Here is a 144,179-nt window from a genome sequence, read left to right as displayed (position 1 = left end):
GCAGCTACAATATCCAAATGGTAGACAGATTAATGTAAATTCTCAGATGCAGCTACAATATCCAAATGGTAGACAGATTAATGTAAATTCTCAGATGCAGCTACAATATCCAAATCCAATGGTAGACAGATTAATGTAAATTCTCAGATCTCAGATGCAGCAGCTACAATATCCAAATGGTAGACAGATTAATGTAAATTCAGCTACAATATCCAAATGGTAGACAGATTAATGTAAATTCTCAGATGCAGCTACAATATCCAAATGGTAGACAGATTAATGTAAATTCTCAGATGCAGCTACAATATCCAAATGGTAGACAGATTAATGTAAATTCTCAGATGCAGCTACAATATCCAAATGGTAGACAGATTAATGTAAATTCTCAGATGCAGCTACAATATCCAAATGGTAGACAGATTAATGTAAATTCTCAGATGCAGCTACAATATCCAAATGGTAGACAGATTAATGTAAATTCTCAGATGCAGCTACAATATCCAAATGGTAGACAGATTAATGTAAATTCTCAGATGCAGCTACAATATCCAAATGGTAGACAGATTAATGTAAATTCTCAGATGCAGCTACAATATCCAAATGGTAGACAGATTAATGTAAATTCTCAGATGCAGCTACAATATCCAAATGGTAGACAGATTAATGTAAATTCTCAGATGCAGCTACAATATCCAAATGGTAGACAGATTAATGTAAATTCTCAGATGCAGCTACAATATCCAAATGGTAGACAGATTAATGTAAATTCTCAGATGCAGCTACAATATCCAAATGGTAGACAGATTAATGTAAATTCTCAGATGCAGCTACAATATCCAAATGGTAGACAGATTAATGTAAATTCTCAGATGCAGCTACAATATCCAAATGGTAGACAGATTAATGTAAATTCTCAGATGCAGCTACAATATCCAAATGGTAGACAGATTAATGTAAATTCTCAGATGCAGCTACAATATCCAAATGGTAGACAGATTAATGTAAATTCTCAGATGCAGCTACAATATCCAAATGGTAGACAGATTAATGTAAATTCTCAGATGCAGCTACAATATCCAAATGGTAGACAGATTAATGTAAATTCTCAGATGCAGCTACAATATCCAAATGGTAGACAGATTAATGTAAATTCTCAGATGCAGCTACAATATCCAAATGGTAGACAGATTAATGTAAATTCTCAGATGCAGCTACAATGGTCCAAATGGTAGACAGATTAATGTAAATTCTCAGATGCAGCTACAATATCCAAATGGTAGACAGATTAATGTAAATTCTCAGATGCAGCTACAATATCCAAATGGTAGACAGATTAATGTAAATTCTCAGATGCAGCTACAATATCCAAATGGTAGACAGATTAATGTAAATTCTCAGATGCAGCTACAATATCCAAATGGTAGACAGATTAATGTAAATTCTCAGATGCAGCTACAATATCCAAATGGTAGACAGATTAATGTAAATTCTCAGATGCAGCTACAATATCCAAATGGTAGACAGATTAATGTAAATTCTCAGATGCAGCTACAATATCCAAATGGTAGACAGATTAATGTAAATTCTCAGATGCAGCTACAATATCCAAATGGTAGACAGATTAATGTAAATTCTCAGATGCAGCTACAATATCCAAATGGTAGACAGATTAATGTAAATTCTCAGATGCAGCTACAATATCCAAATGGTAGACAGATTAATGTAAATTCTCAGATGCAGCTACAATATCCAAATGGTAGACAGATTAATGTAAATTCTCAGATGCAGCTACAATATCCAAATGGTAGACAGATTAATGTAAATTCTCAGATGCAGCTACAATATCCAAATGGTAGACAGATTAATGTAAATTCTCAGATGCAGCTACAATATCCAAATGGTAGACAGATTAATGTAAATTCTCAGATGCAGCTACAATATCCAAATGGTAGACAGATTAATGTAAATTCTCAGATGCAGCTACAATATCCAAATGGTAGACAGATTAATGTAAATTCTCAGATGCAGCTACAATATCCAAATGGTAGACAGATTAATGTAAATTCTCAGATGCAGCTACAATATCCAAATGGTAGACAGATTAATGTAAATTCTCAGATGCAGCTACAATATCCAAATGGTAGACAGATTAATGTAAATTCTCAGATGCAGCTTAATGTAATATCAGCAAATATCCAAATGGTAGACAGATTAATGTAAATTCTCAGATGCAGCTACAATATCCAAATGGTAGACAGATTAATGTAAATTCTCAGATGCAGCTACAATATCCAAATGGTAGACAGATTAATGTAAATTCTCAGATGCAGCTACAATATCCAAATGGTAGACAGATTAATGTAAATTCTCAGATGCAGCTACAATATCCAAATGGTAGACAGATTAATGTAAATTCTCAGATGCAGCTACAATATCCAAATGGTAGACAGATTAATGTAAATTCTCAGATGCAGCTACAATATCCAAATGGTAGACAGATTAATGTAAATTCTCAGATGCAGCTACAATATCCAAATGGTAGACAGATTAATGTAAATTCTCAGATGCAGCTACAATATCCAAATGGTAGACAGATTAATGTAAATTCTCAGATGCAAAATGGTAGACAGATTAATGTAAATTCTCAGATGCAGCTACAATATCCAAATGGTAGACAGATTAATGTAAATTCTCAGATGCAGCTACAATATCCAAATGGTAGACAGATTAATGTAAATTCTCAGATGCAATATCCAAATGGTAGACAGATTAATGTAAATTCTCAGCAAATATCCAAATGGTAGACAGATTAATGTAAATTCTCAGATGCAGCTACAATATCCAAATGGTAGACAGATTAATGTAAATTCTCAGATGCAGCTACAATATCCAAATGGTAGACAGATTAATGTAAATTCTCAGATGCAGCTACAATATCCAAATGGTAGACAGATTAATGTAAATTCTCAGATGCAGCTACAATATCCAAATGGTAGACAGATTAATGTAAATTCTCAGATGCAGCTACAATATCCAAATGGTAGACAGATTAATGTAAATTCTCAGATGCAGCTACAATGCCCAAAAGGTCAATTAAAATGTGTACTGAAAGCAGTACGTGATCAGAGTTGCATGGCATTGGTATGAAATTGATTGACCCAGCATGAATAAAGGAAAAAAAAATAGATCACACAAAGAATAACTTTCTAATCATGCTATCATCATAGAAATGCCCTCGATTGAAGGGAGCCTCAGTCCCAGACAAGCAGCCCCTATAGAGGAGCAGTAAAGATAAGGAATAAGATGATTTCACCCACTCACCCCTCCCTGGTTGGCTGAATGTGCTGAGGGGTGCTGGGCTGGTGAGTGTTAGGCAGAGTTCACCCATACTCGTGACATCAATCTGCCTGTTCTTTATTAGACGGGGCAGTGAGCTGTAACTGACTGCATTGTCCACAGATGGACTGGGGCCCATAGCACACGGGACCCTGGTCAACCACCCTGACAATACAATCAATAACCACACACTCATTACGGTCTGGGGCCGGCCTGCCTGCCTGCTTCGTGGAGCCTACCTCTGTCTCTGCCTGTCTCTCCCTCAACATCTTCTGTCTCATTCTCTTGTTCTCTGCCTGTCTCTCCCTCAACATCTTCTGTCTCATTCTCTTGTTCTCTGCCTGTCTCTCCCTCACTATCTTCTGTCTCATTCTCTTGTTCTCTGCCTGTCTCTCCCTAACTATCTTCTGTCTCATTCTCTTGTTCTCTGCCTGTCTCTCCCTCAATATCTTCTGTCTCATTCTCTTGTTCTCTGCCTGTCTCTCCCTCAATATCTTCTGTCTCCTTCTCTTGTTCTCTGCCTGTCTCTCCCTCACTATCTTCTGTCTCAGTCTCTTGTTCTCTGCCTGTCTCTCCCTCAATATCTTCTGTCTCATTCTCTTGTTCTCTGCCTGTCTCTCCCTCACTACCTTCTGTCTCAGTCTCTTGTTCTCTGCCTGTCTCTCCCTCACTATCTTCTGTCTCAGTCTCTTGTTCTCTGCCTGTCTCTCCCTCACTACCTTCTGTCTCATTCTCTTGTTCTCTGCCTGTCTCTCCCTCAATATCTTCTGTCTCATTCTCTTGTTCTCTGCCTGTCTCTCCCTCACTACCTTCTGTCTCAGTCTCTTGTTCTCTGCCTGTCTCTCCCTCACTACCTTCTGTCTCATTCTGTTGTTCTCTGCCTGTCTCTCCCTCAATATCTTCTGTCTCATTTTCTTGTTCTCTGCCTGTCTCTCTCTCACTACCTTCTGTCTCTTTCTCTTGTTCTCTGCCTTTTTCTCTTTGTAACCTATCATTCTCATTCTCACCGTTTATACAGTTTTTGCTATAAGACATACCTTTTTCTCTTTCTCTCTGTGTATGAAACTATAGATGGAAAATGATGAGGGATGTAGAAGCTGATGGAAGTATTTTGTACAGATGGCAGCTGCAATCTCACTACTGTTGGGACTCTTTTTTTCCTGGATGTGCGTGGGAGGTTGGACAGCAACACCCTGTGATCCTGGTTGGAGCCCAGGGCCTATAAATGGTCATGCCCTCAAGGTGTCTTCCTCAATCATGGACACTCTTACTGTCAGTTGTGGTAGCTTTGCGTGATGTATTGTTGTCTCTACCTTCTTGCCCTTTGTGCTGTTGTCTGTGCCCAATAATGTTTGTAACATGTTATGTGCTGCTATCATGTTGTGTTGCTACCCTGTTGTTGTTAGGTTGTGTTGCAACCATGCTGTGTTGTCATGTGTTGCTGCCTTCCTATGTTATTGTCTTAGGTCTCTCTTTATGTTGTGTTGAGTTGGCTCTTCAAATCAAATCAGATCAAATCAAAGTTTATTTGTCACGTGCACCAAATTTTAAAGTGAAATGCTTACTTACAGCGGGGCAAAAAAGTATTTATTCAACCACCAATTGTGCAAGTTCTCCCACTTAAAAAGATGAGAGAGGCCTGTAATTTTCATCATAGGTACACTTCAACTATGACAGACAAAATGAGAAAAAAAATCCAGAAAATCACATTGTAGATTTTTTATGAATTCATTTGCAAATTATGGTGGAAAATGGTTGGGGTCTTTGACAATTTTTAGGGCCTTCCTCTGAAACCGCCTGGTGTAGAGGTTCTGGATGGCAGGCAGCTTAGCCCCAGTGAGGTACTGGGCCATACGCACTACCATCTGTTGTGCCTTGCGGTCAGAGGCCGAGCAATTGGCATACCAGGCAGTGATGCAACCAGTCAGGATGTTCTCAATGTTGCAGCTGTAGAACCTTTTGAGGATCTGAGGACCCATGCCAAATCTTTTTAGTTTCGTGAGGGGGAATAGGCTTTGTCGTGCCCTCTTCACAACTGTCTTGGTGTACTTGGACCATTCTAGTTTGTTGGTGATGTGGACACCAAGGAACTTGCAGCTCTCAACCTGCTCCACTACAGCCCAGTCGATGAGAATGGGGGAGTGCTCGGTCTTCCTATTCCTGTCGTCTACAATCATCTCATTAGTCTTGGTTACGTTGAGTTATAAGTTGTTATTCTGGCACCACCAGGCCAGGTCTCTGACCTCCTCCCTGTAGGCTGTCTCGTCATTGTCGGTGATCAGGCCTACCACTGTTGCGTCGTCTGTAAATGTAATGATGGTGTTGGAGTCGTGCCTGGCCATGCAGTCGTGGGCGAAGAGGGAGTACAGGAGGGGACTGAGCATGCACCCATGGGGGGCTTCAGCGTTGATGATCAGCGTGGCAGATGTGTTGCTACCTACCCTCACTACCTGGGGGTGACCCATCAGGAAGTCCAGGATCCAGTTGCAGAGGGAGGTGTTTAGTCCCAGGATCCTTAGCTTAGTGATGAGCCTTGAGGGTACTATGGTGTTGAACGCTGAGCTGTAGTCAATGAATAGCATTCTCACATAGGTGTTCCTTTTGTCCAGTTGGGAAAGGGCAGTGTGGAGTGCAATAGAGATGGCATCATCTGTGGATCTATAGCGGGTAAGTATGCAAATTGGAGTGGGGTCTAGGGTTTCTGGGATAATGGTGTTGATGTGAGACATTATCAACCTTTCAAAGTACTCCATGGTTACGGACGTGAGTGCTACGGGTCTGTAGTCCTTTAGGCAGGTTGCCTTCATGTTCTTGGGCACAGGGCCTATGGTGGTCTGCTTGAAACATGTTGGTATTAATTGGCCCAGCGTCGTCCGGGTTAGGGAGGGTTTGGCCGGCAGGGATATCCTTGTCTTATCGCGCACTAGCGACTCCTGTGGCGGGCCAGGCACAGTGCGCGCTGACCACATTGGTGCGGCTGGCTTCCGGGTTGGATGCACGCTGTGTTAAGAAGCAGTGCGGCTTGGTTGGGTTGTGTTTTGGAGGACGCATGGCTCTCGACCTTCGCCTCTTCCGAGTCCGTACGGGAGTTGCAGCGATGAGATAAGACAGTAACTACTAACAATTGGATACCATGAAATTGGGGAGATAAAGCGGGTAAGAAAGGGGGGGGAGAAGAAACATTACAGACTCAATCAGGGACATGTTGAAAATGTCAGTGAAGACACCTGCCAGTTGGTCAGCACATGCCCAGAGCACACATCCTGGTAATCCGTCTGGCCCCGCAGCCTTGTGTATGTTGACCTGTTTAAAGGTCTTACTCACGTCGGCTATGGAGAGCGTGATCACACAGTTGTCCGGATCAGCTGATGCTCTCATGCATGCCTCTGTGTTGCTTGCCTCGAAGCGAGCATAGAAGTGATGTAGCTCGTCTGGTAGGCTTGTGTCACTAGGCAGCTAGCGGCTGTGCTTCCCTTTGTAGTCTGTAATAGTTTGCAAGCCCTGCCACATAAGACGAGCGTCGGAGCCGGTGTAGTAGGATTCAATCTTAGCCCTGTATTGACGCTATGCCTGTTTGATGGTTTATCGGAGGACATAACAGGATTTCTGGAGTCCCGCAGCTTGAAAGCGGCACCTCTACCCTTTAGCTCAGTGTGAATGTTGCCTGTAATCCATGGCTTCTGGTTGGGGTATGTATGTACAGTCACTGTGGGGACGATGTCCTTGATGCACTTATTGATGAAGCCAGTGACTGATGTGGTGTACACCTCAATGCCATCAGAAGAATCCCGGAACATGTTCCAGTCTGTGCTAGCAAAACAGTCCTGTAGATTAGCATCTGCTTCAACTGACCACTTTTTTATAGACTGAGTCACTGGTCCTTCCTGATTTAATTTTTGCTAAGTTTCCCTTCATTAATGTCTCCGGCCACTTGGAGCGCCGCCTCTGGGTGAGCGCTTTCCTGTTTGCCTATTTCATTATACAGCTGACTGAGTGTGGTCTTAGTGCCAGCATCCGTCTGTGGTGGTAAATAAACAGCCACGAAAAGTATAGCTGAAAACTCTCTAGGTAAGTACTGTGGTCTGCAATTTATCACAAGATACTCTACTTCCTTAGAGACTTCCTTAGATTTTGTGCACCAGCTGTTGTTTACAAATATGCACAGACCGCACCCCCTCGTCTTACGGAGTGTGCTGTTCTATCTTGCCGGTGCAGCGTATATCCCGCAAGCTGAATATCCATGTCATCATTCAGCCACGATTCCGTGAAACATAAGATATTATAGTTTTTGATGTCCCGTTGGTAGGATATTCATGGTCGTATCTCGTATAATTTACTGTCCAATGACTGCATGTTGGCGAGTAATATTGACGGTAATGGCAGCTTTCCCACTCGCCTTCTGCGGGCCCTGACGAGGCACCCCGCTCTGTGTCCTCTGTACCTGTGTCTCTTCCTCTTGCAAATAACTGGGATGTTGGCCTCGTCGGGCGTTTGGAGAATGTCCTGTGCATCCTGCTTGTTGTTGTTGAAGAAATCTTTGTCTAATCCGAGGTGAGTGATCCCTGTCCTGATATCCAGAAGCTCTTTGTCTAATCCGAGGTGAGTGATCGCTGTCCTGATATCCAGAAGCTCTTTGTCTAATCCGAGGTGAGTGATCGCTGTCCTGATATCCAGAAGCTCTTTGTCTAATCCGAGGTGAGTGATCGCTGTCCTGATATCCAGAAGCTCTTTGTCTAATCCTAGGTGAGTTATCGCTGTCCTGATATCCAGAAGCTCTTTGTCTAATCCGAGGTGAGTGATCGCTGTCCTGATATCCAGAAGCTCTTTGTCTAATCCGAGGTGAGTGATCGCTGTCCTGATATCCAGAAGCTCTTTTTTGCCGTAAGATACGGTTGCAGAAACATTATGTACAAAATAAGTTACAAATAACGCAAAAACCCCCCACATTTACATTTACATTTAAGTCATTTAGCAGACGCTCTTATCCAGAGCGACTTACAAATTGGTGCAATCACCTTATGACATCCAGTGGGACAGTCACTTAACAATAGTGCATCTAAAACTAGGGGGGGTGGGGTGAGAGGGAAGACACATAATAGTGCAATTGGTTGGGCGCCCATTAAACGGCTGCCATTTCTTCCGGCGCCACTTTTGTTGTGATGTGTGTTTTGTCCTATATTTATATAGTATTTAAAACAAAAAATTATCCCAGGCCCCCGTCCCCGTAGGAGGCCTTTTGCCTTTTGATAGGCCGTCATTGTAAATAAGAAATTGTACTTATCTGACTTGCCTAGTTGAATAAAGGTTCAATTAAAATAAATCTACATTTTATGAAGCATATGCAGGGGAAATCCTCCCAATTAGCTCTGTCCATCAGTCCCCTTAATTGGAGTGTAGTGACTGGCTAGGGGATTACCTTGTGTACCAGAAGTAAGATCGACGAGGAGGCCAGGTCAGGATGGAGAGCTATGTGGGACTGGGGGGCTACTTTCCATCTACTTTAGGTAACAGTTACACTGTGGGACTGTGGTCTTTTATGTGGTTTATTGTAAATGTTCAGACCAGATGTTACATGCAGTACAGCAGGTCCATAGTTCCCTCTATTTTGGCAGTTACCTGTACATTCCCTGTGATCGGTGGGCACAGGTGTTCTGTTTAATGGGTCCCTCTCATTCTGTACCCCTTTTTCTCTCTCTCTCTCTCTCTCTCTCTCTCTCTCTCTCTCTCTCTCTCTCTCTCTCTCTCTCTCTCTCTCTCTCTCTCTCTCTCTCTCTCTCTCTCTCTCTCTCTCTCTTTCTCTCCCACCCTCTCTCCCCACACTCCATCTCTTGTGGTTTTGGTCCCTCCCCTCTCTCAACACCTCAGTCAACCATTCCTCTTTGGCCAGTCAAACATGAGACCTCAGCTTCCGCTACTAACATCCACTATCCGATGACACCACTGCGCTGGAGAGGATATAGAGAGGCCATTTGTCTATGGAGAGATCCCTGTCCTTGCACTTCAACCATCAGACAGAGAAACCAGCACTGGCCTTTATGTGCCCTTACAATTCTCTCTCTCTCTCTCTCTCTCTCTCTCTCTATCTCTCTCTCTCTCTCTCTCTCTCTCTCTCTCTCTCTCTCTCTCTCTCTCTCTCTCTCTCTCTCTGGGATTAAGAAGGGAAGCAGAGTTAACCCCGCGTTTGTGAGAGAAGAGTTCCCCCATCAAGCTGAGAGCTGCAGACTGTCCAGAGATAATTCAGTCATCAGGCTTTGAACTGTAGATAGGAAGAAAGAGAATTAGCCTGGGGATGGACCAGTGTTTTGGGGAAGGGGGTGAGAGGGGGACACTGGAGAGGACAGGTGTGCCACAAGGGATTCATTAAAGGTCCAAGCCAGCTTGCTACAGCAAGAAAATAATAATCCTGCAGCTGTCACGCCCTGGCCATAGAGAGTTTTTTATTCTCTATTTTGGTTAGACCAGGGTGTGACTAGGGTGGGCATTCTATGTTCATTTTCTATGTTTTGGATTTCTGTGTTGTTTGTCCGGGCTTGGTTCTCAATCAGAGGCAGCTGTCTATCGTTGTCTCTGATTGAGAACCATACTTAGGTAGCCTTTTCTCACCTGTGTGGTGTGGGTAGTTCATTTCTGTTTCTTGTGTGTTGCACCTGACGGCGCTGTTTCCGTTGTCTCTTTATTGTTTTGCATTTTAGTGTTCAGTTTCAAATAAACATGACGAACACGTACCACGCTGCGTGTTGGTCCGATGATTCCCATTCCTCATCATCAGACGAAGAGGACAGCCGTTACAGAACTACCCACCACCAAAGGACCAAGCAGTATGGTAAGGAGGAGCAGCGCTATCTGGAGAAATGGACCTGGGAGGAGATACTGGAAGGCAAGGGACCCTGGGCACAGGCTGGGGAGTATCGCCGTCCACAGGAGGAACTGGAGGCAGCTAAGGCTGAGCGGAGACACTACGAGGAGTTGGCACGGCTGGCAAGGAATCCCGAGAGGCAGCCCCAAAAAACTTTTTGGGGAGGGGGCACACAGGGAGTGTGGCAGAGTCAAGATTCAGACCTGTGCTTACCGTAAGGAGCCGAGGATGGAACCAGAGCCAAGGTGAGCAAAGGGAGCGAAGCAGAGACAGTGAAGGACTTAATGTGGAGATTGGAGGAGAGAGTAATGAGGGAGTTGCTGTGTTGGTGCATGAGGCACGACATCCGCACGACGGAGCGTGTCCGGGATTTGATGTCACCTGAGTCAGCTCTCCATACTCGTCCTGAGGTGTGTGCTCGACGTCTGGTGAAGACTGTGCCAGCCCCACGCACCAGGCCTCCTGTGTGCCTCCCTAGCCCTGCACATCCAGTGCCAACTAGGCGCTACAGCTCTCCAACACGTGTTTACCATGGCGGGCATCGTACTGGTCAGGCACCGTGTTATGCGGTGGAGTGCACGGTGTCTCCAGTACCAGGACGGATGGTGCCAGCCCTGCTCTCCAGGCCTCCAGTGCGTCTCCTCGGGCCAGGATATCCTGCGTCGGTGCTGCGCACTGTATCTCCCGTGTGTCTGCACAGCCCAGTGTGTCCTGTGCCTGCGTCCCGAGCTGGGCTAAAATCACCATCCAGCCAGGACGGGTTGTGCAGGCCCTTAGTTCGAGGCCTCCAGTGCGCCTCCACGGCCCGGTCTATCCTGTGCCTCCTCCAAGGACCAGGCTGTCTCTCCGTCTCCTCCCTCCAGAGTCTCCCGCCTGTCCGGAGCTGCCAGAGTCTCCCGCCTGTCCGGCACTGCCAGAGTCCCCACCTGACTGGTGCTGCCAGAGTCGCCCGCTGCGAGGGACCCCGCTCCAGAGGCGCCACCTAAGTGGGCCAAGCCTAAGGTGGAGCGGGGTCCACGTCCCGCACCAGAGCCGCCGTTGTAAAGAAGGCCCGGGAGGGGGGGGTACTGTCACGCCCTGGCCATAGAGAGGTTTTTATCGTGGAAATGACAAACTTCCGAAGCCTTTTTAAACCTCAAATTTACTACATGTTTTACATTTCTTGCATTGCATTAAGGTTCTCCTGCAACAGGGTGATCAAATTAAGAACCTACATCTGTAGGACCCAGTGCAGGTGGAAGTGTACTTATGTAGGAAGTATAAGCAGCTTAAAAATGTATAAAACCATCAACTGAAGAGTAACAAAAAGATGTCAATGAGTATTGAATGCTTTTAAGATGACAGGCACTTATCTCATGAAAAATATATGATGTGCAAATTGTATTCAGCAGAGAGATTAGCTGTTATCCAGCATGATGATTTCCCAATTTTTATTTAATTTGAATATTGATCTCCTTAATCTGCCTTTGTAAATAAACCTCCTTCCTGCAGCTGACAGTCCATCTGTACGTGCTGAGTGGTTTTCTGTAAGTACCCTGCCTTTGTAAGCACCCTCTTCCCATCCTGCATTTTATGAATGCAAAAAAAGATGGGGAGAGGAAATTAATTTGTAATAAACATCTTGACAAAGTGGCTTTTGTTTTTGCAAAAGGCACATGGTCCTCCTCAGTATCTGTCCAGGTGTTTTGGTCTGTGACCCCCTCCTTCCCAGCCCCATGCTCCAGGGCAGGGTGCACTATGAAAGGCCTCGGGTGTCCCATCAAAGGGCCCATTGAGTCCGGGCCACGGGCCACGGGCAGGACAGAGGGGCCACAGTGTCAGCCCTGGAAACGAGACACCCTCCGACAGCAGCCCACACGGCCCACTCCAGGACATGTTGACAGCCTGGCAAAAGCAGATCAGTGGGGATACTCTCATTCACTCCTACTTCTTCATCTCCCTAGTTGGCCCTGGTGCCCAAACCAGAGAGAGAGAGAGAGAGAGGATGTAGCAGAAAACAGGGTGAAGTGAAATGGGCCCAGAGATAGAAAGGAGAGATAAGTTGGAACTTCAAACGTCGGATGGGATGAACCCTGGGACAGGTGTGGCAGGAGGTAGAGATACTGTACAGGAGGAGGTGTTGGGCTATACGCAGCTCTATCTACATGGCCTCTGTCCCTCATCCTCTGTGTAACTCAACCACTGTTCCTCTGCTTCCAACAGAATCATAATGTCACTGTACTGTTTACCTACCCTTGTCCCAAACACACTCCTTTATCATGACCTCCTCTGACCTGCAGGTAACATACATCACTGACATGCAATTCAGACAATACAATGTGTAGCAAGGTGTTTTGGAATAACCATTCAAGCCATTGAATAATGGCCTCGCAGAACCTGAATTCAAATAGAATGACTGGATTTGCTGAACGTGATGCAGTGTTAATGCTTTAACACTTTTTGTTTCTTGATCGATAGGTTTATTTCATATCTGTTTTTTGTCTTTATATTGAAAAGTTCAAGATCTTTTGCACTGAACTGGATCTTATCTAATCCTCTGAATGTCATTCCTCTGCAGATAAAAACAAATAACACTAGTGTTTTTAATCAAGTGTAATAACATTTTAACTTGGGAGTCTCTCAAATTAGCAGTGGCTGGGTCATGACAGGGGTGCTTGTTATGCTGGTGAATGAGGACCCAAAAGCGACTTAACGAAAACAGTCTTTATTCCAGTAAATGACAAAAGTAATAATCCTGGAAATATCAAGGAGAAAACAAAACAGGAAAAACTGAAATCCACTCGTAGTTGCGAGGACTGACTGGAGACTCGACCATAGACTGCAGGTTGCTTCGGGAAGGCACCGACCGTAGCAGACTAAGACACCTGCTCATACGCAGCATCTGAAGAAGATAAAACACGACAGGGCGAGACAAGGACACAGAACAGCGAACATCATACAAGGATCCGACAAGGACAGAAGCGGAAAACAAGGGGAGAAATAGGGGCTCTAATCAGAGGGCAAAATAGGGGACAGGTGTGAAAAGAGTAAATGAGTGAGTAAGGAGAATGAGGAACAGATGGGAGCAGGAACGGAACGATAGAGAGAAGAGAGAGAGGGAGGGGGAGAGAGAGGGATAGAAAGAGGGAACGAACCTAATAAGACCAGCAGGGGGAAACGAACAGAAGGGAAAGCACAAGGACAAGACAATATATGACAAAACATGACAGTACCCCCCCACTCACCGAGCGCCTCCTGGCGCACTCGAGGAGGAACCCTGGCGGCAACGGAGGAAATCATCAATCAGCGAACGGTCCAGCACGTCCCGAGATGGAACCCAACTCCTCTCCTCAGGACCGTAACCCTCCCAATCCACTAAGTACTGGTGACCACGTCCCCGAGAACGCATGTCCATGATCCTTCGTACTTTGTAAATAGGTGCGCCCTCGACAAGGACGGGGGGGGAGACGAACGGGGGCGCGAAGAAAGGGCTTGACACAGGAGACATGGAAGACAGGGTGGACGCGACGAAGATGTCGCGGAAGAAGCAGTCGCACAGCGACAGGATTGACGACCTGGGAGACACGGAACGGACCAATGAACCGCGGAGTCAACTTGCGAGAAGCTGTCGTAAGGGGAAGGTTACGAGTGGAAAGCCACACTCTCTGGCCGCGACAATACCTAGGACTCTTAATCCTACGTTTATTGGCGGCTCTCACAGTCTGCGCCCTGTAACGGCAAAGTGCAGACCTCACCCTCCTCCAAGTGCGCTCACAACGTTGGACAAACGCCTGAGCGGAGGGAACGCTGGACTCGGCGAGCTGGGACGAGAACAGAGGAGGCTGGTACCCCAGACTACTCTGAAACGGAGATAGCCCGGTAGCAGACGAAGGAAGCGAGTTGTGAGCGTATTCTGCCCAGGGGAGCTGTTCTGCCCAAGACGCAGGGTTTCTAAAAGAAAGGCTGCGTAATATGCGACCAATCGTCTGATTGGCCCTTTCTGCTTGACCGTTAGACTGGGGATGAAAACCGGAATGAGAGACTGACGGAAGCACCAATCAAACGACAGAATTCCCTCCAAAACTGTGACGTGAATTGCGGACCTCTGTCTGAAACGGCGTCTAACGGGAGGCCATGAATTCTGAACACATTCTCAATGATGATTTGTGCCGTCTCCTTAGCGGAAGGAAGCTTAGCGAGGGGAATGAAATGTGCCGCCTTAGAGAACCTATCGACAACCGTAAGAATCACAGTCTTCCCCGCAGACGAAGGCAGACCGGTAATGAAGTCTAAGGCGATGTGAGACCATGGTCGAGAAGGAATGGGAAGCGGTCTGAGATGACCGGCAGGAGGAGAGTTACCTGACTTAGTCTGCGCGCAGTCCGAACAAGCAGCCACGAAACGGCGCATGTCACGCTCCTGAGTAGGCCACCAAAACCGCTGGCGAATAGATGCAAGTGTACCCCGAACGCCGGGGTGGCCAGCTAACTTGGCAGAGTGAGCCCACTGAAGAACAGCCAGACGAGTAGAAACAGGAACGAAAAGAAGGTTACTAGGACAAGCGCGCGCGACGCAGTGTGAGTGAGTGCTTGCTTAACCTGTCTCTCAATTCCCCAGACAGTCAACCCGACAACACGCCCATCAGGAAGTATCCCCTCGGGATCGGTAGAAGCCACAGAAGAACTAAAGAGACGAGATAAGGCAATCAGGCTTGGTGTTCTTATTACCCGGGCGATAAGAAATCACAACTCGAAACGAGCGAAAAACAACGCCCAACGAGCTTGACGTGCATTAAGTCGTTTGGCAGAACGGATGTACACAAGGTTCTTATGGTCAGTCCAAACGACAAAAGGAACGGTAGCCCCCTCCAACCACTGTCGCCATTCGCCTAGGGCTAAGCGGATGGCGAGCAGTTCGCGGTTACCCACATCATAGTTGTGTTCCGATGGCGACAGGCGATGAGAAAAATAAGTGCAAGGATGGACCTTATCGTCAGACTGGAAGCGCTGGGATAGAATGGCTCCCACGCCCACCTCTGAAGCGTCAACCTCGACAATGAATTGTTTAGTGACGTCAGGAGTAACAAGGATAGGAGCGGACGTAAAACGCTTCTTGAGGAGATCAAAAGCTCCCTGGGCGGAACCGGACCACTTAAAGCACGTCTTGACAGAAGTAAGAGCTGTGAGAGGGGCAGCAACTTGACCGAAATTACGAATGAAACGCCGATAGAAATTAGCGAAACCTAGAAAGCGCTGCAACTCGACACGTGACCTTGGAACGGGCCAATCACTGACAGCCTGGACTTTAGCGGGATCCATCTGAATGCCTTCAGCGGAAATAACAGAACCGAGAAATGTGACAGAGGAGACATGAAAGGCGCACTTCTCAGCCTTCACGTAGAGACAATTCTCTAAAAGGCGTTGGAGTACACGTCGAACGTGCTGAACATGAATCTCGAGTGACGGTGAAAAAATCAGGATATCGTCAAGGTAGACAAAAACAAAGATGTTCAGCATGTCTCTCAGTACATCATTAACTAATGCCTGAAAAACAGCTGGAGCATTAGCGAGACCGAACGGCAGAACCCGGTACTCAAAATGCCCTAACGGAGTGTTAAACGCCGTTTTCCACTCGTCCCCCTCTCTGATGCGCACGAGATGGTAAGCGTTACGAAGGTCCAACTTAGTAAAGAACCTGGCTCCCTGCAGAATCTCGAAGGCTGACGACATAAGGGGAAGCGGATAACGATTCTTAACCGTTATGTCATTCAGCCCTCGATAATCCACGCAGGGGCGCAGAGTACCGTCCTTCTTCTTAACAAAAAAACCCCGCTCTGGCGGGAGAGGAAGAAGGCACTACGGTGCCGGCGTCGAGAGAAACAGACAAATAATCCTCGAGAGCCTTACGTTCGGGAGCCGACAGAGAGTATAGTCTACCCCGAGGGGGAGTGGTCCCCGGAAGGAGATCAATACTACAATCATACGACCGGTGAGGAGGAAGGGAGTTGGCTCTGGACCGACTGAAGACCGTGCGCAGATCATGATATTCCTCCGGCACTCCTGTCAAATCACCAGGTTCCTCCTGAGAAGAGGGGACAGAAGAAACAGGAGGGATAGCAGACATTAAACACTTCACATGACAAGAAACGTTCCAGGATAGGATAGAATTACTAGACCAATTAATAGAAGGATTATGACATACTAGCCAGGGATGACCCAAAACAACAGGTGTAAAAGGTGAACGAAAAATCAAAAAGGAAATGGTCTCACTATGGTTACCAGATACTGTGAGGGTTAAAGGTAGTGTCTCATATCTGATACTGGGGAGAAGACTACCATCTAAGGCGAACATGGGCGTGGGCTTCCCTAACTGTCTGAGAGGAATGTCATGTTTCCGAGCCCATGCTTCGTCCATAAAACAACCCTCAGCCCCAGAGTCTATCAAGGCACTGCAAGAAGCAGCCGAACCGGTCCAGCGTAGATGGACCGACATGGTAGTACAGGATCTTGATGGAGAGACCTGAGTAGTAGCGCTCACCAGTAGCCCTCCGCTTACTGATGAGCTCTGGCTTTTACTGGACATGAATTGACAAAATGTCCAGCAGAACCGCAATAGAGGCAAAGGCGGTTGGTGATCCTCCGTTCCCTCTCCTTAGTCGAGATGCGAATACCTCCCAGCTGCATGGGCTCAGTCTCTGAGCCGGAGGGAGGAGATGGTTGCGATGCGGAGAGGGGGAACACCGTTAACGCGAGCTCTCTTCCACGAGCTCGGTGACAAAGATCTACCCGTCGTTCTATGCGGATGGCGAGTGCAATCAAAGAGTCCACACTGGAAGGAACCTCCCGGGAGAGAATCTCATCCTTAACCTCAGTGTGGAGTCCCTCCAGAAAACGAGCGAGCAGCGCCGGCTCGTTCCAGTAACTAGAGGCAGCAAGAGTGCGAAACTCTATAGAGTAATCCGTTATGGATCGATCACCTTGACATAGGGAAGCCAGGGCCCTAGAAGCCTCCCTACCAAAAACTGAACGATCAAAAACCCGTATCATCTCCTCTTTAAAGTTCAGGTAATTGTTAGAACACTCAGCCCTTGCCTCCCAGATAGCTGTGCCCCACTCTCGAGCCCGACCAGTAAGGAGTGAAATGACGTAAGCAATCCAAGCTCTCTCTCTAGAGTATGTGTTGGGTTGGAGAGAGAACACAATATCACACTGGGTGAGAAAGGAGCGGCACTCAGTGGGCTGCCCAGAGTAACATGGTGGGTTATTAACCCTAGGTTCCGGAGACTCGGAAGACCAGGAAGTAGCTGGTGGCACGAGACGAAGACTCTGAAACTGTCCTGAGAGGTCGGAAACCTGAGCGGCCAGGGTCTCAACGGCATGACGAGCAGCAGACAATTCCTGCTCGTGTCTGCCGAGCATTGCTCCCTGGATCTCGACGGCAGTGTTACAAGAATCCGTAGTCGCTGGGTCCATTCTTGGTCGGATCCTTCTGTTATGCTGGTGAATGAGGACCCAAAAGCGACTTAACGAAAACAGAGTCTTTATTCCAGTAAATGACAAAAGTAATAATCCTGGAAATATCAAGGAGAAAACAAAACAGGAAAAACTGAAATCCACTCGTAGTTGCGAGGACTGACTGGAGACTCGACCATAGACTGCAGGTTGCTTCGGGAAGGCACCGACCGTAGCAGACTAAGACACCTGCTCATACGCAGCATCTGAAGAAGATAAAACACGACAGGGCGAGACAAGGACACAGAACAGCGAACATCATACAAGGATCCGATACAAGGACAGAACATGTACATAAGGAAAACAAGGGGAGAAATAGGGGCTCTAATCAGAGGGCAAAATAGGGGACAGGTGTGAAAAGAGTAAATGAGTGAGTAAGGAGAATGAGGAACAGATGGGAGCAGGAAAACAAGGGGAGAAATAGGGGCTCTAATCAGATAGAGAAAAGAAAATGAGAGAGAGGGAGGGGGAGAGAGAGGGATAGAAAGAGGGAACAAACCTAATAAGACCAGCAGGGGGAAACGAACAGAAGGGAAAGCACAAGGACAAGACAATATATGACAAAACATGACAGTGCTGTTCTCATCAATGCTCTCAAATAAGCCTCACCTGTCGGGTAGTTAAAGAGCATGCAGGCCCTCAATCACTCTGTAGTGAGCAGTGGACAGGTTTGTATTAATAGAGAGGAGGAAGGTGAAACCATGCCTAACCAGGACATGGCTTTATGTTGTGTTCTGTCTTATCCATGTGATTTGCAATATATTGGTATTAACACTGTTAATAAAACATATATTTGTTTGAAATAAAATAACATGTTAAGACCATTAAAATGGAATATAAAAACTCTGCCTTTTTATTGTTTTATTTACCAGAAAAACTCAAACAGAAATTCTATTCATTTGACCCTACATTTGACATATCCATACATCTGATTTTCCAACCCTGAATAAAATGTGATTATAACGGTCCTGCCGCTCAATCTCATCGCCTTTTAAAAAATAAACCTTCAATAATAACTGTGTTGTTTGTAGTGACTCCCTAAGCCATGTTTGTAGTGACTCCCTAAGCCATGTTTGTAGTGACTCCCTAAGCCATGTTTGTAGTGACTCCCTAAGCCATGTTTGTAGTGACTCCCTAAGCCATGTTTGTAGTGACTCCCATAGCCATGTTTGTAGTGACTCCCATAGCCATGTTTGTAGTGACTCCCTAAGCCATGTTTGTAGTGACTCCCTAAGCCATGTTTGCTGCTTTGTAATATATTACAACAGCAGAGAGAGGCAGTTGTTTGTGCTCTGCACCTGCACCAGCCATTCACCCAGGGGTCTATAAATCCCACCACTGTGGTGAATCACAGGAGGAATGTTCCATGTTCCATGGGGTCACCTGCCCCCTGTCTTGCTACCCTGCCACCCCACTGTCCGGGTGCGGTGGTGCTTTGATGGGCTGCCCCTCAACAGGCCTGTAGATTCCACCCCTGATCCCCTCATTCCCCCTGGGCTCTCTCTCTTCCTGCTCCCCTCTGCCACGTGCCAGGGAGCTGTGCATATACAAATCACCATGGCCTTGTTAGCATAGTTTAGTGAAGATGTCAGCTTTACGAGGCCTGGGATGCTTGTTATGCATGTCAGGGCCGGGAGGGGAGGAGCTGGGAGAGAAGGGGGGCACAGCAGCACTGCACTGTAAATTTAGGGCTGACTGAGGTATGGAGCCTGTTCCTTCACAGCAATGAAATGACAGACCTGTCCCCATACCCTGGCCCTATGAACGCATGTTGTGCTTTGTGATGTTGCCCTTCCCTGCAGTAAAATTATCCAGTGGCCTCATGGGTGGAATGTTATTAACATTTTTAATAATAAACATTATTTTTTTTCTGCTGAAAATCCAGTGTTTCTGTAAAACGGTTTTGTTATATTTCAGTCTTCAGTGATGTATATAAAGTGTAATATTGGGATGCAAACTCAAAATGTAATACATTTCAACACTATATGTAACGGCTCTCATCGGGAGAAGGAGACCAAGGTGCAGCGGGGTAGGCGTACATCGTAATTTTATTGATGACACCGAAAAACAACAAAATCAAAAAACGAAAGTGAACAGTTCTGTCAGGCAGAAACACTAAACAGAAAACAAGATCCCACAAAACCCAAAAGGAAAATGGCAACTTATATGTGATCCCCAATCAGAGACAACGATAGACAGTTGCCTGATTTTCCCACCCGAGTCACACCCTGACCTAACCAAACATAGAGAAATAAAAAGGATCTCTAAGGTAAGGGCGTGACACTATATCTGACATTGTACAGGTGTCTTCTTTTTTTAAGCAAATAACCATGTGTGTGAGTTGTATACTTTTGTTTCAAAGTAGATTTGTTTAAAACTGCCAAGAAACACCCCGTGTGACCCCGATTCAGCCCACTGCAGTATTAACTGGGACAGGATGATAAGCAGAGACTGGTTAGAGGTTCTCTTTACTCAAAGTTCCCCTTTTTTTCTGAAAAACTCCAAATGATATTTGTACTAAATATTAGTCAATATTATTGTTCCTTCTTATAATTCAAACAGTGTTGAGGGATCTGCAGTGGCATGATGAAAATATGAGTTTTCTATTTGTATGTTGATGCCATGAGCTCGTTATCTAATTTCCTTTCTGGTGATTGAAAATGGAGCAAGGCACTGACTTTATCACACAGATAAATCGGCGGCCCATCCTCTGAGCAGATATAATCTGTCACGTGTCATGCAGGAAGATCAGTTCAGCTGCCCACACTTTATAACCCTGTGGAGGGAAGGACACAGCCAGCACTGTGGTGATTTAGGAGAGGCTCGCTCTTTGTTTGCCATCGCAAACACCTGATGGTTCTATTAATTAATAGAGTGCAATTAGCAGGCCACGTCACACCAGGCCACATCACACCTGGTAGGCTCCTTAAAGAGAATTACGAGATATTAAAAAGCAGGGAGGGACTCCATTAGAGCTGACCTTTTCTTTTAAATTACTGATATTTGAGATTTAATTCAGAATTCAATGAATTTTTATTCTTATGGCTGGGGCCTTTTTTTGTCTCCTCCCTGAAATGGGGTCTCCTGCAGCCTGCAGGTCATTAATTATGATCTTTATAAATTAAATTAAGAAGATGTCACTGGTTTATTTTTTATATTCCTCCCACACAGGTTAACAGACTAGCTGACATTTTACCTAGTGAACAGCAGAAAAAAATATGGTCTCTTTTGTGTGTCTGGATAATTCTGTACAAGCAAATATGTCCAAAATATTATTTAGGGTTCAATGTAAATCTAAAAGGATGGACCTTCTTGGTGTGGCAATAAACTGTCTCTCCCCAGCTACATCCTAGTCACCTGACGGGGGAGGAAAATATTCCCTGTCTGGACGAGCTGCCTGTGAGTGATTTAACATGTGAGAGATATGGATCCTGAAACAGAAAATACAGTACTGTACCGAGGGTATCTTTACTGATAAAAAGGCCCTTGGCAAGATTTAGCATGGGGTATGGTTACAATGTCATGTTTAAAGATGTGTAATAGTGCATATGGTTTTATTTCAACCTCTACTGAAGGAGAGGTATAGCTGTGTAATAAAATGTTTGTTTTTTACTGAAACTATACCATGATGTAACCCTTACTATTACCATATGCTATCAGCTGTTAGTAACTATAGCAATCACAAATTAAGCCTTCCTTGCCATTGCATCACACACAAAAATGCACGCCATCTATTTCTATGTTTTCTCTCTCTCTCTCTCTCTCTCTCTCTCTCTCTCTCTCTCTCTCTCTCTCTCTCTCTCTCTCTCTCTCTCTCTCTCTCTCTCTCTCTCTCTCTCTCTCTCTCTCTCTCTCTCTCTCTCTCTCTCTCTCTCCCTCTCTCTCTCTCATACACACCCACACGCACGTAGACACATACACGCACACACAAACTCTCACTCACTAACTCACTCACACCGCCTCCACCCACATACATTTATTTATTCGTTATATTTCCTAATTCAGTTTGACGAATGAGTGACAGCTTGACACCTCATTCGGCAAGATTAATAGAACGACACAATATTTACGTGGCACAGACAGCCAATTATCCCACCATCTATCATCCAGATTATCTTTCTGATTGAAAACTACTCGTCCATGTAATCGGAATTATTTGGAATTAGAAGGGAATTTATTGCTTCTTGTGTCACTTTTCCTGGACGGTGGTAAATGAGAAATATTAGATCCATAAAGAGTGTAGGAAAGGGGGAAATATTAGATCCATAAAGAGTGCAGGAAAGGGGGAAATATTTCATTTTGGCTATTTGCCCCGGGGTGAAGCCAAGCATTTTCAATACACCATTTGATAGGTTTATGTAAACAATTTAAATGGTTTAAACCTGGTATATTGAAAATGTTGTGGAGGCATCATCCAAGAGGTATCATCCATGAATTGGTAACATATTTGAGTTGTAAATAAATCCTATTAATGGAGCAGGATAGAAGGTTTGATACAGCAATAGGTATAACTGTTTTACCCAGCAGGTAGAAGTCATTGTGTTGAAGTTGGAAGACAGTAATGGATTTGATTTTATCATAAGAAATAGACTCCTTTATTGATCTAATGCTATGTTTTTAAATGTCTATCTCACTCAGCACAGAAGCTGTTAAATCAGCTCGCTCCTTCAACTCCTGTCTGTCCCTCAGCCTCCCTCGATCTATTCATCTTCCTCTCTCTCCTACTACAGTACTTTGCATTCTTTTTTCCCCCTATCCCCCTTTTTCCTCATATCTTCCACTTGCTTTCCTCTGACACATCTATCTTGTGTTTAGCCACCCCTTTGACTACCTCCTTCTTGACTTCACCGCTTCATACCATTACTTAACTTTTCTTGTAAATTCTTCCCCAAAATTCACCCCTCCCTTACCACCCTCACATTTGGCAGTATAATATATATCCACCTACCCCCCTAGAGTTGTCAGAAACTGGTTTTCAGACACTAGTTGTGGAACACAAAAGCCTGTATCTGACTCAGAGTCAACCAGAACCTTCTTCACACAGCCTTCCAATCAGGAGAGACACATTGTACTATACAGAGGCCTTATAGAGTAGATAGGCAGCAATTATGTATCTTACTTAATAAATCAATACTTTCCACATCTGCAGAATTTGAAACGTGTTTATACATGTTTAAATGGCAAATGAAAATAGATCTATGGATGAATCAATTATCAAACGTACTGGTTGATACCGGACTAATAAATATACTACTAGTGTCTAATATTGGGTATATGACATAGATTGACTGAGCATTTTTCTTAGTTGGCCTTTGTTAATGAAATTTAGAAAGTGATGTTTTATCCATTTAGTAATCCTGGCGCTCTAAGGCCTTAGGCTCAGTAGTTTCTGGTTTTAAAAATAGTAAAAATTTCCGCCTATAACCGTGTTGCAGTGGCTTGATCTCATTGCCCAGAGCGCGTTCAGACTTAAATAGGATTATGCCATCCCGATATAGTGCTCTCACAACTAGCTTGTTTATTTGTATCCTCTTACTAGGAGAGTTGGATCCTTAAAGGGTGCCAAAATTATCCCGCAAATCGCTGACAATGAAAAATGAAAGGTCCCTAACGGTTATTATAAGCAATCTGTCTGCGTTGAAGCACAATGTGACTGCTGTGCTTGTGATACCCAACGGGGTGACCTCTGTGAGATGGGGGAGAGACACACACTGAAAGTCAGTGATTCAGTGAGAGGACAGACAGAGCGAAAGAGAGAGAGTCTAGGACTTCCATCATGCTAACATCTAGAAGTTCTCAACAAGGTAGCAAGGGCATGGATAATGGCTGATAGATTGTATAATTTAAACATGCAATTGATATCTCCAATTTATATATGTGTACATTGCACATAAGCATTTACTAAACATAGGATTTATCCATCATAAACTTTTAACGAAGACTAAAGTAATCATGTATTCATTAAATTGTACTCATTGCAATAGTCAACATTGAAAAGGGTATTAAAATATGTAAATACATTATAATAAAGAAATGTAATGACGTTCTACTAAAATCAACCTGTATAAGCCAGTTACAATGCATTATGTCTTGCTTCTTGCCTCACACAAAGGTGTGTGCAGCTCTTCCTTTTGGAAGTATAGTCTCACTACTTGGAGTTTGGAAAGCCAGATCACTTTCCTAGTCCACTACTTCAACCCTGGGGAACAAATTAACTGTGTCTTGCTCTCAGCTTCCGTGTAACCTTTCCCCATCCTGAGTGACATTTGTATTTCCCTGCGCGCTGCAGGGCCTGGGCCCGGGCGTATGGTGGCTGGTGAAGAAGAGAGGATGCAGAGATGCTACATATGTAAAATAACAGCATCTGTCTGTCTGTGTTCTGTACAGGAGGACAGAGGAGAGCGAGAGACGGCCCAGCTGTTGAGTGAAAGCTTCCTCCCATGTGAAACTGAGATACTCTGGTGGAGGCAGCAGCCAAGAGGCCACGACCCCAGAACATGGCACAGATTCACAACTCTGTCTGAGATCTGTCTGGAGAGACAGATATTTTCTACCCAATTTTTTTAAAGAATGGGGTTGATGTGTCTATTTTTCAATTATTTGGGATAATTGTGACACTGATTACTGACAGATTTATTTTATTTTTTATTTTTGCAAAGACAGGGTATGCCATTTGGAAATGATGGAATATTTTCTAGGTTCTAAAAGAAATCAGTAGATCATAAGACTAACATGTTTGCAAAAATCACCTTAAACATCCAACCCACTGAACAAAATGACCGAATAGTTGAGTTGGGGTTTGCCAGTTTGTGGGATTTGCATTTGTATTTATTATGGATCAACATGCGAAGACAGCAGCTACTCTTCCTGGGGTCCAGTAGAATTAACCTTTCTAGCGCAGGGGTTCCGCACGACAACATTCCGCTGGAAAGGCAGTGCGCAAATTCCAAAATATTTTCTAGAAATATGTAACTTTCACACATTAACAAGTCCAATACAGCAAATGAAAGATAAACATCTTGTTAATCTTCCCATCGTGTCCGATTTAAAAAAATATGCTTTACAGCTAAAGCACAACATATGATTATGTTAGATCAACATCAAGCAGAAAAAACACGCAGCCATTTTTCCAGCCAAAGATAGGAGTCACAAAAAGCAGAAATATAGATCAAATGAATCACTAACCTTTGATGATCTTCATCAGATGACACTCATAGGACATCATGTTACGTTTTGTTATGTTTTGTTCGATAATGTGCATATTTATATAAAAAAATCTCAGTTTACATTGGCGCCTTACGTGCAGTAATGTTTTGATTCCAAAACATCCGGTGATGCAGAAATACTCATAATAAACATTGATAAAAGATACTAGTGTTATTCACAGAATTAAAGATAGACTTCTCCTTAATGCAACCGCTGTGTCAGATTTCAAAAAACTTTATGAAAAAAGCATAATCTGAGAACAGCACTCAGAGCCCAAACAGCCAGAGGAATATCCACCATATTGGAATCATATTGGCACCAGTTTAAACTTGTTATCAGTATAAAAGACACCTGTCCACGACCTCAAACAGTCACACTCCAAACTCCACTATGGCCAAGACCAAAGAGCTGTCAAAGGACACCAGAAACAAAATTGTAGACCTGCACCAGGCTGGGAAGACTGAATCTGCAATAGGTAAGCAGCTTGGTTTGAAGAAATCAACTGTGGGAGCAATTATTAGGAAATGGAAGACATACAAGACCACTGATACTCTCCCTCGATCTGGGGCTCCACGCAAGATCTCACCCCGTGGGGTCAAAATGATCACAAGAACAGTGAGAAAAAACCCCAGAACCACATGGGGGACCTAGTGAATGACCTGCAGAGAGCTGGGACCAAAGTAACAAAGCCTACCATCAGTAACACACTACGCCACCAGGGACTCAAATCCTGCAGTGCCAGACGTGTCCCCCTGCTTAAGCCAGTACATGTCCAGGCCCATTTGAAGTTTGCTAGAGAGCATTTGGATGATCCAGAAGAAGATTGGGAGAATGTCATATGGTCAGATGAAACCAAAATATAACTTTTTGGTAAAAACTCAACTCGTCGTGTTTGGAGGACAAAGAATGCTGAGTTGCATCCAAATATCACCATATCTACTGTGAAGCATGGGGTGGAAACATCATGCTTTGGGGCAGTTTTTCTGCAAAGGGACGAGGACGACTGATCCGTGTAAAGGAAAGAATGAATGGGGCCATGTATTGTGAGATTTTGAGTGAAAACCTCCTTCCATCAGCAAGGGCATTGAAGATGAAACGTGACTGGGTCTTTCAGCATGACAATGATCCCAAACACACCGCTCGGGCAACGAAGGAGTGGCTTCGTAAGAAGCATTTCAACATCCTGGAGTGGCCTAGCCAGTCTCCAGATCTCAACCCCATAGAAAATCTTTGGAGGGAGTTGAAAGTCCGTGTTGCCCAGCAACAGCCCCAAAACATCACTGCTCTAGAGGAGATCTGCATGGAGGAATGGGCCAAAATACCAGCAACAGTGTGTGAAAACCTTGTGAAGACATACAGAAAACATTTGACCTCTGTCATTGCCAACAAAGGGTATATAATAAAGTATTGAGATAAACATTTGTTATTGACCAAATACTTATTTTCCACCATAATTTGCAAATAAATTCATTAAAAATCCTACAATGTGATTTTCTGTTTTTTTTCTCATTTTGTCTGTCATAGTTTAAGTGTACCTATGATGAAAATGACAGGCCTCTCTCATCTTTTTAAGTGGGAGAACTTGCACAATTGGTAGCTGACTAAATACTTTTTTGCCCCACTGTATCTACAGCACAAAAGCCATGTGTATGTGTGTGTATAGTGCGTATGTTATCGTGTGTTTGTATGCATGTGTCTATGCCTATGCTTGTGTTGCTTCACATTCCCCACTGTTCCATAAGGTGTTAATATGTTTTTTTAATCACATTTTACTGCTTGCATGAGTTACTTGATGTGGAATAGAGTTCCATGTAGTCATGGCTCTATGTAGTACTGTGCGCCTCCCATAGTCTGTTCTGGACCTGGGGACTGTGAAGAGACCTCTTGTGGCATGTCTTGTGGGGTATGCATGGGGTGTCTGAGCTGTGTGCCAGTAGTTCAAACAGACAATTGATGCATTCAACATGTCAATACCTCTCACAAATACAAGTAGTGAAGAAGTCAGTCGCTCCTCCACTTTGAGCCAGGAGAGATTGACATGCATATTATTAATGTTAGCTCTCAGTGTACATCCAAGAGCCACCTGTGCTGCCCTGTTCTGAGGCAATTGCAATTTTTCGAAGTCCCTCTTTGTGGCACCTGACCACATGACTGAACAGTAGTCCATGTGCGACAAAACTAGGGCCTGTAGGACCTGCCTTGTTGATAGTGCTGTTGAGAATACAGAGCAACACTTTATTATGGACAAACTTCTCCCCATCCTAGCTACTGTTGTATCAATATGTTTTGACCATGACAGTTTACAATCCAGGGTTAATCCAAGAGGTGTAGAGCTAGGGTTTGGTAGCTAGCTGAAGAGGAGTGGGTCTAGGGTTTGGTAGCTAGCTGAAGAGGGATGGGGCTAGGGTTTGCTAGCTAGCTGAAGAGGGATGGGGCTAGGGTTTGGTAGCTAGCTGAAGAGGGATGGGGCTAGGGTTTGGTAGCTAGCTGAAGAGGGATGGGTCTAGGGTTTGGTAGCTAGCTGAAGAGGAATGGGGATAGGAGTTGGTAGCTAGCTGAAGAGGGATGGGGCTAGGGTTTGGTAGCTAGCTGAAGAGGGATGGGGCTAGGGTTTGGTAGCTAGCTGAAGAGGGATGGGTCTAGGGTTTGGTAGCTAGCTGAAGAGGAATGGGGCTAGGGTTTGGTAGCTAGCTGAAAAGGAATGGGGATAGGAGTTGGTAACTAGCTGAAGAGGGATGGGGCTAGGCTTTGGTAGCTAGCTGAAGAGGAATGGGGATAGGAGTTGGTAACTAGCTGAAGAGGGATGGGGCTAACATTGGCTAGATTAACTCCACAGTGTCATGCTGCTAATTGAGGAAGTGGAGCAGGGGGTCAGGGTCTTCAGCACCTATGTAGGAGATTAATGACCACAGGGCTGGGCCGGCCAGGAGAGAGCAACTCGCCCATAAAGACGCCAGTCCCTGTGGAACATCAGGGCCCTAGCTAGCCCTGGCCTACCTGGCTAAACCAGAAGTCAGGCCAGTTGACCCACCTTGGGGAGCCATGTTGCATGGGGGTTATAGGTAATATGGGGGTTAGGCATGTCTACTGTACCCAGGACCATTGGTATCACAGGGAAACTGGACCCTGGGAATGGTCAAAGAAAATAATTGTGACCACATCAGGTCATATTAATTTTGTCATACAAACAGTACACACATGTAGGCTTTGAAAAGAAATACACCAATATACTGTATATATGACTCTTCTACCATGCGTGTACTGCATGTGCTATATTAGAGTTGGATTTTAGGTTCATATTTGATGCAAGCTGTCATCTCTTTCCGACATTCAATACGCTCTTAGCTGGTGATAACAGAACAAACAACAGGATGGTCATTCCACCAATTTTGTGCCTTTTGAGAAGTGTAACTTGGTAAAACAGACAAAAAAAACATTGGATTTCACCTCATTTTAACATTCTGTCATAAAGAGCACGTTCAACTCATTTTCCCATCTTAACCCTAAAAGCACCAATAGGGGTCAATTTTACAGGGGCAAAAACATAATTTTGAAAACCCTTTTGTATTCCTTCACAAATTGTAGGACTTTGTAAGCAACTAGTTACCGACATATAAACACAATTTATGATGATTTCTGTGTTAATATAGAACTGAGTTGATAGCCCAGAGTGTTCCAAAGTCAGAGCTAAAGGTCTGATGGCACCAGGGCCATATCACCTATAACCCCCATATCACCTATAACCCCCATATCCCCTATAACACCTATAACGCTCATATCACCTATAACCCCCATATCCCCTATAACACCTATAACGCTCATATCACCTATAACCCTCATATCACATATAACACCCATATCACCTGTAACCCCCATATCACCTATAACCCCCATATCACCTATAACACCCATATCACCTAAAACCTCATATCACATATAACCCTCATATCACATATAACCCTCATATCACATATAACACCCATATCACCTGTAACCCCCAAATCACATATAACACCCATATCCCCTATAACACCCATATCCCCTATAACACCCATATCACCTATAACCCTCATGTCACATATAACACCCATATCACCTGTAACCCCATATCACCTATAACACCCATATCACCTATAACACCCATATCACCTATAACACCCATATCACCTAAACACCCATATCCCCTATAACACCCATATCACTTATAACTCTCATATCACCTATAACCCTCATATCACCTATAATCCCCATATTACCTATAACCCCCATATTACCTATAACCCCCATATTACCTATAACCCCCATATCACCTATAACACCCATAGCCCCCATATCACATATAACCCTCATATCACCTATAACCCCCATATCACCTATAACCCCCATATTGTCAGGACCCGGTTACGAACCCGGTCTCCGGAGTGAGAAACAGTCACTTAACCAACTGAGCCACGAATAGTCGGCAGAACCCAGAAGATGAGGCAGACACAGCAGTACTTGAGACGGTGTATTTAATGAAGTAAAAAGTGAAGTTCTTCAGGAAAACATGTAACTCCACAACCTCAAAAGGAATTCCACAAGAACAAAGGTAATCCTCCAAAAAAAGGTAAATCCACAAGGTGGAAGGAATAGCACAAAAAGCCTCAAAAGATACTCAAAAAAACAAACAAACAAGAACAAAAAAACAGAATTCCACAAGAGAGTCCACCAGGATCAACAAGAGTTCTCAGAGTACTAGGGCTGGGTGCTAACATACAAACACAGAGCACAGAACTGAGGAAAACAAAGGGTTTAAATACAATCAGGGGAAACAAGGCACATGTGCAAATAATAATGGGGATCAAGGAAAAACAAAAGGTCAAAAGGCACAATGGGGGCATCTAGTGACCAAAAATCGGAACAACCCTGGCCAAATCCTGACAGAATTCCCCCCCCCCTAGGAACGGCTCCTGACGTTCCTACCAGCTCTCTCAGGGTGGAGGGCCCTGAACTGACGAATGAGGTCAGGGTCCAGAATGTCTTTGGCAGGAACCCAGGAGCGCTCCTCGGGACCGTAGCCTTCCCAGTCCACCAGGACCGCTGCACCCGGCGGGAATCTAGCCCGATGGACCGCTGGCCTCCACCGAGGCGGAGGGGGAGGTCTGTCTGGAACAAGGGGAGAAAAAACAACAGGTTTTAGTGTGAAATCCTTAAGATGGAGGAGATAAGAAACTGGTTAACACTAACCTTAAATGGACCGAGCTGGCCTCCACCCGTATGAAGTCACCAGACTCTCTGGCGGGGAGGGGGCCCGGGAGGTCTGTCTTGTCCGGTGAGGAACATAAGATTAAGACGGGTCTTCCTCCAGAAACTCAAGGCTGAAGGCACTCTGACTTCTGCCTCCTGGTCCGGGAACAATGGAGGGGCATAGCCAAACTGACACTCGTGCGGGGACATACCAGTGGAGGAGGAGCGCAAGGTGTTGTGCGCGTATTCGGCCCAAACAATGAAGGACGACCATGTGGACGGGTTGTTACGAGTCATACAACGGAGGGTGGTTTCCAGCTCTTGATTCATCCTCTCTGTTTGGCCGTTGGACTCCGGATGGTACCCTGAAGATAGACTGGCAGAAGCCCCCATGAGTTGGCAGAAGGCCTTCCAAAACCTAGAGGCGAACTGGGGACCTCTGTCAGAAACCATATCTTGAGGAATGCAGAAGACTCGGAACACATGATTAATTACCAACTCAGCCGTTTCCTTGGCAGAAGGTAACTTAGTCAGAGGGACGAACCTGGCCGCCTTAGAAAACCTGTCGATTATGACTAGGATAGTAGTATTGCCATGGGATGGAGGAAGGCCAGTAATAAAGTCCAATGAGATATGGGACCAGGGTCTGTGGGGGACAGGTAAAGGGTGAAGGAGTCCTTGCGGGCGGAGGTGAGAAGATTTGCCCTGGCAGCACACGGGGCAGGCATTGACGAAAGTGGCAACGTCTTCTCTTATGGTAGGCCACAGGTGAGGCGAGAGGAGTGCCCCCACAGAAGGACCTGAGTCCTCACTGCCTTGGGGACAAACAACCGATTGGCAGGACCTCCTTTCGGGTCCGGTTCAATAGCTTGAGCTCGTCTCACGGTATCCTCAACTTGCCACGAGATCGGAGCCACGATCTTAGCAGCAGGAAGGACAGGCATGTCCGTGTCATCTCGAATGGCAGGAGCGTAGACTCGGGACAGGGCATCCGGTTTGAGATTCTTCGACCCGGGCCGATAGGTGAGGATAAACTGGAATCGATTGAAGAAAAGAGACCATCTAGCTTGTCTAGAGTTCAACCGCTTCGCCTGCTGGATATACTCCAGATTTTTGTGGTCCGTAAGCACTTGAAACGGGTGAGAAGCCCCCTCGAGCCAGTGTCTCCATTCCTTCAATGCCATCTTAACCGCTAGGAGTTCACGATCCCCCACATCGTAGTTCCTCTCAGCCGGGGTAAGCCGGTGTGAGAAGAAAGCGAACGGATGAAGCTTCTTGTCTTCACCCCTCTGAGAAAGGACAGCTCCAACACCAACCTCTGAGGCGTCTACCTCCACCACAAACGGTTCATCCGTAGTCGGTAGTATCAGGATGGGAGCAGAGAGTCCTTGGAAGGCCGTCTCAGCTTCTCTTCCCCACAAAAACCTTGCATTGCCACCCTTGGTTAAAGCTGAGAGAGGGGCTGCCACCAAGCTGAAGTTCTTGATGAACTTGCGGTAAAAGTTAGTGAAGCCCAGGAAACGCTGAACTTTCTTAACGGATTTGGGGGTGGACCAATCCGCTACCGCCCCTACCTTCCTGGGGTCCATTTGGACTCGACCGGGTTCCACTACAAATCACAGGAATCGTACTCGGGATGAATGGAATTCACATTTTTCCGGCTTAACGTACAGATGGCTGTCTAGGAGGCATTTGAGTACATGTCTGACATGCTTTGTGTGTTCTTGAAGAGAGCTCGAAAAGATGAGGATGTCATCCAAGTAAACGAACACAAATATGTTAAGCATATCCCTAAACACATCGTTTATGAGCGCTTGGAACACCGCTAGGGCGTTGGTCAGGCCGAAGGGCATCACCAAGTATTCATAGTGACCAGTAGGCGTGTTGAAAGCGGTCTTCCACTCGTCACCAGGTCTGATCCGCACAAGATGGTATGCGTTCCGCAGGTCAAGCTTAGTGAAAACAACTGCTTCCTGGAGCAGCTCGAAGGCTGTGGCCATAAGGGGTAGCGGGGAAACGAGGCACAGGTGCAAATAATAATGGGGATCAAGGGAAAACAAAAGGTCAAAAGGCACAATGGGGGCATCTAGTGACCAAAGACCGGAACAACCCTGACCAAATCCTGACACATTTCACCTATAACACCCATATCACCTATAACCCCCATATCACCTATAACCCTCATATCACCGAAAACACCCATATCCTCTATAAAACCCATATCCACTATAACCCCCATATCACCTATAACACCCATATTACCAAAACCCCCATATCACCTATAACACCCATATCACCTATAACACCTATATCCCCTATAACCTCCATATCACCTATAACACCCATATCACCTATAACCCCCATATCACCTATAACCCCCATATCACCTATAATCCCCATATTACCTATAAGAACCATATTACCTATAACCCCCATATCACCTATAACCCCCATATCACCTCACTTATAAACACCCATATCACCTATAACCCCCATATCACCCATAACCCTCATATCACCTATAACTCCCATACACCCCCATATCCTCTATAAAACCCCCATATCCACTATAACCCCCATATCACCTATAACACCCATATTACCTCAACCCCCATATCACCTATAACACCCATATCACCTATAGCCCCCATGACTGTAAGTTGCTTTGGATAAAAGCGTCTGCTAAATGGCATATATTACCCCCCCATATCACCTATAACACATATCCCTATAACCCCCTATATCACCTATAACCCCCATATCACCTATAACCCCCATATCACCTATAACCCCATATTACCTATAACCCCATATAACCCATATCACCTATAGACCCCCATATCACCTATAACAACTATATCCCCTATAACCTCCATATCACCTATAACACCCATATCACCTATAACCCCCATATCACCTATAAACCCCCTATATCACCTCACCTATAAACACCCATAACACCATATAGCCCCCATATTACCTATAACCCCATATCACCTATAACCCCCATATCACCTATAACACCCATATCACCTATAACACCCATATTACCTATAGCCCCCATATCACCCATAACCCCCATATCACCTATAACCCCCATATCACCTATAACCCCCATATCACCTATAGCCCCCATATCACCTATAACTCCCCCCATATCACCTATAACCCCCATATCACCTAATAACCTATAACCCATATCACCTATAACCCCCACCTATAGTATCACCTACAACCCCCATATGACCTATAACCCCCATATATCACCTATAACATCCATATCACCTATAGCCCCCATATCACCTATAACCCCCATATCACCTCATATATACCTATACCTCCATATCACCTATATATCACCAATAACCCCCATATCACCTATATATCACCTATCAACCCCCCCATATGACCTATAACCCCCATATCACCCATAACCCTCATATTACCTATACCCCATATATATAACACCTATAACCCCCTATCTATAGCCCCCATATCACCTATAACCCCCATATCACCTATAATATCACCATATCCATATCACTATAACCCCCATATCACCTATAACCCATATCACCTATAACCCCCATATCACCTATAACATATCACCTATATCATCCATATCCCTATAACCCCCATATCGCCTATAGCCCCCATATCACCTATAATACCCATATCACCTATAATACCCATATCACCTATAACACCCATATCACCTATAACACCCATATGACCTATAGCCCCCATATCACCTATAACATTCATATTAGTGGCTATTTTAGGTCGTACCGGTATGCCAGATTAGCGCAATCATCAATTTCTAGAAACACAACACTTATCACGGATAAGTATCACAGAAACACACCACTTAGAATGAATAACAGATACATGTTCATGAAGAGTTGCTATGGATTAAATGTATCAAAATAACTGTTTAAAACATTCAAAACAACAAATGTGTCTATAAATATGTTAAAATATATATACTGTTGGACAGTTTGACTGCTTGTCATTTTGTCATTATTTCCAATTTGGGGTCAAAAATGACCCCTGTTGGTGCTTTTAGGGGTTGAAATATGTTATGAGGTTATGAGGTTAAATACATTTCTAAAAAAATACTATAGTGAGTGCCTATTAAGTTCCAAATAAAGTAATGGGGTTGTCCGTAACAGGGTTGACCTTAACAGGGTTGACGATTTCATCTTAAATAAAGCCATAAATCTGCTTGTGACAGGGGGAAAGGTAAAAAAAAGTGTAATTGTTCAAACATTTCTATCCTGTCTATTTATGGTTGACAGGGTTAACGTGTTATGCCCGACCCGCTTAGTTTTCCACAACAAAACACCAGAAAATTGCCCAAAAGAGTAGAACAAGCTCACCTGCTTTTACACTATGATTTGACAATTCGATGTTCAATGTTTCTTTGAAAAAAATATATAAAAAGGAATAGTTTCACCAGGGTTGACTTAATCACATTAATTTTTTTATTTAAATTTTACCTTTATTTAACCAGGCAAGTCAGTTAAGAACACATTTTCAATGACGGCCTGGGAACAGTGGCCTGTTCAGGGGTAGAACGACAGATTCATACCGTGTCAGCTCAGGGGTTTGAACCCACAACCTTCTGGTTACTAGTCCAACGCTCTAACCACTCTAACCCTGCAGCACCAATAAATAACCGTTTTCAGAAATGACTTTATCAAAGCAAAAAAATAACTAATGTTTTACAATGATAGTGAAAACTTGAAGAAATGTTGGGGTCAAGTGGGTAAACAGGATGTACGGAAGTCTATCTGATTGATTGAATTCTCCATGTGGTCTATATTAAAAGGGACTTTATTTAATATAACAGGCTTTTAAAATTCAATATTGGTGCACAATTTATACTTAAAATATCAAAGGGACTCTTTTCGTGGAACGACCCAGTAATGATTAGCCCTATTGCTTTTAGTATTACCTACAGAAATGAGATATCATCATTATCGCTGGCTGCACAAAGGCAGCCTTGGCATTGTTAAAACAATTTGCTGCGCACTAATGTAGGCTGTCAGGGAGCCGCATAGGTCTAGTTCTAAGAGTTAAGTTGTAGGGATGTGTAGCCTGGGGAATCGCAGCGGATAGGAGTCTCATTTCCTCATCAAACAGAGTGAGTGATTTGGAATATTTATGAGGGTCCCAATTTAAGTTAAACATTTAACAAAAAAGCCTCAGATTAAAATTAGACAGCAGAAAGAGTTAGAGTCCCTGTGGGGAAGCTAGGCTAAACGTGGAATGCTTAAGATGAATTAAAGTGTCAATTCAGAGACAGACAGATGGGGTTCCAGTTCTGAAATGGTTCTGTACGTACATGATAGTGGTATATATTGAAAAGTACTGAGTGACTTGAATCATCATTTTGCAAAAAGAAAAAAAGTCCTTTGAGAAAAAGCTAATTTGCGTTTCTGCAACATGTTCTAGTAGTGTTACAATTTCAAACTTTAAATCAAGGAGACACTGATTATTATAATTGTGTGTTACGAAAATATTATAAAAAATTATTTAATGAATGAAGTAACTTTAATTAAAGCAATTTTATTCTTTATTACAATAATTCTAGAAGCTTGTAAATGATGATTCTACCATCCGTAGGCCTATAGTTTAGAGGCAGTTTATGCATTTCAACCCTTTTAATCATAACATTATTTAATCCATGATTATGATAAGGACCCAGATAAAATCAAATCATCCAGCTGTTGAATACAGATGAATTACAAAGTTCCTCTCTAATAGTGGCACTTGCTGCATCATTGCGTAATGTGAGATATGAGTGTTAGACTCAGATACCATGCTTAGGTCAGAGGTTAGATGTAATTCAACTACATATTGACTCAACTGATAATCCATGTCTCCTTCTTCCCTTCCCTCTACATTTCTCTCTTTCGCTCACTCTATCCGAGCAGATCAGTGAGTGAGGGAGGAAGGGGGAGGGTCATGGTATAACTGGCACTCTGGACTGATGCACTCTACTTCCTGTTTAATCACTGGGCCCTGAGGGACTTCCCCATGAATCAGCCGGAGAAAAGGTTAATGTGCTCTATATCACTGGGAGACAAAGGAAATGTGCCATGTGTGAGAGAGTGTGTCATGGGCTGTGTTATAACAGCCACCACTACAGAAATCCACACAGGGAGAGAGTGTGAATAAGAGAGAGAGAAACCCTGCTGAGCTCCCACCATCCCGGGATTTTGGATTTATTCCCCCATCGCTTTATGGTCGCCTCACTGAGTTCCTGCAAGGCCTTACACCTGGGCTGAAGGCTCAGGTTTGAGGAGGACTGGGAGGCTGGGAAGTTCTTATTGATCACCACAAACTGCTCCATGCTACTTCACTCTGTTTATGAATGTTTGTTCAGAATTATGCTGGACCCATTTCTCATTCCTGGCCACTCATGAATGATACACCCTATATTTCAGAGATCTAAGAATGTAAACGGCCAGCCAGCCTTTACTTTCAAACTGATTTGAGTTTCACCACGTCACCTACATTTTTTTAGATGATTGACATACGTGTTTTCACATACGTTAAATCACTGTTAAATAACGACATGCATACATACTGTAGTCTATAGCAGTAGTCTGCACCTTTGCACTCCCATCCTCCCAGAGTGGAAATTCAGTTTGTTTATGTTTTCAGTGGCAGCCTTCAGGGAGTAAGGGATGCCTCTACCACAGAGCCACAGCTTCAGGCCATCATATGTTGCCCTTCAAAGCTCCCTCTCCTCTCCAATCTGCATCCAATAGCTTGTGTGGTGTGGTGTGGTGGTGGTGGTGTGTGTGTGTGTCACAACAGCATCCCAACAGGCTGGGGATACTGAGATGAGGCTCCCTGCTATCTGGAAGAGTGCTGCTCAGGGGTCATACACCTGTCTCCCTGGCTTTTCATCTCAGCACTGATGTGTCATTACTCAGCCTCTCCTCAGTAGATGCAGGAGACTACATGTATGTGTATACCCCTGATGATTCACAATGACAAGACAGCCACAGTTAAATGATATCTGCCAGAGGGGATAAGACTGGATGGATTGTCAATAGAGTTCATCATTTTATGGCAGTTACCGAACAACTGACTATAGATACAGTGCCATCAGAAAGTGTTCGTACGCCTTGACTTATTCCACATTTAGTTGTGTTACAGCCTGAATTCAAAATTGATTAAATATATTGTTTCTCTCTTACCCATCTACACACAATACCCCATAATGAGAAAGTAAAAAACATGTTTTTAGAGATGTTTACAAATGTATTGAAAAAGAAATACAGAAATATCTAATTTACATAAGTTTTCACACCCATGAATACATGCTAGAATCACCACTGGCAGCGATTACAGCTGTGAGTCTTTCTGGGTAAGTCTCTAAGAGCTTTGCACACCTGGACTGTACAATTTTTGCCATTATTTGTATCAAAATTATTCAAGCTCTGTCAAATTGGTTGTTGATTATTGCTAGACAACACAGGGGGTTTGTCGTACCTCAGTTGGTGCAAACGGGGTCGTGGTAATGACTGAAGCGGAATAGGTGGAATGGTATCAAATACATCAAACACATGGTTTCCAGGTGTTTGATGCCATTCCATTTGCACCATTCCGGACATTATTATGAGCCGCTCTCCCCTCAGCAACCTTGTGTGTCAGACAACCATTTTCAAGTCTTGCCATAGATTTTCAAGCAGATTTAAGTTAAAACTGTCACTGTCCTCTTTGTAAGCAACTCCAGTGTTTATTTGGCCTTGTGAACTGAAATGTGTCTTCCGCATTTAACCCAACCCTTCTGAATCAGAGTGGTGTGGAGAGCTGCCTTAATCAACATCCACGTCTTCAGCGACTGGGGAACAGTGGGTTAACTGCCTTGCTCAGGGGCAGAACGACAGATTTTTACCTTGTCAGCTCGGGGATTCAATCCAGCAAACATTTGGTTATTGTCCTGCTGTAAGGTAAATTAATCTCCCAGTGTCTGGTGGAAAGCAGACTGAACCAGGTTTTCCTCTAGGATTTTGCCTGTGCTTAGCAACATTCTGTTTATTTTATTCCTAAAAAACGATTACAAGCATACCCACGACATGATGCAGCCACCACTATGCTTGAAAATATGGAGATGAGTACTCAATAATGTATTTTATTGGATTTGCACCAAACATAACACTTTGTATTCGGGTCAAAAATGGAATTGCTTTGCTATATCTATTGCAGTGTTACTTTATTGCCTTATAGCAAAAATGATGCATGTTTTGGAATACCTCTCTGGTCTTTGTGGTTGATTCTGTGTTTTAAATTCACAGCTTGTTATGCTATTTCCTTAATCCAGTTTAAGGAAATAGCAATACTCCTAGACAAATCGGAGCGGTAAATAAAGCATAAAAACAATTTCACTCGTAATCACGAGAACTGACTGGAGACTCGATAATAAACTGCAGGTTGCCTCGGGAAGGCACTTGACCGTAGCAGACTCAGACACCTGCTCACCACGCAGCATCTGAGGGAAACACGACACGACAGGGCGATACAAAGACACAGCACGGTGAACAATATACAAGGATCCGACAGGACTGAAACGGAAAATAAGGGGAGAAATAGGGACTCTAATCAGGGGAAAAGATAGGGAACAGGTGTGGGAAGACTAAATGATTGATTAGGGGAATAGGAACAGCTGGGAGCAGGAACGGAACGATAGAGAGAAGAGAGAGAGGAAGGGAGAGAGAAAAAGGGGAACGAACCTAAAAAGACCAGCAGGGGGAAAACGAACAGAGGGAAAAGCAAAATGACAAGACAATATAAGACAAAACATGACAGTACCCCCCCACTCACCGAGCGCCTCCTGGCGCACTCGAGGAGGAATCCTGGCGGCAACGGAGGAAATCATCAATCAGTGAACGGTCCAGCACGTCCCGAGACGGAACCCAACTCCTCTCCTCAGGACCGTAACCCTCCCAATCCACTAAGTATTGGTGACCCCGTCCCGAGAACGCATGTCCATGATCCTACGTACCTTGTAAATAGGTGCGCTCTCGACAAGGACGGGAGGGGGAGGGAAGACGAACGGGGTGCGAAGAAAGGGCTTGACACAGGAGACATGGAAGACAGGATGGACGCGACGAAGATGTCGCGGAAGAAGCAGTCGCACAGCGACAGGATTGACGACCTGGGAGACACGGAACGGACCAATGAACCGCGGAGTCAACTTACGAGAAGCTGTCGTAAGAGGAAGGTTGCGAGTGGAAAGCCACACTCTCTGGCCGCAACAATACCTTGGACTCTTAATCCTACGTTTATTGGCGGCTCACAGTCTGTGCCCTGTAACGGCAAAGTGCAGACCTCACCCTCCTCCAGGTGCGCTCACAACGTTGGACAAACGCTTGAGCGGAGGGAACGCTGGACTCGGCAAGCTGGGATGAGAACAGAGGAGGCTGGTAACCCAGACTACTCTGAAACGGAGATAACCCGGTAGCAGACGAAGGAAGCGAGTTGTGAGCGTATTCTGCCCAGGGGAGCTGTTCTGCCCAAGACGCAGGGTTTCTGAAAGAAAGGCTGCGTAGTATGCGACCAATCGTCTGATTGGCCCTCTCTGCTTGACCGTTAGACTGGGGATGAAACCCGGAAGAGAGACTGACGGACGCACCAATCAAACGACAGAACTCCCTCCAAAACTGTGACGTGAATTGCGGACCTCTGTCTGAAACGGCGTCTAACGGGAGGCCATGAATTCTGAACACATTCTCGATGATGATTTGTGCCGTCTCCTTAGCGGAAGGAAGTTTAGCGAGAGGAATGAAATGTGCCGCCTTAGAGAACCTATCGACAACCGTAAGAATCACCGTCTTCCCCGCAGACAAAGGCAGACCGGTAATGAAGTCTAGGGCGATGTGAGACCATGGTCGAGAAGGAATGGGGAGCGGTCTGAGACGACCGGCAGGAGGAGAGTTACCTGACTTAGTCTGCGCGCAGTCCGAACAAGCAGCCACGAAACGGCGCGTGTCACGCTCCTGAGTCGGCCACCAAAAGCGCTGGCGAATAGAAGCAAGAGTGCCTCGAACACCGGGATGACCAGCTAACTTGGCAGAGTGAGCCCACTGAAGAACAGCCAGACGAGTGGAAACAGGAACGAAAAGAAGGTTACTAGGACAAGCGCGCGGCGACGCAGTGTGCGTGAGTGCTTGCTTAACCTGTCTTTCAATTCCCCAGACTGTCAACCCGACAACACGCCCATAAGGAAGAATCCCCTCGGGATCAGTAGAAGCCACAGAAGAACTAAAAAGACGGGATAAGGCATCAGGCTTGGTGTTCTTGCTACCCGGACGGTAAGAAATCACAAACTCGAAACGAGCGAAAAATAACGCCCAACGAGCTTGACGAGCATTAAGTCGTTTGGCAGAACGGATGTACTCAAGGTTCTTATGGTCTGTCCAAACGACAAAAGGAACGGTCGCCCCCTCCAACCACTGTCGCCATTCGCCTAGGGCTAAGCGGATGGCGAGCAGTTCGCGGTTACCCACATCATAGTTGCGTTCAGATGGCGACAGGCGATGAGAAAAATAAGCGCAAGGATGAACCTTATCGTCAGACTGGAAGCGCTGGGATAGAATGGCTCCCACGCCTACCTCTGAAGCGTCAACCTCGACAATGAATTGTCTAGTGACGTCAGGAGTAACGAGGATAGGAGCGGACGTAAAACGTTCTTTTAGAAGATCAAAAGCTCCCTGGGCGGAACCGGACCACTTAAAACACGTCTTGACAGAAGTAAGAGCTGTGAGAGGGGCAGCAACTTGACCGAAATTACGAATGAAACGCCGATAGAAATTAGCGAAACCTAGAAAGCGCTGCAACTCGACACGTGACCTTGGAACGGGCCACTCACTGACAGCTTGGACCTTAGCGGAATCCATCTGAATGCCTTCAGCGGAAATAACGGAACCGAGAAAAGTAACGGAGGAGACATGAAAAGAGCACTTCTCAGCCTTCACGTAGAGACAATTCTCTAAAAGGCGCTGGAGAACACGTCGAACGTGCTGAACATGAATCTCGAGTGACGGTGAAAAAATCAGGATATCGTCAAGGTAGACAAAAACAAAGATGTTCAGCATGTCTCAGAACATCATTAACTAATGCCTGAAAAACAGCTGGCGCATTGGCGAGACCAAACGGCAGAACCCGGTACTCAAAATGCCCTAACGGAGTGTTAAACGCCGTTTTCCACTCGTCCCCCTCTCTGATGCGCACGAGATGGTAAGCGTTACGAAGGTCCAACTTAGTAAAGCACCTGGCTCCCTGCAGAATCTCGAAGGCTGATGACATAAGGGGAAGCGGATAACGATTCTTAACCGTTATGTCATTCAGCCCTCGATAATCCACGCAGGGGCGCAGAGTACCGTCCTTTTTCTTAACAAAAAAAAACCCCGCCCCGGCCGGAGAGGAAGAAGGCACTATGGTACCGGCGTCAAGAGACACAGACAAATAATCCTCGAGAGCCTTACGTTCGGGAGCCGACAGAGAGTATAGTCTACCCCGAGGAGGAGTGGTCCCCGGAAGGAGATCAATACTACAATCATACGACCGGTGAGGAGGAAGGGAGTTGGCTCGGGACCGGCTGAAGACCGTGCGCAGATCATGATATTCCTCCGGCACTCCTGTCAAATCGCCAGGTTCCTCCTGAGAAGTGGGGACAGAAGAAATGGGAGGGATGGCAGACATTAAACACTTCACATGACAAGAAACGTTCCAGGATAGGATAGAATTACTAGACCAATTAATAGAAGGATTATGACATACTAGCCAGGGATGACCCAAAACAACAGGTGTAAAAGGTGAACGAAAAATCAAAAAAGAAATAGTCTCACTGTGGTTACCAGATACTGTGAGGGTTAAAGGTAGTGTCTCAAATCTGATACTGGGAAGATGACTACCATCTAAGGCGAACATGGGCGTAGGCTTGTCTAACTGTCTGAAAGGAATGTCATGTTTCCGAGCCCATGCTTCGTCCATGAAACAACCCTCAGCCCCAGAGTCTATCAAGGCACTGCATGTAGCACCCGAACCGGTCCAGCGTAGATGGACCGACATAGTAGTACAGGATCTAGATGGAGAGACCTGAGTAGTAGCGCTCACCAGTAGCCCTCCGCTTACTGATGAGCTCTGGCTTTTACTGGACATGAATTGACAAAATGTCCATCAAATCCGCAATAGAGGCACAGGCGGTTGGTGATCCTCCGTTCCCTCTCCTTAGTCGAGATGCGAATACCTCCCAGCTGCATGGGCTCAGTCTCTGAGCCAGAGGAGGGAGATGGTTGCGATGCGGAACAGGGAAACACCGTTGACGCGAGCTCTCTTCCACGAGCTTGGTGACGAAGATCTACCCGTCGTTCTATGCGGATGGCGAGAGCAATCAAAGAGTCCACACTGGAAGGAACCTCCCGGGAGAGAATCTCATCTTTGACCACTGCGTGGAGTCCCTCCAGAAAACGAGCGAGCAGCGCCGGCTCGTTCCAGTCACTAGAGGCAGCAAGAGTGCGAAACTCTATAGAGTAATCCGTTATGGATCGATCACCTTGGCATAGGGAAGCCAGGGCCCTAGAAGCCTCCCTACCAAAAACTGAACGGTCAAAAACCCGAATCATCTCCTCTTTAAAGTTCTGGTAATTGTTTGAACAATCAGCCCTTGCCTCCCAGATAGCTGTGCCCCACTCTCGAGCCCGGCCAGTAAGGAGTGAAATGACGTAAGCAACCCGAGCTCTCTCTCTAGAGTATGTGTTGGGTTGGAGAGAGAACACAATATCACACTGGGTGAGAAAGGAGCGGCACTCCTTGGGCTGCCCGGAGTAGCAAGGTGGGTTATTAACCCTAGGTTCCGGAGGCTCGGCAGACCAGGAAGTAACAGGTGGCACGAGACGAAGACTCTGGAACTGTCCAGAGAGGTCGGAAACCTGAGCGGCCAGGTTCTCCATGGCATGACGAGCAGCAGACAATTCCTGCTCGTGTCTGCCGAGCATGGCTCCTTGGATCTCGACGGCAATGTTACGAGCGTCTGTAGTCGCTGGGTCCATTCTTTGTTCGGATCCTTCTGTTATGCAGGTGAATGAGGACCCAAAAGCGACTTGGCGAAAACAGAGTCTTTAATCCAGTTTAAGGAAATAGCAATACTCCTAGACAAATCGGAGCGGTAAATAAAGCATAAAAACAATTTCACTCGTAATCACGAGAACTGACTGGAGACTCGATAATAAACTGCAGGTTGCCTCGGGAAGGCACTTGACCGTAGCAGACTCAGACACCTGCTCACCACGCAGCATCTGAGGGAAACAAGACACGACAGGGCGATACAAAGACACAGCACGGTGAACAATATACAAGGATCCGACAGGACTGAAACGGAAAACAAGGGGAGAAATAGGGACTCTAATCAGGGGAAAAGATAGGGAACAGGTGTGGGAAGACTAAATGATTGATTAGGGGAATAGGAACAGCTGGGAGCAGGAATGGAACGATAGAGAGAAGAGAGAGAGGAAGGGAGAGAGAAAAAGGGGAACAAACCTAAAAAGACCAGCAGGGGGAAAACGAACAGAGGGAAAAGCAAAATGACAAGACAATATAAGACAAAACATGACACAGCTCAACTGAGGGACCTTACATATAATTGTATGTGTGGTGTACAGAGATGAGGAAACAATATTATTGCACACAGAGTGAGTCCATGCAACTTATTATGTAACTTGTTAAGCACATTTTTACTCCTGAACGTATTTAGGCTTACTAAAAGCAAAGGGGTTGAATACTTATTGACCCAAGACATTTCAGCTTGGCATGTTTTATTAATTTGTAAGAAATATATATTTTTAAATCATTCCACTTTGACATTATGTGATATTGTGTGTAGGACAGTGACAGAAATCTAAATTTAATCCATTTTAAATTCAGGCAATAACACAGAAAAATGTGCAAAAAGTCAAGGGATGTGAATAATTTCTGAAGGCACTGTATACAGTAGAACAAAGATAGCACCTGCATGTATGTGAAGACATAGGAAGGACACATATACAAGCACGGTAAACCACTAAGAATGTGGTGTTACACCACATGGTGATAAGCCAGTGAATTCAAATATGTGGAAAGGTCTTAGTCTCCAAAAAGTCATACAAATCAACAGGAAATGCAAGAGTTGTGTGTTAGAATGTATCTGGCTGTTAAAGAGTTACCTGAATAGGTCTCTCTTGAAAGAGAACAGACCACTCGATAACCTCCCTGCATCTACAATTGGCCTTCATTGAAGTCAATTAGAGGCAAAAGCACTCAGTCTCACACAGCTCTGTAGCGAGGGCTGAACGACAATAGCTGAGAGTCAGTTGTTAACACCTGTTAGTGGTAAGCATTAAGAGAATTTATGACTGAGTCTGATTTATTATAATGTTCCCCTGGTTGATGAAAATGTTTTTTTTTCTATTATCTTCCGGCCTGGAATGAAGGTCCTCAAAGGTAGCCCTCCCATGGTTCTCTTGTGATCTCATGTTCTCTGCAAAGGGGTGAGTTGGTACGCTCCCTGTGATCAGGTTGGCAGGAGGGAGGCGGAGCAGCCATCCCATTGACCTCTGGGTAAATCTTTCCGTGGTTGGAGGTCCATGTAGCCTGCGCGAGACGGCGGTGGGGCATGGATGACTGAAGCAATAGGGCTGTGATTAGCTGACATTGCTGCTTCGTTTTGCAAGCCGGTCTATTCTTGGGTGTGGGTGGGCAGATGGGGGCAGGTGAGCTCAAATGGGAATGAAGGTATTGATTCCACGGCCTTTATGAGAATGACACGCACAAGCTATTTCAGTATGGGGGAACACACTATGCATTATGGCTGTGACGTAGATAAGCTCTTCAAAAAGTGGATGGAACACATTGTCTATGAGGAGTAGCTACAGAAGATGTTAACTTTATTAAATGATGCATAAACACATGTCATAAAGGCTCTATGGAACATCCATCACACATTGTAAGTAAGGTACACTTTGTAACAATAATGCCAGTGGATCCTTTGCTGACTGGTTCTGGTGAAGATATCATTGTTGGACAGAGAGCCAGTGTGTTGATGACATTTCAGCAACATTAGGAGTAATAATTCAATAAAAAGGGATTATTTCAAATCCCTTTTATTGACAATTCCAAGCTGTGTCTACATCATATTTACAGGGCAAGTGGGCTCCCTCCTATGTCGAGTCCACATACACCACCGTTCAAAAGTTTGGGGTCACATTTGTTGTCCATTAAAATAACATCAAATCGATCAGAAATACAGTGTAGACATTGTTAATGTTGTATATAACTATTGTAGCTGGAAACGGCAGACTCTTTATGGAATATCTACATAGGCGTACAGAGGCCCGTTATCAGCAACCATCACTCCTGTGTTCCAGGGGCACGTTGAGTTATGTAATCCAAGTTTATCATTTTGAAAGGATAATTGATCATCAGAAAACCCTTTAGCAATTATGTTGCACAGCTGAAAACTGCAATAAAACTGGCCTTCTTTAGACTAGTTGAGTATCTGGAGCATCAGCACTTGTGGGTTCGTTTACAGGCTCAAAATGGCAAAGAACTTTCTTCCGAAACTCATCAGTCTATTTTTGTTCTGAGAAATGAAGGCTATTCCATGCGAGAAGTTGCCAAGAAAATGAAGATCTCGTACAACTCTGTGTACTACTCCCTTCACAGTACAGCGCAAACTGGCTCTAACGAGAATATAAAGAGGAATGGGAGGCCCCAGTGCACAACTGAGCAAGAGGACAAGTACATTAGAGTGTCTAGGTTGAGAAACAGACGCCTCACATACAGCAACATACAGCATCTCATACAGCAACATTAAGCCAGTTATATACCATTTTAAATATTACATGACATTACATTACATTTCATAATACTTTTCACAACACATTAAGTGTGTTCCTTCAGGCAACTACTCTACTACCACATGTCTACAATACAAAATCCATGTGTACGTGTGTGTAGAGTGCGCGTGCTAGCATGTGTATGTGTATGTATGTCTGTGCCTGTGTGTGTGTCTCTTCACAGTCTCTGCTGTTCCAGAAAGTGTATTTTTATCCGTTTATTAAATCTGATTCTACTGCTTGCGTCAGTTACCTGATGTGGAATAGAGTTCCATGTAGTCATGGCTCTTTGTAGTACTGTGTGCCTCCCGTAGTCTGTACTGCACCTGGGGACTGAGTGGTTACTGATGATGTCCACCTGCACACCCTTATAGTCACTCTTGTTCCTGGACGAGCCTCCAAATATGTAATGGCCACAGTTCTCTACGTTACATTAACCAGACAACAAGCAAATGGCATGTTGGCACTCACACAACGGTGATGTCAGTGTTTTGGGGAAACATTCCCCTCTGCCCTGTGGTGCTCATGGGAGGCGATTATTGGCATGCTGTGACCAGAGCAGCGCCAACAGCCAGTGTTTCCACCCGTCTTATTCTCACTCACGCCACTCTGTGAACTCTCCTCCACTCTTTTTGCATAAAGTAATTGCTGTCAGGGAGTGTGTGCAGTGCAGTGCAGTGCTTGGGTTCCGCTTTAAGAGACAAGATTAGGGAATATAAGAGCTAAGTCAGTGCTCAGGCACTCACAATGCCTCTCACAATGCCTACATCTGCCATTGGGCCTGCGTGGATCAGGGCTGACAGTGATGAATATTTGGCCAAAAGTTTGCATTACACATAATGATTTTCCCTAATGAGAATTGATGAAAGCATGCAGGACTGGGGAGAGTGTGATGAGAGGAGAGACCACTCATTAGCATCCAGTCAGGCTAAGCTGAGTTGGGCTCAACTGGGCTAGGCCCGCATTAGATGGGAAAGATCAACCACTTTGTTTCAATCCCACTAGTCATTTCAGAGATGAAAGCTACTCTATATGTGGGACTCTTTGGAAGCCATCTGATGCCTTAAAAAGGCCAAATCAATAAAGAAGTCTCCTTTCCTATCAGAGACCATTTGCACCATATGTAGACACATTAGACACAAGGGTGCGTGCTCAGCCCCCTCCTGTACTCCCTGTTCACCCAGGACTGCGTGGCAACGCACTTCTCCAACTCAATCATCAAGTTTACAGACGACCCAACAGTGGTTGGCCTGATTACCAACAATGACAAGACAGTCTACAGGGAGGAGGTGAGGGCCCTGGCAGAGTGGTGCAAGGAGGATAACCTCTCCCTCAGCGACAACAAAACGAAGGGGCTGATCGTGGACTTCAGGAAACAGCAAAGGGTGCACACCCCCATCCACATCAAAAGTTGAGGAGGTGAAATGTTTCAAGTTTCTCGGCATTCACATCACTGACAATCTGAAATGGTCACCCACACAGATAGTGTGGTGAAGAAGGCGCAACAGCGCCTCTTCAACCTCAGAAGGCTGAAGAAATGTGTCTTGACAACTAAGACCCTCACAAACTTTGCACCATTGAGAACATCCTGTCGGGCTGTATCACCGCCTGGTACGGCAACTGCACCATCCGCAACCGCAGGGCTCTAGAGAGGTTGGTACAGTATGCCCAAAGCATCACCGGGGGCACCCTGCCTGCCCTCCAGGACAGCTACAGCACCCGGTGTCACAGCACCTCAGCCAACTGAGCCACAGCCTGTTCACCCCACTACATTCCAGAAGGCGAGGTCAGTACAGGTGCATCAAAGCTGGGATCGAGAGACTGAAAAACAGCTTCTATCTCAAGGCCATCAGACTATTAAATAATCACCACTAGCCGGCCTCCACCCAGTTCCCTTCCCTGAAATGTAGTCACTAGCCGCCTACCACCCAGTTACTCTACCATGGACCTTAGAGGCAGCTGCCCTATGTACATAGTCATGGAACACTGGTCACTTTAATAATGTTTACATATAGTTTTACCCACTTCATACAGGGGTTCATCCTTTAAAAGTTGCAGCGTACTGCGGCGCACTTTGCATATACTATATTCTAGTCAAGACCTATCCTATTTAACTATTGCTGTACATATACTATTCTTCAGATATACAACATATTTGATCCATATACTGTCCATATTGTCTATACATCCCATCACACATCTTTATACTCTGGACTCTGACATTGCTCGTCCTAATATTTATATATTTCTTCATTCCATTATTTTACTTTTTATATTAGTGTGCATTGTTGTTTATTGTGAGATATTAATGCACTGTTGGAGCTAGGAACACAAGCATTTCGCTACACCAGCAAAAACATCTGCAAAATATGTGTATGCAACCAATAGCATTTATTTTATTTTATTTCATGGAGCTACAATAGGCCTATGTTACAATTCAAATGCATGTAGTTCCCCTTTAGAGATGTCCACTTGTCCAACTGCACTTATAATGAAACTTGTGCACTCAGCTCACAGATATGGACAAGAACAATTTAGATATTCCAATATTCAAGCATCCATATGCATGAAGCCAGGCTGCCGCGGCCCCACCAATGGCCGTCCTGTGAAGGGGTATCGGCTGCACTAACAGATGGCATGGTGGGGTTTGAAAAGCGATTGCCCTGAACGAGCCCCAGGCAGCCCTAGAGGCCAGCACTGAGCCTCCTCTCCACATGTGGCCAGTCAGGAATGATATTATGTGGTAATAGTAGTTAATAGTGAACCAGGTCATTAGCATCACGTGTAACTTTATGGACCACATCCACCAGCCTGCCTGTGTACACAATGGGCTGTGGCCGGTATCCGCAGGTTTAACTTTTACATTGCACATGATCACTGCCAATAATATATTATTACAGACTATAACTTATTACAGACTCTAAAAGACTTGGATAAACATTGTGCAATGCAGTAGGTGCTTAATGGCTTTGGCTATGATTGATGAAATTCTCAGTAGAAAACTATTTTAGCATAATATTAGCATAATATTATTCTGTTGGTCATTTGATTTAAGAGAATGATTATTAAGAAAGCTAAATCTAGCTACTTTTTAAGCTCTATCTCTGACTCTGCTGGTGATTCTTTTAAATTCTGTAAAACTGTTAATTAGTTCTGTCAGACAGGCATCACTACTGAAAGAAAATTAGATAAGTGATGAATTTAATCAACATTTTATCTTAACAGACGTTCTGTTTGAGAGGACTGGTGGTTGAAATAACCCTGATCAGTCAGTTTGCTGCTCCCAGCCTTTCATTGACTTGAAAACTCGCCAACTACTATTGAATCTGTGTTTTCATTTAAACAAGTTACTACCTGTGATGTGCCAACTGCCTTGCTTAAAAATCTACTGGGGTCGATGTGCTTCACCTGTTTTTACTGCACCTTTCCGCCCCCTTGATTGCTGAATCATTAACACATATTCTGTATCTGATGATCATATCTGACCCCCACACATGAGCCTGCTCAACCTGAGAATGCCCAGCTCTTACATTCTCCAACTCAATGGAGTTCAGTATAGAACTACTACTACACCTGCTACATGGAGTGGTTATACTGAGTTGCTTCAGTATATGCCGTCTTGTGATATGCTAAGACATATTGTCTAAGTATTTGTATTTATTTTTGTATTGATACTGCTCTTCTTGATACATCATTTTGTGTCAAACTGAGGCAACATGATTCTCATTCAGACAGGCCATGGCTGTGGGTGGACACCATCCACAACCTTTTGTTTGTTTGACAAATGCAGCCATATCCATTCCATTTAGGATTTCACAGTCACAGACACAGGGACGGGCTGTGAGGGTCATTGTTGGATGCTAAGGAGGAATATCTAGACAGATATTATAGGATAGACAATTGCTACATTGTATTTTCATTTGATATGATTCAAAGGAGAATTAGAATATCTCTGTCTCCCACAAAGTGAAATAATGTATCTAAGGGACGCATTGAAAACCATTTAACCACTTTGAGCTGTATTCATAATTGGATTTTAACTGCAGATCCAATCGTACATCCAGCAGTCACCAATCTCCAATATTGGATTTTTCGAATACTTTTATTCGCTGAGTCCTCTCTGTATTCTCATCCTGTTTAAATGTCAGCCTTTTTAATCAGCCCAATGTGCAAAATGTCTTACTGAATTGTACACACACACACACGCACACACACGCACGCACGCACGCACGCACGCACGCACGCACGCACGCACGCACGCACGCACGCACGCACGCACGCACGCACGCACGCACGCACGCACGCACGCACGCACACACACACACACACACACACACACACACACACACACACACACACACACACACACACACACACACACACACACACACACACACTGTCCAGCCTATTAGAGAGATGGAAGATTATGTTCTAAATTAAGTCATTAGTTACGCAAACCTAATGATCATCCTATCTGTGTATATAAATATGATCCATTTCCCCTGCTTCAGGCAAATATGTATTTCCTCAAATGAATTTGGACGCATTGAATAAAAACAACAACAACAACAACCAAAACAACATCAGGGCCCATAATGAAATGGAGCAGAGGCAGAGGCACTCAGGTGATTGCATTCATTACCCCTCTCCACTATACAGACCCCTTCACAGGGATTACCCCTGGTTCGGGAGAGGTTGATTATTAGGCGCTCGCAAAGGTTTCGTTCGAATCGCCCCAGTTAAACGAGAAATTACAGGCTGAGGAGAGAGGCTAATAACGGTTGTTAACCCCGCGCGGGCAGCTGCGTAAGAGAGCGCCACAATAACGAGGTGCACCACCAAGGTTTGAGGAGCGACGCAGCTAGCGCACCCCCGAGGAGAAGCTAACTTATTAAAATAATGAATTAGCCAACCAGATTACTGCAGCCTGCGGCAAAGGCAATTATCCCTCTCCAAATCCCTGGACAGGGCTCCCCTGCGCCACGATAAAACAAGTGCTCAGAAAGCAGGAGCCCTCCGCTCCACGTAAATGAATAGGCTGTTAATTAGGATCTCTCCCGCTGCGGGTAGCTTTCCCACAGCACAACACTACTTTCACTACTAGTACAGAAGAGAGAGAAGGGGATAGAGAGAGAAGGGGAGAGAGAGAGAGAGGGAGAGAGAGAGAGAGAGAGAGAGAGAGAGAGAGAGAGAGAGAGAGAGAGAGAGAGAGAGGAAAGAGGAGAGCAGGGGAGGAAATTAGCTAAGGAAGACAGTGAGAAGAAAAGAAAGAAAGATGGAAGGGTTTAGGAGAGAGCATAGAGAAAGACAGCAGACTAGAAAATAGCAGAGAGAGAGAGAGAGCAGACAGCCATGGTGGCCCTGATTGTAAGCTTTGTATGAGAGGCCCCTGTGGAAACAAACAGAGACAAGCCAATCCCAGCCAGAGCCCAGGGCTGTACTCTCTGCTGGGCAGAGCTGTGGGGGAGCGTGTGTGTTTGTGTGGCCTGCCTGGTCTACATAGCCATCCTCTAACAGCTCAACCCTGCTCTCCACTGTGTGTTTGACATGCTTTATACTGTCAAATCAAATCAAAGTTTATTTGTCAAGTGCGCCGAATACAACAGATGTAGTAAACCTTAGAGTGAAATGCTGACTTACAGGCTCTAGCCAACAGTGCATATTAGAAGAACAATAGGTAAGTAAAGAAATAAAAACAACAGTAAAAAGACAGTGAAAAATAACAGTAGCAAAGCTATATAAAGTAGCGAGGCTACATACAGGCACCGGTTAGTCGGGCTGATTGAGGTAGTATGTACATGTAGATATGGTTAAAGTGACTATGCATATATGATAAACAGAGTTGCAGCAGCGTAAAAGAGGGGTTGGGACGGGACGGGACGGACCAAGGGGGTGGGGCACACAATGCAAATAGTCCGGGTAGACATTGGATTACCTGTTCAGGAGTCTTATGGCTTGGAGGTAAAAACTGTTGAGAAGCATTTTTGTCCTAGACTTGGCAATGGGGTGGCTGGGGTCATTGACAATTTGTAGGGCCTTCATCTGACACAGCCTGGTGTAGAGGTCCTGGATGGCAAGGCAGCTTAGCCCCAGTGATGTACTGGGCCGTACCCACTACCCTCTGTTGTGCCTTGCGGTCAGAGGGCAAGCAATTGCCGTACTAGGCAGTGATGCAACCAGTCAGGATGCAACACTGGCACTGTGATGGAGCAGTCTGAGTCTGACAATAACACTGACACTGGGACTGAGATGTTTACGGATACCACTAAGGCCTTTCCTACTCCCTTACATTTTGGTGTTACGAAGGAGAATACTTTTATTCCAGGCCTTACACTCAGTTATCTGCTGGCTATATGGTGCAAATACGCTCATAGTGTAGATTGGGGACAGACCCTCTCCGTTCTCTCGGTGAAATCTATCTTCTCTCCTGAAGGTGAGTGGGCCATCAGTTCTGGCTTATAAAGAGAGAAAGTCGGGCAAGGATGGGTGACAAGTGAAGTAGGGCAATGGAAACACTGAAAAAGAGTCCTGCTGTACTTTATGACAAACAGTATACACACATCTTAATGGTTATAAATAGTAAAGTATCACATGCTTGACACCATGAACCAAATCTGGCCACCTACTGCTTTCCCCTTCCAACTACACATCAGTAGGAATCAGAAAGTTTTGAAGAGTGGATTCACCTTGTCCTGTATAGCAGTATAGCAGTATAGCAATATTTTGTCAAACCTGGAAACTATGCCAAAATGGATGGCTAACAAAGCTAAAACTGCACCACACTTAGATTTTGTATGAACTCCAATAAGGAGGCAAAAGTTATCTTTTAAATTAGTGACGTTTGAGCGACTGGTCTACTGTAGCTATGCAGATAACTCTGCTGGTGTACTGTAGGTATGCAGATAACTCTGCTGGTGTACTGTAGGTATGCAGATAACTCTGCTGGTCTACTGTAGGTATGCAGATAACTGCTGGTCTACTGTAGCTGTGCAGATAACTCTACTGGTCTACTGTAGACATGCAGATAACTCTATTGGTCTACTGTAGCCATGCAGATAACTCTACTGGTCTACTGTAGACATGCAGATAACTCTACTGGTCTACTGTAGACATGCAGATACCTCTACTGGTCTACTGTAGACATGCAGATAACTCTACTGGTCTAACGTAGATATGCAGATAACTCTACTGGTCTACTGTAGCCATGCAGATAACTCTACTGGTCTACTGTAGACATGCAGATAACTCTACTGGTCTACTGTAGACATGCAGATTACTCTACTGGTCTACTGTAGACATGCAGATAACTCTACTGGTCTACTGTAGACATGCAGATAACTCTACTGGTCTACTGTAGACATGCAGATAACTCTACTGGTCTACTGTAGACATGCAGATAACTCTACTGGTCTACTGTAGACATGCAGATAACGCCACTGATCGTTAATACACTGAGCGTACAAAACATTATGAACACCTGCTCTTTCCATGACATACAGTATTCCCACTGTTATGTCTACTCCCGCTCTCCCACTCTGGCGCTCAACGTCACCGTTCTACTAACCATCACTCATGGCAACCTATCTGTACAGCCTACTTTCAGTCACACCTGGACTTCATTACTACCTTCATTAATTACCGTTTATCCAGCACTCTGTTTTGTCAGTCATCAGGTAGAATTGTTTGTGTTTCCATGTCAGACGCTTCTCTTGTTTTGTATCGTTCCTTGTTTGTTATCATTAGACTCACTAACAGCACCTGCTTCCTGACTTCCTGCATCTACTTTACAGAATACTACCTCCACAAACAGAAGTAGCAGGTAATCAAGACATCTCCCAGATTGTTGGCGAACACCATGACCAGCTGGCTCATTTGGGAACAGCTATGGAGGAGGGCCTCCCCGTTCTTCAACGAGTCGAAATGACTTAAGGGGCGGCTTCTCCAAACAGCAGAGGATTCTCTACCACAAGTCGATTCAGCGAGTCAGTACCCCATCCCATCCAGCAGTCCGTCCTGGTCAGCGATGCCCGTTTGTCCCTCCCGGACAAATATGACATGACTCCATCAAAATGCTGTGGCTTCCTTCTCCAGTGCTCCCTCTATTTTGTTCATCAAATGGGTGCCACCAAGGTTGCCACGGTTATTTCTCTGACCGGATGGGCATTGGAGTGGGCCACAGCCGTCTGGGAGGGAGGAGAGGGGGAGCTGGGTTCCTATAAGGGGTTCATAGCTCTGTTCAGGGGGGTCTTTGACCGTCCACCGGAGGACAGAGAGGGGGTGAGAGCTTACTTCAACTACGCCAGTATGGCCAGACCGTGGTGGAGTACACGCTCACCTTTCGGACAGTGGCAGGATCCAGCGGATAGAATGATCCAGCGCTCCGCACCCTATTCAGAAGAGAAATGCACAAAGTGGTCCAGACGAAGTTGGCGTGGTGAGACGATGAACTATCCTTGGATGCCCTCATCGTGATGGCCAGCCATCTGGATAACCTGCCTCGGGATCGCCGGTACCCACATAATCTCTCTCCCTCCGCTGTTGATCGTTCTGAGTCAAATCCCGAACCAATGGAGGTGGGGGCCACATGCCTCTACGTGGCTGAGCAACGACGTTGTAGACAACTGGGGCTCTGTCCTTATTGCGGACAGGAGGGGCACCAGCTTCAACGGTGTCCGGTACCTTCTAACCTGGGTTCCATGAGAGCAGAAGGACAGCCACGTGATCATCCTTCTCCTGGGTTAGATGTGAAAATTCCATCATCCCATTCCGCCAAACCTTTCCTAGTTTCCGCATCCTGAAGGGGGATGAATGGAAGACGGTCTTCAGCATGATGTCTGGTCACTACGAGTACTTGGTGATGACTTTTGGATTAGCCAAGGCTCTGTCAGTGCTCCGTCAGTGTTCCAGGCATTCGTCAACAAGATGTTCCGGGACATGCTTGGACGCCAGGTGGTCGTGTATATCGACGACATCCTGGTATCCTCAGCTACCTTGGAGGATCACATCTCTCACGTCCGAGATGTCCTGGAATGCCTCCTGGCCAACCACCTGTACTTCAAAGCGGAGAAGAGCCAATTCCATCAGGAGGATGACTCATTTTTGGGTTACCAGATTGGCCAGCAACGGGTCAGGATGAAGGAGAAGAAGATGGATGCTGTCAGGTCATGGCCAGTCCCAACCACCATAAAGGGGTTATAACGTTTTCTTGGGATTTTCCAACTTCTACCGCTGATTCATTAAGAACATTAGCTCCATCGCATCTCCTCTTACTTTCCTCTTCACGGGTGGTCCCTGGAAGTTGGAGTGCAGCTGATGAAGCCTTCCACCTACTGAAGGGACGTTTCAACGTCGCCCGATGCTCAAACATCCAGATCTTACGCTACCCTTCCTTGTGGAGGGGGACGCTTCAGAAGTAAGTGTGGGGGCTGTCCTGTCCCAACGTCAAGGCAATCCATAGAAATCGTTTTGATGCGTATTATTCTAACAAGCTCTCCTTCAGAAAGGAACTACGATGTTGGCGATCAGGAGCTCCTGACTGTGAAGTTGGCATTAGAGGAGTGGAGACACTGGCTGGAGGGCGCCCAGGACCCATTTCTCATCCTTACTGATCATCGGAACATGGAGGACATACAAACAGCAAGGCAACTGAACCCGCGACTTGCCAGGTGGGTCCTACACCAGATTCTGGCAAAGTGGGTGGGGTTATATCCTTCCTGTTTGGCCCTGTCCGGGGGTGTCCTCGGATGGGGCCACAGTGTCTCCTGACCCCTCCTGTCTCAGCCTCCAGTATTTATGCTGCAGTAGTTTATGTGTCGGGGGGCTAGGGTCAGTTTGTTTATCTGGAGTACTTCTCCTGTCCTATTCGGTGTCCTGTGTAAATCTAAGTGTGCGTTCTCTAATTCTCTCCTTCTCTCTTTCTTCCTCTCTCTCGGAGGACCTGAGCCCTAGGACCATGCCCCAGGACTACCTGACATGATGACTCCTTGCTGTCCCCAGTCCACCTGGCCATGCTGCTGCTCCAGTTTCAACTGGCCTGGGCCCTAGGACCATGTCCCAGGACTACCTGACATGAGGACTCCTTGCTGTCCCCAGTCCACCTGGCCATGCTCCTGCTCCAGACCTGAGCCCTAGGACCGTGCCCCAGGACTACCTGACATGATGGCTCCTTGCTGTCCCCAGTCCACCTGACTGTGCTGCTGCTCCAGTTTCAACTGTTCTGCCTTATTATTATTTGACCATGCTGGTCATTTATGAACATTTGAACATCTTGGTCATGTTCTGTTATAATCTCTACCCGGCACAGCCAGAAGAGGACTGGCCACCCCACATAGCCCGGTTCCTCTCTAGGTTTCTTCCTAGGTTTTGGCCTTTCTAGGGAGTTTTTCCTAGCCACCGTGCTTTTACACCTGCATTGTTTGCTGTTTGGGGTTTTAGGCTGGGTTTCTGTACAGCACTTTGAGATATCAGCTGATGTACGAAGGGCTATATAAATAAATTTGATTTGATTTTGATTCTATATCACACTGACATATCACGCAGGTTAAAAAAAACATCAAAGACGATGCCCTGTCCCGTCTCTACAATTCAGGAGAGGTTCCTGTCTTGAGTGCACCCATAATTCCGCCCTCTCGAGACGTAGCCCCCGTGCTCTGGGATGTAGATGTGGATATTTGCTAGGCCCTGGAGAAGGAACCAGCACCTGCTACCTGTCCTCCTGAGCGCACCTACATTCCCACGGGGATAAGGGATCGGCTGTTGATCATGGCACACACAGATGTTGTTGCTGGATATCCAGGTATCACCCGCACCATTCAGTTCATCTCTGGAGAGTAGAGTGGTCCACCTTGGGACAGGACATCACTCCTTATGTCAACTCCTGTTTCTTGTGTGCCCAATCCAAATTACCCTAGAATGTTCCAGCAGGGAAACTCCTTCCCTTTCCAGTGCCTCAGCATCCTTTGTCTCATCTTTCCATTGATTGTCACTGAACTTCACTCTTCTGATGTTTTTACCACCATTTTTGTGATAGTGGACAGAATCTCTAAATAATGCTTTTTAATCCCTCTCTCTGGTCTCCATACGGCTATACAGGTCACTAAAGGCACTGTTCCATCTGGCCTTCTGATTGTGGCCCCCAATTCACATCACCTATATGGAAGGCCCTCATGGAGAAGCTGGGGGTCACGTTAACCTCTCTAGGCTAGGGGGCGGTATTTTCACATCCAGATGAAAAGTGTTCCCAAAGTAAATTGCCTGCTACTCAGGCCCAGAAGCTAGGATATGCATATTATTAGTAGATTTGGATAGAAAACACTCTGAAGTTTCTAAAACTGTTTGAAGGATGTCTGTGAGTATAACAAAACCTATTTGGCAGGCAAAGTCCGAGGAGAAAACATCCAGGACACTTTGTTTTGAGGTCGCTCTCTTTTCAATTGGTATTCTATGTGGATCTCGATTTCTAAGGCACTTGCTTGCAGTTCCTATCACTTTTACTAGATTCCAACAGTCTTTAGAAATTGGTTGATGTTTTTCCTTTGTGTAATGAAGAAGTATGGCTGTTCAGAACGAGGGTCGAGTCTAGTGTACTGTTGTGGTTGGGGAGCACGACCTAAAAGCTCGCTCCACTTTGTTTTTTATCAGGTATTGAACGCAGTTTGTCCCGTTTTAAATTTGATCGATTATTTACGTTAAAAAATACCTAAAGTTGTGTTAGGAAAGTTGTTTGAAATGTTTGGACAAAGATTACAGGTAACTTATTAGATATTTTGTAGTCAGAGACCTGGCCGTGTGGTGCCAGGACAACAACCTCTCTCTCAACGTGATCAAGACAAAGGAGATGATTGTGGACTACAGGAAAAGGAGGACCGAGCACACTCCCATTCTCATCGACGGGTCTACAGTGGAGCAGGTTGAGAGCTTCAAGTTCCTTGGTGTCCACATCACCAACAAACTAACCTGGTCCAAACACACCATGACAGTTGTGAAGCGGGCACGACAAAACCTATTACCCCTCAGGAGACTGAAAAGATTTGGCATGGGTCCCCAGATCCTCAAAAGGTTCTACAGTTGCACTATCAAGAGCATTGTTGCCTGGTATGGCAACTGCTCAGCCTCTGACTGCCAGGCACTACAGAGACTGGTGCGAACAGCTCACTACATCAGCGTGGCCAAGCTTCCTGCCATCCAGGACCTCTACACCAGTCAGAGGAAGGCCCTAAAATTGTCAAAGACTCCAGCCACCCTAGTCATAGACTGTTCTCTCTGCTACCACACGGAAAGCGGTACCAGAGCGCCAAGTCTAGATCCAAGAGGCTTCTAAACAGCTTCTACCCCTAAGCCATAATACTCCTGAACATCTAGCCAAATGGATACCCAGACTATTCGCATTGCCCTCCCCCCTCCCCTCTCCACACCACCGCCACTCTCTATTGTCATCGAGGCATAGTCACATTAATAACTCTACCTACATGTACATACTACCTCAACTAACCGCTGCCCCCGCACATTGACTCTATACCAGAACCCTCCTGTATATATTGTTATTTTATACTAATGCTCGTTAATTACTTGTTGCTTTTATCTCGTTCTTATCCATATTTTTTAAGACTGCACTGTCTGTTAGGGGCTCGTAAGTCAGCATTTCACTGTAAAGTCGACACCTGTTGTATTCAGCATTTCACTGTAAAGTCTACAGCTGTTGTATTCAGCATTTCACTGTAAAGTCTACAACTGTTGTATTCAGCATTTCACTGTAAATTCTACAGCTGTTGTATTCAGAATTTCACTGTAAAGTCTACAACTGTTGTATTCAGAATTTCACTGTAAAGTCTACAGCTGTTGTATTCAGAATTTCACTGTAAAGTCTACAGCTGTTGTATTCAGAATTTCACTGTAAAGTCTACAGCTGTTGTATTCGACGCATGTGACTAATAACATTCAATTTTATTTAAATTTGAAAGAGCAGGCGGATCGCCACCGCAGTGAGGCCCCAGTGTTCCATCCTGGTGATCGCGTCTGGCTCTCCACCAGGAACCTTCTGCTCTGCCTGCCCTGTAAGAAGCTGAGTCCCCGGTTTGTGGGGCCATTCAAGGTCCTCCGGAGGGTCAACAAGGTAACTTACAGATTACAACTCCCCACTAACTACCGGATCTCACCATCTTTTCATGTTTCCCTCAGGCCAGTGGTTCCTGGTCCCCTGGCTGATGCCGTTCCCCACGACACCCCTCCACCTCTGTTGGACAGAGGTGGTCCTGGGGCTGGAGTCGCTCGTCCCGCTCCAGCACTCGACGTTACAGGTCTACTAAGCACACCTGGCAACCATCATTATGCACACCTGCGCCCTATTATTAGTCACACCTGGACTTCATTACTACCTTCATTAATTACCGTTTATCTAGCACTCTGTTTTGTCAGTCATCAGGTGGAATTGTTTGTGTTTCCATGTCAGACGCTTCTCTTGTTTTGTATCGTTCCTTGTTTGTTATCATTAAACTCACTAACTGCACCTGCTTCCTGACTTCCTGCGTCTACGTTACACACACCCCATTACTTTTTTAAACCAATTTTGTTGTTTTACAGCCTGAATTTAAAATGGATTAAATTGAGATATTTTGTCACTGGCCTACACACAATACCCCATAATGTCAAAGTGGAATTAAGTTATTTGAAAAAGCGTATAAAGCGTATTAAATGAAAAGCTGAAATGTACAGTATGTATTGAGTAAACCCCTTTGTTATGACAAGCCTAATTAAGTTAAGGAGACAAAATGTGCCTAACAAGTCACACAATAAGTTGCATGGACTCACTTGATGTGCAATAATAGTGTTAAAAACGATTTATGAATGATTACTGCATCTTTGTACCCCACACATGCAATTATCTGTAAGGTCCTTCAGTGAAGCAGTGAATTTCAACCACAGATTCAACCACAAAGAGCAGGGAGGTTTTTCAATGCCTCGTAAAGAAGGGCACCTATTGGTAGATGGGTTAAAATAGAAAAAGCAAATATTGAATATCCCTTTGAGCATGGTGAAGTTATGAATTACTCTTTGGATGGTTTATCAAAGATACAGGTGTCACGTTCTGACCTTTATTTCCTTTGTTTTGTCTTTATTTAGTATGGTCAGGGCGTGAGCTGGGGTGGGCAGTCTATGTTTGTTTTTCTATGTTTAGTTTCTGTTTCGGCCTAGTATGGTTCTCAATCAGAGGCAGGAGTCGTTAGTTGTCTCTGATTGAGAATCATACTTAGGTAGCCTGGGTTTCACTGTTGGTTTGTGGGTGTTTGTTTCCGTGTGAGTGTTTGTCGCCACACTGTACTGTTTCGGTTTTCATTTTCATCACATCGTTTATTGTTTTGTATTTCCGTGTTCAGTTCGTTTTTAATAAATCGTCATGAACACTTACCACGCTGCATCTTGGTCCGATCCTTACTCCTCTTCAGACGAAGAGGAAATCTGCCGTTACAACAGGCATCCTTCCTAACTCAATTTCTGGAGAGGAAGGTAACCAATCATGGATTTCACCATGAGGGCAATGGTGACTTTAAAACCGTTACTGAGTTTAATGGCTGAGATAGGAGAAAACTGAGGAAGGATCAACAACATTGTAGTTACTCCACAATACTAACCTAATTGACTGAGGGAAAATAAGGGAAACCTGTAGAGAATATAAATATTTCAAAACATGCATCCTGTTTGCAACAAGGCACTAAAGTAATACTGCAAAAAATGTGGCAAAGCAATTCACTTTTTGTCCTGAATACAAAATGTTTTGTTTGGGACAAATCCAATAAAACACATTACTGAGTACCACTATCCATATTTTCAAGCGTAGTGGTGGCTGCATGGGTATGCTTGTAATCGTTAAGGACTGGGGAGTTTTTCAGGATAAAACATAAACGGAATGGAGCTAAGCACAGGCAATATATTGGAGGAAAACCTGGTTCAGACTGCTTTCCACCAGACACTGGGAGATGAATTCACCTTTCAGCAGGGCAATATCCTAAAACACAAGGCCAAATCAACACTGTTGATTCCCATGAAGACAGTGAATGTTCCTGAGTGGTCGAGTTACAGTTTTGACGTAATACAATGTATGACAAGACAACCAATTTGACATAGATTGAAAAAAATATATATAATAATGGGCAAATGTTGCACAATCCAGGTGTGGAAATCTCTTAGACACTTACCCTGAGAGACGCACAGCTGTATTCACTGTCAACGGTGCTTCTACAAAGTATTGACTCAGTGGTGTTTCTTTATTTCATTTACAATACATTTGCAAACCTTTCTAAAAACACGTGTTCACTTTGTCATTATGTGGTATTGTGTGTAGATGGGTGAGAATGTTTTTTTTAATGTTATCCATTTTGAATTAAAAAAAACAAATGTGGAATAATCAAGGGTTGTGAAGACTTTCTGAAGGCACTGAAGACTGACCAGGGGAATCCAGGTGAAAGCTATGATATCTATTGAAGTGCAACTCCATAATAGGAAGGTGTTCTACATGTTTTGTACACTCAGTGTATTTTATGTACTCTATGGTGCTAACTCATGCAGACCCTTGGTTTATTCACTCTTTATTTGCTGCAATAATACTGACATTCCTACATGTTTCTAAGGGTTATTACATCCCCTGTTACATGGAGCAAAATATGAATGCCTTGGAAATATGAATATCCACTGTAATCATCAAAGTTACTCCTGGGTGTATTACACCACTGAATTATATTTGGAGAGAATACTGTCTCCTCAAAACAATGAAGCCAATCATTTATTTCCTCTACATATATTTTGTAACTCGCTTTTGTCCAATCCATGTTTTCTCGAAATAAACCTCCTTACGCGTTGAACAGTGTAAATCGTACATTTTTTCTAAAGAGGAGGGTTTATACAGCAATGCAGATAAGCAGTGCATGAATCAAGACGTTCTTCTGCAGTGTATATGTGCCTCCCAGGCTTGACATGAATGTCATTTCATGTCACTTGAATGGCTTTTATGGGACAAGGGCTCTGTGAAATATCTAAAGGTCCACATCCAGTGCTGTAGCTGGCTACCACTGGCCCTCAGAACACTGAAGTCATGAAGACAGGGCCAATTAATGGCCCAGACTTTTCTGAGAGAATGAATGAGGAGCTTTAAGAGGATTCCTCCACCTTAAATCCCCACGCGCTGCGCAGCCAGCTCCCTGACTGCCTGTGAAGAACAATCAAACAGCAGCTCCCCCTCCTATCCATCACTTTAAGACATTAGCCAGACATGGTCTGGAATATTAACGAGCTCCTTTGCCAGGGAGTTCCACACCAGAACCTGCGTGTGGCAACATACATTTTTAATCACAGGGGGGAAACGAGGGCTTCTCTTCACACTCATCTATTACTGTGTGTTTACCACTCCGCGAATAGTCTCTGACTCTCATAACAGTAAACATGAATGAATTTATATAACACTTTCTGTGCACATTTTTAGAAAGATATCAATAAAGGCATCAATATGATAAGGACAAAAGCAAGAGTGAAAGTTTTGTGTTATTGTACTGATCTTACAATATCACATGCTTTTATGCTATTGTTGTCCCCATATCCACACTACTCAAATTTAAATTTCTGCAGGCATAGCCAACCTTGATTACCAATTTATCATTTATCATTTGGGTTCTTTACCTCCATGAGGGATATCTGTTCCTGAGCCATGATTTGCCTCTCTCACTCTATGGCTCTCTATCTCCTGTCTCCTAGCTCCATCAGCTCCTAGGCCACAGTCTACTCTATACGTACAGTAAGACTGCTGGGCCTCTCCCTGGCCTGCCCCTCTCCGTGGAGCTGCCCCTCTCCCTGGTGCTGCCTGTCTCCCTGGAGCTGCCCGTCTCCTTGGTCTGCCCCTCTCCCTGGAGCTGCCCCTCTCCCTGGTGCTGCCCCTCTCCTGGTGCTGCCCCTCTCCCTGGAGCTGCCCCTCTCCCTGGCCTACCTCTCTCCCTGGAGCTGCCCCTCTCCCTGGTGCTGCCCCTCTCCCTGGCCTACCTCTCTCCCTGGAACTGCCCGTCTGCCTGGAGCTTCCCCACTCCCTGGTGCTGCCCGTCTCCCTGGCCTACCTCTCTCCCTGGAGCTGCCCGTCTCCCTGGTGCTGCTCCTCTCCTTGGCCTTCCCCTCTCCCTGGTGCAGCCCGTCTCCCTGGTGCAGCCAGTCTCCCTGGAGCTTCCCCTCTCCCTGGTGCTGCCCATCTCCCTGGAGCTGCCCGTCTCCCTGGAGCTTCCCCTCTCACTGGAGCTGCCCGTCTCCCTGGAGCTTCCCCTCTCACTGGAGCTTCCCCTCTCACTGGAGCTGCCCGTCTCCCTGGTCGGCCCCTCTCCCTGGAGCTTCCCCTGTCCCTGGTGCTGCAGGCGTTCTTAATGTTGCGATGTGGGCAGAGCGGGCAGCATGTGGGCAGGGAGATACCCTGATCACCCCTCCCTGGGTCTACCACTGTGCCTCCCAAAACGCCAGTGTGATACCACTGATCAGCCGCTGATTGGCTGAATACCCAGGGCGGTGGCAGTTTTCAAATTACAGGTGGTTTGTTTGGGAAGATATATAAAGTGATCTGTGCATTTGAACAACAGCATAAATGCACCTATTTCACTTTTGCATGTAGAAATAGAATCTCCTGCTGCCCATGTTGCCACAAATGATCTAACTGGGGATAGTTAGCTACTATTATGTCACAAGTATGATGAGCTTGCCAGCAACTTTAGTTAGACTTGATTGGTATGCGAGCTAGCAAGCTACCTGTATGCTAGCTTGCTGGTAGCTAGTGTCCACTAGCTAGCATCTAACGTCTGGAGAAACAAAAAACAGTGTTGCAAATTGGTGACAGAGGCATGTTTTTTTTTTATCATACCAGATCTGCGAGAAGGTTCTAGCTAGAGCATCCCTCTATCCTTCGACTGTTGATGGATGTGGATGTCCGGTTCAGGTCCCAGGCTCCCACTGACTGTCATGATTGTTTACTCACATGTTCATTGCAATTTAGAGCCATCTGTTCAGTACCTGATAGAGCAGACCCAGAAGGCGTGGGCATTCATTTCAATGCCCCAGGACTGTCCATTTCATTTGGGCTGTGAAAATCATGTGATGAAATCTTGCAATCTCATTGCTGCAGTTCCCCCCCCCAATAGTAAGTCATGTAAAAGCTTGCGAGCCCTGAGCGGCAGGCCGCCTACTGCTAATGGCAGAGCAGTAGGTAAATAAACAGCTTGTTTTGAACAATATACTGTATATTTGAAACAGTAAAAGGTACACAAATTAACCACACGTTTATGTACATTTTAAACACAGTCCTTGAATTCTATAATATATATTTAGTTGTAAAAAAATATACCATTTTTTATATTTTTGATTTGTATTTGTTTCAAGTGGGGCACCACTCCTAACGCCCTAATGGACCCCCCGCCACTCCCACTGGTGGAGATGGGGAGAGGAAAAATTCTCAACCAGAACGTAAGAGTGAATCACTGCTAGGTTGGAAACAAGTCTAAGTCTAAACAGTAATTGGGATGGAACTAAATTCAAACACATTTCTACAAAGTAATAAAGTCATGATACAAAATGTGATATTTTGTAAGATAAGTGTTTTGTTTATGGTCAATGAGTGAAATACTTTTTAGAGTGAGATTTATTGCACAGTCTGTTTAATTTGTTTAGATGATCACATATAAATCACATTGTTTAGTGTGGAAATGACGTTGCTCAACTAAATGAGGTAGAACACGCATGGGCTGCTTCTGCCAGCATTTATCAATCTCAATCCCACTCACAGCCTCCCAAATTGAAAACTAAGGAAATTCATTTTGAGCTCAATGGAAGTTTTCCTGTGGAAATTTTGCCTTCCACTAAGAATCAAATGAAGTGCTTTCTGAGAGTCGGTTTTAAATGCTCCCCCCACCACCACCACAATGTGCACAATAGCATGCACACACATGCTTTAAATGTTTTATTTAATATGTTCTCGTAGAGGTAGCCCAACTTGGAATGATGTTGAGTGAGAGGTGGTTTATCACAATGGTGAGTGTGTTTGTGCATTTCTGTGCGTGTGCGCACAATTGTCTGTCGGGGGGGGGGGGCAGCTATTATTCATTGCTGTGGGTCTGCCCTTGTAGCTTATGATGGCAGGTGACTAGTGTCAGACAGGAAAGGCCACAACCCTGTAGTCTATGCTCTCTAACTATTTACTGATGAGGAAAACCATAGACACAGGTGAGGTTAGTTTGACTCAATATGCACGTTATGCACATCTCATATCCTCACATGACATACTGAACGAAGCATGTTGCCAGGTTGGAGGCAAGAGAAGCAACACCTGTATGTACAGGTTTCACTATGCTGACTTAGTTCAGCAGTTCCCAAACTTTCTCACTGTGGTCCCCCTTCCAGCATACGTTAAAACAACAAATCGTTGGCCTAAAAAAATCGAACAAAAAATGGGCTAGTTGATCTGGACATTTCTGACAAATTATGAATAATCTAGCTCTCTAAGGTATGCAATGACGAACATGACAAGAGGAATTGATGATGCACTACCCAATTATGAAATTACACTTTGTGCATTCTACTATTACAACTTTCAAGAGTAAGTTTAAAGCTGGACTGAGTGGCTTAAAAGAAATCTCTCTATCTATATTATATATTTTGTGGGGGGGGCACAACCCCAGTGCACCCCCTGCCGACCCCTCGCTCCATTCCTGGGGGGCGCACCCAACAGTTTGGGAACCACTGCCTTAGTTGGATCCCTTTCAGCTTGATGTGTTTTCTCTCTTTCTTTTTCTCTCTCTTTCCCCTCTTCTCTCTCTCTCTCTCTCTCTCTCTCTCTCTCTCTCTCTCTCTCTCTCTCTCCAGAACTTAGTCGGCACAAATCCTTTCTTCTTCACTGGTGTGTCTGCATGATGACGGTGAAGTCTGGAGGCTGTGTTTTTGAACTGCCTCTCTGCCAGCTATTCTCTGTAGGATTCCACTGAGTTTAAGGTAACTGTTATTTATCTCATGTGTTATGCACCAGACATTCAGCCTTTGTGAATGTGCGTGTGTGTGTGTGTGTGTGTGTGTGTGTGTGTGTGTGTGTGTGTGTGTGTGTGTGTGTGTGTGTGTGTGTGTGTGTGTGTGTGTGTGTGTGTGTGTGTGTGTGTGTGTGTGTGTGTGTGTGTCCAGGCGGTTTTCACAGGTTCACAGGCCTGCCAGTGGACTAGATGAAGGTGTATGGCTCTTGTTTCATCCTCTCCACGGCCTCAGGGGTGTCTTCCGTTGATTGCATTACATTCACAGCAACCTTCCCCTCATTAGTGGCAACCATGTTTTAACTCCTTATTTCACTTGGTTGATCTGAGGCTAGACACCTCTCTGCATGCACGCACACACACACAAATGGACACACACATGCACACGCACACACACACGCAGGCAGGCACTCAAACACACACACAATTACAACAAAGGATCTAGTGTGTTTTGTAGGGTAGTTTTGTAGGCTACACATGTCCATATTTTGTCTTAGATTTAAGTCACAATAGACATGGAAGATAAAGAGGGTTATGATTAGATTTAGCTGACCAAATCACATAGAGTAGCTATATTTTTGCTTGTAAGATAAATCTCTTCGTTTAAGATAAGCTATGAAGTTCCACGTATGACATGTGCAAATGAAACCTTTGTACTGTCCCCTCTACTGTGAGAAGAGGGCATTGATAGGAAAGTAGATAGGGCTGATCAATAAGAAGTGCCGTTTTCCCCCCAGGCCTTCCTTCATATCTCTCCCCCTGTGTGTGCTGCGGAGGGGTCGGGGGTAGGGTCAGGTAAGTGGTGGCGTGGGTGGGTTTCTGCCCCTTTATCAATCAAGATTTTAATTACACACGTCCAGAGCGACAGCTAGATTAGAAACCAATCGACGCTATCGGCCACAAAATCTAATTACTGTTTATTGACAGATAAGGCCAGGCCCCCTTCACTTTCCCAAATAAGATAAACCTCCCCCACCCCACCCCTAACACAAAGAGGCCCTGCTCCAACTGTCCACGAAATATTTTATTATAAGTAATTCTCCACTTAGGAATCAATGTATGCTTATGGAGACAGGTAATCCCCCAAGTATTATATAGTATTCTATGTCAAGTTATCTATGGAGCTGAAGACATTCCATCTCATGTATCCAGAAACAACAGGAATCTGAATTAGGACTAGTAATTTTACACATAATTGGACAACACAGTGAAGACAAAACGAGACAGGTCTTTATTTGGGAAACAATTAATCTCTCCTAACATTATGTTCATGTGTTGCCAGTCTTGCCAGTGTTGGTACATTATTTCAGGTGTCTTCTATAGTTCTGCTGTCAGTTCCACCTTAATATGTGACTGACCGCCTTGATTCTGTCTTATTTGAAATGGTGTTTTTTACATCGCATAAAAGCAGAGATACAGAGCTACAACATGGTATATCATACACTGCATTTGAGAAACAATGGGAAGGTAATTATGCTTTGAAAGTTAATAAACTTGAAACCTCACTTTTGAGAAAATGGCCTTTGAACATTTTGGTATCTAGTGAGGAGCTCTTCTTTGTCTACACCCATTCAGCATTGTTCACACCCTCTTAAGCTTTAGCCCCACCCATCTCTTTAAGGGTTGATCCGAGCATCCTGTCCTAACAACAGCAGTCAAGCACCCAAGCTAACTGGCTAACGTTGGCTAGCTACTTCCATACACAAATTCAGGAACAGCTCTCTAACTGAGCTGGTTAGGATGATTTTATGTTATCCAGAGAGTTGGTGACTACAACTGGGCTGCTGGCAAAAATGTACGCTTTTTTGACAACGTTTACTGACAACGGCCATTTTCAACAGGTGTTGAGCATTCATAAATTTGTCAGTTATTCTGCACTCTGGCACACTCAGACAAGAGTGCTCTGAAATCGGAGTAGTTGTCCAGCTAATTTACCAGCTTCGTCTATCAACAGTTGTCGCAGTGACATTCTATTGAAATGGTTACCTGCATAGTGGTCTTTTGTTAAGACATGTAGCTAGCTAGCTAAACAATGAAACATAATCACAACTCATGATGTTACTGCCCTGCATGAATCTGCAGGTAGTTAACCAACCAGGTTCAATGTTAGCTAGCTGACATTAGGCTATAAATACCAAAGCAAATGGCTCTTAGATACAAATAATAAGATCATACACATAACGTTAGCTTGCGAGCCAGCCAGCTAACGTTAGCTAGCTAGCTAACAGTACACTTTAATTTGAAATGAAAATGATTTCTGTCAAATTTAGAAATGTGTAATATCTGAAAATGTAGCTAGCTGGAGTATCTTACCAGTATACATTATGGATGGATGCCCCTCCCTGTCACAGGTGCCATGGTTGCCCTTAGTTTGGAGATGTAATGTGGAGACAGGTGTTTTCTCCATCCCCTTAGCTATCGTACTCTAATTCCACTGCTTTCAAAACTTGGTCCTTCAGAAAGCGGAGAGCAACACTTATGCCCTTGTTCTCTCGATATTTTTTTAAAGCCACGTTAGACAGGATGTCCTACACATACTGACCAGCTCAAATAGACAGAAATCTGCTACAGTATATGGCAGACCAATCCAAACTCATCTCTCAGCATGTCAGACCACTCATTATCTCAGCCAATCATGGCTAGCGGTAAGGTTGCTGGCTTTTTCTGTGGGTGGCTAAACCAACTAGGCTCATAATTTAACATTTTATTTGTATTTACAGATGGCATACAGGTCTGATTTAAGGCACATTAAAGTTCACATTTTCCAAAAGGCATTTCTGCCAAAAAAATGTTTACGTTCAAATGTGTCTCCTGTGAAGTAGTGACCTGCGACATATGTCTAGTTTCCAGAAACGAGTCACATATATGGTATCTTAATAACCAGTGGTGACCAACCCCTGACCTCTGACCCTGAGGACCATACAGGTAGATCATCAGGCACTGTGACCCCCACTGCTCAGAACGCTGCCCTCCAGAGGACAGTCCACACCCCTGCAGTCTGGGGAGCATGGAGGTCCATGCTCAGCTGCTCTCTGGAGCCTGTCTGCTCTCCATCGTGGAGGTCCATGCTCTGCTGCTCTCTGGAGCCTGTCTGCCCTCCATCATGGAGGTCCATGCTCTGCTGCTCTCTGGAGCCTGTCTGCCCTCCATCATGGAGGTCCATGCTCTGCTGCTCTCTGGACCCCCTCTGCTCTCCATCATGGAGGTCCATGCTCTGCTACTCTCTGCTAGTCTGGAGCATGTCCGTCAACTCTCCATCAGCCGCTTTACAGCCCCCACCGCACCGCCACAGTGAGCACTTCACTTTTAAAGCCGAGAATCTGCCTCAGGTAAATATGGAGTAAATGATTGGATTATTGTTCTTTCATTTGGCCGTGTAGTAATGGCTGGATTATAAACATTGCAGAGTATAGATTTCCTGTCAGATCCTATGAATCAGACATCCTTATCTCATTTCCAGACTGCCTCTCCACCCAGCACTGCCATCTCCCAGCCAGGGAGTCTGGGGGAGCAGAAAAAACATCCCTGCAGCCACCCAGCACAGCACAACACAGGCACTCCAAAGTCCATTCAAAGATTTCAAAAACCACTTAGGTCTCCTGTCCATATTTGTTAAGCAAGTAAATCTAAGGGATGAGGTGCACTGAATTCATAGAAAGGGGAAGAGAGGGGAGATGTCTTCCAAATGAAATTTAGGGGATGGGGATAGAGGCGAGCTGACAGCAGTTGTTGGGAAAGAAGCTGCACTCTGATTTGGTTCGAACCATGGAAAGAAAAATGTTTGTCTTTCTTTGAATTATGCAAATTTTTGAGAGGGAGTTGAGATTAATGCCTGGTTTGTTTGATCCCGGGACATCACTAATGGTGATTCTGTCTGATGGTTGATGTTTCTTAGCTCCTCTCTGCCTGTTTGACATGGGAGTTACTTCACTGGGTTTACAACATCATCATGATTAAGTTAGTAAACAGTGTAGAGGAAAGCAACCATGCACGGAGCTTTACCTTATAGTCTCTATCCAGCTCTCTCCTACAGACCTATAGAAATAGGAGAAAAAATACAAATATTAAGTAAATAAGACAATTATAATAGTGGTCTACACTGAAAAGCACGAGTGCACAGTAGTTTGAAAAGAAATCAGTCTATTCATTCATCAAATAAAATCAAATGTTATTTGTCACATGCTTCGTAAACAGCAGGTGTAGACTAACAGTGAAATGCTTACTTACGGGTAATTTTCCAACAATGCAGAGTTAAAGAGAACGCAAAAAAATAAACTAATATATAAAACAAATTGTGACACAAGGAATAAATGCACAGCGAATAACGAACAACAAGTACAAATAACATGGCTATACAAGGAGTACCTGTACCAAGTTGATGTGCAGGGGTACAAGGTAATTCAGGTAGCTCTGTTCATATAAGTAGGGGTAAAGTGACTAGGCAACAGGATAGATAATAGACAGTAGCAGCAGCGTATGTTTAGTGTGTGTGTGTGTGTGTGTGTGTGTGTGTGTGTGTGTGTGTGTGTGTGTGTGTGTGTGTGTGTGTGTGTGTGTGTGTGTGTGTGTGTGTGTGTGTGTGTGTGTGTGTGTGTGTGTGTGTGTGTGGTGTGTGTGTGTGTGTGTGTGTGTGTGTGTGTGTGTGTGTGTGTGTGTGTGTGTGTGTGTGTGTGTGTGTGTGTGTGTGTGTGTGTGTGTGTGTGTGTGTGTGTGTGTGTGTGTGTGTGTGTGTGTGTTTGTTTGGTGTCATTGTTAGTATGTGTGAGTGTGTGGGTAGAATTACTGCAAAAAAATGGTCAAGGTAGATAGTCCGGGTAACCATTTGATTCGTTATTTAGCAGTGTTTAGCAGTCTCATGGCTTGGATGTAAAAGCTGTTCAGGGTCCTGTTGGTTCCAGACTTGGTGCATTGGTACCGCTTGCCATGTGGCTTGGGTGGCTGGAGTCTCTGACACCACTGCTCCCACCAAGGCACTGATAATAACTCCATGCAGGATGGAAACTCACTGGTTTCATTGACCTGCCTAGTAAGTGAGTGAGTTGCTGAAAGCTGAGCCAATAATCACCTTGAAATGTAACCATCTAAGGAAACGTTTTTTTATTGTGAACTAAACAAGCCACTGTTGTAATTTCTCCAGCCTGATGGATTCTGTGCGTTTAACAAATTGCATTTATAGATTTTCCCTTTGAAGGGATAATCTGATCTTTTAATTTATATTTCTACCATGAAACTCAAACATCAAGTGATCTTCTGAAACCCCTGGTGCACCTCAATTGGAATACATTTTCACATGCACTTAATTGCATTTAAATATATTGATATTTAAAAAGTGACTATATTATCATTTTAATGTAACTTAGCCTAATGTTCTCTTTCAAATGACTTTATCAATAGCCTATCAATATGGACGCCAGTCTTTTATCTTCAGCGTTTTAATGTATTCATTTATAATGATGATTACTTCATGATTTCCATAATAGAAAGGTTTATGTTTTTATTGATCTAGAGTGGGCAAATTATAGAAACAAATTGCATTTTGTTGCTGGCAGGTTCCTGTCATTCCTTCAGTTCATGAATTGCAATGTGTTATAAATAAATAAAAGTGCCTCCCCCGTCCTAGGTGGTCTGGTGAAATACCACTCCCTCTAGCGGAGAAGATGACGTGCCTGGTAGTCCCTCAACTATAACCTACAAGCCTTCAAGGAAGGTGTATTCAGGAATTAGGGGTTTTCTCAATTTAAGGCCAGCGTCAAATGGAAGACTTCATGATCATCCCATACTGTTGTCTTTAAATGTAGGCTATTTTATGTTAGCCAACTCATTACATTTTTTAAAATGTATTTTTATTTTATACATTTGCCTACGAAACCTATGAAACAATAGATTTGATAACAAGCATATCAAACATTGAAAATTACTTTTATGTTTATTAAATTCAATGCTGACACACCAACAGTGGCTTACTGTCCATAGTTTAGACTAATTTCAGCAACTCTTGGTGCATCCCACTGGGCACAGATGACAGTCAGTTCAACTGTTTATTTACATTCGGTTGTGTTGTCAACTAACGTGAATTACATTCGAAATCAACAAAAAAAAGGTCATTGGATTTAGGTTAAAAGTTGGGCGGTTCATACGAAATTCGCTTATGTTGATGACTTTTTGCAAATCCAATCAGTTTTCCACGTTGCTTCAACGCGTCACATTGATTGTTTTTGTTGAAATTACGTGAAACAACATTGGATCAACCGGTTTCTGCGCGGTGGGATATTTCCAAGAGGAACAACTAATTACAGGTTTTCAGACAATAACTGAAATGAGGTCATCCGTAATGAAGAAAGGGGTTTCTGACCATTTGCATACACATCTGGACCCCTCTCACCGTCTCAAAACTTCCTGGAGATCTGTCACAATGTTAGCTATGTGATACTTTTGCAACGCCCTGATCTCACTCTGCAACAGACGCGACTATTGTCTTGTTATCTATTTATCAACAGTGGAATCCAACCGACCTTTTCCAGAACTGCCGTGGTATTTAAGATTTGTACCGCGTGTCAACTGTCACTGTTGTTTTCTTGGTGAAGATTTACACTAATCCAGGCACACGTTGCTGTTATGGACCCCAAGAGGGAGGGGAAAGAGAGCGAATATTCAGTGGCAGTTATCCAAATTATCTCGGACTTTTTCTCAGTAACTATAACAGTAAAGGTCAGTAATGGCTTCTCAGCTGCATAGGCATCTTGATCTCTGCGACGGATGTTTGGTGTCGCCGCAGGGGATGGAGAATATACTGTAAAAGGGCGAAGGCTGGAGGAGGAGTTGATAGATGTAGCCTACTGTCGTATGACTAAAACGGCGCATTCACAATCACATAGGTAGCCGCTCCTACAACCTGAAGACACCAACCCTACACAGTAGCACCTGAGGGATTTGATATAACCTGTCTGTAAAGGTAGAGTATTCTCCACCTTACTTTTCTCTTCCATTTATTATCATTGCACTACTTTTCTGAAGGCTATTTACAAGATGTTGGCACGTCCACTATCACTTCATTTATTAGCAACTTTTTTTAGCAACTTTAATTTTCATTTCATGCAACTTTTTAAAAGTTAATATTTAATGTTGTCTGCTGTTATTAATGATAACGCTATAGCCTACTGCTGACCCCGTTGGCAGCTCATATGCATGTAGGCTACCTAGCCTACCAACTTATGAAACAGTACCCTGAAACAGTGCACATTTTTAATAACCCAGCTATTCAATGTTTTATAACTGGACAGTGTGCACTCTTTTTTTCAGTTTCTTTTTTTTCTTTATGATTTTATTTTTGTATTGATTGTGGCGCTGAATCAGAGTCATGATGAGGGCTGCCTGTTTTTTAAATGAAGGACTGTTAATCAATGGAGCTGAAATTTAAATCAAACTTGAACTGCGTCGCACGCGCCTCGTGGGCATAATGAAAAACAAGAACATGATTAGAGCGAGGGAGCGAAAGAGAGGAGGACATCCCCTAAAGCCAAACGGTCAACACAATTGCCAGCCCACGTCGTATTCATGTGTAATCTTACCTTCAGAGTTTGTGAGTTAAATTGTGATTCGGCACCTCCAATCACTCATTACTGCCACGCACAGGTCGGAAGTCGACAATAGCTCAATACAGTAGAGGTTATTATGTAGACATTAAGGGGAAGTACATAACGGAAATAAATTAAGATAGTTGCTCAGCGAAACTCCACATTTGCAGAGTAACAAACGTATTTTGACATTGTAACACTTGCAGCGCTGTCTAATGGGAGTTCGAGTCGGGGCTTCTAACGCCAGATACTGGGGCCTACTATTGCTATTGCCTGTTCGAAAAACAATTGGGCCTGTGCAATTTGGCCTATTGTTAATTCCCATAACAGTCCCTGTAAGAAACTGGAAGTGCGTGACAGACATTTGTTATCATTTTGAGACCGCTGAAGTCGTTGAGAACCCCAAATTCTAGCCACTTAGCAACCAGCAGCCTAACTTACTTTTTGGATCAAAAACAGGTCATGTGAGGTGTAATGGACCTCGGGAGTATTAGTGCTGTATTTGTCTAACAGGAAATTAAGACACAAGAATGCATGTTTTAGTACTTCATAATCTTGTGGTGACACACACTCACTGCTTCAGCATGTTGCTACTCTTATAGAATATGTGTTGTGTCTAATTGTCTAAATTGAAGCCTCTATATCGGATCTGCAGGGTGCAAATGTATTTTTGGTTATCTATGTGCTATGAAGTAAGGGAGGTCTGTGAATGCAACAATAGTCCAACTTCTTGTATGGCATGAATTGTGCGTGCTGTATTACTTTCTGTCATAACTCTGCTTCCACATTTGCTCACCGAATAGTGATCAAGTGTGTTCAATGCATAGAGCAGTCTCTTTGTCTTGTTGTGCCCAATTTCTCCCTGTCAAATCATTTTACACTATAGTGGTAAGGGAATGTTTTATAACACACCTGATAGGAGGGCATTATAAACAACATCACTTTTTTCATAACTGAGCCTACGCTACAACAGTCTCACCGATGTCATCTGGTAAGCACCAGAAGTGAAGTGTAATATTTCTCAATGATATTCCGTCATCTCATTCTCTGATATTCAGGCAGGTTGTAAATGTGGGGCAGTATCAACTCTGGTAGGCTCATAAAGGACAAGGATGAATTTAGCAAATTTGCTGAAAGAGACATCACATCCAAATACGAACTTGAATATGTAACCCTGTAAGTAATCGAATTCGCTATATAAAAACCTGTGTGTGTGTGTGTGTGTGTGTGTGTGTGTGTGTGTGCGTGCGTGCGTGCGTGTATAGTTACATACTGTAGCTGCATAATGAATGAGACAGGATTTTCTCAATGGAGGATTCCAGCAGTGAACGAACCTTCTTGATAAGCATTCCAAAGGGATTGCACCCATCCCCTTAACCAAGTCAGATGGATTACAAATTAGGATGAATGACCTTTAATCCATTGTTTTTCAATGAAATTACAGTCTGTTTCAAAATATCTTAAGACATCAATCATCTATTTGATATGTGCCTTTAGCACATGCCAAAGCCCTATGCCGTGAGGTCGTAGGTCACTGTCTGTTGTATTTTACAGTAGGTTGATAGTAGTTTTATTCATACTGTATGCTGATTCATGAAATCTCCACCGTGTGTCTTTAGGGTTGTATCTAGGTCAAGGCACTTTGTTTTTAAGAAAACACATAGTCTTGATTTGTCATGGATTTTGTCTGGCTATTTCTCATTATTCCATTGGAATATTCAGTCAGGGTTATTATAACTTTAACAGATGTTTTAAGATTTTATCATTGATTCACACTAGTTTGATTTTGGATTGTATATTGTGTTTTATATACAGTAGCAGCCATGTCAATCTTTGGTGTACTGTAAGTCATTTTTTGTATTTTTTAAGAAGGACTAGATGTTTTTACGTGAGCTACTCTAAAGCAGCTCTGATGGGGATGCTGCTGGACATCAATAGGCCTGTGGTGATCAAGAGAGGGATTAAGTGATGGTTTTGCGTCGATTATGGAAACGTGAGCTGATTAATACCTGGATTCTTTTTTTCAACTGGAATACCAACATGCAGTTATGGGGCCAGTCCTGTTTTACCAGAGACATACTGTCACTGTATTACAGTAAGGAGGGACAATTTGCCAACCTCCTCTCTTTGGTAATGTATTATTGGAAGACATTGTATTCAGTTCCCAGAGTTGTCGACTCTTCAATGATGAAATGATTAAATCAACTATGAAAAGTAAGCCACTGGCCACCATCTCTGAACTTGCTTTATTCAAGTAGAGCTAATTAGATAAAAACAGTAAAGTCATGCTATTTGACTTATCCCAGAATTGTCAGCCATTGTTCGACTGCTCTTTTCTACTTTAAGATGCCATGTTAAGCTGTGTTCTTATAATATAGGGATACAGTAACATGGAGCCCCTCATTGGCTGTGAAATGCTATCTGCGTTCTCCACATGCTTCCGGGGCTTGATCAACAGTGAAACACAGGCGGTTTTAAACCGAGGTCAGAGAAGACAGGGCTGGATTTTCCACTGCTTTAGAAGCTGATGGGCTCTCAGAGTTTGAGTTATGGCTTTAGATCATCTCTCACAGCTGGTGAAAGGTCCACAATAGTCCTTCACATGTATCACCAGGCGCAAATGGCCACGCACAACTCAATACATGGATTTACTTTCCTCAGCGGATGCAAAGTTGTTGTCTTTTGCAAGTAAATGTGTGTTCCCAGTGGTCTCTGTGTTGTTGTGGTTTCAGTTTTCTGTGCTTTTTGACTTGTTCTGAATCCTGACATGTCAGATTTGTTGTTACTTCAGCAGAAATCCCAGAAACATTCCTTACCCCATGACTTCACCGGGTGACTATCTGGAAAAATGGAGCACTCGGTTTCTGCATAGATCTGAAAGATTTATTGACGGGACATTCAAACAGGCTGAAATGTCTCTGGGGTACTGAAAAACCACTACTGCTGTTAGCAGTTTTAAATTAAGCTCATTTGAAGGATCAACAGTGAAGCATTGCTTGGTTACATTGCTTTGTTGTGGTTGTCTGTCATAACCTGCTGAAACAAATGTTTTTTTTTGTAATGAACTGTTGTTATTCTTGTGCACACTACAGTATGTGAATCTGAAAATAAAGCTTGAATTGAAGCAATATTGTTTTACTATAAATGTTTTCCTGTTTTCCCAGACTAATTGTGATTAAGTGGGCTCAAGGGGGAAATCATATTATTTTATTTTTATAGATATGTGCTTTCTTTCAACATCAATAGGGCATACATGTCCAGCAACTCGTGCATGTATTCATGTTTGAAATTAGCAGTGTGAATGGCCGCATGTGAGTTTTTAGCTGCCATATTTTTATTTGTGTGTTTTTCAACATGTTTTAGTGTGTCGTGTGAACTCTTTTAAGTGCATGTTGTAAAGTATATGCATCTGTCTGTTCTAATGACTGTGGCGTTGTGTATGTGTGTGTGAGCATGTGTGTGTATTTCTGTGTAGCAGAGAGCTCTATTGAGCGTTTGGTTCCCTCCTCCTCCGTGCTCTGTCCCTTTAAGTCCTACCCCTCGGAGACAACAGCAGCTGTTCCATATTCATCAAGCCACTGAGTCTTAAAGAGCCCTATCCTGACCATGGAAAGAGTCATTCCTCTCTCTCGCTCTCTCAAGCTCTCTGCATCTTAGCGCTCATCCGCCGCTGCCTGCGCTCCTCTCGATCGCACTGTCTCTCCCCCCCCCTTTACCTCTCTCTCTCTCTCCCACTCCCCTCTCTCGATCTCTCATATACACACAGACACACACATACACGCACAACCATAGACACAGGCACAAACACTCTTCAACTCTCTTGCGCACACACTCTGGAACACAGTCAGATACAGCATACCTGTGCAGGCTGGGGGAAGCAGTTCTGGAGGGGCTTTTCACCGTTCTTTCTGAGGGTGCTCTGCTGTCATATTGGGGGAGAAGCGGGTCTCAATTGTTTCCTATTTCCTCTTCCTCTTCTCATTCCTGGAATGCTAAAACTGGACTGATGGACATTTCAGAACTTTGTCTGCCAGACCCTCTCAGCTATCATAACCAGTAGGTGCACGTCTTTCTTTCAACCTTTCTTTTAACATACCCGTCTTTTGTGATGTTGGATATAGCTTTGTTCCCCTCTTGCAATCTTTCTTTCTTTTTCCTCCTCTCTCCTTTCTCTTCATGTTTTCTTGTAGAAGTGCTTGCATTTGTTTCCTTTACAAAGGACCTGCCGATCTCGACGCTGAACTTTTTACTGCTATTGTTATGGTGCACTGTGCTTTTCCTGGCTCTCTTGCTCTCTCTCTCTCTCTCACACACACACACACACACACACACACACACACACACACACACACACACACACACACACACACACACACACACACACACACACACACACACACACACACACACACACACACACACACACACACACACACACACACACACACACACACACACACACACACACACACACACACACACACACACGCACGTGCACTATCTGACTCTTTCTCTCTATATATGTTATGGAGGGCTGTTAATTCATACAGGACTGTCTGCTGCCAGTGATACCCTAAAAGCAACAAGACAGGTGTACTGTGGTGTGTCTTTGGTTGTGTTCAATAGGGAGAGAGGACCCTTAGCCCTTTAGCACATTGTCAGCCATGTGTGTCACTGTGCACATTTCATTAAGAGCATGGCCGATCAATTAGGAGTAGCTCATTGCAACGTGCAAGTGTGTTTTTCCTAAAGAATAGAGGGAATGTGTCCTGTTGGGTTAGGAGCTTGTTCTGGGATGGTTTTGTTCTCTGTCCGTGTCCTGGCCGGACTGCCACCCTGACAGAATCAGAATACATTTAAAAAGATTAGATTAAAGTGAATTCATGGAATTGGGGAGGATGAATTGCATGCTGCAGTATTTGTATGTCTGGGGATAGACATATGAAAGAACCGTGTAATCCCAGTGATCAGTCAGATCCATCCCAGCTAGTAGCACATCAGCCAGGCTGCCTGTCTGAGAAGCCCTCGCTAACTGTGGGCTTGCTTAAAGTTACCTGGTAATTGTATATGCACTTCTGCTTTTATACATTCATATCTTGTTGGCATGTAGGAGATGTATTTTTTATTTTATAGCAGACTGGTATGATTGCTTGAATAAAAATGCAAAAGTATCTCCAATCCTATTTTAGTAATCTACTTTAGAAAGTGTTCTAAAAATACAACAGCTAGATATCTATACATGTATGTTTTAATAACATTTTACAGTACAGCTATATATTTTAGGCCCAATATTCCACTCAGCAGTGACAATCTTTTAATTTGCAGGGTCTGTAAGTATTATCATGTGCTTTTGATGAAATTCTTTATTCTTGCTGTCACATCCTCATGTAGTATTCCAGATAGTCATTATTTCAACCCATAACTCTTTCCACACAAAAATCTAATCAGCCAAATGTGTCTGTCTGTCGCTGTAGCTGGATTATGATTAAAAGGCATGTCTGCTGAAAGATTGAGGTATATTTATTTATTTTTGTCATTTAGCAGATGCTCTTATCCAGAGCAACTTACTGGAGCAATTAGGGATAAGTGCCTTGCTTAAGGGCACATCAACAGATTGTTCACCGAGTCGGCTTTTTGGATTCAAACCAGCGGCCTTTCAGTTACTGGCCCAACATTCTTAACCACTAAGCTACCCGCCGCCCTATGATATGATAGAAGATAATAAATGAAAGTAGTTGAGCAGTATAGATTTTCATGTATAGTGCTTGAAAGCAATTACAACCAGAGGAATTCTCAATGGGATGTCATGCAAAAGAGGAAACGGGTTGAATTGTTCGGACAGCCTAAGGATTCACTCACTTGTTTTCAGGAACTCTAGTTGAACTATATCCCGCTCAGAGAGAGAAAAGACAATCTAGTGGACTCATTAACTCCTTAGACGCACTGTTATAAATCTCCTTAGTTTTACAGAGGTTCTATACAACTCTGCCTTTTAGGTACACTTCAGTGGTAAAGGGGCAAAGTAACAAACTTGCTCATCATAATATACAATAACTATACAATAACTACTGAGACATATTTCAGATACCTTTATTAGTATTAACATTTACATAGTATACTGATTTATTACGAGAACATTATTTTGAACACTCAAACCTTTCAAATGCAATCTTCCACCTGAATGTGACTCATTTATTCATTTTTATGATTATCCTCCAAATCATGTTGTTTGGTGCAATGTTGTTAACAACATTCAAACCTACTTTGGTGGTTATTCACTGTAAACACTCTAGCCAATATGGGGTGCATAAATTCAACAATTAAATTGCAGTCTATAAAACCTGTTTTTATTTTAGATTGACTGACATTATATTTCCGATAGGGAATGTTGACTTTAAGATCATTGTGGCAAGTGTTTCAACATAAATGTGCAATGTAATGATTTTGGATTTCATTGGATAGGTGGGCACAGTGCACAACACAAATAATGTTAGTGTGAAATTAAGCAAAGCTTTTCTTTGGGGGCTTTAATGATACATGTACACTAGGTGATGCAGAATGATTTATTTATTTTATTTTGCATCATGTAATATAACATATATATCATGCAGTGGAATATGATTATTAGATACAAATCATTTTGTGTCCCAATGTTGTGTTTCACACCATTCACGTAACATTTATAAGACAAGCAATTCTAATACAAAAAATACAACTACAAGGGGTGGTTGGCACTCAAAATACTGTGTTTTACATGTTTTATTTGCTATCACATACGATGTAGAGACAGCGTGCATTTCCTTCTCTTCTGTGATATAGAACAGGTCATATCTGTAAATGTAACATATTAAATATAGGTTTGACATAATTGTGGTGTTCTATGATATAGGTATTAGATGTATGTGCATGTAAAATGAAATTAGTCAATTGAACACTTATTACTGCTTTAACAATGTATAGCAGGAATTACATACAGTGGATGTTTTGACATGCAATGGCTGGCAATATCTCAAACATAAATCAGTTTAAGATCAGCTGTGATCTTTTTCATAAATTGCATTGAAATAGTTTAGATATTTATGTACAGTGACACTCTAGTATACACTTAAGATGTATTTGAATTGATTTAAAATAAAATGTCCAACTATTTAAAATAAAACAAATCTTTACAAAGCAGTTCAACCGAAAGTAAAATCATTACGCAAAGGATTAAATCATTTATAATGAAAATATCATTGGACGACAAATTAAAGTCTTTGCTTGCAGCTAATGCAGTGTTGTTCGTTATAGTACATAGTTTGCTTCGAGTTTACAGTGTCTAGTCCCTCTGCTTGGTCCGTGGACAGCAGTATTTCCAGCCCCTCGGTGTGGTGTGGTGGTGTGTGTCTCCGGTGCTTGGTTGCTGGGATTACTGGGACGTATGTACACCATGTAATTAGCAGAGCAATGATGTAGAAGCAGTGTAGTATGTTGCTCTATAGATTGACCTGGGCGCCTGAGTGACAATGCCTACGACTGTAGGAATTGGATTGAATCAGTAATCGTTTTTTATTTCAGACAATATGGAGAGGTACGTATAGCCTATTACTGCTTGTTTGAATTATTCACTCATACATTTTCCCTAAAAAAGAGCAATAGTAGGTATGAAGTGGCATGTCTCTCTCCACAGCTTCAAGCTTGCTCTATATTTATTCTCCCTTCTTGATTGGGATGATGGATAGTAAGCTACGTATAGTAAGATTGGGATGGATAGTAAGCTACGTATAGTAAGATTGGGATGATGGATAGTAAGCTACGTATAGTAAGATTGGGATGATGGATAGTAAGATACGTATAGTAAGATTGGGATGATGGATAGTAAGCTAAGTATAGTAAGATTGGGATGGATAGTAAGCTACGTATAGTAAGATTGGGATGATGGATAGTAAGCTACGTATAGTAAGATTGGGATGATGGATAGTGAGCTACGTATAGTAAGATTGGGATGATGGATAGTGAGCTACGTATAGTAAGATTGGGATGGATAGTAAGCTACGTATAGTAAGATTGGGATGATGGATAGTAAGCTACGTATAGTAAGATTGGGATGGATAGTGAGCTACGTATAGTAAGATTGGGATGGATAGTAAGCTACGTATAGTAAGATTGGGATGGATAGTAAGCTACGTATTGTAAGATTGGGATGAATAGTGAGCTACGTATTGTAATATTGGGATGGATAGTAAGCTACGTATAGTAAGATTGGGATGATGGATAGTAAGCTACGTATAGTAAGATTGGGATGATGGATAGTAAGCTACGTATAGTAAGATTGGGATGATGGATAGTAAGCTACGTATAGTAAGATTGGGATGATGGATAGTAAGCTACGTATAGTAAGATTGGGATGATGGATAGTAAGCTACATATAGTAAGATTGGGATGATGGATAGTAAACTACGATTGGGATAGTAAGATTGGGATGATGGATAGTAAGCTACGTATAGTAAGATTGGGATGATGGATAGTAAGCTACATATAGTAAGATTGGGATGATGGATAGTAAGCTACGTATAGTAAGATTGGGATGATGGATAGTAAGCTACGTATAGTAAGATTGGGATGATGGATAGTAAGCTACGTATAGTAAGATTGGGATGATGGATAGTAAACTACGTATAGTAAGATTGGGATGATGGATAGTAAGCTACGTATAGTAAGATTGGGATGGATAGTAAGCTACGTATAGTAAGATTGGGATGGATAGTAAGCTACGTATAGTAAGATTGGGATGATGGATAGTGAGCTACGTATAGTAAGATTGGGATGATGGATAGTGAGCTACGTATAGTAAGATTGGGATGGATAGTAAGCTGAAATTCACAGAACTTGATTTGTTTAAGTTGAAGTCGCTCTTGGTTCAGCCAGCAGGAGGTAACATATGGCAGTCAGACAGGCTTATTGTTGCTCTCCTATTGCTCTGGCTGTTTCAGCGCAACTCAGAAATCAGCCAGTGCTGAGGATTGTCCGTATGAGTTCATCTGGGCTCTCTAGCAAACACACGCTGAGCGGCAGGCAGCTGATTGAGACAGGACTCCTCTCCCTCCCTAAATGTTCCATCAACACCCTCACTCCTCCTCCCAGCCATACTCTACATGTCCATTTTCCATTTAGTAAATGCTTTCTGATGCATTTTCATAAAAAAGCAGTAGTTAGAACACAGCAATGAATTACATTTCAATTTGTTTGACTTCATTTCCAGGTTGCTGCATTAGGCTCAGTAAAATGCCCATCTCTAACATTCTTGTCCCTTCTCTCTTTATTCTTATTAGGTTTCAGAGAACAAGGCGAGGGAATTACATTAGTGTATCTTAAGTTAAAAGCTCTTTGCTCTTTGACCAAGTGTTTCAGTGTTATTGGGTTAATCTGATTTTTGCTGTCTTCATGGAGATGCTATCGCAGGGTATAGGTAGTGGCGGGTAACCAAAGCAGTCCTGCACAGACACCATCCAGATGGGATCAGCTTACGGTAATTTGGTTTCAGAATACATTACCAGAAGAGGCTCCTGGCCGAGAACGGCCACCCCGCTAAGAGCTAGGAGTCTGTGGTCGCTGTGGCCACTGCAGACAGCCAGCTCCAGCCGGCCCAGGTGACCACCGCTGTTCACCCGGCCCATTCCAACCCTCCTCTTGCCTCTCTCCCTCTGCACTTAAGGGGAGGTGTCGGGATATGTGCCTTTTAAGAAAAACCTAATGTTTTAAATTCAATTTGTCACCCAATTCTAAATGCATCTCCTTGTACCAACAGGGCTTCGTTGTCCAATTCATTAGGGCGATTACTCAGTCCACTGGCCACACTGGAGCCCTCACATTTCTGGTAAGCCCTGCATATAAGTATAATTTCTTTCACTGTAAACATGTCACTCAGACCAGGCTGTTCAGGGAAGGGGGGTGCTGCCCCCGGCCCCCAGGGCGTTAAGGGATGCAGAGTGGATTGACCCTCCCTGCTCTCCATTTTTGTTCTGTGTGTTTGTAATTGTTGGCTACTTGCATCTGCTATTTAAGGGAAGCTCTTCACAGCACTTCACGTACACCTTCACATGCAGTGTCACCCTCCACTCTTCCCCACTCTGGCCCTTCACGCATCCTTATCCCCCAGTTAACTCGGCAGGACAGAATATAAGGACAGAGTATTGAGATTCAAACTGCACACATCTACTTCACCTTCCCGAACATAGCATCCCGGGGTCCCATTTAACTAAGGGCCTCATTGAGATGCTTACTTATTTCTTGTAGAATACATAATAAAGGTGATACATTCCTAGACATATGGTATAGAGCATAGTTTTTACTGAACTCGGTGGACTTCAACTTCAGTTTGTTTGATGTTTCTTTGATCATTTTGCTTTTGATTACAGACCGTTTATGTGAAGTGTGTGTACTGATATGGTTTATCTCAGAAGACCTCGATAATTGTTTGTAACACCCATTGTTAACACTCTAAAATGACAGCTTTATTTTGGATACCGTGACTCATACGAGCTCATGCAGTGTTTGGCCTTTCCAGTCTTTTCTGTGCTGAGCCACGTGTCACTTTGACCATTTCACGACATCCAACCGCACTGAAACCACCAAACTTCACCAGTCGTCCCTCCTGATTTTGGCCACGGTAACCTTGGGACACCTTCACTGCAGTGTGAGTATGTGTTTAAAAATAACCAGGTCCATTAGTCAAGGAGGATAACGCTAGCCTGGCTACGTGGGCTACTCTCACGCCCTTGTGGCAGCGAAGTGCTATCACTGACACGGTGCGTCAGCACTTCTTTCTGTTGCTCCAACACTGAAAGGCTCCCCTTGATTCACACACACGCACGCGCGCGCACACACACATAAGGAGGCTCAAATGGAGGACTGTCAGAGAAGTTGTGGAAAAAGTGTAAAAACATAATAACTGCATTCTGAATATTATAATACATTATTAGTCATGAGGTATTATCATGAGAATATACGATTTCAGAGTCCAAGATTTGTTTTTCTAACACATTGGGACAAACAGCTGTAATTACATATGTATTACTAATATTCACTGCACAGTGAATATGTGGTTAGAGTGTGATTATCCAGTTATAGCTTAATCATTGAAGATCTTTCTTTGGTTTGGTGTGTTACTCATCTCGTCATCTGTCTGTTTTCATTCATTCCTCTCTCTGTCTGTATTTGCGTCTGCTTTGCCGCCCGATAGACGGCAGACGGAATGATAATTCTGCAGCTTTTAGATGCGCTCTGTCGTAAATGTAATGGAGGGAACATGCTAAGTCCGCTAATTTACACTTGGTAAAAAGCGTGACGCGGAGTGGACGATGCGGGCGTTTATCAGTGAATGTTATTGGTATTGAGCGGCCAGTCGTTTGAAGGTTATGTTTCTGAGCAGTAATTGAAATGCAAAATAACATTAGGATCGATGGTTAGCTCTGTTTATTTATGAAATCAATATTGAAACCGTCCGTCACAATAGCAGCTCTGATTCTTACTGACAGCTTAAGTACGGATGGACTGACTGTACACAGCCTCTGCAGCCCTTCCAGGCCTCCCAGCCATAACAGCTGTTAGCCTGAGAGCCATTTGCCTCCTTGCTCTGCACTGCCCTACACTGCTCTACTCTGTTCTGTCCTGGCCACCCAGGCAGACTGATGGCATGGAGCATTCTAGGAGGTTCTGAAGACATATTGTAGGACAGTCTGAATGACAGCATTGATGAGCTTGGATAAGGATCGACACTAAAGCTACAAGTTCAAGAGTCTACATTAATACTGGAGTAAATGCAATCCAGTCTTGATGTAAAGGTTGTGACATTGTCGGGTGTGTACATACTCATTGGACCCTCGCTGTTGTTGTGTGCATGTGTCTCTCCCAGAGAGAGAGAGAACACTAGCACATTCTCCTGGTTAGGTTTGCCTGCCCTGGGGCCAGAACTTCTGAATCACCAACCATTAACATCCTAGCATGCAGGCTAACTGCTACCCACCCTCTGCCTCAGTGTGCAGGGCTAGTTTCACTGTGGTGACTGGGAATATTTATTCATGTGTTTATTTCCTAGGGACCTTGTCAATAGGCTTTGTAGTCGCCTTACAAAATGGATGGGAATCTTGTTGTTTGGGGTTTTCGGTAAATTGAAAATGTTTCAATTTTAGATAATTTTTTTAGAATATTAGCAGGTCAATGAGAGATTTCTGGGGGGTTCACCCGTGAGTTAGAAATGTGTCACTGACAGTCGTCCGCTGTGATCTTTTTCTGGGGTTTGTCTTTTAGGAAGGTTACAACGTCCATTTCATTTCTTGTTTTAATTCAATGTCAATGTTCTATCTTCTCTACGTAAATCAAAGTCCATTAGACGTCCGATTTGTCCCTCTCTCAGTGCTGTGCTGACCCGTGGCTGTCTCAGTAAACCAGACTGCATTATAATGTCAATCTTTATTCATCATTCTCTCTGCCTGAGAGAAGCCTCTCGGCTTTCATTTCTGGAATGTCATAGCAGGGGCATGGACATACATGATGCCGTAGAGGGTACATTGAGGCTTGGCAGGGGGAACTGCATGTGTTATGGAAGGTGGAAGCTAGTCATGTTGTGTTTTTACATGTTTGTGTTTGACCTTTTTATCATTTCATATTTGTATATCCTGTACCCTCAAATGCACACAAAACTCAGTGAAATGGTTTAGTTGAGCTGAGTAGTATAAACTGCCAGGTAGGATTCCTCTTTCACTAACACTGCTATGACACCAGACGGTGTCGGCTGCTGAGATGTATGTTTAGATTGCCCCCTGAAGGAGACTCATTAATTCAAAAAATATCCCCAAAGTGTAATTATTCCTGAATGGCATGGTGTTGGATGTCAGCATATAAATCATCCACCCCACCCACCTTTTTATAATCACCCCTATTTATGGGGAGTGAGGGGAGGGTCTGGGACATGAGCCTGTAAAGAGCTGGGGACCAGGGAGAGACTAGGGAGAGACTAGGGAGGGACTAGGGAGAGAGGAGGGAGAGACCAGGGGGAGACTAGGGGAGACCATGGAGATATGAGGGGGAGACCAGGGAGAGACTAGGGAGAGACTAGGGAGAGACTAGGGAGAGACTAGGGAGAGAGGAGGGAGAGACCAGGGGGAGACTAGGGGAGACCATGGAGATATGAGGGGGAGACCAGGGAGAGACTAGGGAGAGACTAGGGAGAGACTAGGGAGAGACTAGGGAGAGAGGAGGGAGAGACCAGGGGGAGACTAGGGGAGACCATGGAGATATGAGGGGGAGACCAGGGAGAGACTAGGGAGGGACTAGGGAGAGACTAGGGAGAGACTAGGGAGAGAGGAGGGAGAGACCAGGGGGAGACTAGGGGAGACCATGGAGATATGAGGGGGAGACCAGGGAGAGACTAGGGAGAGACTAGGGAGAGACTAGGGAGAGACCAGGGGAGACTAGGGAGACCATGGAGATATGAGGGGGAGACCAGGGAGAGACTAGGGAGAGACTAGGGAGAGAGGAGGGAGAGACCAGGGGGAGACTAGGGGAGACCATGGAGATATGAGGGGGAGACCAGGGAGAGACTAGGGAGAGACTAGGGAGAGAGGAGGGAGAGACCAGGGGGAGACTAGGGGAGACCATGGAGATATGAGGGGGAGACCAGGGAGAGACTAGGGAGAGACTAGGGAGAGGGGCCCTGAGTGTCTCTGGAGCGATTTGAAGGGCTTTAACACACCACCCCATAGCCGTGAAATAAAGGCCTGGGGCCGGTTCCATACAGTGGAATAACTAGAGATCATTGGTGTCCTCTGCATCAAAAGAGATTCAGTTATCGCCTCAAAGACGATGAAAACAAACAAACAAAATCAAATTAATTTTGTCCTCACATTTTTATCAGCATACTGTATGTTCAACATTGAACATTATTTCAGTGTTCCATATTCCACAAAAAAAATGTGGAACTCATCCATGTGCTATGCTTATGTGTGAGCCTGTGTAAACATTGACACATTTGATTGCAGTTAAATTATTCTGGACACCTGATAAACCCGTTAGTCTTGTGTGTGTATATATATTGTGTGTGTGTGTGTGTGTGTGTGTTTGGCCCTTCCTCTGATGAAGAGGGTAATTCATGGTAGTGGCAGGACGGGCTCTTTGTTTGGAGCAGGTAGAGTTCCCCCCTAAACAAGGACAGCCTATCAGAGGAAGATTAATGAAGTCATTTCATGCATGGCTCCTTGCCTCTGTCCCCCTGTACTCGGAGTCACTGTGTCTCAACCTGTGATTTACATTGGTCTGCCCTAAATAGGCTTAACCCTTTACAATAATATTTCCTCTGGTTGTACGCACACACTGCAGAGTGCATGCAATGACTTTAACCCTATACACACCCTCTGTGTGTTATCCATATTTCTAGAAATATATGTGTGTTCTAGTTAGATTTGACATTCATGTATAGTTTTCTCTTGCTGGTTATACACTAGTTCTCCTTGGTTCACAGGGTTGTGTCTGTTCTGCTTCCAGAACAGTGTCGTGTGGTATACAGCTAGAGCCAGATCTCCGTGCTTGTGGTTTTAGGCCAGGGAATAGAACGGCTGGTAAGGCTCAGTTAGGAAAGGGAAAGGGGGATACCTAGTCAGTTGTACGACTGAATGCAGGGGGCTGCCATAATCGACATCCACGTCTTCGGTTAGACATGGTGAAGTGTATGGGATCTGAATTACACAAGACTATTTATGATTAGGCATTAGGCATCCACTGCCAACGATTAATGCTCTCGATGACACATTTAACGGTGGCTAATTAGTTTGCTGAAAGAGCACCATTAGACTTTCTTCCTATAGTGAGATGTGATGATACAGAATAGCTCCCTGAGCTATTCTACTCTACAGGGAGCTTATCTGCTGTGTATGCAGAGTAGTATGCTAACTCTTTTATTGCCGTAGAACCATGTCTGAACTGGTAACCCACTCCCTAACAGAGTTCTGGCATCTTCATCTGATCTTTCCTACCGTCATTTGTTTTCCGAGGATTCTTAGCCCTTTTCAGAATAGGATCACTCCAGTGTCACTCAAGACAGTTTACGTCAGACAAACAGCAGTGCCTGTATCATAAGAGGGCCTGTTTTTCCTGCCAGCATCGTTTCAACAGGAAGAAAAGAGGGGGGATCAATAGATGTGATCTGTGTCTGGGCAGCCAGCACTGTCTTGTGGCTGGCCTGGTGGAGCATGGGGCTCATGTTGTCGTAGTGGGTGAGCTCATGGCTTTATAAAGACTACAGTGACATCGCTGTGGAGCAGCTAAATTTAATCCTCTGTTGGAGACTGAAAAACTGAATTGGCCGGGCCACGGAGCTGCATGGTCCCCGCAGTGGTAACCCTGCACCACCCAGCTCCATCCAGCCCCATCCCCTGGCCTACGGACTATTGATTTGGGGCCCACGCCGCTCTCCATAAGCACGCATAAACAGCCCTGTCTCCCTTCCGCTCTCTCTCTCTCTCTCTCTCTGTCTCTCTGTCTCTCTCTCTCTCTCTCTCTCTCTCTCTGTCTCTCTGTCTCTCTCTCTGTCTCTCTCTGTCTCTCTCTGTTTCTCTGTCTCTCTGTCTCTCTCTCTCTCTCTCTCTCTCTCTCTCTCTCTCTCTCTCTCTCTCTCTCTCTCTCTCTCTCTCTCTCTCCGTCTTTCTGTCTCTGTCTCTCTGTCTCTCTCTCTCTCTCTCTCTCTCTCTCTCTCTCTCTCTCTCTCTCTCTCTCTCTCTCTCTCTCTCTCTCTCTCTCTGTCTCTCTCTCTGTCTCTCTGTCTCTCTCGCTCTCTCTCTCTCGCTCTCTCTGTCTCTCTCTCTCTGTCTCTCTCTCTCTGTCTCTCTCTCTCGGTCTCTCTCTCACAGCCTCTTTTTTGCTTTCTGTTTATCTGTCTCTCTTACTCCTCTATTGTGTTCTTCTATAGATCAGCACATTATACATATCTGTCAGCTGACGTGTCCGTTAACAAAGAGGGCCCACCCATCCCACCCCCTTTACACATACCCTGCCCCTTCCTCTATCTGTTTAGAGCAGGCCTAATGAATGAGAAAATCCCAAATTAGGAGGTTTTCCCAAACTAAGAATAAAATGGGTCTCTATTGGGTGCAGGGAGTGCCTCTACCTCTATACCAACCACTGCATCCTTTAACATTTACTACGATGCGTCTCCTCCTCCCTACTTACACACACACCTCCCCATTCCCCTGATGGTCATTATCCTGGACCCAGTTATATAGCAAGACATCCTCCCCCCAAGCTCTGATGCCCCCCATCTCATTTCATTTACATGGCCTCGTGTGAATACAGACACCCTAAAGAAACGTCTCCTTTGTAAGTATTCCAGTGATTGTAGCCAGTCAGCCTGGTCCTGGTTCCAGTCAGACAGGCCTCTCTCCCTAAATGAGTCGTCCTCCATGCAGCCGAGAAGTAAGAGGTGACGGGGGCCCCTGGAGGTGAGGTCACCATGGCAGCTGCCAGTGGGCTCTGGAGGTGGCGGGAGGCTGAGCGAGACTGAGATGGTCTGTCAGGAGCTAATTGAGTTCCTCCTCCTGCGCTGACACTGGGCCAGTGGCTTATCAGGGACATCGCCAAGGGGCCTCCAGGCAGATCTGCCCCTACTGGGGCATCTGATATCACCATCACCCCGCCTGTGGAAGTCACCCCCCACCCTCCCAGTAGGAGCAGAGAGGGGGGCTGGGGTGAGGTTAGCCAACGCTATCAAAGCATGTTTTTGGCATCCCACAGCCCACAGCCAGAGAGTGAACAGTACATTCTAAAATGATCTCATGCCATTGTAAAACTCTGTCAAAGGAAGAATAATTTGAGTACACATTTTACATCTCTCCCCATTTTACATCTCCCCATTTTACATCTCTCCCCATTTTATATCTCTCCCTATTTTACATCTCTCCCTATTTTACATCTCTCCCTATTTGACATCTCTCCCCATTTGACATCTCTCCCCATTTGTCATCTCTCCCCATTTGTCATCTCTCCCCATTTGTCATCTCTCCCCATTTGTCATCTCTCCCCATTTGTCATCTCTCCCCATTTGACATCTCTCCCCATTTGACATCTCTCCCCATTTGTCATCTCTCCCCATTTTACATCTCTCCCTATTTGACATCTCTCCCCATTTGTCATCTCTCCCGATTTGTCATCTCTCCCCATTTGTCATCTCTCCCCATTTGACATCTCTCCCCATTTGACATCTCTCCCCATTTGACATCTCTCCCCATTTGACATCTCTCCCCATTTGACATCTCTCCCCATTTTACATCTCTCCCCATTTTACATCTCTCCCCATTTTACATCTCTCCCCATTTGTCATCTCTCGCCATTTGTCATCTCTCCCCATTTGTCATCTCTCCCCATTTGACATCTCTCGCCATTTGTCATCTCTCCCCATTTGACATCTCTCCCCATTTGACATCTCTCTCCATTTGTCATCTCTCCCCATTTGTCATCTCTCCCCATTTTTATTATAAACACTCGAGGTGTGTGATGTGCTCATATACAAAGTTAATGCTAATGTGAATAAGAGATACAGAATGTCTGAGTGTCTGTGTCTGTGTTTAACACTTCAGTACGGGCATTAGCACCCTACAGAAGTCAGCATAGAGCTCACAGCAGGAATACTTACAAATTGGCCCAATTAGTTTCTCCAGGCTCTGTCGTGTTCCTGTGACAGTGTGCAGAATGTTCAGGCCGTGTTCAGAATGCTTCTGGCGGCCCAGGCAGGGAAGGGAAGGGAAGCGCTGAGACATGGGGATGAGTGCTCTTTTAGTTCCCTCTCCTTCTGAAGAAGAGGAGCGGAGAGCGGGAGAGGAGCAGAGAGCGGGAGAGGAGATCATTAGGGCAGCTAATCCTGGTCACGGCAGCAGCACTGGAATGATATTAGGGATCTGAAATGCTGTTAGGAGGACCAGCTGGAATCTGATTAAAACCAAACTGCTCAGTGTGCTTTTGTGGGCCCATAACCCACCACTCAGCATGAATGTTGATCCGTACAAAGGGAACAAAAGGAGGAGGAAAATGGAGAGAAAGAGAGATATCTTTCAGCCAAGCAGCATAATGGGAAAGACATTTACTGAACCTGAGAAAAAGACAACTATGGATTTCACAACATACCTGGATCTTCATCAGTTCCGTCGACCTTTTTATTTGATGTCCTGTCTAGGATACATCCTAATTAGCACCTGGTCCATATGTTGTATTTTTATTAACACAGTTCCTGCTGTCAAATTATTCATGTTCATATTTTATATGCCATATTAATAATAGTATTTATAGATTTAATTTGAACTTGTCCCATTTGAGAATAAGATTAATAGAATATTAATAGAAATGTAAGAAAATATTTGATGAATGTACACTAGGTTCAAATGGTCAGTTTTCATTCAATGTCATTAATCAATATAAGCAGCCTTGTTAAAAATATAAGCACAGCGGTAGCATAATGTGTCAATGCGGAATGAGTTAAGGAGATTCTAGCCAGCACATGTATTATAAATGACCACATAGAGCTTGAGGGGAAACAGTTAAGACACTTATGCAATTATGCTAAGTGTCACCCTGGAGGTGACCTTTGAACTGGGGTTAAGCTTACTCAAAATTTGTGAAATAAAAGCTAAAGGGAACCATCCCGCATGCTGCCATTTTAAATATATTGCCTTTAATAAGCCGAGTGCATGTGACCTATTATACAGGTGCACAGAGCTTTCTAAAACAGAGAACTTAAAGCAGATGAGTAGAGGCTCCTTTCATTCATTTATGTGGATGCAATCCGCATGAGTTATTTAAACAGCGACATTACGTTAGAAAGCATTAAGGGAATGGAGCTTTTTATTTCATTATCTTGTTATTTTCTTGTTTTGCTCTCACTTTCTATGAGTACATAGAGTCGTCGGTTTGAGATATAAATATTCCTTAAAACACCAAGAGAGAAAAAAACCTTCAAACTTCCTTGGCTTTACTTTTACCTCGTTTTTTTGTAGGTATTTTCCAATTTGGTTTTATAGTTACTGTGAGAAATACTGTAAATCGAGTCACATGATACCTAGTAAAAAGTGTGGTTATGGGTTTTATATTATGTACGCTCTATATTGAAAGAAATTCCCGGAGTGTTCAGCCGAAGGACTTATTCCACAAGGTCAACGGTTTTAACAGGGGGCATTTTTTATTATTTATTTTAGCAGTTAACCTTTTTGTGAATTTCCAGAGGTGGTGGGCACCTGGACCTCCAATGAATATACATGACAGGAGGGAGGGAAACCCGGGAATTAGATTTAATTTGACATGCTGACCCCCATCTCCACGGGCCCATGAAGCCAGGGTGAGAAAATAAGGTTGACCCTCTGACCTCTGGGCCTGAACCCTACTGTCACCCACCCTTACAATTAAATCAACCAGAGAGAGAGAGACAGCTATCCGGGCTGGCCGGCCCTTCTCTAGCTGTCCGATGAGGATATGGAAAAGGTCTCTGTCTCACCCTCTCTGCATTCTGAGACGGCCGACCATGTGTCGGATAGATCCTGATGGTGACGTTAGGCATACTGGTAGAGAGTATCCCCTCTCTTCCTGCGCCGCTGATGGGAAACTGACATGTTAGCTATGGAAACATTACCATTAGTTGGAAACATATTAATATAACTAATGTACTAAAGCAGAACTTAGGCTGTCTAGCTGCCATCAACCATGAACGCCCATGTCTGCATTTGCATAGGCCTCGCAAGGCTCAATTTCATTAATGTGGGCGAGTGCAGATGACCTTTCACCTTGTCAGTGGTGCCTAATGCAGAGGTGTGTGTGTGTGACCCTGCCGCGACCCAGATGGGTCACTGTGTCCACACGACCTTTAGAAAGCATAGAGGTTGCCCATCTCCCATAGCGCTCGATCTCCTCAATTCCCTCTGTTTGTCCAGGAAAAGACCAGGTTAGAAGAATCCGCTTTAAATGTGGTGGCGACAGAGATACATTTGTATGGACAAAGAGCTGTTTTAGGGTTAGTTGCATTGTATCGACACAGCTAGAGGTTGCAATTTATTTCAGTCACGGCAGGCAATACATCAGATGAGATGCTGTTATTAACCAGACAGTGAACAAAGTCAATATCCTTTTTTTTTTTGCCTGCCTGCTGACTCAAGGAGACTGCTCCCGGTATGTTCTCTGCACTCTGGCTCCAGTCTAAAATATGGGTCCCAGGAATGCAGTCCTCCCTGTGTTAGTGTTGACTGTGTTCCTGTGTTAACAAGTGTGGTCGGTGTTGAGTGAGTTTATTTCACCTGTGTGTTCTCTCTCTCTCTCATGGCTGGTGGCATGTGGAGCTAATGAAGCTCTTAGTATCCTCCCACCTGGTTGGCTGGTTATGATGAGGGTTAGGAAACACTGTGGTGAGGATGAGACAGAGGGGGAGAGAGAGATCAGAATAAAAGAGAGCAGCAGAAGTGTCACTGAATGTGTGCTGATATGGAAGAAGTCCTTCTCTTTGGAGTGTGGGAGTGTGAAGTGAATTGCTCTGTGTGAACAGTAGCCTACAAGAGTTTTCACACGTAGTCAAATTGTGCAAAGATGTGTTTTCTCTCTATAGCTGTCATGGTATCGTTAGGCAATGTATAGATTTTAGTTTTGTGGGTAGCACCAGTCGATCTGAAACGTTTAATGTCTGTAGTCTAAAAGGCCATGCTAATGGTCATGTTTCTCTCCCCTCTCTCACCTCCCCTCTCTCCCCTCCCCTCTCTCCCCTCCCCTCTCTCCCCTCTCCTCTCTCCCCTTCTCCAGGCTGCTGAATAGAATGGCTGTTGATGACCGGCACCTTCCCTCCAGCTGCGGGTCCTACATCAAGACGGAGCCGTCCAGCCCCTCCTCAGTCATCGACACGGTCAGCCACCACAGCCCAAGCGGCAACTCGGACGCCAGCGGCGGCTATGTCAGCGCCATGAACAGCCACTCCAATGGCCTGGACTCTCCGCCCATGTTTACGCCCGGCGGGCTGGGCGCCGGCCCCTGCCGCAAGCGCTACGACGACTGCTCCAGCACCATCATGGAGGACTCACCCATTAAGTGCGAATACATGTTGAACTCCATCCCCAAGAGGCTGTGCCTGGTCTGTGGAGATATAGCCTCTGGGTATCACTATGGCGTGGCCTCTTGTGAGGCCTGCAAAGCCTTCTTTAAAAGGACAATACAAGGTATTTCCCTCCCGCTCCCTACAGACACACAAGGGATCTGCCCTACTACACATGCAGACACTCCATACAGTGTTTTACCCCCCCCCCTCCTCCTAACACAATCACCTACTGCCCTAAACCACTATCTTGTTGTTAGACAGAACATGCTGAGTTGTTGCATGTAGCTGTGTTCATCTACATTATTTTCCATTTATCTCCCTGGGAAAAGGTATATTTTTCAAGGCCGGTGACTCCAGTTGTGCTGCTATGGATCGCCAGCATTGGTAAAACACCCAGGGTAACTTAATAGTGAGGGAAATGACATGCAATGCAGCACAGTATGAGGCAACACATTTCCTCGGGCGCTGCATACACAGTGGACAGCCACACACAGGACAGGCCACTAGCCAGAGCCGCTCGCAATGACATCATCAGCTGGGGTCAGGCTAGGCAGGGGGCAGTGGTGGTGACATCATCATCAGGGATCAGGTTTGGTGGAGAGTGGTTGTGTTGTGTGCCCAGATGCCTGTGGGGGGTCCAAAGCAGGAGATTGTGTGTGTGTGTGTGTGTGTGTGTGTGTGTGTGTGTGTGTGTGTGTGTGTGTGTGTGTGTGTGTGTGTGTGTGTGTGTGTGTGTGTGTGTGTGTGTGTGTGTGTGTGTGTGTGTGTGTGTGTGTGTGTGTGTGTGTGTGTGTGTGTGTGTGTGCGTGCGTGCATGCATGCACCTAGGGAATAGGGTGTGAGTGGTGCAGATCTGCATGTTATGATGTATCACAGGTTCCCATTAGAGAGGCAATGACAGGCCCCCCACTGTGTGTCTCTCTGTGTGCTCTGTCCTACATTAATCATTGGGACCTACGGTACGGAGGGAGATATTATTGAGCCAGGGAAACTCACTGCTGAACATGCACAGCTGCCCCTGCTTAAGTCTGCTTAAGAATCTGAGAAATAAAAGGAAAAATACAGGAGGCAAATATTGAAATATTCAGCTATAGTAATGGCATGCAGTAAAGTAAACATATTTATCTTGCAAAGGAGACAAATTAATTTGAACTTTTCTTTCTTTATTTTGTATAATTGTTACATACCTCAAATATGTTCTGTAAAAATAATAGTCTGTATGTCTCAATTTACGTCCTTAGCATCTGGAGAATTGTCCACAGAATTGTCCACAAAATGCCATTATTGTGCCCAGGTTATCGAGTGCAGGCTGTCTAGTAGGTGTTGATTTTGAACACCCCAAATCCTATCAGCTTTAAACAGTCTATGTATCTTTGCAGTCAAACAAAAGCATTAGGCCAAATCCTGCTGTTTACCCATGCTGCCATCAGCTATCCTGTCTATTGATATAAGATGATCATTTTCTCTCAAGTAACATAACTGCGCTTTTGTCCCCTCGCTACAAACCATTGACAGTGACACACAATAGAACAGAAAAGAGCAATCTGTAAAGAAAGAGAAGTCTTAAGTGGAGCAATAGCCTGGTACATGAAAAGAAAAATGGAAAGAGTTCCCTTTTTTCCCTCCCTCACTTTACATTGTCGATTTGAAATTCCTCTCTTTCTCCTCTTGGAGGGCTGCCTGTAATGGAACTAATCTGCCGTCGTTTGTCCGAGCCACAGGAGTTTTGTCAATAACAATCAGCGTTTGGAAAGTGTAATTAAGGCCGAGGCTTTTCATTAGGAGGAAGGGAGGGGGCTGTCTCCAGGGACTGCAGGGCCAATTAGAAACTCAGGCACGCGTCGCACGCTGGGTAATTTCAGGGAAAGGAGGGAGAAAAAACCCTAGGATTTCTTTAGATTGGAGAGGGACCCGAGCGCTCTTTCAGAGGAGGAGAGGAAAAGCTTAATGGCATAATAATCAGACAGGGGTACCAGTCCAGGCAGAAGAGGACAGGGACGAGGACCATGGGACTTTTTAGGAGGGGGATGAGGAGGGGGTGAAAGCTTCTGAATGAATAAAAACCACACAGGATGACTGAAGGAGGAATAGAGGGAGCAGTAAACAGGGGGACATAAAGCCCTTGGATGAAGAAGAGGTTGCAGTAGATGAGACCTGATTAATTAAAGAAATAACGAGGCTGTCTATCCAGGGTGGAGGGTGTGAGATGACGTCCCTTAATGAGAACAACACAGAAGATGTGTCTTTTACACACATTCATCACATTGTTTTTAAGCAATAACACTAAAGCTAATGGACTTTTTTCCGTGACATTTTTAGCACATAATGAAATTTGAGACGATAGTGACCACACGGTTGACTGTCTGTTGACTATTTTCCAGAAGTCTTGGTTTCTCAACCTGGGGTTCCTGGATTCATTTAGCATTGCCTACTATACTCTTCTCTCCTTTACTTCCTGATGTTCCACTGCTGGAAAAGAGACCTGCTGCCCCTACCTCTTCAACAGGACAGAATGGCAAATCCATCTTCTGTCACCTAGTCATTCAGTGAAAAGCCCCCTGAACTCTTACATGGAGATAGTTACATTAGTCATTCTCGAGGCCCAAATTAATGTCAACCTAGATCACCATCCATCCCGGACAAACTCCTATTCTCATAGCTCCCTAATCACAGGCCCGTGCCGCACCTCGCGTGCCCTACCAATCAAAAGCATCGATCTCTTATTGAACCTTATTTTTCTCTCATTTTGAACCCAAGTATAAAATTGCTTGAAAACCAACTGAACTCAGTGGCCCTCTTTTTTATATGAAGTAATAGACCTTGACAGTAAGCCTGTAAAAGTCCGTTTAGATTTTGATGAGAAATACCTGCCATTTTACTATAATTTACTTACAGGACCTGACTTTCCCTCACTGCCCTGGCACAGGTCCTGAAAAGCCATAAAATAAATTGAGACAGATAAATAGCGAGAGAAGAAAATCCTTTTTTTCTTCTTTCCTTCTCAGAATTTGTATGTTATTTGTTTAATACTGTAACCTTTGAAACCAGAGATGAACCCTGCATTCTAGTTCAGGTATTATATATTAACTCCTCCAATGCTTGACTGACTGGCTGTATAAATAGACATTTGTCTGAGGATCAGTCCTTGAGCTATAAACGCCAATAAAGGTGAACCAATCATGTATTTTTATATATAAATACAAAACATCCTAATATTTAGTTGCACCCCCTATTTTGCCCTCAGAACAGCCTCAATTAATCGGGCTTGGACAAGGTGTCGAAAGCATTCCACATGAATGCTGGACCATGTTGACTCCAATGCTTCCCACAGTTGTGTCAAGTTGGCTTGATGTCCTTTGGGTGGTGGACCATTCCTGATACACACTGGAAACTGTTGAGGGTGAAAAACCCAGCAGCGTTGCAGTTCTTTACACACTCAAACTGGTGTGCCTGGCACCTACTACCATGCCATGTTCAAAGGCACTTCAATATTTTGTCTTCCCATTCACCCTCTGAATGGCACATATACACAAGGCTTAAAAATCCTTCTTTAACCTGTCCCCTCCCCTTCATCTACACTGATTCAAGTGGATTTAACAAGTGACATCAATAAGGGGTCATAGCCTGGATTCACCTGGTCAGTCTGTCATGGAAAGATCTTTGTACAACTGCTTTGTACACTCAGTGTATATTGGTCTATGCACACTGTCCTTTTAGTGTATATGAGAGAGTATGCCTGTGTGTGTGTCTGGGTTTAATGAATATGCCTGTGTGTGTGTCTGGGTTTAATGAATATGCCTGTGTGTGTGTCTGGGTTTAATGAATATGCCTGTGTGTGTGTCTGGGTTTAATGAATATGCCTGTGTGTGTGTCTGGGTTTAATGAATATGCCTGTGTGTGTGTCTGGGTTTAATGAATATGCCTGTGTGTGTGTCTGGGTTTAATGAGTATGCCTGTGTGTGTGTCTGGGTTTAATGAATATGCCTGTGTGTGTGTCTGGGTTTAATGAGTATGCCTGTGTGTGTGTCTGGGTTTAATGAATATGCCTGTGTGTGTGTCTGGGTTTAATGAATATGCCTGTGTGTGTGTCTGGGTTTAATGAATATGCCTGTGTGTGTGTCTGGGTTTAATGAATATGCCTGTTTAATGAATATGCCTGTGTCTGGGTTTAATGAATATGCCTGTGTGTGTCTGGGTTTAATGAATATGCCTGTGTGTGTGTGTCTGGGTTTAATGAGTATGCCTGTGTGTGTGTCTGGGTTTAATGAATATGCCTGTGTGTGTGTCTGGGTTTAATGAATATGCCTGTGTGTGTGTGTCTGGGTTTAATGAATATGCCTGTGTGTGTGTGTCTGGGTTTAATGAGTATGCCTGTGTGTGTGTCTGGGTTTAATGAATATGCCTGTGTGTGTGTTTGGGTTTAATGAATATGCCTGTGTGTGTGTCTGGGTTTAATGAGTATGGCTGTGTGTGTGTCTGGGTTTAATGAATATGCCTGTGTGTGTGTGTTTGGGTTTAATGAATATGCCTGTGTGTGTGTCTGGGTTTAATGAGTATGGCTGTGTGTGTGTCTGGGTTTAATGAATATGCCTGTGTGTGTGTCTGGGTTTAATGAATATGCCTGTGTGTGTGTCTGGGTTTAATGAATATGCCTGTGTGTGTGTCTGGGTTTAATGAATATGCCTGTGTGTGTGTCTGGGTTTAATGAATATGCCTGTGTGTGTGTCTGGGTTTAATGAGTATGGCTGTGTGTGTGTCTGGGTTTAATGAATATGCCTGTGTGTGTGTGTCTGGGTTTAATGAGTATGCCTGTGTGTGTGTCTGGGTTTAATGAATATGCCTGTGTGTGTGTCTGGGTTTAATGAATATGCCTGTGTGTGTGTGTCTGGGTTTAATGAGTATGCCTGTGTGTGTGTCTGGGTTTAATGAATATGCCTGTGTGTGTGTCTGGGTTTAATGAGTATGCCTGTGTGTGTGTCTGGGTTTAATGAGTATGCCTGTGTGTGTGTCTGGGTTTAATGAATATGCCTGTGTGTGTGTGTCTGGGTTTAATGAGTATGCCTGTGTGTGTGTCTGGGTTTAATGAATATGCCTGTGTGTGTGTCTGGGTTTAATGAATATGCCTGTGTGTGTGTCTGGGTTTAATGAATATGCCTGTGTGTGTGTCTGGGTTTAATGAATATGCCTGTGTGTGTGTCTGGGTTTAATGAATATGCCTGTGTGTGTGTCTGGGTTTAATGAATATGCCTGTGTGTGTGTGTCTGGGTTTAATGAGTATGCCTGTGTGTGTGTCTGGGTTTAATGAATATGCCTGTGTGTGTGTCTGGGTTTAATGAATATGCCTGTGTGTGTGTCTGGGTTTAATGAGTATGCCTGTGTGTGTGTCTGGGTTTAATGAATATGCCTGTGTGTGTGTCTGGGTTTAATGAATATGCCTGTGTGTGTGTGTCTGGGTTTAATGAATATGCCTGTGTGTGTGTTTGGGTTTAATGAATATGGTTGTTTGTGCATGGTCTCTGTTTCAAATCAAATCAAAAATGATTTGCCACATGTGCCAAATACAACAAGTGTAGACTTTGCTGTGAAATGCTGACTTACAAGCCCTTTAACCAACAGTGTAGACTTTGCTGTGAAATGCTGACTTACAAGCCCTTTAACCAACAGTGTAGACTTTGCTGTGAAATGCTGACTTACAAGCCCTTTAACCAACAGTGTAGACTTTGCTGTGAAATGCTGACTTACAAGCCCTTTAACCAACAGTGTAGACTTTGCTGTGAAATGCTGACTTACAAGCCCTTTAACCAACAGTGTAGACTTTGCTGTGAAATGCTGACTTACAAGCCCTTTAACCAACAGTGTAGACTTTGCTGTGAAATGCTGACTTACAAGCCCTTTAACCAACAGTGTAGACTTTGCTGTGAAATGCTGACTTACAAGCCCTTTAACCAACAGTGTAGACTTTGCTGTGAAATGCTGACTTACAAGCCCTTTAACCAACAGTGTAGACTTTGCTGTGAAATGCTGACTTACAAGCCCTTTAACCAACAGTGTAGACTTTGCTGTGAAATGCTGACTTACAAGCCCTTTAACCAACAGTGCAGTTCAAGAAGAAGAAAGTATTTTCCAAGTAGACTAAAATATAAAGTAATAATAAAAAGTAACGCAATAAGAATAACAATAACGAGGCTATATACAACGAGGCTATATACAACGAGGCTATATACAACGAGGCTATATACAACGAGGCTATATACAACGAGGCTATATACAACGAGGCTATATACAACGAGGCTATATACAACGAGGCTATATACAACGAGGCTATATACAGATTCCAGAGTCGGCTACTCTGATGATTGCCTCCTGGCAACAGATGGGAAATAGATGGGCTTATTATTATGGTATGGTTGTGCTATGACAACAGACACAACAGGAAGAGAGACATACCGCATCATCTCCCTTTTCTCACACATTTATTTACCTCAATTCCAAAGAGATGAGAGGAATTAGCATGATGATTTCTAACCCAGATACAGAAGAATTTCTAATTATCTAATACATCTTGGGACCCTCCACTTGATCTGTCCAATATCATTAACATAATTGCATAAGTTGTTAAAGGGGGTTGGAGGGTTGAAGGGGGAACCCCACTGGAATGTTATACAGCTCTTACTCTCTCTCTCTCTCTCTCTCTTTAGAAAACTCTGAGCGAGGGTCAGTGTGGAGAGAAAAGCAGGTTGGCTGTGTTGAGATGGAATCCCAATGTGCCTGTGTATGGCTGTTTATCTAGAGGCAGGAGAGCTGCTGGAGCACAGTCTGTGTGCAGTTAGACAGGTTAATACTCTATATAGGCCTATGTCAGTCTATATTGAAGTCATCAAGGTTAATCCTCCTAAATGGAAAAGGAACTGTACACAGCATTGAATAGATAATAGTTGAGTAGATAACATGGCTTTGTGGTAGATAAATAAAGAATCCAAGCTTAAGAATGCACACAAGCAAACATCAATGATAAAACAAGTGTTGTGTCTCAGAATGTGCTTCTCTGCTCTTCCATTCATGGTGGACAAGGAATGATGCTAATTCAGGACCTCGACTAGCTCGATATTATTTTGAAAGCCTTCCTTGAAAACCTCGACGACAGTCAAAATGTAGGGAATCAGACACCAAGGAGAATGCCATCGTTTATCCTGTCCTTCCTTTCTATTGCCAGTGCTACAGCACAGGCAGAAACATCTCTTTCATTGAGTAGAAGTGAAACTCTTCTTCATTGTGTTGTCCCGGTATCAGACGCTGTAGTACTGGATGTGAATAATGCATAAGGCATCTTGCCTGTACACTATGTAAATAGTCAACAATGGCAACAGTGGTAACAACAGGTTTGGGGCTCCTGGAGCATTATGTAAAGTGGCCGGGGCCCGTGTGTCCGGCTCTCTCCCCTGCTATTGAGGCAGCAGGCGGCAGGGCGGCCAGCCCCTCTGAAGAGAAGCGGGATGCAGGCTGGATGGTTGGCTGCTCCAGGGGCCTGAAGGAGACATGCTCAGAATTAATGAGAACAATTTGGCAAGGGGCAAGGGTGCATTTATGAAGGGGTCCATGAGGAGTACTGGAGGTCTCCTCTCCACCCCTCCCTCCTTCTTCACCCCCATCTCTGGAAGTTACCTTGTTCCCTGGAGGTCACCTCATCTCACCTCAGACACACTACTGTAATGGATTGTTGCCCAGGAGATGATTAACAAATGCTGATGCCCAATGTCTGGTCTGCACAAACTGATTTTTATAGACCGTAGAATCCTGTGTGATATACAGTAACTGTTTTGGGGTTTTAACCTAGAGTACACACTGCCTCGTACAATGTGAATGACAATGTCCTAAAATGTGTATTGTATCCTTACTTTTATGCTTACTTTTATTCTACATGTAAAAAAGGAGAGAAAAAAGGTAAAAACATTTAACCTTTTGCTTTTCCTTTGCCTATAACTCAATAGGAAGATACACTGCGTTATAAAAAGGGATCAGGTTAAGGCTGACTCATATTTCTTGTCCTTCTCAGGCAACATAGAATACAGCTGTCCCGCCACAAACGAGTGTGAGATCACAAAACGGAGACGCAAGTCATGTCAAGCCTGCCGCTTTATGAAGTGTCTCAAAGTGGGGATGCTCAAGGAAGGCAAGTAGATCTGTCTGTCTGTCTGTCTGTCTGTCTGTCTGTCTGTCTGTCTGTCTGTCTGTCTGTCTGTCTGTCTGTCTGTCTGTCTGTCTGTCTGTCTGTCTGTCTGTCTGTCTGTCTGTCTGTCTGTCTGTCTGTCTGTCTGTCTGTCTGTCTGTGTCTGTGTCTGTGTCTGTGTCTGTGTCTGTGTCTGTGCCTGCCTGTCTGCCTGCCTGCCTGTCCATCTGTCTGTTTGTCTTGGTATCACTCTCTTTATGTTAATTAAAATAATCTCAAAATTCGCAGCAGTGGCCAGACAACTGATCTGAGTCCCTGGTCTGTTCTGTCCTCCCCCTACCAACACAGCAGTAAATCATGTGCAGCTGAGCTGGGGACAGAAATATGCTGAATAGGTCGATCCTGCTGTCTGAGTAATAGAAATGTAACAGTATTCCGACTGGAAAGGCTTCTGCTGGGTCCCTGAGCACACACTCCGGCTAGTCTCAGCTCTCCCCAGCATATTGATCCGCTAAATGTTTTCCGAACATCTCAGCTCTCTTCTTGTGGATGATTTTATAAAGTCACCCCAACTGGGAATTCAGTGACAATTAAAAATGCTTCCGATGGATTTCTCCGGCCAGGTTTCTTACCCCCTGCCAGGCCCCCTGAGACCCCAGGCTGGGCTGCTCCTTCTGGGGGAGGCCCTAGCCCCCTACCAACCTGGCCCCCTTCCCTTGCATTACTGCCACATTATCCCCCTCCCCTCCTCACTTGTTGGTCTCTCCAAACAGCCCCAACACATGAATAATGAGAGCAGCGTGGCTGGGGAATGGGGAGGTGCTGTCATATTTATTTAGCTGCCCGCTGGGAAGAGCTCTTTATGGAAACATGCTCTTTATGTCTTACTTTCCGCGAGCGCTGGTGAGAATAGGTCAAGTGGTGCTTATGTTTGACTAAGCATGATTATCCCTCCACTGCCACTGTACTACAGGGTAGACGTGAAGAAAGGACTCAGAGGGAGATATTCTCTATTACAGTGGCAGAAGAACACAACATGATTATCCCTCCACTGCCACTGTACTACAGGGTAGACGTGAAGAAAGGACTCAGAGGGAGATATTCTCTATTGCAGTGGCAGAAGAACACAACATGATTAGTCAGTTTATACTCTCATTTTATACTCCATAGCAGTAGCCTAATTACAATGCCTTAAAATATGTTGTTAACTAAGTACAACCATTTTCATGTTATTTTTGGTATCCTTACTGATCAACATGACATGCACTATATCCAACTGCTTCCCCAACCACCTCTCTCTTAATTCACCAGAGAATGGAATGTATAGTACATCCTATCCCATCTCCAACTCCAACGGCATATTAGTCTATATAGATCTCTGGTTTGTAACATAATCTCTGTACTGCATGAAGCAAGATAAAGAGACTGGGCCAGAAAGACCGGTTCAGCGCTTTACTATCTGATGAAAAATTAATGCCAATATATCATCTGGGGGAATAAGAGACTACAAAATATGTAGTGATGGTCATAAATGCCTGGCCAGTGTCGGGTCAAAGTAGGAGATAGTATAGAGAGAGTGTAGAGATCAAATATGCAGAGAGAGACTTAGTCCAGCGTTCTAATGCATACTTCTGTATATTCAGCATATCCACAGATTGAAAACTACGCTAATTTTTACAGAGTGGGTTTCGCCACATATTAGAATGGAGGTAGAGATTACCTCTGGCTCTGTGAAATCCTTCAGGAACCAGGTCACCCTCCTCTCTCCCACCTCCAGCGACGCTTTTCAAACACAATCAAAAGAAGTAAATACATTTCCCAAATTAACAGAAAAATGTGAAATGCATCTTAATGCACGCCACACGCTATCTTCTCCTTAGATCAAGGTCAGGTGTCTTACGGCGGCGTGCGTGAGTGTGAAACCAATGAATCTGGTCACGGGAACTAGGGACTGGAGGAGATGCTAGTCTAAGCTCTACGAAGCCATCGGCTCAACGCCATGTCCAGGCTCAGGGGCTGGAGATGGTCAATGCTCATGTGACTAAAGCAACCCCTCTGGAGATCATTACTGCAGAAAGGTCATTCACTCAAGAAAAAAGAAAATACTAATTATAACTTTATAGCTCTACCAAAGGTGTAATGCAGTTTCCTAACATCAGGTGCTCTATGGAACTACAGTACATTTTAATGCATCACAACACACCTAACATCTCTTTTTAAATGTTCACATTTGAGTCATTTAGCGCTCTTATCCAAAGTGACTTACAGTAGTGACTACATGCATTTGTCATACTTTTTCATGCTGGTCCCCCATTGGAATTGAACCCTGGCATTACAAGCCCCATGCTGTAACATCTTAGCCACACGGGCCATGATATAACTGAATTTCAAGACATTCAGGGAGATCTTGGAAGTGCAAAGGAATTACTTTTTTCCCTCAGTGCCCATGTTAAGGTTAATAGTTAATACCTTTCAAAGCAAGGCATTTCAAGGCTTTACCTCCCCTACTGATTAAGCGAGTACATGGTAAGGAATTAGTGCATGTTTTTAGTCCATTGGAAAAGGCTCCAGTTTATCTCTGTAGACGTCTTAAGGGAAGTGTAAGGGAAGTGATCTCCAAAGATCAGCAGTCCGCTTAAAGGGGATCTGCCTGAGACTTGAGTAGAATCGCTCTACTTTCCCCCGACTGTATAAAAAGAGGAAGTGATCAATAGAAGAATCAAATGTCAGAGGCTACAGGTTTCTCCTCTGATCAATGGAGGAGGATCAGAGCTGAGAGAGAGAGAGAGAGAGAGAGAGAGAGAGAGAGAGAGAGAGAGAGAGAGAGAGAGAGAGAGAGAGAGAGAGAGAGAGAGAGAGAGAGAGAGAGAGAGAGAGAGAGAGAGAGAGAGAGAGAGAGAGAGATTACATTGACATAATTCAGTGGCAGATGCCCCCGCACACACTGACACACACACACATGCAGACACACACACAAACAGACACATACACACACGACACACACTCCCACGCTACAGTACCGCTGTGCCACCTCTCAGGAATAGGCTCTATCTTGTTATGTTCCCTGGGCTGACAGGTGAGAGCACAACAGACATGTTTTAAAGGAGGGTGAAAGAGGCTGATACACAATAAACCTTCCTGTATATCACTCTGATTAGAAGACACGCGATAGAACAACCCCATCCCACAAGAGCACCCTTACTACAACATAAAGCATCCTTACTACAACATAAAGTACGTACACACAAGCCACATACATGCATACACATAAAACTGGATTCACACCAACACATAAGTAAGACATGTACACAGACGGCCACTGAATGTGTGCTTCAGGGGATTCAATTGTTTGGTTCCATAAGAACCTATTAAAAGAATGACCATGCAATGTGAGATGTTTCAAACAGCCCGAGTGTAACTTGGCCTTCATATGGAGCCTGCATCTTGAGTGGGGAGTGAACCCAGTTTGATGTTACTGCAATAGGGTTAGATAGTTCCACTACGCTATGGGCAGGTGGACAGAGCATGTGATGAGAGCAGACTTGGGGGCCCAATCAGCAGATAGGGATAGGAGGCCCATCGTGTGACCATTTTTCCGCTGCCCTCGCTCATCACCACTCGTGATTAAAAATGCTGCAACACGCTTACAAGCATGCAAAGCTGGCAACAGGGGCTCTTTGAAATAGTGCTGACGGGGGTTTAGCAGGGTGGCTGCCTTGAAAGGCAGGGTTCACCATGCCTCGCCATGTGGCCTTCTGATTTTCCCAGCTAAAATAGGGTCCGCCTAAGCCCCCCTTGGCACTGCCAACCATCCCAGACATCCTGACACTTTCCCTAGGAGAGACATCCAGAACAGGTGACGGGCTCAAAATAAGGGCCCCTACTACGGCCGGCCACACAAAGTGAGGGAAGACAGGCCCTTTTGTAGGAGTGTGCTCTGAGTGGGATTATTATTGTTTTTGGAGAGAAAGAGGAGCCCTAGGTCAGCTGGCCCCAGCCCCCGCCCCTAGCCCGCCGCTAATCTGTGCACAAATGCCAGCCGCCTTGGCCAAAAGCCCTTTACCCCTTTACCCCTTTACCCCTTTACCCCTGCACCCTGCTTTGAGCTGACACCCGAGATAAGTAGCCACAATCACCTTCCCTTTACCCAAACACAGGGTGATGGAGCAGGCCGTTAAACACAGGGTGATGGAGCAGGCCGTTAAACACAGGGTGATGGAGCAGGCCGTTAAACACAGGGTGATGGAGCAGGCCGTTAAACACAGGGTGATGGAGCAGGCCGTTAAACAGGGTGATGGAGCACAAACACAGGGTGATGGAGCAGGCCGTTAAACACAGGGTGATGGAGCAGGCCGTTAAACACAGGGTGATGGAGCAGGCCGTTAAACAAACACAGGGTGATGGAGCAGGCCGTTAAACACAGGGTGATGGAGCAGGCCGTTAAACACAGGGTGATGGAGCAGGCCGTTAAACACAGGGTGATGGAGCAGGCCGTTAAACACAGGGTGATGGAGCAGGCCGTTAAACACAGGGTGATGGAGCAGGGGTGATGGAGCAGGCCGTTAAACACAGGGTGATGGAGCAGGCCGTTAAACACAGGGTGATGGAGCAGGCCGTTAAACACAGGGTGATGGAGCAGGCCGTTAAACACAGGGTGATGGAGCAGGCCGTTAAACACAGGGTGATGGAGCAGGCCGTTAAACACAGGGTGATGGAGCAGGCCGTTAAACAAACAGGGGTGATGGAGCAGGCCGTTAAACACAGGGTGATGGAGCAGGCCGTTAAACACAGGGATGGAGATGGAGCAGGCCGTTAAACACAGGGTGATGGAGCAGGCCGTTAAACACAGGGTGATGGAGCAGGCCGTTAAACACAGGGTGATGGAGCAGGCCGTTAAACACAGGGTGATGGAGCAGGCCGTTAAACACAGGGTGATGGAGCAGGCCGTTAAACACAGGGTGATGGAGCAGGCCGTTAAACACAGGGTGATGGAGCAGGCCGTTAAACACAGGGTGATGGAGCAGGCCGTTAAACACGGAGGTGATGAGGCAGAACTCACCCCTCTTCACGCACACATTTACATACACACAGACACATACACACAAACACATGCAGTACCGATGCACCGGACACAAACAAATAATCCAAAGCTTGGTCCATGGCTCACCGAAGTGACGCATAGGCTTGACCAAGGCCTCTGTGAGTTTCTCCAAGAGGAGTCAGACACATGGAAAGAACTGGTCTACTTTTCTCTCTCTCTCTCTCTCTCTCTCTCTCTCTCTCTCTCTCTCTCTCTCTCTCTCTCTCTCTCTCTCTCTCTCTCTCTCTCTCTCTCTCTCTCTCTCTCTCTCTTTCTCTCTCTCTTTCTCTTCTCTCTTTCTCTTCTCTCTCTCTCTTTCTCTTCTCTCTCTCTCTCTCTCGCTCTCTCTCTCTCTCTCTCTCTCTCTCTCTCTCTCTCTCTCTCTCTCTCTCTCTCTCTCTTTCTCTTCTCTCCTCTCTCTCTCACAATTCCTTGCTCTCTCTCTCTCTCTCTCTCTCTCTCTCTCTCTCTCTCTCTCTCTCTCTCTCTGACACAATTCCTTGCTCTCTCTCTCTTTCTCTTCTCTCTCTCTCTCTCTCGATCTCTCTCTCTCTCTCTCTGACACAATTCCTTGCTCTCTCTCTCTCTCTCTCTCTCTCTCTCTCTCTCTCTCTGACACAATTCCTTGCTCTCTGTCTCATTCTCTCCCTGTCCTCCCTCCCTGTATGGTCCTGTTTGACTGTAAAATGAGACAGGTTAGTGCCAAGCTTTAATTCCTGTCAGCATCTGGTAATTATGACCGGGAAAGCTCTAATTACAAGAGGCACCCATGTACCTGGGACTCCTCGTCACTGTGGCTTTACGCTGGCTGATACGTACAGCCACATGACTCACCAGCCAGCCCAGCCCAACACCACGGGACAGCTCATAGGCTACGGTACATTCATACCACCTGGCTGTATCTGAGCTCCTCAGGAGAGCCCAGAGAAACTCTAGGATATGGTGACATCACAATTATCGCTGGTATTTTCCACTCCTATAGTACAACCAGATAAATCTGAATCGTAACCCTCCTAAGCACTTAAACCTAGCAAGCACCAACTTGGTGACATAGGAGTCCGTCTTGTCATGGGTTCATACTCGAGGCCACGTCCCTGAATAGATTTACTGGTCAAATATTCCTTGACACTATTTTTACATGCTACATATGAAAGATGTAAATTGGGGAATGAGGAATTTGTGATGTTCGCTAATGTGGCAGCCGTCAGATGATCCCCCAGTGTTTGCTGAGAAGGATGGGTCTCTTCTGGGAATTTTGGGTAATTAGGTTAGTAGGTTGACAGTGTCAGGAAATTTAAAGACAATCCTAATCAGATGTGTTTCTAGGGAATCAAATCATTTATATAAGTTGAATAAAATCTCCTTATTCTATTCCTACACGATAATCCTGTTTGCTATAGCTACCCATGCATAGAGTCTAGTTTGGGAGAAGGGGGTATGGTTCACTCAATGGAAGGGGTGAAAATGACCGTTTTCATAATCCATCGTTTCAGTCCTTTCTATTGAATGAAGGCTATTATTTACGTACTAAATCATCTCCTTTTTGCTCCCCATCCATCCCCACTGTCTGTTCCCTCCATCGACCTCTAATCACTGTACATAGGGACATCCAAACCCATCCTCCAAGAGAGTACAGGCTGAGGGGGAAATTGTATTAGCCTCATTTGCAGTGGTCACACAATACCCAGCTATGACACTGTCTTTGTAGTTATAAAGTGATGAAATCATCAAGCAAGTCCTCTCCCTGTCAGTGATTTTAGCAGAGGGCACTTGGTGTGCTGACAAATAAATCTCCTCAACCAGCTAGACCATACATACACTACAGGATAATACCTCTGATTAAATCTGGTTTAGCATCCTTTTGTTTCGGGGTGTTTAGGTTATACATAATACATAATGGGGAAATAGATAGACATTTGCTATACAGGGTAAAGATCCATCAGGCACATTCAGCCGTGTCCCTGTGCAGGACCGTGTCTCTGTGCAGGACCGTGTCTCTGTGCAGGACCGTGTCTCTGTGCAGGACCGTGTCCCTGTGCAGGACCGTGTCTCTGTGCAGGACCGTGTCTCTGTGCAGGACCGTGTCCCTGTGCAGGACCGTGTCACTGTGCAGGACCGTGTCCCTGTGCAGGACCGTGTCCCGGTGCAGGACCGTGTCCCTGTGCAGCCCCAACAGGATGATGCACGTGAAACATAAATGTTTTGCATACGATTAAATGAAATCACCAAACACCATCCTGTATCACATAAATGTTTTGCATACGATTAAATGAAATCACCAAACACCATCCTGTATCACATAAATGTTTTGCATACGATTAAATGAAATCACCAAACACCATCCTGTATCACATAAATGGAACACAGCAGATGAAATATTTTTACTCCGTTGAAAAATAATAGAATAGACAATCCAAATGGAAACACTCTTATCAAATAATGAAATAATAAATAACTTATGTTACGATGAGGCTGGTGACATTTACAGTATCAGTGCGGGTCCCCTGTGAGTGGCAGAGAGTGATAAGGCCTCACTCCTGTCCCGTGAAAGAGGGGTGAAAGAAGGAGCCTTTATTGGAAAGCTAACCTCTATCTATCTGTGTCATAATTCTATAAGACTGTACACCAGACAGTGTGTGGATGTGGTTGTGTGTTCATTCCTCCTACAGGAGCTACATGGCTGGACAAAGAGGCCTCTAGACACTGAGCTCACCGGTACCTGCCTTGTTGTTCATTAGTATGCCGTCCACCTCACCCAAAAAAAACGAAATAATTAGAGGACCAGTCTGTGAGATCATTGACCCTGCATTAAATATTCATATGTTTAGAGCTCCGTCAGGCTCGGCAGTGTCACAGTAGACCAGCCAGGCATGGACCGCATATGGGAACGCAGAGCCAGCCGGCAGTCCCTCTGACACACTGGCACTCCCTTTACTCTCTCTCACCATGCAGACAACAGAACAGAGCCATTCCTCTGGGCAGACACACACCTCAGCTTGGTCAGGCATTCAGACGTAATGCCCCCTCATATAACAAGAGGAATAGTTTAGTATTGGTTTTTGATCATTTCGGAATCTGATGAGTGAATCTGAGTGTGTGATTGGGGAATTAGACGTAAATGTGTGTTGTGTAACTCTCTACCAGTAACAATGTACTAATTGTGGAACTACTTAAAACTGTGTTAAATTGTTATTTTTATTGATAACATTCCTATGTTGTAGAATTGATTCATTCATTTTATTTGTCAGAATGGTGAAATTGCATTTCCTACTCAAAGGTCTCATTGCATCTTGTCATGTGTCAGGTGTGCGTCTGGACCGTGTGCGAGGGGGAAGACAGAAGTACAAGAGGAGGATGGATGCAGAGAACACAACGTACCTGGGCCTCACACTCCCCCCTCCTGCCAAAAAACCCCGTGAGTAGTGCTCTGTTACCTCACTACCCATCCTCCTTCCCGCAGCGTTCCCCCAGACCAGGTTCAGTTAAAGACAGATGCATTTTATTCACACCAGATTCTCCTGTTGTCTGGATAGATGTATTTCCATAGGAGAGCAATTCTAGAGCATATATATTAGGCCAGACAGGCATTGTTCTAGTAACAGCTGAGTTATGACAAATCTCAGAGCAGATGACCGATATTAAACAGTGACTGGCTTCTCAGGGATAGCAGTCCTAGGAATATCCTCTCACATAATGTTGAGTAATGTGAGGAGAATTTTTATTATCAACCATATTAAACCATTCATTCGTTTACTTGTTAGAGGGAGAAAGAGAGAGTGAATGATTGTATATCCTAGCATGTACGTTTGTATCTGAGAGTACCTGTATTTGCATCACAGTAATGTGACTTTTGACTGTTGTTTTGACCATCTCTGCTTCCTCGTCAGTCACAAAGATAGTGTCCCACCTGCTGGTGGCCGAGCCAGAGAAGATCTACGCCATGCCTGACCCCACCATGCCTGAGAGTGACATCAAGGCCCTCACCACGCTGTGTGACCTGGCTGACCGGGAGCTGGTGGTCATCATTGGCTGGGCCAAGCATATCCCAGGTACGCCCACCCATCTACAGCCCACTGCACTAGTTGAGCACCATAGAAAGATGTAGAACACCATTCACTCATGATCAGCTGTAACATACTGTGTAGTTAAAACAACAAGACGTAATAGAGGTTTAGATACAGAACCAGCCATTCATTTCAACTGGTACAATCTGACATCATGATTAGTCCTTGTTAGTTCCATTTAGAGTAGTTCAACACCAAGTCACCCTAATGAACCCTCTATCCCATCATCCATTTCCCTGCCTTTGCTTCCGATGGGTGCGCATGCACACACACACTCACACACACTCACATGCACGCGCACAAATGCAAACACATATAATTAAAGTCAGCAGCTCACATGGACCTAGGGGCAAAATGGAGACAGCTTTAAAATAATCAAATCAATCGAGTCCAGCTAAAATCCCTACTCTGAATGGGGAGGGACTACAGCCCCGGTGTCAATATATGCCATAACCACAGGGGAGATTTAGAGCAGAGCACAGGACCCTCCCTCTGAAACAAGACAGCTCACTCACTCACTCACTCACACACACACACACACACACACACACACACACACACACACACACACACACACACACACACACACACACACACACACACACACACACACACACACACACACACACACACACACACACACACACACACACACACACACACACACACACACACACACACTTCAATTGAATTATTGATAGGCATAATCATGTTTCTTCTCTGCTCCATAGACATCGTGATAGACGAGGTGTTAGGTAATGAGATGCTGTTAAATTAAGAATACCACATTCTATGTCAGCAGACATTCTGCTCCCTTCTAGAGTTTTCTCCTTATTCTGACAGTCAACATATTGTTTAGGGACTCTTTTAGCAACCAAAGCAGAGTCTGTCTGATCTTGAGGTTGACCCTGATAACTCTAGAACATTATAGCACACTGGGCATAGAGGTAACCCACTGAAAGACTGTGTCCCTCAGTCCAGCCTCTGTTGTATAGTCTCTCTGTACCCTCGTCTTCTCATCAGCATAGTAGACGTGTCTGCGCTGACATCAGCTGCAGAACGCCTGCTGTAGCTTCAGCTGGGCCTCTCCTGGTTGTGTGCAGGACATGTAGGTGTGACAACTGTACCTGGACAGACAGGTGGTCGGTATATCTTAGAAGAGAAGAAGTGGAGTTGTCAGCTACAGATCTAGAGATTAGGACTTTCCCAACCAGACTGTACTGTACAGCCCATTGTCAGCAGAGGGAGAGTTTAACCAAGGAGCTTACCCAGGACTGGATCAGACTGACCCAATAACACAGTCCCATCCCATTTACCTTGCCAAAACAAGCCAGCCAGGTACACTACCTCTGGCCAGAATATACAGAGAAAACACCACTGTTCACCTCTGGCAATGTGCAGGATTGTAGTATTATACAGAGAATATTATAGAATTCTCTTCAAAGGATTGAATAACTTTAAAAGTATGTGAGAGTTGAATCGGTTTGATTACCGATAGGCTATTAAACTGTCATGTTGTCAGGGCCTTTTTCTTCCTGTGTTGACATACAGGACAGTAAATATGGCGTGCTAACTGGAATGCTCTGTATGGCAAAGCTTTTAAGTGCTGCGTTAATCCGATTATCATAACCTGCATTGTACAGTGGATAGTTGACTAATCTTAATTGGATTTGCCATGGAAGGCCTGAGAATGCTCATCACTCCATAATGATGGTTTAACCCAAAATCCAACCGGAAGCCAGACTGTCTGACATTTGTACATGTGTGGAAACGCTTGGCTTTGCATAGTGTTACTGTTGTACTGTACAAGCTGCAACAGGATGAATCAGCATTCTGATCTGCCTGTATACCCACACACAAACATTTGCATCTCTTACCTATTGTTTATATTTACATGACTACTCATAGGAGTCAGATAAATATAAACAGCAGCGACTTACTGCATTCAGGGGTTATACATTTCAATTACAGAGTCTAAATTCTATTTTTAACTTCTAAAAATGATAACACAGTGTCAGGACTATAATCATACGTAGAATGTATGCACACATGACTGTAAGTCGCTTTGGATAAAAGCGTCTGCTAAATGGCATATATTATTATTATTATTATATCTCATTTTCAACCTTTATGATTCTTTACCTTCCCCAAAAGTGGTAATAAAATGGTCAAATTAGAATGAAAAGGGAGACTGAAACTAACTCCAAAGCTCCCCTGTTCTCCCTGTGGTGAGCTCTGTATTAGGTCTTTCCCTCTACACCAGCCATGAAATGGCTGCATAATTGAGTTGTACATGGCTGAACCTGATCAGAGATGGTTCACTGGCTGACCCAGACTCCATGCACTAATACTCTATGCACCAATGGCACCCCAGGGCAGTCTAGCACAGCCACAGAGCACAGAGGACCATATTTCTCCCCCCATCCACGCTCTCTATGAGGAAAAGAGAGGAAGAAAACTGCTGATTGCATTCTGATAGATTTTTTTGGCCTTTGGCAATGGAATGAAAAAGATTAACAGTTCATTATGAAGTGGGCCACATTGATTAGGACATTGACAGATGGCCAATGACCAGATTCCAAAGGTAACAATTTATACGTCAAGAAAATTGGCACTTAAGTTCTCCCAATATATTTTTCATTGCCCCTTTTCTTGGCTAACATTTGAAAAAGTGTTTTAAAAGTGCTGAAATTTGACATGGAGTAGATCTAACCGAGTCTAATTGGAGGATGATTAAGGAACAGCAAAGCGGTACTATTAGCTTCCGTAAACGGTATCATTCTCTCACAAGATCCCATATCAATTTAGTGTGTTATCTCTCCTCTAATTTATGGGCTAGAAATACATTACATTACCATACTACATTATAGTATAATTGTACAGTTATACTGTAGCTGAGAATCTCAACCCGGCTGGTGGCACCGGAATTGGGGAGGACAGGCTCATAGTATTGGCTGAAATGGATGGAATTGTATCAGACACAAAGACATGGTTGATACCTATCACGTTTCAGGTAAAACCCAGATGTAGACAGTGTCGAAGAAACAAAAGTGTATTTCTAAAACAGGGGCAGGCAAACGACAGTCAAAGGCAGGCAGTGATCAATAACCCAGAGTGGGTGCAAGGGGTCCAGAACGGCAGGCAGTCTCAGGGTCAGGGGTCAATAATCCAGTAAGGTACAGAATGGCAGGCAGTCTCAGGGTCAGGCAGGGGTCAATAATCCAGTAAGGTAGAGAATGGCAGGCAGTCTCAGGGTCAGGCAGGGGTCAATAATCCAGTAAAGTACAGAACGGCAGGCAGTCTCAGGGTCAGGGGTCAATAATCCAGTAAAGTAGAGAACGCTAGGCAGTCTCAGGGTCAGGCAGGGGTCAATAATCCAGTAAGGTAGAGAACGGCAGGCAGTCTCAGGGTCAGGGCAGGCAGGGGTCAATAATCCAGTAAGGTAGAGAACGGCAGGCAGTCTCAGGGTCAGGGCAGGCAGGGGTCAATAATCCAGTAAGGTAGAGAATGGCAGGCAGTCTCAGGGTCAGGGCAGGCGTCAATAATCCAGTAAGGTAGAGAACGGCAGGCAGTCTCAGGGTCAGGGGTCAATAATCCAGTAAGGTACAGAACAGCAGGCAGTCTCAGGGTCAGGGCAGGCAGGGGTCAATAATCCAGTAAGGTAGAGAACAGCAGGCAGTCTCAGGGTCAGGCAGGGGTCAATAATCCAATAAAGTAGAGAACGGCAGGCAGTCTCAGGGTCAGGGCAGGCAGGGGTCAATAATCCAGTAAGGTAGAGAACAGCAGGCAGTCTCAGGGTCAGGGGTCAATAATCCAGTAAGGTAGAGAACAGCAGGCAGTCTCAGGGTCAGGCAGGGGTCAATAATCCAATAAAGTAGAGAACGGCAGGCAGTCTCAGGGTCAGGGGTCAATAATCCAGTATGGTAGAGAACAGCAGGCAGTCTCAGGGTCAGGGCAGGCAGGGGTCAATAATCCAGTAAGGTAGAGAACGGCAGGCAGTCTCAGGGTCAGGGCAGGCAGGGGTCAATATTCCAGTAAGGTAGAGAACGGCAGGCAGTCTCAGGGTCAGGGCAGGCAGGGGTCAATAATCCAATAAGGTAGAGAACGGCAGGCAGTCTCAGGGTCAGGGAAGGCAGAACGGCCAAAATCGGGAAGGACTAGAAAACAGGAGCAAGATACAGGCAGGAGCAGGGGAACAAACGCTGGTAGGTTTCACAAACAAAATGAACTGGCAACAGACAAACAGAGAACATAGGTATAAATACACAGGGGATAATGGGTAGATGGGCGACACCTGGAGGGGGGTGGAGACAAGCTCAAAGACAGATGAAACAGATCAAGGGGTGACAAAAGCGTTCCATTTACTCCATTCCAGCCATAATTATGAGTCGTCCTCCCTTCACCAGGCTCCTGTGATCTCAACCACAGGACTAACTAACACAATAGCTCGATGGACATAATAATTGTTAGTCAATAGTCCACACACTGTAATCAGACTGTACAGTCAGTACATTGAGTTTATGTATCAGGAAGTAAGTTGGTCTTGCTGTTCCCTGGCACAGTTTGCTATTATCATCTCTGAGGATAAGGTTCTCTAATGACAGCCTTTACTTTTGATTAATTAGTAATCATTATGAAGCTTTGAATACCAGCATCTCTCTCTGCTCCAGATAGAGCCAGCAGCAGAGGGAGGAGACTCATATGGCCGTGGGCTAACTGGGACTGGGGCTGGGGCCCGGTCATTAAGGTCAGTGTTAGGGGGACGATGACAGATGGCTTGTTGCTCGTAAGGTGCTAACAAACTTTGACACACATAGCTGCCCACTGCCCCCCCAGCCACCCACCCCAGCTGCATTTCACTGTCCACGCGGTTTGGGATTGAACTCAGTATACCGCCAGTCTCCACATGGCTATAACCTGTGTGTTCCCCTTCATTAGAGTGGTGATGGTCACAGAGGACGGGTGCGCTGCTGAACCCCCAACCCCTCCAAAACTACCCCCTCAGCACTTAACCCAGGCACAGTGTGAATGTCACGTGCCCCAATGTGGAATCTGCCATGCATGCCGCTTTTATAAGAGGGTCTCATTGTTAGAGGAGGCAGACGTTTGTCACCTGCTGTCAGACCTCCCATTCTGCTTCCAGGGTCGGAATGTTTTCTGACAGGAGTTCTGTGGCATGATTCTGTGGGTTCACGGAGTGCTGGATGTTCTCCTCCTGCTGTTTGTTTCTAGTCCACAGACCTAAACGTGCTCTGCTATGATTGATAGTGTATTTCAATAGGTGAAACACACTACATATCCTAGTATGTTTTGTAAGACATTTCATGGTACAATATATATTTTTTCTCCAAATTGATAAAACCCAGAATGGCTGATTTTCGTTTTTAAAATATCAAATTCTAGCATTGCAGTTCGACCCAAACAACCTAATGAATTGTCCTGGTTCTTGTTGTTATTTATTAGTGATCTACTTGATATAATTGCAGCCTGTTAGCTCAGTGTACAGACTACGTTGGTCATGAAGCTTATGTTTAGTTGTTAGCGGGGAACAAGTCGGTGATGTTTAGGAGAGATCACGCCTCTTGTATGTTGTCGTATCTGTGTCAGCTCCCTACACCCCCCTCCTTCCCACAGCCCCCTTCGGGTTCCTGTTTTCTTTTTGTCATTAAATTGTGAAATCTACTTACTGTGTTGTCGGGCTGATCCCACTCAAGCTGCTTAATATCCTTGTAATAGAGTTCGAATACTGCCGGGCAATACATCAGCACCTCATCAGTGTACTTTATTAAATATAGACACCAACAGACAGCTCTTGGTATATTCACTTTACTCTCTGACGTAGACTTCAACACACCAGATAAAGATAGATTGAGCAATCAGGTGGATGCTGAACCCAGGGAGGCAGACAGGCAGACAGAGTGGGTTTCTGGGAGATTGAGATGGGGGGAGTATCAGATGGCCAGGCAGGGATGAAGACCAGGAGGGAGACAGAGAGAGAGAGAGAGAGGGAGGGAGGGAGGGAGAGAGAGGCAGGGAGGTAGAGAGAGGTAGGGATAGCGAGACACCGGCAGGCAGGGAGGGAGGGAGAAAGGGAGGGAGGGAGGGAGGGAGGGAGGGAGGGAGGGAGGGAGGGAGGGAGGGAGGGAGGGAGGGAGGGAGGGAGGGAGGGCAGGGAGAAAGGCAGGGAGAAAGGCAGGGAGGGAGGGAGGGAGGGAGGGAGGGAGGGAGGGAGGGAGGGAGGGAGGGGAGGGAGGGAGGGAGGGAGGGAGAAAGGCAGGGAGGGAGAGAGAGGCAGGGAGGTAGAGAGGTAGGGATAGCGAGACACCGGCAGGCAGGGAGGGAGGGAGAAAGGAGGGAGGGAGGGAGGGAGGGAGGGAGGGAGGGAGGGAGGGAGGGAGGGAGGGAGGGAGGGAGGGAGAAAGGCAGGGAGGGAGAAAGGCAGGGAGGGAGGGAGGGAGGGAGGGAGGGAGGGAGGGAGGGAGGGAGGGAGGGAGGGAGGGAGAAAGGCAGGGAGGGAGAGGCAGGGAGGGAGAAGAGGCAGGGAGAGAGAGGGTAGGGATAGCGAGACACCGGCAGGCAGGGAGGGAGGGAGGGAGGGAGGGAGGGAGGGAGGGAGGGAGGGAGGGAGGGAGGGAGGGAGGGAGGGAGGGAGGGAGAAAGGCAGGGAGAAAGGCAGGGAGAAAGGCAGGGAGAAAGGCAGGGAGAAAGGCAGGGAGAAAGGCAGGGAGAAAGGCAGGGAGGGAGAGAGAAAGGCAGGGAGGGAGAGAGAAAGGCAGGGAGGGAGAAAGGCAGGGAGAAAGGCAGGGAGAAAGGCAGGGAGAAAGGCAGGGAGAGAGAGAAAGGCAGGGAGAGAGAGGCAGGGATAGAGAGACATAGGTAGGGAGAGAGGCAGGGAGGGAGAGAGAGAAAGGCAGGGATGGAGAGAGAGAGAGAGCGAGGGAGAGGCAGGGAGGGAAAGAGAGAGGGAGACACGGGTAGGGAGAGAGGCAGGCAGGGAGGGTGAGAGTGCGTGAGGCAGGGAGGGAGAGAGCAAGGCAGGGAGGGAGAGCGAGAGAGGGGCAGGGAGGGAGAGAGATTGAGAGGCAGGGATAGAGAGAGGCAGGTAGGGAGAGAGGCAGGCAGTGAGACTGGGCCAGAGACAGGGAGACTGGGAGAGAGGCAGGGAGGCAAGTAGGGAGAGAGACAGCGAGAGAGAAGCAGGGAGGGAGATGGTTATGAAAGGGGCATCTGCCAGGAACAGAGAAGGGGAGTATTTGGTTTTGTTACAATGCTACAAATTGTTACAATTTTAAATGAGTAGTTACCAGCAAGCCAAGCATCAAATCTGTCTGAATGCATTTTACATTTTGATGTAAGATGACGTACAAAAGGCTCAACATCAGCACGGTTTCAATAGTATTACTAATTTGCAGTGAGGAAGTCTTTCAGAGAGCTGATGATTTGCCTTTAGACATTGTCAACTAGGCATTAGCTGTCCCTCCCTCATTAAGGCGTGTTGCTGGTTGGCAGCAGAGATAAATGATGTGTAATTATGTGAATGATTAAAGTCAGAATCCTCCTGGTCTTTGGGCTAAACAGAGATATATAACACCAAACGAGGGCTGTGGGACTCTTGAGACGGCTAAATACTCCCGAGCCGGGGTCACAGGGTCGGGGGGGGTGCAGATTAAGACAAGGGGATTACTGTATTTAACGTTATACAACCTCATAACTTTCACAGGCTGCTGGTCAAATCACCCATTCCCAGCTACTTATAATTGGACAATGGTATGGTGTTCATTTTAAAAGTAGAGATAGCTGGCACTCCTGAAAAGTGGATTCCTGAACCATTTAGTCACAAAACAGGAAATCTATTAATTATCTGTCATCCAGCTATATGTGACTATCAAATCAAATCAAATTGTATTGGTCACATACACATATTTAGCAGGTGTTATTGCGGGTATAGCAAAATGCTTGTGTACCTAGCTCCAATGGTGCAGTAGTATCTAACAATGCAGTAGTATCTAAAAATGATTCACAACAAATCTAAAATAATAGATTTTCCACTGTTGAAATTCAAGATGTACTGAAATGGATATACCACTGAAATTGAAGGTGTACTGAATTGTATCTGTAAAAGCGTTTATGACAGGGTAGTTTGGGTAATGTGTTATGTAATATGTTACAAGTAAAGGCTCGTGGCGGCCTGACTTGAGCTGTGCGCTGTACGTGTGGCTGAGGTTCAGGTCAAAAGATTAATGTCAAGCACAGCAATTTATTACCAAGAAGCTATTGATTGGGTCCTCCTGACGCTTTCATGTAAATTCAGGAAGACTCATGGCCGGCAGCTGCAGCTTACTCACACACACACACGCAGAAACACGCACAAACACACATGGCCAGGCACAAACCACACGGGCACACACACTGGCACACACACACACACACACACACACACACACACACACACACACACACACACACACACACACACACACACACACACACACACACACACACACACACACACACACACACACACACACACACAAGCTTGCACACGCACATTCCAACCAAAATGACCAGACAGCTTTGCATCTGCTCCAGTCTGTTTGTATCAAACAGATGTATTTAATCAACGTTAAAACAGTTACTGTATCAGGAGCACATATCATACACATTACAGCTTCTTGCATTAAACACTAAATGTGGTTTAAAAAAAATAAACGTAATAGATTTGGGGATGTTTTAAAAGATAAATGTTTTTGAAATAAAAGCTTTGATTTAGGTAGGTGAGCAGTCAGTTTAGTACAGAGCTGAATAAGATGAGCTGAACCTCTGGGGCTCTTTTAAGGGCAGTATTGCTAGTAGATGTAGATGGCAGGCACTTGACTGGCTGAAGTGAGAATGCCGTTGGACAAAATTACATGACCAAAATTACATGACCAAAAGTATGTGGACACCTGCTAGTCGAGCATCTCATTCCAAAATCATGGGCATTAATGTGGAGTTGGTCTCCCCTTTGCTGCTATAACAGCCTCCACTCTTCTGGGAATACTTTCCACTAGAGGTTGGAACATTGCTGCTGGGACTTGCTTCCATTCAGCCACAAGCGCATTAGTGGCGTCGGGCACTGCTGTTGGGAGCGCCTGGCTTGCAGTCGGCGTTCCAATTCATCCCAAAGTTGTTTGATGGGGTTGAGGTCAGGGCTCTGTGTAGGCCAGTCAAGTTCTTCCACACCGATCTCGACAAACCATTTCTGTATGGACCTTGCTTTGTGCACGGGGGCATTGGTATGTTGAAAATGACCTTCCCCAAACTGTTGCCACAAAGTTGGAAGCAAAGAATTGTCTAGAATGTCATTGTATGCTGTAGAGTTAAGATTTCCCTTCACTGAGGGGCCTAGCCCAACTCATGAAAAACAGCCCCAGACCATAATTCCTCCTCCACCAAACTTTACAGTTGGCACTATGCATTGGGGCAGGTAGTGTTCTCCTGGCATCTGCCACACCCAGATTTGTCTGTGTGAAGCGTGATTCATCACCACAGAGAACACTTTTACACGGCTCCAGGGACCAATGGTGGCGAGCTTTACACCACTCCAGCCGACTTTTGGCATTGTGCATGGTGATCTTAGGCTTGTGTGCGGCTGCTCGGCCATGGAAAACCATTTCATGAAGCCCCTGACGAACAGTTATTGTGCTGACGATGCTTCCAGAGGCAGTTTGGAACTCCGTAGGGAGTGGTGCAACTGTGGACAGACGTTCTTTACGGCCTAAGCGCTTCAGCACTCACGGTTGAGCCGTTGTTGCTCTTATGACGGTGCCACGTTGAAAGTCACCGAGCTCTTCAGTAAGGCCATTCTACTGCCAATGTTTATTTATGGATATTGCATGGCTGTGTGCTCGATTTTATACACCTGTCAGCAACAGGTGTGGCAGAAATAGCCAAATCCACTCATTTGAAGTGGTGTCCACATATCGTCATATACAGTTGTCGGAAGTTTACATACACTTAGGTTGGAGTCATTAAAACTTGTTTTTCAACCACTCCCCAAATTTCTTGTTAACAAACTATAGTTTTAGCAAGTCAGTTAGGACATCTAAGTAATTTTTCCAACAATTGTTTACAGACAGATTATTTCACTTATAATTGACATAATTCCCAATTCCAGTGGGTCAAAGGTTTACATACACTAAGTTGACTGTGCCTTTAAACGGCTTGGAAAATTCTGTCTCCTAGAGATGAACGTACTTTGGTGCGAAAAGTCCAAATCAATCCCGGAACAACGGCAAAGGATCCTGTAAAGATGCTGGAGGAAACAGGTACAAAAGGATCTATATCCAGAGGAAAACAAGTCCTGTATCGAGATAACCTGAAAGGCCACTCAGCAAGGAAGAAGCCACTGCTCCACAACCACCATAAAAAAGCCAGACTGTGGTTTGCAACTGCACATGGGGACAAAGATCGTACCTTTTGGAGAAATGTCCTCTGGTCTGATGAAACAAAAATAGAACTGTTTGGCATAATGACCATCGTTATGTTTGGAGGAAAAAGGGGGCAAGCTTGCAAGCCGAAGACACCATCCCAACCGTGAAGTATGGTGGTGGAAGCATCATGTTGTGGGGGTGCTTTGCTCCAGGAGGGACTGGTGCACTTCACAAAATAAATGGCATCATGAGGATGGAAAATTATATGGATTTATTGAAGCAACATCTCAAGACATCAGTCAGGAAGTTAAAGCTTGGTTGCAAATGGGTCTTCCAAATGGACAATGACTCCAAGCATACTTCCAAAGTTGTGGCAAAGTTGTGGCAAATGGCTTAAGGAGTGGCCATCACAAAGCCCTGACCTCAATCCTATAGAAAATTTGTGGGCAGAACTGAAAAACCGTGGAGGCAAGGAGGCCTACAAACCTGACTCAGTTACACCAGCTCTGTCAGGAGGAATGGGCCAAAATTCACCCAACTTATTGTGGGAAGCTTGTGGAAGGCTACCCAAACTGTTTGACCCAAGTTAAACAATTTAAAGGCAATGCTACCGTATACTATTTGAGTGTATGTAAACTTATGACCCAATGGGAATGTGATGAAAGAAATAAAAGCTGAAATAAATCATTCTCTCTACTATTATTCTGACATTTCACATTCTTAATATAAAGTGGTGATCCTAACTGACCTAAGACAGGGAATTTTTACTCGGATGAAATGTTAGGAATTGTGAAAAACTGAGTTTAAATGTACTTGTCTAAGGTGTATGTAAACTTCCGACTTCAACTGTATATAGTGTAGCAGCCCCTGTCTAGCGAGAATGACTCTCTTTCCCCCCTATCGCTTTCTCTCTCTCTCCCTCTCTCTCTCTTTCTCTCTCTCTCTCTCTCTCTCTCTCTCTTTCTCTCTCTCTCTCTCTCTCTCTCTCTCTCTCTCTCTCTCTCTCTCTCTCTCTCTCTCTCTCTCTCTATCTATCTCTCTCTCCCTGTATCTCTGTATATCTCTCTGTGTTTCTCTTCCTCTCTTCTCCGTATCTCTCACTTCCTCTTTATCTTCTCCCTATCTCTCTCTTTCATTCCCTCCACCCCTTTCACTCTCTCTTTCCGTCTCCCTCGCTTCATCTCTCTCTCTCTATACCTCTCTCTCGCTCTTTCTGTCTGTTCAGTAGTCTGATTGAGGATGAAATACGAGGGGGCTGCAGCTGGAGGGGGCCACCATGCCTCGTAATTACTTCTCTTTTTATGACCCGTGCTAATGGCCCTCGGGGAGAGGGAAACAATAATAAATTAATAGAATATGAACTCCCGCTCAACAGAAATCTCCAGCATTTCATTTTGGGCCGTCCTCTGCTCTGGCAGATGAAATGGCACCCTGATTAAACTGACGAGGGGTGGACCCAGAGGCCTGCCTGGTCTGCCACCATCTCACCCCCCTCCCTCGGTGAAGGGGTCTGTCGGAGATAAGGAGGATGGGGATTTTGGCTCTCCCCAATTGGCTTTTTACAGTTGTATCCAGAATAACAAGCTAAGAATCCGAAGATTAACTTAAATATATTTTCTACATGTGTGCATTTCTACATGTGTGCATCTATAGGATTCTCACCTTAGAGGACAGAGGTAAGAGACTGTAACAGGGCTGTTTGGACAGGGATATTGTTGTATTTAAATCCAGTATAGGTAAGTCAGGGAGCAGACCAGGAAAAGCTGAGGGAAATCATCTGTCAAAGAAAACATTTATTCCTGTGTTATAACTTTCATATGTGTATTACACAAAATATTGCAGTGAAATCTTATTCAAGATTTGCCTTTATCAACCAGAGAGACCAGCCAAGCTTGTCAATGTTTTCAAACCCATTTCAAGTGGCTATGTTTATTGTAAACACAAACAAAACTGGTATAATTTTATACTGTGCCTAGCCAGGGACAGGGATCATTGAGAAAACCAGCTGAAGCATGAAGTGAATTAGTCTACTGTTGAACCCAGTCATGGTTCAACAGTAGGGGCGGCAGCGTAGCCTAGTGGTTAGAGCGTTGGACTAGTAACCGGAAGGTTGCGAGTTCAAACCCCCGAGCTGACAAGGTACAAATCTGTCATTCTGCCCCTGAACAGGCAGTTAACCCACTGTTCCCAGGCCGTCATTGAAAATAACAATATGTTCTTAACTGACTTGCCTGGTTAAATAAAGGTTAAAAAAAAAAAAAAATAAAAAATGGTCTTCAGTGTCTGGTTAAGAGGCGAGGAAGAGAGCAGGTTCCCTGTCCACAGCCACCACATGTCTGTCTGTCACCCTCTGAAATCGCAGGGACCGAGATACCCCCCCCCCCGCATGACTGTGATTGTGTGGGTAGTATGGACCACAGTAGTATGCTATGTCAACATGACATTTCTCCTGAGGACTGCTTGTCCACATGTAATGAGGAGGTATATTGTGGTTAAACTGTGATACAGTAGAGATGATTCACTGTAACCAAATAAATATACTGTCATGTAATGTCATTTTTAAATTGATAATGTAGATGCCTTTAAAACACAATCGTCCCCTAACATCACAATACCGTATGTGAAAGCATGCTAATTCAAAATGAACAACAGAGATTTCAGAGATGTTTTTCTTTTTCTTGCCCTCTGCTATTTGAGCCTACTTACCCAGGGTAGCCTTGTGGAAAAGGGCCTTCAACTACACAGACAGGTCTCTTAAGTTTTGGTCAATATTGTGCCGTGTTTCCTCAAAAACGCACCAAGGCAGTGGTGTGGAAATTAAGATGTAAATATTGATGTTTCATTAGAGGAAATCACCCACTCCGACAGCACTTAACCGGGCAGCCTTCACAGCATGGCGGCCAGAGCGCTGTGTGACCTATGGAGTCTGGAAGTCACTTCATTACTCGATTAAATTGAGTGGAAAACGGCAAGTCAACGACACAAGATCCCATTTGGAGCCATAATTTAGGCCCTGAAGAGAGACAGAGCAGGGGGAAAACCCCTCCTCTCCATCTCACAACACCGAATTCAATTCAAGGACTTTTAGCGTCAAACGTAATTGCAGGCTGCTGTGTTCAGTGTGTGCATATTGCTGAGAGGTGTCTGGTATAACAGAGGGATTTTGCATTCTCTTGTACAAATCTAGAACAAGTTCTTTCTATGTGCTGTCACATTGAGGGCAAGGTGTTCCGGTTGAGTGCTCCTTGGCATTAAAAGGGTGCACAAAGCCTAGGCTGTGATTGCATGCCAACCTGACGCAGAAATCAGGCTGTACCTTGTCTACACTTGCATGACAATTTCCTTGCGGCCAGTCCAGATTATCTCGCTAATGGCAAGGTACGGCTTTTCCAGTGCTGACAGGGACATTTCACAGCAAAGGATTTAACATTCAAAAGGCACTCAGTCATCTGAGCTATCTTTGTTGCAGGTGAATGGCAACAATTGAATAAGATGAGAAAAATTCAAAAACCGGCACACTGCTCTTTATTTAGCTTTACGTATCGGCCTGAAGGCCTTCGTCAGAGCTTTAAAAATGATTTAAAATGCATTTTGATGTATAGTAGCACAGGCACCTGCACTAAGGCACTCATGGCTTACTCCTACAATTATATTAGTATTATATTAGTATGTGCCTCCTAGCAGTTTTGGTTAGTGTCTGTATTGTGCTGGTCCTGTCTGTGGTTCACAGATCCCCTGGCCACCCGGGTGGGGTGGGCCTGCCCTGCCTGTCCTGGGCCCTGCACCTGTCTCTGTTTGATCAGACCCTCCATTCGACTGACTATTGATTCCCCTTCACATTGTGAAGGCCCTCACATTCCGATCGCAATCTGTTAATGAATGTATCCTCCAGCTCTTCCCTCCTGTGGTCATCACTACGATAAGGGAAATGAAACTCTCCGCTACCCCCTTTTCTCTCTCTTTCCCTCGCTACCTATTTCTTTCTGTTTCTACCCCTTCAGTGTAGCTCTGTGTGTGTGTGTGTGTGTGTGTGTGTGTGTGTGTGTGTGTGTGTGTGTGTGTGTGTGTGTGTGTGTGTGTGTGTGTGTGTGTGTGTGTGTGTGTGTGTGTGTGTGTGTGTGTGTGTGTGTGTGTGTGTGTGTGTGTGTGTGTGTGTGTGTGTGTGTCAATACTGTAATCTATCGCCTCCTAATAACCTGGGAGCAGATAGTATTGCAACAGCAAACTTGTAAAAGCAATCATTTTAATCAGGCGACGGGCTAATATGCTGTCAGAATGGGGGCGCCCGTGGGAACGCTAGACCAGGACAGGAGGTAAGGAGAGGGATGCTCCAAGTAGTAGGGGAAAAGGGTAGTACGGGGGTAGTACGGGGAAAGGGTAGTACGGGGGAACTGGTAGTACGGGGGAAAGGGTAGTACGTGGAAAGGGTAGTACGGGGGAAAGGGTAGTACGGAGGAAAGGGTAGTACGGAGGAAAGGGTAGTACGGAGGAATGGGTAGTACGGTGAACGGGTAGTATGGGGGAACGGGTAGTACGGGTAGTACGGAGGAAAGGGTAGTACGGAGGAAAGGGTAGTACGGAGGAAAGGGTAGTACGGAGGAAAGGGTAGTACGGAGGAAAGGGTAGTACGGAAGAAAGGGTAGTACGGGGAGTACGGGGAAAGGGTAGTACGGAGGAAAGGGTAGTATGGAGGAATGGGTAGTACGGGGAACGGGTAGTACGGGGGAAAGGGTAGCACGGGGAACTGGTAGTACGGGGAACTGGTAGTACGGGGAAAGGGTTATACGGAGGAAAGGGTTGTACGGGGAACAGGTAGTATGGAGGAAAGGGTAGTATGGGGGAAAGGGTAGTACGGGGAAAGGGTTGTACGGAGGAAAGGGTAGTATGGGGGAACGGGTAGTACGGGGGAAAGGGTAGTATGGGGGAAAGGGTAGTACGGGGAACTGGTAGTACGGTGGGGAAAGGGTAGTACGGGGAACGGGTAGTACGGGAAAAGGGTAGTATGGAGGAAAGGGGAGTACGGGGAGTACGGGGAAAGGGTAGTACAGAGGAAAGGGTAGTACGGGGAACGGTAGTACGGGGAAAGGGTTGTACGGAGGAAAGGGTTGTACGGAGGAAAGGGTAGTACGGAGGAACGGGTAGTACGGAGGAAAGGGTAGTATGGGGAAAGGGTTGTACGGAGGAAAGGGTAGTACGGGGGAAAGGGTAGTACGGGTAAAGGGTTGTGCGGAGGAAAGGGTAGTACGGGGAACGGGTAGTACGGGGAAAGGGTTGTACGGAGGAAAGGGTTGTAAGGAGGAAAGGGTAGTATGGGGCACGGGTAATACGGGGAACGGGTAGTACGGGGGAAAGGGTAGTACGGAGGAAACGGTAGTACGGGGAAAGGGTAGTACGGGTAAAGGGTTGTGCGGAGGAAAGGGTAGTACGGGGAAAGTACAGGGAAAGGGTAGTATGGGGAAAGGGTTGTACGGAGGAAAGGGTAGTATAGGGCACGGGTAGTACGGGGAAAGGGTAGTATGGGGGAAAGGGTAGTACGGAGGAAACGGTAGTACAGGGAACTGGGGAAAGGGTAGCACGGAGGAAAGGGTTGTACGGAGGAAAGGGTTGTACGGAGGAAAGGGTAGTATGGAGGAAAGGGTAGTATGGGGGAAAGGGTAGTACGGGAACTGGTAGTACAGGGAACTGGTAGTACGGGGAAAGGGTTGTACGGAGGAAAGGGTAGTATGGAGGAAAGGGTAGTATGGGGGAAAGGGTAAAAGGGTAGTAAAGGGTGGGGGAAAGGGTAGTTAGTACGGGAAAAGGGTAGTATGGGGGAAAGGGTAGTACGGGGAAAGGGTTGTACGGAGGAAAGGGTAGTATGGGGAATGGGTAGTACAGAGGAACGGGTAGTATGGGGAAAGGGTTGTACAGAGGAAAGGGTAGTATGGGGAACGGGTAGTATGGAGAAAGGGTAGTATGGGGAAAGGGTTGTACGGAGGAAAGGGTTGTACGGGGAACAGGTAGTATGGAGGAAAGGGTAGTACGGGGAACGGGTAGTACGGGGAAGGGTTGTACGGAGGAAAGGGTAGTATGGGGAACGGGGGATGATAAGGCTATCTGTTCCTGCTAACCAGATTCCCTTTCCTCCTTTTCATTTGTCTGAATTCTCTCACCTCATCTTCAGAGGATTTGTGAGGATGGTTGTTTTTAAAAGGTTTAAATCTATCCATATGTACAGGTAGCAGCCTGTGTGTTTGAAGGGGGAAATTACAATAGTTTTATATGACCCAGACCATTTCAGCTCATCCAGTTGCTGTTAGCCTTTAGGGCTGTGTTGACCCACGCGACCCCTCGCTGTGTGAGTGTGTGCCCACACTCGTGTGTGTCTGTTAGTGTGAGTGTGTATGCATGCCTGCGTGCTAGCATGCATGAGTGTGTTGTGTGTGTTTTTATCAACTCACCCAGCGTGGTACTGAGTGTGTGTCACGTCCTCGACCCCTCCAATGAGGATCTGTCTCAGTGCTAATCCCACCAATAGCAGTGTGACAGGAAACAAGGGCTGACCAGACGGCTTTGTGTCTCAAAGACCTTTGCACCGATTTACTGTCTTCACTTACAGTAAAGCCCACTGGAGTGCTGTGACAACCGTTTCAGAGAGGACCTTCCAGAGTGCATTTAAAATTAAACACCTCTGCTGCTAACATACCGTGGCATGTACTCTAGTCAGTCGGGGTTGAGACTTTGAACTCATGTTTGGGTTACTGATCTGATCTGTCCATGAGAAAGACCTTGAAGGTGGACAGTACATGTTTGGCTTCATAGTGTTTTCATTAAAACAATCAGGGTGGTAATGTTTATTTAATTGTTCACCCTTAACTAGTTCACCCCATTTAATAGTTTACTGATGATAATTGCATTGATCATCAACAAAGAGAAAATATAAAGAGCCTATTAGAGTATTTTCACTGTTTTCTATTTAATCTTGAGGGCAGAGCATGAGCTGGAAACACCCACACTCACACACACACACACACACACACAAAACAAATATATTTTAAGTGTCTGCATTGTAGTGCAGATAACTGCAGGTGAGAGATTCTCAGAGTGTTTTCCTCTGTCTCCCCAGGCTTCTCCACGCTGTCGCTGGGAGACCAGATGAGTCTACTGCAGAGCGCCTGGATGGAGATCCTGATCCTGAGCATCGTGTTCCGCTCGCTGCCCTACGAGGATGAGCTGGTGTATGCAGAGGACTACATCATGGACGAAGAACACTCGCGGCTCACTGGCCTGCTCGACCTCTACGTGTCCATCCTGCAGCTCGTACGCAAGTACAAGAAGCTGAAGGTGGAGAAGGAGGAGTTTGTCACCCTCAAGGCCATCGCTCTCGCCAACTCAGGTAGGACAATATACACCGACTCCGTATGTAGCATAAATAAGACGGCAATCAGGGATAATAGGTGAATATTTGGATATTTCATTCTTTACAAGGTTTTTTAATTTATGCAATATGATGAGAACAATCAATCTAAAAAACAATCAAATGTATTATTTAAGGTAATATTTTATTTTTTGCTGAAAATGTATGTTTTGAAGAGTCTGATTTTTCAGTATTTTATGGACAATATAATATTGTAGAATGGGCAATATCACAAGCAATATATCCATGTGGACAAAAATAATACTTTTTGGACTTTTTAACTTTTTGTTGTAATTTTATGAATAAAGCTAGTATTTATACATTTTAGGACACATTTCATTAATCTCAAAAACTGTCATATATTGTATCAAATCTTGAGCCAGAGTTAATTTCAAATGAACAAACGATTACTATAGTGCCAGTGACACAAAAATATAAAATTTGTTAGGAATATTTTTAAACACTCATTAATTTGCCAAAACCAAAACATTTTCCATTTATGTTGCACAAATGCAGAAAACTGTTTCTAAATTTATATTGGAATATTATCTAATTATCTTATTCATAATAACAATTGTTCATAATTTATGTTGGTTAATTCTCCATAACAGTAGCTGCAGGGCACGCCAACCATGGGAGATAAATTTAGCATTTCATTAGGAGCACAGGGCCTGTCAATACAATGTGTTAAGTCGAATTGAATGAGTATCAGGGAGTGATGGGGCTTGTTTGTTCCAATGCAAAGACGGTACACTCGTATCGACAGGCTGCTTTTGAGTAGGCAGGGCCTGTCCCTCTCTGATCAATGCCTGGCTGGGCCACGGGCACGCTTTCTCTTCTTTTGTCTGGCTGAAAAATGAAAACGCTGACGGTGGGCTTTGCTTTCAGACAACAGAGCTTTGTTGGGGGGGGTAGTGAGGGAGGGAGGCCGGGTGTCGGGGTAGGGAGGAGGCGTCCGGAACGTTTGAACAAGGTCTCTGTGAGATCACTCTCCCGGGAGCCCCTCTGTCTGACAGCTGTGAAAATTCATAGCGATTGATTTTGTAATTAGCAGTTTATCAATGGGATCGACTTGGGCTCTCTGATGGATTGCAAGGAAATTGTTTCTTCAAAGTAGTTTTTTTAAGCCTATCCCCTCCTCCATAGCCTACATGCTGCATGCTCTCCCTCGCTCTCTCTCGCTCCATATCTCCCTCTCTCTGTCTCTCTCTCTCCATATCTCCATCTCCTTCTCCCTCTCTGTCTCTCGCTCCATATCTCCCTCTCTCTGTCTCTCTCTCTCCATATCTCCTTCTCCCTCTCTGTCTCTCTGTCCATATCTCCATCTCTCTCTTTGTCTATTGCTCTCTTTTCTTTCTCATCTGGTCTCTAGCTCTTTCTTTCATTCATTCCTTCTTGCCTGCACTTCACCCCGAGACCTTTGTCCACTGCTCACTCATTCTTGGCATTAGATGAGTTTAATGGCAAAAATGTCATGCATGTGCTGAAGCACACATGTACACACACACATATACTCACTTATGTTTGTGATACGTTTATTGGTTGTATTATTTTATCACAGTAATTAAAATGCATTTAATTGCTAATAATTTGTCTGGGCATTGACTTGTACATATGACCTAATATGCTGTTTATCATTGACTAATCCTGTATGAAGCAAAGAGGAGATACGATACTCTCTGACTTCCTGGTGAATTTCCCTTTTGTTCTTCTATTCTGCCCCCCCCATCTGCTCATATCCCCCCACCCCCTGCTCAACTGCTCATTCACTTTCCAAAACGACCTACTTCATTTTACCGCTGTGGATTGGAAAGCGTCAGGGTGAGAAATGTCTCAAGGTCTTGGGAATATAGTTGTTCCAGTCAATGAATTTGGGACGAAGTCTGAAATCTGTTTTGCCTTTTATTGTCCCGCGTGGTGAAATATGCACTGCCAAGGTGATATGAGTCAAGCAATGACACACCGTCTCATAAGTGCCAGACACTGGTTAACCACAAGCTCAGTGCATCCTTGAGAGAGAGGGAGAGAGAGAGAGAGAGAGAGAGAGAGAGAGAGAGAGAGAGAGAGAGAGAGAGAGAGAGAGAGAGAGAGAATATGGAAAGGGAGTGTTACAGCATTCTGTACATACCGTAAGAGTATCCTTGAACAATGTAATACACCACAGCACATCAGACAGGGAGAGACTGCAATGAGTCAGAGAGAGAACCCTCCTCTGAGACTGAAAGGTCAGGGAGGATATGGGCTACAGAGTCAGTATGATACTGTACACATGGTTGTTGTTGATGTAGTTTCACTGTTACAGTAGACCTACAGTACATACATGTAGTTACACTCTTATAGTAGACCTACAGTACATACATGTAGTTACACTGTTACAGTAGACCTACAGTACATACATGTAATTACACTGTTACAGTAGACCTACAGTACATACATGTAGTTACACTGTTACAGTAGACCTACAGTACATACATATAGTTACAGTAGACCTACAGTACATACATGTAGTTACACTGTTACAGTAGACCTACAGTACATACATGTAATTACACTGTTACAGTAGACCTACAGTACATACATGTAGTTACACTGTTACAGTAGACCTACAGTACATACATGTAGTTACACTGTTACAGTAGACCTACAGTACATACGTGTAGTTACACTGTTACAGTAGACCTACAGTACATACATGTAGTTACACTGTTACAGTAGACCTACAGTACATACATGTAGTTACACTGTTACAGTAGACCTAGAGTACATACATGTAGTTACACTGTTACAGTAGACCTACAGTACATACATGTAGTTAGACTGTTACAGTAGACCTACAGTACATACATGTAGTTACACTGTTACAGTAGACCTACAGTACATACATGTAGTTACACTGTTACAGTAGACCTACAGTACATACGTGTAGTTACACTGTTACAGTAGACCTACAGTACATACATGGAGTTACACTGTTACAGTAGACCTACAGTACATACATGGAGTTACACTGTTACAGTAGACCTACAGTACATACACATAGTTACACTGTTAAGGTAGACCTACAGTACATACATGTAGTTACACTGTTACAGTAGACCTACAGTACATACATGTAGTTACACTGTTACAGTAGACCTACAGTACATACATGTAGTTAGACTGTTACAGTAGACCTACAGTACATACACATAGTTACACTGTTAAGGTAGACCTACAGTACATACATGTAGTTACACTGTTACAGTAGACCTACAGTACATACATGTAGTTACACTGTTACAGTAGACCTACAGTACATACACGTAGTTACACTAGTTCAATTGGAGTGAATTTGTTTCGTTCAATCGATCAATCAATCATCAGTCAAAATATGGTTTCCAGCAAGCTAAAGCACTAACATTCCAGTGATTATTTAATCAAATGTACAATAGTGTTTACTTTCATTCCACTCATTTGTTGTTCCACATGTGTCTGTGAGAGAAGAGGGAGGAAATGAATGAAAATGTGAAGGAAGTATTATTTCTTTATTGAAGCTAGTTTACACCATCCAATTCCCTGATGGAGTGTTTCTAAGAAAACCATCTATTCCGGAGCTGTCTTTTGGAACAGTGAGGTGTTTAATATGTATTCATTCACTGGGGGTTGGCTGCTATTCATTCCATTGTGTGCTGCAGGAGACTGCTGCATTATATGGATTTTCAGTCTCATTGGTCAAAGGCCATACGAAAATCAAACCAAGGCCACCTGGCAAAAAAAATACATGAAGCTTTTGTGTTTTTCTTTACGTTCTATTGTCTATCTTGTCGCAGTGTGAATTATGCCGATAACCTGTCTAATAGCTGATCACTAGATCACTGGTACACACCCAGCCATGTTTTTCTTTAGCAAAAATGGAATTCCTGCTGTGTTCATCAGCCTCGTTCAGCTCTCTTTGCATTGGAAATGTGCACTGTATTCTGCAAATGATGTGTTACTATCTACAGAACTATTTTACATTGCATTAAATAAAGCACTGGTTTGTCTTGTCATTGTATCCCTGAAGATGTTAACATGACTCATGTTGAAGACCCCCTCTCACTGACTGTTTCTTTCCCTCTCCTCTCCAGACTCCATGCATATAGAGGATGTGGAGGCGGTGCAGAAGCTCCAGGATGCGCTCCACGAGGCCCTGCAGGACTATGAGAGCAGCCAGCACCAGGAGGACCCCCGGCGGGCAGGCAAGCTGCTCATGACCCTGCCCCTGCTGCGTCAGACTGCCACCAAGGCCGTGCAGCACTTTTACAGCATCAAGGTTCAGGGCAAGGTGCCCATGCACAAACTCTTCCTGGAGATGCTGGAGGCCAAGGTCTGATGGAGGAGCAGGTGATGCAGACAGAAGGACATGGAGAGAGGGGACTCAGGACAGGAGAGGAACACCCTGCTGACTGTGACAGGAGACTGACTGACCTGTGACTGTGACTGACCTCTCTCGCACTTTGCCCCCTCGAACCCAAGACATTTAAAAAATAAAACAAATAAAAATAAAGAAGAACAAATGCAAAACTTGGTTAAAAGTATAAATGTAAAATGATGCAGATTAATTTAAAATATATTAGAAATACTATGTACAGTAATAATTTTGTTTTGTTTATGGTCTGTGGTCATACTGTATGTGAAGGATCTCCCCTCTCTATATCTTCAGAAGGAATAATTGCAGGCTCTTAATTAACATGGTTTTATTTCTAGTCAGAATATACAGTTGAGTCAACCACTATGACTCACTTGTTAGACAGTTGTTTCACCTCCTGGACTTGACCAGGACATGTATATATTTATTAATAATGATTGACTGAGTGTACAGTTATGTCTGGTGAAGCCGACGGCCATTTTTCTCTCTTTCTCCTTCTTTGGAAAAAAAATGAAAAGAAAGAAAGAACAGAAAGTGTTACCTAAATGTGAGCTCTACTGATCTAAATGTCCTTGAATATACCTCTTGAGAGCAGTGAGCTGTGTGATGTGGATTGGTCTCAGACAGGAAGAAGATAAACTGGTCACATGACATGTTTAACTAAACTAGCGTAGCCAGATAGTCAGTCGTCTTATTCTGTAGTAACTCAGCAATAAAGGGAGCCGTGCCGTGGACAAGTCATGTTAAACCTCCTATATCATCTGCTTCACTACGCTGCTGTCTGTCTGTCTGTCTGTCTGTCTGTCTGTCTGTCTGTCTGTCTGTCTGTCTGTCTGTCTGTCTGTCTGTCTGTCTGTCTGTCTGTCTGTCTGTCTGTCTGTCTGTCTGTCTGTCTGTCTGTCTGTCTGTCTGTCTGTCTGTCTGTCTGTCTGTCTGTCTGTCTGTCTGTCTGCCTGCCTGCCTGCCTGTCTGTCTGTCTGTCTGTCTGTCTGTCTGTCTGTCTGTCTGTCTGTCTGTCTGTCTGTCTGTCTGTCTGTCTGTCTGTCTGTCTGTCTGTCTGTCTGTCTGTCTGTCTGTCTGTCTGTCTGTCTGTCTGTCTGTCTGTCTGTCTGTCTGTCTGTCTGTCTGTCTGTCTGTCTGTCTGTCTGTCTGTCTGTCTGTCTGTCTGTCTGTCTGTCTGTCTGTCTGTCTGTCTGTCTGTCTGTCTGTCTGTCTGTCTGTCTGTCTGTCTGTCTGTCTGTCTGTCTGTCTGTCTGTCTGTCTGTCTGTCTGTCTGTCTGTCTGTCGCTAGAAGACCATGCCCTCCCATGAGTGTGTGTGTGAGTGTGTGTCCTGGCAATGGACGCACCACTCACCTGTTGCACTGTAGCGTTTCTCCTCTGTAAACCCCGCATTTGGTGATTGTTCAAGCCAATGGAAATTGCCTTTTGGCAACTGAGTGAATGACCTCATCTGGGCCGGGTGAAAGATGATGAGTGGGTTTGGGGGCAGGGGTATCAAAGGATTACTGCCGAGTGGCAGAAGTCCAGAAGATTCCATGTTCAAACAATCAGAGGCCCATGTGTCAAATGCTCTATTTTGGGTCCTTTAAGACCGTGGCAGAGTCCTCCCACACAGGGAGCAAGGTGTCCAGCATCTGCTCGCAGCATTTTAGAAGCTGCCTGTCTTTTTATAGCTGGAACTGTCTTTATGGAGCTTCAGCCAAACTGAGGTGAATGGCAGGTGCAGTGATGTGTTGGTAGCTAGCGCTTCACGCTGACTGGGGGTATTTTTAACCCAGAAGGAGGTTATTGCTGTAGCTGCCTGCCTGCTCTGCCTCCCTCCAGGAGTACAGTAGACACGTGGAACGCTGCTTGACCCCATGTTGACACAGTAGCTGTGGTGTAACACCTCTCAACAGACCAGGAGACAGACAGGCATCCTTAAAGACAGCAAATCACTCCCCAAGGTGCTCCTCTTGTGAGAAGCCATGCAGGCTACAAAGTGTCAGCATGTTTCAAAGGGTAGCACCAGTCCCATGGTGTGTCTGAACAAGGTGTGATCTCGGTGGGAAAGTGACGCGAGGGCCTCCATGCGCCCAGTGTGTAGGTAGGTCGACCTCCATGGTGCATGCTGGGCCCTGTAGTTCAGTACTGTAGACTCATGCTGTTCTTGTTCTGCCTGGGAGAGAATGTGATGGGAGGGGGATGATTATACTACTGACGTGATTAATGTGATGTGATACATGTTGGTGCTGTCACAATATGAAACTGTGATCAAAGGAATCCCTGACATTGTAGACGGGATGGTTGCTACTCTGCTTGTGATATCATTGACCAGTGTTAATCCTGCAGCACCCTATTTTACTGCAGCCTGATTGGTCACTTAATGGAGGATGACTACACACCCCAACACCTAATAATCCCAATTTGAACTAGCCGCTGTCTACTTAACAGGCTCCACTTTAGGGGGTGACCATGTAACTTGAACTATTTTACTGTTGTGCAATACAACGGGGACCAATTCTGACTGAAACCATGCTATGCTGTAAGCATGCTTTTACCAAGATTTTGGACAATTGGATTAATATTTCAATATTATTACAAATTATTCTTATCAAAAATAACTATCAGAACTATATTTTCATTGCTCTACTGTAAAATACAAGCGCTTGTATGGACAAGTACAGATGAAACCGATCAGACAGTTTAGCAGAAAAACTTTACAACAAGCTTTTTGTAGTGATCCAAAATTCACACCCAATACAATGCAACGTAAACTCCAGGCACCTCCCTTCAATGCTTTCAGTTGTATTTAGGCTCCTCTAGAATGAAAATAACAAGTCTTACATTCAAACTGGGTCTATATAGTATAAGGTGTATATATACTGTGTGTATATATATATATATATATATATATATATATATATATATATATATATATATATATATATATATATATATACAGTATATCAATATACAGTATATCAATGCCAATGGTTACTGGACAGTATACAGTAGGTTGCCGAGTTACAGCAGTTCAAAATAAAGTACAGCATGCAGCGTCCTGCTGAATACTACCTCATCACTATCGTCGATACTTTCGATTTCAAGATGTATTCTTCATCAGCATCATCATCATCATGGCTGTATTGAAATATACATGAGCCATCCACGTTTCTATCAAAGATTTCTTTTCTAGAAATGCCCCTGCCAAGATACACTATACACACAAAAGTATGTGGACATCCCTTCCAATTGGTGGATTTGGCTATTTCAACCACACCCATTGCTGACAGGTTTATACAATTGAGCACACAGCCATGCAATCTCCATAGACAAACATTGGCAGTAGAATGGCGTAACTGAAGAGCTCAGTGACTTTCAACGTGGCACCGTCATTGGATGCCACCTTTCCAACAAGTCAGTTTGTCAAATTCCTGCCCTGCTAGAGATGACCCGGTCAGCTATAAGTGCTATTATTGTGAAGTGGAAACGTCTAGGAGCAACATTGGCTCAGCCGCAAAATGGTAGGCCACACAAGCTCACAGAATGGGACCGCGAAGTGCTGAAGCACATAGCGCATAAAAATCACTACCAAGTTCCAAACTGCCTCTGGAAGCAAGTCAGCACAAGAACTGTTCGTCAGGAGCTTCATGAAATGGGTTTCCATGGCTGAGCAGCCGCACACAAGCCTAAGATCACCATGCGCAATGCCAAGTGTCGGCTGGACTGGTGTAAAGCTCGCCACCATTGGTCTCCGAACATGTGTACACACGTTCTCTGGAGTGATGAATCACGCTTCACCATCTGGCAGTCCAATGGACGATTCTGTTTTTGGCGGATGCCAGGAGAATGCTACCTGCCCCAATGCATAATAGTCTGGGGCTGTTTTTCATGGTTCGGGCTACAGTAGGCCCCTTAGTTCCAGTGAAGGGAAAGCCTAACACTACAGCATATAATGATATTGTAGACAATCCTGTGCTTCTAAATTTGTGGCAACAGTTTGGAGTAGGCCCTTCATGTTTTTGCATGCCAATGCCCCCGTGCACAAAGCAAGGTCCTTACAGAAATGGTTTGTCGAGATCGGTATCTAAGAAATTGACTGGCCTACACAGAGCCCTGACCTCGACCCCACCGATCACCTTTGGGATGAATTGGAATGCCGACTACGAGTCAGGTCTAATCGCCCAACATCAGTGCACGAACTCACTAATTCTCTTGTGGCTGAACGGAAGAAAGTCCCCGCAACAATGTTCCAACATCTAGTGGAAAGTCTTCCCAGAAGTGTGGAGGCTGTTATCGCAGCAAAGGGGGGACCAACTCCACATTAATGCCCATGATATTGGAATGAGATGTTCGACGAGCAGGTGTCCACATACCTTTGGTCATGTAGTGTATTTGTAATTATAGTCACCAGTAGTCTCTTACCATCCATATATCTGTTTGTAAAGGTAAAGCATGCTTAAAGTTGACTTCATGATTTGGCTATCAGTGGGCGAGACCCATTTTGGTTATGAAGCGGGTACATGTTTTTATTAACATCAATGTGTCAGAATTGGTCCCTTGATGATAAACTTGCATTAAGGAACAGGTACTTAAAATTATTTCCTGTTCCTACAGTATAAATATTAATGGTGTGAATTATATCATTTGGCAACAGTGTACATTGATATCTCTGATTGTTGAAACACCAATATCTGTGTCACCTTTATGTTTTGATTTCTTAAAAGGTAAAGGAAGAAATAATTAAATAACTCCCAGAAGTCTGTGATTCATTTATTATCCGACTACACCAGGGACCATCAACTAGATTCACTCACGGGATGATTTCTTTCTGGAGTGGAGGGTCGGGGGGACAGAACATAATTACAAATCATTTGTAGACTGCAAATTGACCACAAGAAGCCAAAACAGATAATGTTTGACTAAAAAAGAATCATTTCAAACCTTGCTCACATTTGCATACAATCACGTCTCTGTTAGGTGTGGGAATACCTGGGAACAAACTTCTTAAATTAAAGTCATATGGAGCTTATTTCCTGGTGTCTTTAGTCTTTTCTGTCCAACAATAAAAAGCAGTTTTTAAAATGGCTCAAAAAAGTTGGGGACCACCCGCGAGCCACCAGTTGGGGAAGCCTGCACTACACTATTGATGATGTTGTGATGCATTTAAATGTACATTTAAAATATCCCAAACAAACCTGACCTCTTTCAGCACAGTACATACTTGTGTAAGGATATGCCAATCATAGTGCATTTATAAAGTCACATTTGTGATGACGAAGGCACATTTTTAGTAATAATATCATTAGACTCAGAAAGAGGATCAGATAGAATACATAAACTCAGCAAAAAAAAGAAACGTCCCTTTTTCAGGACCCCGTCTTTCAAAGAAAAATCCAAATAACTTCACAGGTCTTCATTGTAAAGAGTTTAAATGCTGTTTCCCATGCTTGTTCAATGAACCATAAACAATTAATGAACATGCACCTGTGGAACGGTCATTAAGACACTAACAGCTTACAGATGGTAGGCAATTAGGGTCAAAGTTATGAAAACTTAGGACACTAAAGAGGCCTTTCTACTGACTCTGAAGAACACCAAAAGAAAGATGCCCAGGGTCCCTGCTCATCTGCGTGAATATGCCTTAGGAGGCATAAGGTCTTCAGATGTGTCCAGGGCAATAAATTGCAATGTCCGTACTGTGAGACACCTAAGACAGCGCTACTGGGAGACAGGACGGACAGCTGATCGTCCTCGCAGTGGCAGACCACGTGTAACAACACCTGCACAGGGTTGGTACATCCGAATATCACACCTGCGGGACAGGTACAGGGTGGTAACAACAACTGCCCAAGTTACACCAGGAATGCACAATCCCTCCATCAGTGCTCAGACTGTTTGCAATAGGCTGAGAGAGGCTGGACTGCGGGCTTGTAGGCCTGTTGTAAGGCAGGTCCTCACCAGACATCACGGGTGGTGTGTCACAGCATCATTGGTCTGAGCTTGTTGTCATTCCAGGCAATCTCAACACTGCGTTGCAGGGAAGACATCCTCCTCCCTCATGTGGTACCCTTCCTGCAGGCTCATCTTGACATGACCCTCCAGCATGACAATGCCACCAGCCATACTGGTCGTTCTGTGCGTGATTTCCTGCAAGGCAGGAATGTCAGTGTTCTGCCATGGCCAGCGAAGAGCCCAGACCTCAATCCCATTGAGCACGTCTGGGACATGTTGGATCGGAGGGTGAGGGCTGGGACCATTCCCCCCAGAAATGTCCAGGAACTTGCAGGTGCCTTGGTGGAAGAGTGAGGTAACATCTCACAGCAATAACTGGCAAATCTGGTGCAGTCCAGTACTTAATGCAGCTGGTGGCCACACCAGATACTGACTGTTACTTTGATTTTGACCCCCCTTTGTTCAGGGACACATTATTCCATTTCTGTTCGTCACATGTCTGTGGAACTTGTTCAGTTTATGTCTCAGTTGTTGAATCTTGTTATGTTATACAAATATTTACGCATGTTAAGTATGCTGAAAATAAATGCAGTTGACAGTGAGAGGACGTTTCTTTTTTTGCTGAGTTTATATTATTCCATGTTTCCAGTGGCTATCTTAGCATGTACATCTTGGTGGGGCAAGAAAGAAAACATGTGGGATGCATGACAGCAAAGCCACTACACAATACAACACTAAACAATACAGTAATTGCACTATGACAGTGACAAATGGTGCCCACAAACTGTTAGGGCCTACATAAAGCTATCCCAACAGCAGAGTCCCAACACATTACCACTGCTACACCTGGCTATCAGCTGAGCCTTGTCTGGCAGCAAAACAGTTAATTCAGCCTCATTAACTGCTGTTTTAAAAACATAGCTGATATTTTTTGTATTTATTTAACCTTTATTTAACTAAGCAAGTCAGTTAAGAACAACTTCTTATTTACAATGACGGCCTACCCCAACCAAACCCTAACCCAGATGACGCTAGGCCAATTGTGCACAGCCCTATGGGACTCCCAATCATGGCCGGTTGTGATACAGCCTGGAATCAAAACATGGTCTGTAGTGACGCCTCTAGCACTGAGATGCAGTGCCTTAGACCACTGCACCACTTGGGTGCCCCATGACTGACTTGCTATGGCTGACTTGCTTAAAAAAATGTGGTTTCTACTGACAATTGCGATATACAAAGTATGGCATAAGGGACGATAAGCTGATAAGAGGTCATCCGTAATTTCGATTAAGACATTAATGAGCGAGCTAGGACGTCCGGAGTCAATATAACTATTGGTTCAGCACTCTTGAAGTGTACAGCGACAGAATTCCGAACATGGGTTGTTCTTACAGTGTACTCCCTGTACACCAAGTCAGAACTGTAGGATAAATAAAGGGGGAATATAAGCAGACAATGAAAGCTCTTACAATATTTGATGATTCAACAGCTGCACCACCAAGTCAGGACAGTAGGCCAAATTAAGAGGTGATAATATACCTTTATTTTTCCTTTATTTAACTAGGCAAGTCAGTTAAGAGCAAATTCTTATTTTCAATGACAGCCTAGGAACAGTGGGTTAACTGCCTTGTTCAGGGGCAGAAAGACAGATTTTTACCTCGTCAGCTCTGGGATTCAATATTGCACCCTTCCGGTTACTAGTCCAACGCTCTAACCACTAGGCTACCTGCCGCCCCACAGGGATATTACATCATTTATGCAGCAGCATACAAGACATTTTGGACTCACTTTGTTGTGCTGCGCTCACTTGAACAGGAAGGTGGTACGGCGGTCCTTCGTGGTCATATTTTGTCATCAAATTTTGTCATCAAAATCTGACATTCTCTGGATATATGGTGCTTTCAAGACAACTTGGAACTCGAAGAAAAAAAAGGTTGAATCACGATAATGTCAGTGATCTTCAGGTCGTAGCTCTAGAAAGAGGCCTGAGTTCTGGATTTACAATTCTGAGTTGGATGAAAGTTAAAAACGTATTCTCCCAGTCGCAACCTCGTTTTTCCCGAGTTCCCAGATTTTGCAGTTCCGAGTTAACAGTTGTTTTGAGCGCGGCACAAATCATGCTTCATTGATAGCATGGGAAATGTTGCATGTTTAAAATGTTAAACTAGGAAAGGAGATCCTTAATCTTAGACTTGGGACCACACAGCCACTCCACCGAATAGCAGTCTAATGATTGCTTTGCAATGCTTGCAGTTAGCCACTGATTCCTTCCAAACCACTCATTGTTTAATTTGAGATTTCCAAGATGTTGTGTAATGTTTGTCCAATGTCCAATGAGCACCAATAGGTTTTACCTAATAGTTTCTCTTCTTTATTTCTCATCATATGACAAGGATTAAAAAGGATTTTCCAGTAGATTGTCATATGGTGTTGACATGATCAGTCAAATCAAAGCTACTGTAAACATAACGTGATTTGACATAATTTTATCTGTTATTAACAGGAATTCTCCAATGACCTTGAGCCTTCTTGGATGGGCACTTCTAATGTAACTCTATGGCAGCACCCAAGGGGCTTGAATTTTTCTAGCTCTACCCTAAGGTGGTGGTGACGTAGTGTCCCCATGAGTGACAGAACACTAAGCCAATCTCGGCGCAACGCTCAGTTAGATGTCCTAACCGAATAGCCAAAACTATAGTTTTGTGGATTGGTTGAAAAACAAGTTTTAATGACTCCAACCTCAGTGTATGTAAACTTCCAACTTCAACTGTATATTTGACATTGTTTGCTAACTGATATGTGACACGTATTAATGCCAAAATAACATGCAAAACAGGCAAACCCCCAAATATGTTGGGCTCAAAATGTGACGGGTCGCCACTGCATGTTTCACCCTCTCATGTCTAGGCCACTTACTCATTGAACTTTCAGGGTAACTCCAATCCCATCCTCCCCTCAGTGTATTTACCCAATCTGCAGGGACACTAGCATGTTGCTCGTCCACAGGGTTGACAGACACTCAGATTGTGCTTGACTTAACGCTGTGAGTCCAGGAGTGGTGAGAGCAGAGAGCAATAGTCCCAGCAGACCAGAGGAGAGCAGCCGGGGCGGTAAAGGAGCCAGGCAGGCCACCGGCGAAGAGAAGACGAGCTAACAGCATCGGCCTCCACTCAGCCAGGCCAGGAGCTATGGAAGTGAACCATAGAAAATGCATTCATCACAGGAAACAGGCAGACACGCTAACACTACCGGCGGAGGGGGAGGACTGGGATGGGATGGGGGAGGTGTGGTGGAGGGAAGATGGTTCCATCATTTCAGGAAGCTGAGATTCCTGGGACTTGCGTATTCCCTGCTCTATATAATTATAAGAGGCAATTTCCTTTTTTGAAATAATGTCTAGCTAACCAATTAATTGTAATAATCCTCCATGTAAAGACGGCAGTATTAAACGACACGAGACAGCGCCAGGGTGATGGTGGCTTTAGGTTGACTGATGGAAGAAAGCAAAGGAAAGGAGGGTGTATTTTCTCTCTGTCGCTGTGGGGTCAGGTAGCTCCTACACATACTGTGTACATATCTGAGTTGTAATGGGTACATTTAGAGTTATGTTATTTTCATGCTAAATTAGGATCTTCCAGCCTTTCCAGATATCCCAAGCTGTACAGCACCCTCTCAACTGAAAACAGGCAGCTGTACAGCACCCTCTCAACTGAAAACAGGCAGCTGTACAGCACCCTCTCAACTGAAAACAGGCAGCTGTACAGCACCCTCTCAACTGAAAACAGGCAGCTGTACAGCACCCTCTCAACTGAAAACAGGCAGCTGTACAGCACCCTCTCAACTGAAAACAGGCAGCTGTACAGCACCCTATCAACTGAAAACAGGCAGCTGTACAGCACCCTCTCAACTGAAAACAGGCAGCTGTACAGCACCCTCTCAACTGAAAACAGGCAGCTGTACAGCACCCTCTCAACTGAAAACAGGCAGCTGTACAGCACCCTCTCAACTGAAAACAGGCAGCTGTACAGCACCCTCTCAACTGAA

At 44.6% G+C, this 144,179-nt stretch overlaps 1 protein-coding gene and 1 long non-coding RNA gene across 5 annotated transcripts; one reads left to right on the top strand and one right to left on the bottom strand.

Moving 5' to 3' along the window:
• Positions 1 to 68,146: 68,146 nt before the first annotated feature.
• LOC124002188 lies at positions 68,147 to 72,970 on the bottom strand. The gene is made up of 3 exons (XR_006832942.1): positions 72,544 to 72,970; positions 70,034 to 70,066; positions 68,147 to 69,351 (listed from the first exon to the last, which is right to left on the bottom strand). It is a non-coding gene; the product is annotated as an uncharacterized LOC124002188 (long non-coding RNA).
• A 4,348-nt stretch (positions 72,971 to 77,318) lies between these two features.
• Positions 77,319 to 135,083, top strand: LOC124002187 (steroid hormone receptor ERR2-like). Of its 4 annotated transcripts, none has more exons than XM_046309527.1 (9): positions 77,319 to 77,661; positions 83,393 to 83,461; positions 94,402 to 94,811; positions 102,620 to 102,631; positions 102,744 to 102,860; positions 111,242 to 111,352; positions 111,825 to 111,986; positions 129,519 to 129,788; positions 133,916 to 135,083. In XM_046309527.1, the coding sequence occupies exons 1-9, from the start codon at positions 77,612 to 77,614 to the stop codon at positions 134,158 to 134,160; spliced, it is 1,446 nt and encodes a 481-aa protein (XP_046165483.1). In that variant the 5' UTR covers positions 77,319 to 77,611; the 3' UTR covers positions 134,161 to 135,083. The 4 variants fall into 4 exon arrangements, with proteins under 4 accessions (XP_046165483.1, XP_046165484.1, XP_046165481.1 ...); XM_046309525.1 differs by lacking the exon at positions 77,319 to 77,661 and adding an exon at positions 82,185 to 83,234; XM_046309528.1 differs by lacking the exon at positions 83,393 to 83,461.
• The last annotated feature ends 9,096 nt before the right edge of the window (positions 135,084 to 144,179 follow it).

Source organism: Oncorhynchus gorbuscha, linkage group LG17 (genome assembly GCF_021184085.1).
Source record: "Oncorhynchus gorbuscha isolate QuinsamMale2020 ecotype Even-year linkage group LG17, OgorEven_v1.0, whole genome shotgun sequence".
Taxonomy (NCBI): Eukaryota; Metazoa; Chordata; class Actinopteri; order Salmoniformes; family Salmonidae; genus Oncorhynchus; species Oncorhynchus gorbuscha.
Note: the sequence above shows the minus strand (reverse complement) of the source record. Positions and strands in the feature narration are given on the sequence as shown.

Bases quoted from the DNA above. Each gene is read 5' to 3' on its own strand.
- LOC124002187 (XM_046309525.1), top strand. From the start codon at position 83,098: ATGGGATCAGCTTACGGTAATTTGGTTTCAGAATACATTACCAGAAGA. The intron at 102,861-111,241 runs GCAAGTAGATCT...GTCATGTGTCAG, and splicing joins AGTGGGGATGCTCAAGGAAG to GTGTGCGTCTGGACCGTGTG. The intron at 129,789-133,915 runs GTAGGACAATAT...TCTCCTCTCCAG, and splicing joins CATCGCTCTCGCCAACTCAG to ACTCCATGCATATAGAGGAT.